Source organism: Pyrgilauda ruficollis, unplaced genomic scaffold (assembly GCF_017590135.1).
Source record: "Pyrgilauda ruficollis isolate IOZ18807 unplaced genomic scaffold, ASM1759013v1 scaffold3, whole genome shotgun sequence".
Lineage (NCBI taxonomy): Eukaryota > Metazoa > Chordata > Aves > Passeriformes > Passeridae > Pyrgilauda > Pyrgilauda ruficollis.
This window is the reverse complement of record NW_024524377.1, coordinates 19,006,639-19,150,817: the sequence shown is the minus strand read 5'-3', so window position 1 is coordinate 19,150,817 and position 144,179 is coordinate 19,006,639. Positions and strand designations below refer to the sequence as shown.

The 144,179-nt window shown below is 39.1% G+C and overlaps 3 protein-coding genes across 6 annotated transcripts in view; 2 read left to right on the top strand and 1 right to left on the bottom strand.

Moving 5' to 3' along the window:
- Window positions 1-4,029, top strand: part of CIR1 (corepressor interacting with RBPJ, CIR1) — a 21,330-nt gene extending 17,301 nt beyond the window's left edge. For all 3 annotated transcript variants that reach the window (XM_041472709.1, XM_041472710.1, XM_041472711.1), the window contains 2 exons: window positions 713-798; window positions 2,480-4,029. In XM_041472709.1, the coding sequence (XP_041328643.1) occupies window positions 713-798; window positions 2,480-3,206 (813 nt within the window). In that variant the 3' untranslated portion in view covers window positions 3,207-4,029. The remainder of the gene's footprint in view (window positions 1-712; window positions 799-2,479) is intronic.
- Window positions 4,030-13,202: 9,173 nt separating this feature from the next.
- On the bottom strand, window positions 13,203-15,457 carry SP9 (Sp9 transcription factor). The gene is made up of 3 exons (XM_041473470.1): window positions 15,371-15,457; window positions 14,857-15,264; window positions 13,203-13,798 (listed from the first exon to the last, which is right to left on the bottom strand). Exons 1-3 carry the CDS (start codon window positions 15,455-15,457, stop codon window positions 13,523-13,525), a joined length of 771 nt encoding a protein of 256 aa, XP_041329404.1. The 3' UTR covers window positions 13,203-13,522.
- A 21,772-nt stretch (window positions 15,458-37,229) lies between these two features.
- On the top strand, window positions 37,230-129,512 carry OLA1 (Obg like ATPase 1). 2 transcript variants are annotated; one of them, XM_041473260.1, is made up of 11 exons: window positions 37,230-37,345; window positions 37,567-37,667; window positions 39,355-39,498; window positions 48,480-48,607; window positions 79,147-79,322; window positions 91,362-91,442; window positions 91,727-91,824; window positions 121,962-122,102; window positions 122,793-122,889; window positions 124,971-125,093; window positions 128,989-129,512. In XM_041473260.1, exons 2-11 carry the CDS (start codon window positions 37,567-37,569, stop codon window positions 129,088-129,090), a joined length of 1,191 nt encoding a protein of 396 aa, XP_041329194.1. In that variant the 5' UTR covers window positions 37,230-37,345; the 3' UTR covers window positions 129,091-129,512. The 2 variants fall into 2 exon arrangements, with proteins under 2 accessions (XP_041329194.1, XP_041329195.1); XM_041473261.1 differs by lacking the exons at window positions 37,230-37,345; window positions 37,567-37,667 and adding an exon at window positions 42,004-42,065 and having other exon boundaries at window positions 39,367-39,498.
- Window positions 129,513-144,179: the final 14,667 nt, after the last annotated feature.

The window sequence follows — 144,179 nt, the reverse complement described above, 5'->3', positions numbered from 1 at the left end:
CGCTGGGGTTTGTTTGTAAGAGCTTTTTAATCTTTATTTCTTCTTTCGTCTTCTGAGTATGGCTAAAATTAAAAACATCACTGTGGAGAACTGTGGTGTACCAGATGCACATAATTTGAAGAATTCAGGGCCTTGAAAGTAGTTTTGCTTTGCTGATTGTGTTACTGTATGTAGATTATATGATTACAGTATTTTGCATTGCTAGAAGTCTTTGTGCACATTTAAAAACTAATAACACAACAGTGAAGTGGATGTGTTACCCATTTTCCTAATGACTAAACCGAGACAGAAAAGTAATTTGCTTAAATTACTCTGAGTTTGAGCAGGACTAGTGTCTTACCTATTCATCCAAGCATGATAACAATGGAGTGACTTATCCTGGGAATCGTGGGCTTCAAAATCGGCTCATTTTTATTAACTATTTGAGAAATGTTTCTTTCCCTAGCAGTGATTTTTTCATGTGTTAGTAATAACTTCTGCTGTATAGCCCCCACATTATAACACCTACTCAGCTCGGAGAGAAAATGTTCGGGTTTTTCACTTGGTAGTGGGTATTCTGTTCTAACCAGTGTCTTAGGCTGACTTAGTAATACAAATATATTTGTGTCTGTGCAAAAGTAAGGTATATAGAGGCACCACTTTTAAAACATAAATCTGAATGAATATGTTATTTTTATCTATAAGAACCTAATGTCTTACTGCATTTTTCTAGGAGTTTGTTACAAGTGAAGGAGATGATGATCCAGAAGTTGAATTTTTAAAATCACTATCAACCAAACAAAAACAGAAACTTCTAAGGTAGGTCTGGTATTTAGTGGAGGGGATATGTATCACCAGTAATTCTGACTACATCCATGATTGCCGCTGTAACTCTTTGGTGCCATTTAGCACCGTCAGTACAGAAGAAAATCAGCTTAATTTAACATACACTTGACCACAAATGGCATTATGTAGCATGATTTTAGTCTACTTGTTTTATTATAATCTAATTTTGACGCCTTTGGCTGGGGCTCATTCCCAGTTTAACTGGGATACTGAAATACTAATTGGCTCACAATAGGTGCTGTGCTGCTATTTTAAAATACTATTCTGTACTCTGTTGTTTACAGTATCTTCTTTGTGATAAAAAAAAATTCTGTGCTCTTGTTCACTGGTTTACAACTTGACAAAGTTTATCTTCTCCCTGTGGCTGAACTGAACCCGACCCTGTACCCCAAGGCCAAGCTTTGCCCAGCTGCACCCTGTGCTCGTGTCAGGGTTTGCAGCTTACTGCTCCCTGTGGATCTGAGTTACTGAGGTTCCTGTGCTTTGCTTTTATCCAACTGATGTTGTGTGCCAGCTGACCAATGGGTTTTTTCTCTCTTAATTTGCAATGTTTTCCTGAAATAATCTCAAAATATTTCAAATCAAAAATACTAACTACTGGCAGGTAGATCCCATAGAGGCATGCAGATAAAACAAGCTTTTAGGATAAAAGATGTCACATATGTGGGGAGTGGAAGGGGAGGGGGGAAAAGGTGAATGGCTAAGCAGGTAGTAGGTAAGTACATATGGTATTCACATATGTAGTAATTCTCTGAAAATAGTCGACATGTTTTATGTTCCTTTTAAGTAAGGAATGTGTATGTAGATGGAGTAATTTTAAATGTTATTTTTGTTTGAACTTCTGCTGGCCCAAGACACTGAAATTTTTTTAATCCTTTATATTTTAGAAGTTGAAGTTTAGTAAATACTTGGGTCCTTTAGGCTTTATTAGTCTGAAGGGATTTTTTTAATACATTGGAAGCAGTTTCACTATTCACTCACTGATTTTCTGAGCATAAATACAGAAAGAAAATAAAAACTACATGAAAGTAGTTCAATAGTAGTGAATGCATGTGCATGATGGAGTATTGTATATTTACAGATAGAAAATGTAAGTTTCTAGTTGTGAAAAAAGAGGTTACTGGAAATACCTGTATTATTGCCTAAATATTTGCTGTATTATTTGCCTAAAGAACTCAAAGATGTATGTTTTAGTCTTAGTTTTCATCATTAATAGAAAGTGAATACTAATTGCATTTTTTTTTATTTTCAAAATACCTTTTTAAAATGCACAAACAAAAGCAGCAATGATTTTCTAAAGTCACAAGAGCAGCCTAACATGGGGAAAAAAAGCATACTGAATGTATTTATTCCTAGTTACAAGGCCCAAATTGACATCTCTTACTTATCTTACTTGTTGAAAATTAAAGAATTAAAAAATCATATTCCTGTTTTGAGGGAGCAGCTGTGGATTATATACTACTGGTAAAGCAGGTTAGAAGTTTTAAAATGAAACTTTGTTGAAAAAGGAAAAGAATTCAATGTGTTTTTATGAAAATGAATGTATTTACTGTGTAGGTCATCAGAAGTAGTGAACTTTGAAAGACAATGACTTTGCAATCTAGTATATCTTAACACATCTCAATGTGCCACTCTTTTATTTTGAAAACAAAAGGAAGTTGGATCGTCTGGAGAAGAAAAAGAAGAAGAAAGACAGAAAGAAGAAAAAGCAGCAAAAGAAAAAAAGCAAAAGTAAACACAAGAAACATAAGATGAGATCCTCTTCCTCATCCTCCAGTGAGACTTCAGTAAGCAGCAGTGACAGCGAGACTGACAGCAGAGATAAAGCAGCACAAAAGAAGATGGATTCTAAGAAAAGAAAAAAAGACAAGTTTTCAGAGGCTAGCAGCAGCAGCGATTCAGAAGGAGAGGCAAAAACGAGGAAGGAAAAACTTTATGAAGATCTCTCCAGTAGTCACGGTAACAAGGACAAAGACAGGGAGAAGTACAAGCTTTTAAAGCGAGATAGTTCTGCAGAGAACAACAAATGGAGCTCCTGTGAGGGGGAAAGAAAGTCCACAAGCAGATACCATAGCACGAGCACAAGAGAGGCTGAAAGAAAGGAGAAGGATAGTAGAAGCCAAAACATGAATGAAGGGAGCAGGAAAAGCCCATGCTCAAATCACAGCAGTTCCAGGCAAAGGCACATAAGAAGAAGTCCAAGTCAAAGCCCTGGTGAAGAGCGGCACAGAAAAAAGGACACCAGAAGCCCCAGCACAGATGTACACAGAGAGAGGGGAAAATGTAGAGAAGGCTATGGGGACAAGTGCAGTAAAGTGGAACACAGGGAAAGGAGCAGACGCAGTAGAAGCAGAAGCAGAGAGAGGAAAAAAAATAGATAGTATAGGGGACAGGTGCAAACAAGAACTTCTCTGGGTTTTGCTGAATACCTTTTAACAAGGGCTCACTTACATACTGCTGTTCATTTCCAGCCTCCGGAGCTAGCATTTCCTACGTAAAGCAAGCAGCTTTATGTATGGTTCAGTTATATCGTGTTGGAGTATTTGTAAATTAGGTATAAACGTTAAGGTATTTTTTTACTGTCTAAATATGCTTATTAGCAAATACCTCTTGTATACATGCAGTAATTCACAAACTGATTTTAGGATTTTAAAATATTTAAAAGCAGTATGTGATACTCTTGGTTTCATCCATGATTTTTGTTTAGATGCAACTGCGAGGGGGAGCAGAGAAAGCATTTGAGATAGTTCTGGATGAGATTCTGCTTTTGATATCAAAGCATTGTCTTGTAGAGGGTTTTGTTATTTCATACCAAAACATTTTTCCTAAAGTTCCCTGTAAGAGATCAATTTCATGAGTTAAAACAACAGAGACATAGTTCACATAAGTGTATAGCCAACATTTTTTTGGCCTCCTGCAGTGTACAGCTTGGTCAGGGCTATCTAAACATCTTGAACCCCTGTTGGTATGTGTCAGTACAATGTCAAGTTATTGTTCAATAATCTCCTCAAGACATGAAAGGAATATTTACTGCCTCAACTGTTTCAGGTATTTCATTGTTTGTGGTAGTAAGTTAGTGTAAATAGTCATCCTTTTGTTTTCGTGAACCTTTTTGTGTTTTTAGTGATTGTCAGTCATTTTCTGCATACGTTGTTATGAAGATGAACTTCCATAATAAAATACCTTATTCTTTAAAACCAGTAATAATTGCCATCTTCTTCAGAGTTCTGAGTCAGTACAAATGCACAAGGCAACACTTCACAAGGTTTTTATTGCAAAGGAAAGGCTTCTCTGCTCTTTCAGCATGGCACATGGAAGCACATTCATTAGTGGACACGTGAAACAGTCACTGTGCCCAGTATTCCAGCAACTTTCTTACCCTCCTCACTCACAGGACAAATGGGACTATCTTTTATTACCAGTCCACTTCCACTTCACTCAGAAAATTTTCAGCACTGCACAGAGTATAATAATACATGGTGAAAGTGACCTGGCTTATCGTTTAAGTGCATGTGAAGAGTTTGAAAGGGTGAACCATTAAGAGATGTCACCTTTTCAATGTGTCTGCATTAGGTTGCTCTGGGCATTCTTGCTGAAGTAGCTGGGAGTTAAAGAGCCCCTGCAGTAGAGTCAGCCCCCCTGTATTGATGTGTGGAAGCTCTGATTTAGAAAGAACAGGAGGAGACTGCAAAAATGCTTGTTTTAGCAATCTAAACAAAATCTCTTTGAAAGAGAGGACAGAGTAATGTGATAGGGGAAAAGGCATATTCTGGTATCAACATTTTGTGTTAAGTGCAGCAGGAAAGAGGAATAACTGGAAGGTGCCTCTGTTTCAAAGAAGGGTCTCTCCAGTTTTGTGTTTGGCTCAGGAATCCTGCCAGCTACAATGCAATTGACTCCCACCTGAAAAAGAGTGGACAGCTCGACATCCACAGCTGTATGCTCTTTTGTGGACTCTGCACTTTACTCCTTTCCACGTAGTTAAACAGTGTATCCTGCCTTTTCGCATAGGAAGAGACTGGCAGAAAAGTCACATTTTGGATGTATCCGTCTTAGACTACCAGGGGAAGGTTGATGTGGCTGTGCAGGCAGTGTCTCACTCCCGGTACCTTCCCTAGGCCACTTTGCGTCCCCTCACCGGTACGGAAGGGGCCCTCGGGGGCCCAGAGGCCGGCTGCGGGAGGGTGGGGCCGCCCTCGCCGCAGGGGTCCCGTCCGGAGCGCTCCGGGAGCGGGGTTGCGCGGGGGCCGCGCCGGGCCGGCCCGGGGCGGTGTTTGCCCGCTGCCCTCACGGGCCCCGCCGGCACCGCCCGCGGGGCGGGGCGGCTGCGCGCGCCCGGCCCCGCCCCGGCCCGCCGGGCCATGGGGCGCCACCGCCCCGGGCCGAGCGAGGTGCTCGGCAGAGCCGGCGAGGCCCGGCAGGAGGTGCTGTCGCTCCGCGGATGGAGGTAAGAGCAGCTCCAGCGATGTCGTTATTCCCTTATTTATTTATTTATTTTCGTAAGAACCGCGGAATAGGGTTAACGTTCTGCGGGGCAGGGCGGCGGGGGCCGCGGCGCCGTGAGGTGATTCCCTCAGCCTGGCCGGGAGGGCAGGACCCGTGGCAGGGACTCCCCGGCGTCGGAGCGGGGCCCGGCGGCTCTCATGGGGCGGGTGGGCGGCTCTGCTGGGAGCTCTTCTGCGGCTTGGCCCGAGGGCTTGGGGCTGCGTCGGGACGGGGCGAGCTGGCTCCAGGCCCGCCGGGGCCGTTGGGCGGCTCTGGGCTCCGGCCTGACCGCGGGGAGCTTCGGGCGAGGGGTCCCGGGCCGCTTTTCCTGTGTGCCGCCTCGCCGGACCCTTGGCTTAGAATTAACGCCGAGCAATAAATTATTGCTACTCTGAAAGTAAATAGACGGGTTACTCCCAGATGGGGCTCCTGCTCGGATCGGTACAATAAATATCCCTGAAGGAAGCTCTCTATTTATGTTGTCATTGATTAATTCTCGCTACCTCATTTGATTTCGATTTAGAACGATTTGATTCTAATTTAATTAGCATGTAATTTGGATGTACATAATTACTGTAATTATGACATTCAGGTGAGGCAGCTTTAGGCTGAAAGGCAATTTCAAATTTTCTAGCAGCCTACTTTGTGCCGGGGAGCGGACAGGGACCCCGCGCCCTGCCAGCCAGGTACCAATTAGCCCATCTCGGGAGCAGCGCTGCCGCTCGTTTGTGGAACAACAGCGGCGCCGAGGCGGCGGCGGCGGCAGAGCCGCGCCCGGGGCCCGCCGGCGGGTGCCCGCCGGGAGCCGCGCCCGGCCGCAGGTGCGGGGCCGCGCGGAGATTGCGGAGCGGTGACCGTCGAGGGCCCGGCCGCCACTTCGGCTGGCGGCCCGGGGAGCGGCGAGGCCGGGCCGGTTGCCCCGGGCTGGGTGTGCGCGCGGTCGCTGCGGGCCAGTCCCGCCCCGCCGTCTCCCACAGAAGTTCACGCTAAGCCGCCCGCTCCCAGGGGCCCTCCCCAGCCGCCGCTGCCCCCGCGCTCCTGCCGCCGGCTCCTCGCCGCTGCCCGGCCCGCGCAGCGCCGCCGCCCCCGCGGCCGCTCCGGCCGCGCCCCCAGCCCACGGGAGCGCCTCTAGGTGGCGCCCGGCCGCCGCCGTGCGGCCCCGCGCGGGGCAGCGCCGCGGGCGTCCCGGAGTGCGCGCTCGGTCTTGTTCCTGCTCTCCTTTTTGTAATGTGCGAAGGATGTTATTCCTTGAGGAAATTTGTAGCTAAATTATTCTCACTTAAAATAAACACTTAGCACAGCAATTACTCAAAGGGGCGGGCTGTCTGTTAGCTTCCCTTCATCTGCGTTTTGGAAGGGTGGGAGAGGATCCTGGCGAACAGATAATGGCTGCAAATAAATTACAGCTCCCGCAGATAAAGTTTCCATTTGAATTAAAAGACGCAATTAAGAGGCTGTCCAGGCACGAGATCGGGTGTTTATATATTATCTCATTAGAACAAAAACATTAATGTTACCTTTTAAGTGTAAAACGAGCCGTTGGGTCTGTAACTCGCCGCGGGGGGCAAGGGACACGCTTCCTGCGAACGGGGGACCTAGCGATCGAATGTCATTTAGTGGATAATTTTTCCTGACATTTTACCTTTTCCCGTCTGTGGTGGTTGTCGTCGCTGGCTGGTCGTTTGTCGTGTTTTAACGGGCTCTCGGAGCAGGGTTGGAGTTGCTGTCCGCGAGGTGTGGAAATGGGCAGCAGTAGCTGGACTGGGATTGTAAATGGGAGCTAGGCTCAGCTCACGGGCAAGCCCGGGGCGAGCGGGGCCAAGGCGGGGAGCCCGGCTTCTCCTGTGCCACCCCTCTCGGGTTGGCGTCCTCTTACTAAAGAGGTGAACTACGAATTCAGAGACCAAAATCGGTTTTGTTTTTCGGGTTCTCACACCGTTTGTTCTTTAGGGGTTTTTTTGGTTTTTTTTTTTTTTTAGGCGAGCAGTGTGCGGAGCCTTCCGACTGTCGCCTCGTGCAACGCCGGGCCGGCGAAAATCTTTGGAAATCGAGCGTAGTTCGAGTTAAAAAACAAACAAACAAACAAAAAATCTCAAACCAAATCAAGAACTAGACAAAAGAAAGCAGAAGCAGCACAGCTTCTCTCCGGCCCAGCGAGTTTTCAGGCTAAACTCTTTGGGAACGACCCGATGGGCAGCCCGCAATGAAATCCCCCGAGGCGGGCCGGGATCACCTCCCATCCGCGGGTCCACGCGATTTCGGCAAGGGCCAGCCACAACGCGGCGGCAACGACAGTTTTTCCAGGGAGAAGCCGCGAGGAAGCGCGCGGTGCGACTTACCCCGAGGATAGACGTAGCCATAGCACGTCCGTGGGCTGGGCGGTGGGGCGGAGGGGACGGCGCTCGGTGAGCGCCCCGCGCTGCCCGGCGGCACTAAGGACACTCCGGCGCGGCGGGGCCAAACTCTGCCTAAGTGCGGGCAGCGCCCGCTTTGAAGTACCGCTGGCGGCGGCGCTCGCCCAATGAGGGCGCGGGCGGAGCGGCCCGGAGCGGCCCGGCAGCCAATCAGGCTGCGCGGAGGTGCCGGCGCCGGGGCGCGGGGCGCGTGCCAGTCAGCGCGCGGGGAGAAAACTCCCCGCTCCGGCCCGCGGCGGCGGCGGCCGCGTGTAGAAGTTCCCCAGACCATATAATTATCTCCAACATTTACGAATGAATGGTGTCATTTATTTTTAAAAAAGGTGACACGCTTTCTATTTTCTTGGTTAAACGAACCGGCTCTGCGGCCCAGAGCTGCTCCCTTCCTCGTTTCTGGGGAGTCTGTAAGTGATGGACGTTTTCTGACCCGAAGGGGCAAAGGCAATGCATAAAGGTCCTTGATCACTGAGCTGAGAATTGTAACCCCGGCCTGGCAGAAACTGGACCTGCATGGTGTCCTTTGATGTGTTTTATTATAAATCGAAAACAAAGCTGACTTCTGCCCAGCAGCCCGCGCGGGTGCATTCCTGCGCAGCCCCCAGGCCGCCCGGCAGGGAGGAGAGCCGGCTCCCGCCGCCCGGCCCGCTCTGTGTGTTACCGCCGCCCGAGCGCGTCCCCCGCGCCCGCTCCCCTCCCCTGCCCTCCGGGAAACCTGCCGGCACCCGGCCGGGGGCGGCAGGAAAGACACCTTGCCGGGATGCTTTTGGCCAGGAAAATTCCGGAGCGGCTCTCGGGGAAGGTGCTGTCGGCAGCTGTGATGCGAGGTGCCTCTCCCGGGAGGCTCCTGTCCCCCGGCCCGCGGATCGGCCCGCCGGGCTCCCGCCGCCGCCGCAGGGCACAGGCGGTGTCGGCGCTGCCCGGCCGCTTTTGTGCAACAGTGGCGCGGAGGAGGTGGGACGCGGTTATTAGTATTCACGGCAGATGTATTTTCTTTAACGCAACGTCTTTATTCCAGTTGGTGGCCGACAGCAGAATCCGTTTCTCGATGTTATTTGCATTCCCTGTTTTATGGAGGATTAAAATATTTGTATTCATCCAATCTGTACCGGCCAGAGTAAATTAACTTTTTTTTTCCTCNCGGCCCCGGCGCCCCGGGCCGCGCCTCCCGCCGGGCCGCGCCTCCCGCCGGCCCCGCACCGCCTGCACGCCGGGGGAGCGGGGCGAGCCGCAGAGGGCAGGAGTCGAGAGCGAGGTCAGCGCCGGCGAAGGGCTGGTGTCACGCCTGACGCCGCTCCGCCGTCTCCTGTAAACTGTGCAGGAGGTGTCCGATGCGCTGCTGCTGGTGTAGTCACCTGCCATCCTCGCGGCCCGTAAACCGTACCTGCGTCGCTTTATTCAACAGGCCCTTTGCCTCCTTTTCAAGCCATTTGGGAGCCATCCGTGTTGGATACAAATAACCTAACAGCGCCTAATGATATCCTGTGAAAACACGTTAATTTTTTTTGTTTTCTTTACTAAATGGCAGAAGTGATTTCGTGCATAACGTATTTCTTACTTTTATTGCAAAAAGAACTGAGGAGGCTCTGTGGTTATATAAAGTGCCAAAAAATTCCAAAGGCAGGGAACCACCAGGCATCTCTTTGCTCTTGTACCGGGGCGGGAGAGGGGACGAGGGGCATTTGACATCTTGTCGCTTAAGATAGAGGACGTTATTTTGCAGAGTAATCGCCAGCAAAACACTTTGAAAGTCAAATTCGCAGTCTGCAGCACGTTTTTCAAGCCTCATATACTCCCGTGGAAGCAGTGCTGCTAATGGCAGAAAGCTTGCTCCCTCCTAGCAGTGCTAGGGCGCTGCTGGAATAAGCCGCCCTAGCACTTGCCTGTGGCCTCTGCACTGTGCACACTCCACGCACCCAGTGAGCGACAGAGACTATACCTGCTCTCTGCATGTGCAAAATGTAAGTCCAAACCTCGGCTCCTCAATGTCTTGCAAGCTAGTCCCTTTGATTTGTAATTATTGGAGGCTTCTTAAGTAATTGGCTAGAACTTGCCCGTACTGTGCCCGCGGAAGATCAATAGGCGTGCAACTTTTCATCATCGCGGTCGGCTCTGTGAGAATGGGAATAGGAGCTTTTCCCCTTCCTTTTTGCCGCTCCAGTGCAGCTGAGTACATATCTCATTTAACAATTTGCCTTTAAAAAAATACTGTGGCTGTTAGGTTGGTGGTCAGGAGACAAAGGGAGTGAAAATAATTTTCATTTCAATAATTGCCTTCTGGTCAATTTAACTGTGCCTTATTTTGAAAGAGCCTGTCTAAATGAGATTCCTGTCCCAAATGTGTTCCCAGGCCTTAGCCCAGCCTTTAATTATTCCTGAGTTTTTTTTCTTCAGAATAAGACGCTGCACTGAGTAATCACAAAGAAGTCAGAGAGCATCCTTGAACCTTTTCAATAGCAAAGCCACTGATATTCAAATAACATGCAAGGACCATTTGACTGCATGGGGACATAAGCATTTCCAATTCACTATTTGCATAGATCAACTGTCTTTGAAAAGGAAAGGAGCAGTTGTCTTCCATAACATTAAAAAGCCTAGTTATCAAATCAAGTGCTTAGTTTGGGGCTTTTAAAACGTTTACATTTTATCTTAGGTTGCCCTTTACCGTTTGACATGCAAATTTGGTGCAGTTAATTTGGACAATTAAAAGGATCTTCAAGGGAGCTTTGTCACCGAGAATATTCGGAGTTTTCCCCGCGGACCAGCTGAGATAAAGTTGGCCAGAACAAATGATGTCTAGGAGATTAATTAGATATTTGATAAGACATGAATCCCTAATAAGGGAATACAAGGCACAGGGGGCTGCTGTGTGCTCTAAGTCAAAATTAATAACATTTAACAAGATTTTCATTTAGGCATGAAATGTCTTTTCCGGCGTATTGACTCTAGCGATTTATTCCCCCGAGATCACCTCCCAGCCTAGGCAGCCTTGTGGCGCTGAAGGCTTTTAAAATTAAATAAATAGTTCCTCAGCGCAGTTTGCCTTCACTCGATTTTGGGGACGGTTTCACCAAAGCCACTTAGGTCTCAGCATGGTTTCCGGCTATAGCAGGGCTCGGACTCAGTTAAAATTTGTTGGTTTTTTGTTTTGTTTTGGTTTTTTAAAGTAAACAATTCTGAACCAGAAGTATGATGAGTGCATTTAGCAATGCCGGACCCTTGCTCTGCATTTCAGTCAATATTTCCTTCTCGGTGCCGCCTCAGCCATCCAGTGTAAAACCTTGTAGCAGATGCAAAATAGGCATCGCTTAGGAGCAAGATGGAGAAACCGGGAATTTGAGATTATGATTTCGCTTTTCTTCACATATTTACATTTTGTTTTGTTTTGGTTTTTTAAAGTAAATCAAAGCAAAGGCGGCTTGAAAAGAGCGAGCAAAGTGGTTCACTGCGCCTGGCTCAGGGGCCGGTCCCATCCCCTCCCAGCTATATCATTGCTGACTGTATTTTTAATCACAGTGACTGTAAGGACGATGGGAAGGGGTGCGAGAGCTCCTACTCAAAAAGTGACCCCTGCGAGGACTGGGCGGGGGGAAGGAGGGGACACGAAGAAGAACAAACCCGTGAGTATATTGTTCAGAGTCCTTTAATAATACCCAAATGAAAATATGTCAAGATTTTTTTCCATACAGATAAACGCATTTAATTTCTTTAAGAGACCTTAACTTACGTGTATTTGAGTGAAGTGTTAACTCAACATTTTAAATATCTTTTACATATATACTGACTTCCACAAAGTGCATCAGAAATTTATAATTAAAAAAAAAAAATCAAAACCCCAAAACCTCCCTGAATTTCAGGAATTCACCAATTAAAAAAAAAAATCCCCAACCCCCCTATCAGATCAACATTTACAAGAAAAATAAGGGAACACGATCTGGTTTTCTTTTTTTTTTTTTTTTTTTTATATATGTATATATGCGTGTGTGTGTGTGGGCATTGCGGTTTTTTCTACATTGTGTTATACAATCTATAGGACGACTACCATGGATGTCCCTGGAGATTATCTTTTATTTCAACGTCTAAGGCGATTTTCAAAGGGCGCTCGCCTTTTTGTCGCCGGGTATTAAACAGAGTCGGGGCAGTAGGTGAAAAAAATACTGTTCTGCGCTTAATTCTTTCCACATTGACTCGCAGCCGGCGCAGGGGTCCGGGTAGTGCATGGCAAACCTTTCCCTCGAAAGGTCTGCCCGGAGCAGATCCTGAGCGGCGGCTGTACCCAGGGGGGCTGTAGCGCTCGGCGGGTGGAGGCGGCAGAAAGGCGGTGGCGGGGGGAGCGACATAACCCCCACGGGTGAGGCGAGGAGTCCGACAGGGGCACCCGGGAGCCATCGCCCAACAGGTGACTCCTTCTTTCCCTCCTTCCTTCTTTCCCTCTTCCTTTTCTCCGGGGGAAACCCGCTCCTTCCCTTCCCAGGAGCCTGCCATGGTGGTCGTCAAGTGGCAGCGCAGCGCTTCTGGCCAGCCCCAGGGCGGCGGGGGGAGAGGGTCTTTCCTCTCATCCTGGGGAAAGTCATCAATAAAATACGGCTGGAAGGCAGATCGAGAGCGTGACGTTTAAAAATGTTGCCTCTACATCAGCGAGTAAAGGCATCCGCTGCCCGCTTGCGCTCCCACAGCAAAGTAGGGATTCTGCTGTGCCTAAAGACTGGCGGGCGGCTCTGCCTGCCGCACATCCATCTCCTCGCCCCTTTGTAGTCGGAAAAGTAACTAAAACCCGCAGGAACGAGGCAGGCGGTGGAAAGGCTGAGCGAACGGCGGCGGAAGGGGGAACGCTGCTAAAATCTTTAGGGGGTCAAGTATTTTCTGACAGATTTTTTTCATACTCCAAAAATCGAGTTTTTAAACAAAGATCAATGTGTTATGCTAAAGTGTTGAGCTGACTGTTAAAACATTTGGGGGGATAATGACAATGTAACAAAGGCCTGGTTTGGAGTGAATCATCACCCTTTTAAAAGTTAAAGCAATTTTCAGGAGAATAGCTTTCAGCAAATGCTTTACATTATTCAAAACGGCCAAATAATGCTCTATTATAGAGCCTGAATGCTGCCAGTCAGCCCATAAGTGCAATTTGTGCAAAGGCTCGGTGCCTTATCTCCACTTCTTTATAAAGAGGTGAATATAAAACAATTTCTTCCAAACCCAGACAGAGAGCACGAAAATTGCTTCCCTTTCTGCAATCAGGGCAATTTAACTGGAGTGCAATTAGCACTATTAAATGTCGATTCTGCATAAACAAATCTGACTAAGAAGCGAAAGTGGGGTGAGAACCTCATATAAACTGAAACTGATTTTTAAAAATTATGTATCCGGGTCCTTTACAATTGATCCGTGACGTTTTCATCTCAGAATATATTTACATCATAAATACATTACAGTTAAATCAACGTAAATCTAAAAAAAAAAAAAAAATCTTTTTTTTTTTTTTTTTTTTCCTATTTTTCTTCTTTTTTGAACCCTATTTATACAGATGTTTATGGGATACAGAGGGACCGTCTCAGAGTTGCAGCTGTATTTCTCACCTTAAGCCTCTCTTAGGATGCTTGCCTTCCAAGAGAAAAAGGGAAACGGAAGAAAGTGTCACTCGGTACTTACTGGCCGGGCGGGACGGGGGCCGCGCCCCTCCGGCCCCGCCGTCCACCGGCCCGCCCCCACTGCGGCCCGGGACGCCGTCGGCGGCGGGGCGGCTCGCGTCCCTCCGGCCGGCGCGGGGCACAGTCCGAGCGGCTCCGGCGGCGCTGCCCCTAGGAGTCGCCGGGCCCCGCGGTAGGTTCCTTGCCCGGTCCGCGGGCGGCGGCGCCCACCCCCTCGTGCAGGATGAGGTCGGGAGACTCGGAGCGCGGCGTTTCCAGGTTGCTGGCGTCCGTGTCGCTGTCGCTGCCCTTTTTGCCCCCGCCGCCCCCGTTGTGCGTTTTGATGTGTTTGCTCAGGTGGTCGCTGCGCATGAAGCGCTTGTTGCAGACGGGACAGGCGAAGCGCTTCTCGCCCGTGTGAGTCCGCAGGTGCCGCTGCAGCTCGTACTAATAAGGAATAGCCTAATTAAATGCAACAGTTCACTTTCTTTGAACAATATTGTTTCCCATCTTCTCTCTACGAGTGTCTTTTGATCTGTGCAACTACTAAAGTTGCTGTCTTTAGGAGGTAGAGCTGGGAAACAATTCTTTCATTACAGATGGCTGGGAAGCTCCTGGGTTTATATTCAAGAGCATCAGATGAAATGGCTCGTCTGTTCAAAAAGAGCTCTGGGAAAGAGCTGCCAAATATTTTCCAAATAAATCGATTTAGCAGCAGTTAAATGTAAGGTTGCTGTACAATTTCCCCTGCATTCTAGGAAGGGCACGGAGTTTTACCCGTGGCAGTTATGGGTAGGAAGGGGGCAAACCCTTCCAAGTTTAAGAGAAGCAGGCTAATTTTCTGCCAAACAGAAGGGACATGGGCAGGAAACAGGCAAACTGCTCACTGCCGAGATAAATAATTGCGTCCTGCCAGATTTTTTTTTTTTTTTAGCAACAGTTCTTCCGTGCAAAACCCCCTCCCCCCCTCAATTACACTCTTCATTTACGTGATCTAGAAGCCAGCATTGATTATCAGAGCAACTCAGAGGGGTACCTGGTGATAAATTAATAACTTCAGTTAGGAAAAGGCTTCCCTGCTATTCTGCCCAAGACTAGGTACTACAAGGGGGAAGTATAAATAGAGATAGTGTTAAAATACAGACCTTGGTGCCTGTTGAGTCCACTGAATTCTTTCTGCTATAGAGTTTTTCATTTGTGGGTAAAGATGAAGTGCAGCTTTTGATTAGAAGGAAATCTTTTATAGTTAATAAAAAGGGAATGAGCACCGGGATCAAATAGATAATGGAAATTAAATGAAAATTACGGCACTCTCCCACAATTTCTGCTTGATCTTTCATATGATGTTTGTTACATGGTGCACTCCCCTCTCCTCCTGCCCCCTGCACACTGAGCCCCGAGGTGGAGCGTCAGGCTGGGCTTTCATATTTTCTCGATCTTTAAGGTGACGCTGTTTAGGAGTAGCAGGGAGACCCATATTACCCTGTGTTTAAAAAATTGCCCACCCGCGGGTAGAGGCTCTCGGCCGCCGAGCTGTGCACTTTGGAGATGAAGGCCGACTGCCCGCCGGGCTCCTGCGGGGACACGCCCGCCGCCGCCGCCGAGTTGGAGAAGAGGCCGCCGTAGTCACTGCTGAAGGCCGAGGAAGTGGGCGAGGTGGAAGCCAGGCAAAAGGCGCTATTGGCGGTGCCCGTGCCGCTGGCCAGTCCGTTGGAACCCCTGCTCGTGGCCACCGTGAAGCCCGAGAGGCTGGAGCCCAGGTTGCAGCTGGAGGTGGAGCGTTTCCACGGGTGGAAGCCCCCTTTGGCGAAGGCGCTAGACTCGGGCAGGGTGGTCAGGGGACTAGTGTTGCCGATCTTGTTGCAGGTGGCGGCCAGCATGGCCAGGGGAGTCGTTCCAAATCTCGGCTCTTCCTGCGGGAAGAGACAAAGCCGGCCCGTCAGCCTAACCCTTGTCACCTCGTCAGGCTCCCGCGGGGACACGGCAGAGCGGGTAGAACCACGGCGCAACGAGCGGTACCGCGGAAAAGTTTTCTCTTATTTTAGAGGAAGGCTCCAGCCCTGCCACGCTGGGCGCAACTCGTTTTCCGCCGGGGACCGGTCTCATCGCCCGAAAGATTTACATCGCAAGCGGGTCCCGACGGGGACGAGCGACACGCGTGTTCCGAGAGGGCTGCTCGAGCGTACCGCCGTTAAACCAAAAATCCCGTGGGAACGAAATGCGGCGTCTCCTCGAGCAACCGTACAGGAGCGAAGGAAAAAAAAAAAAAAAGAGATGGCAGCAAGGCGAGCAGTGTGCGCCTGTCGTTTACGGAACGCACTCAAAAGCGTGTCTTTGGAATTAATTCTCTTCCGCTAAATTTATTTGGACTGTGAATTTTAAAGCTCCCTTGTTCTGTTTATCTCAGCCGGAGACACGTTAACAATTCCAGGGAAGACTAGTGTCAAAGGAAGGAAGGTGACTGCAGACTGGATGATGATTTTAATTACTACAATTATTGGGAGATTATTCAACAGCATCATAGATTTGTTTTCTGCCTTGGTATGAAAGTCTGAGGAACATTGTGCGAGGAGCATTGTACGAGGATTTTACCTCTTGGTTCACATGCTTTCCAGTGCTGTTACGATGTATAGGTTAGGCATGAAAAGCTCAGACTGCAGCAGGTTGGAAATTCAGCCAGTGTTAGCGTTCAGAAAGCTTTCTTAAAACGCAGGTGTTTCTAAATAGAAGGAGTTTAATTAGTAAATGCTTGGACCCAACGTTTATAGAGCGTAAAACCGCCTTTCCACACAAGTCCATTAAGGCAGCTCTGCTGACTCGGTAATGAGGTGAGTGCGGTGAGCAGGGCAGCGGCGGCCGGGACGGCGAGCTCGGCGGTCCCGGGCAGCGCCCGGCCCGCCCCGGCCCGCCCGGCTCCTCCGCCCCGCGGCTCCCCCGGCGGCGCCGGTCGGGGCGCGGGGAAGCGGCAGCACCGGGCGGGCGGGCAGGGGAACGGGCGGGTGCCTCACCGGAGCAGCCTCCCCGCGGAGGAGTCCTGTCCCCACATTGCTCCTAACATCCCGCTTCCGGTGCCCTCCTCGCTTTTTATACCACGTTTTTAGCCAGGCGTGACTCAGAATGTTGACTGTGATTAAGCAAGCTGTCTATCTAGAGATAGAGATATGTGGCAGCGTAATTGGCAGGATGATTGACGTTACAAAGTTCTCTTCGGTCCACAATGACCAATAAATCCTCCTGCAGCTTTTGCTATTTAATGAATTGCTATTTTGGTAGAGGAAAATATGCCAGACCCCCATTCCTATGTTCTCTTCTTCCCCCTCACCCTGTCCTGGGATTAGGGCAAGGAAAGAAGGGGAGCCATTCATTATGCTCTTTCTGTGTTCTGTAATTACTGGAACTCAGGCTTAAGGTGAATTTCAGCTCAGATCATGAACCATTTCACGTTCAGATGCAAGCTTGCAATACTTTCCTAGTGGCAATTAGGAGCCTATTACAAGCCATTAGATTGATCAATGTACCTTAAACAATGTGAATGATTTATATGGCAAAGGAAAAAACCTTCTTACATCCATTGTACTGTTCCAGCGACCAACCTGGCCCTCTGTCTCCATTCATCACAGCTTTAAATAACAAAAGCAATTTATTTAGTAAAACTTAAATGCAAAGAAACAGGCTCAGTTCTTCCTCATGTAGGGCATCTGAGCTTTATCTCTTTATTGTCAAGAGATGTAGGCTGGAAGAATTTGAGTTGGTGGGGGGGAAAGGGAGGGGTGGATTTGCTGGTTTCCAAATGGATTAATTCACCTTGTACCTGAAAGAAGGAAACAAAGGGGTCCCTGACTGCTTCCTAAAGAATACACTAATCTGCTGTGCAGATGCAACAACAGGAGGAAAGCAGTGGCTTACACAGGTGTTCAGCGAAGTGTTTGGTTAGATTATTGTAGCCTTTTAATGACAGTCTGGACATAGAACCACAATCCCTGGAAGCCCAAGACAGCCAAGGAGTGGAAAGCAGGCTGGGATGTGCCAGCTGATGGAGGTTCAAGGCTAGGCACAGTCTTGGCCACCATGGGTGGTTATTCTAACCGTTCTACAGCTAAGAAACTACAAAGTATCAGCTGCTATGAAAGCCAGAGCTGCTACCCTGTAGGACTTGGGTCTGTCTTTATTTGCCTCCTTTCACAAGACCCAGGGAACCTCTCACACCTGGAAAATTCCTCCTAGGTCCTGCCGACCCCAAAATGAAGGGTTAGGAGAGACTGGTGACTTTGCACTTGCTACCAATTTATTAGGTAGATAGAGATTCAGTTCAGAAGGAACGGGACCATGATTTACCATTCATTGAACTGATGCCCTCTGTTTCTTGCATTTTTCTTACCTTTTTGCTAACCTTATTTACCTTGATACTTAGCACTCCAAAATTAGTCTTCTCTATACATACAAAGTGACGGAATGAATCTTTGGCTTGGTGTTAAACAGTTCTGACATGCTTCAAATGAAAACTACTGAGAAACAAAACCCCACACGTGAACTAACTAAGCCATTCTTTAAAACATGACTTTAATGGGACCAGTGTAACTGGCGACAGTGTTTGTTAGAAAAAAAGCCAAAACATCTGTAAGTCTTGGTTCAGCTGGAAATTTATTTTGTAATATCATACGAGAGAGAATGTTATTAATGTAAGATTCCAATTACTATTTGTGTTTCAGCAACAATCCGCTCTCTGGAAATTGCTGCAATGCTTGTCAAAAGTCACTGTTTTATCCCATAATTTTCTGCAAGGAGGTAAGCACAGAGCTCCTCAGTATGAGTACAAAGAAAAGAAACAAGGAATGAGCGTCAAGTTCTATCAAGAGATACCACCCTTTTGCTACAAAACCTGGATACAGCCATTCCTGATTTTCCAAGTTGTCCATATGGGATTGATACTACTCATTTATTTGGTTATCAGCTGCTTTCTTTCTTGCTAGCAAGCGATTACTAAAACACAATGTCCACTATGTAAAACCAAATGAGAGTTGCAGTAGGAATAAGGACAGTCCCCCCTTCCCCAAAGGAGATCCCACATAGAGAAGAGCGTTTATGTTGTGAGAAGAGCATTTCTGTTGAGTCTGTCTTACACTAAACCCACTTCTTCCCTTTCTTGCAGACCCTACGCTGTCGATAGCTTTACCCATAGAATCAGCAGTGTGTCCTGCTTACCTTAAACTTTATCATGGAGAAGTCATCAAAGAAGAATAAAAGATCTGGAGGCCTCTTTCAAAGATTTTGTAGAGATTGTCCATTTAATCACATTGTGCTTTAAAGTCTTTTTCCTTTTCCAGAGCTTTGTATTTGTCACTTTGCCTGGGAGAGTTGCTGGGCCAGTCTCCTCAGGACATGTTCTGGCCTTCCTCTACTTTAAGTATTGCTACAAAAGCAGTCTACTTGAAGGGATTTCTGCAATCCTTAACTATACATATACAAAAGCAGCCTATGCTTCCTAATATGCTGTTTCAGGCCCTTACATTCCAATCTGGCTTGCATTGCCCTTTAATTATCTGTCTTCTTATTGTGATCAAGTGAATTTTTACTAATCTCCACATTTATTGTTAAGGTAAATAGATGCTGCTTTTAATCAGTATGGAGGGCCAGACCAATGCAGTTTGAAGTAACTTAAGTCAACTATAAAGGGTTCAATGTGTGTATAATTACAGAGGACGTCAGCTATTCACTCCAGCCTAATTCAGTGTCTGTTTAGAGACAGAGCTCTTCCTTTCCCCTGCTCCCTCTCTCACCTGATTTGCTCCCCACTGCTCCGCAAAGCCAGCGAGAAGAGCACAGTGGAGGCCAAGCCAGCAGCAGCCCTCCTGAACCTCAGGCTGGATTAATTTAGTGGATTAGAACTCCTAGGTGAGTATAAGCATACGAGTACAATATAACACCTTCTTCCAACAAAAAAGATTGATTGCATCTTAGCCTCGGTATTAAATGTGCTATTATCAGAAGAAGCTGGAATAATGCATGCAGTCACTTTAAAAGAAAGCAGGTTTCCTTTGCGAGCATACTTATTATTTCAATAGTATTTGAGAACTAATTTAATAGTGGCCACGATGTTGCTTACTAAAATATATTTGAATTGAACATGTATATATCAAGGTATTTTTTCTTAATTTTAGTTTGAATTATTCCTGAAGTTCTCATTAAATTTACCATTTGTAAAGGACAGATTAAATGAAAATGGCTTTTAGAAAATAGAGCTGGAAATTATTTTGACCTTTGTGACCTGGTGGAGGTGATAATTTGCTGCAGCACTAGATGTTGGACGTATCTGACATTTTAGGTATTCCCTCATAGTTTCAGACCTTTGTACAGATGAACTCCACCTGGGACAACTCAGTAGTCAACTTTTTGTTACCTTCATGTAAATGAGAAGACTACAGCTGTCTTTAGCAATCTAGGTGGACACCACCAATGGAAAATTAAACTTGGGCGAGGGCAATGCTAAGAAAAGAATGTCTATTATCCACAATAATGCTCCTAACATTTTCTAAACAGCTATTACCTGTGTCTGTCCATAATTGTCCTTGTTACAATAACGTTGCAATCTTTCTTTCTGAACAGTTACAGAAATCTCTTCCCACTGACTTTTCCATATGTAAACAACCTATACAGCATTTTCTAATGTAAAACAAATGTGGTAAGTAGGTCCCACATTAAAAAATCATTTTGAGTGGAATGTCTGAAATGCTCAGGGGATTTTGAGGGGGAGGTTAGAAAATACCACCACTTGCACTCAGTTTCCAAATGCATTCCCATATATGCAGATGAGTGTCAGTAGGACCTGTGGAGCACGTTGTTGCTGAATTTGGATTGTTGCTGAGAACAAATAACTCACTTTCTCTTTTGCAAAGTGATGTAAAATAAGCTGTAGTGGATTTTTGTTATCTAATATTTCTCATGGCTTTTACTGCACATGAACGTAACTAAATTTATTATTGACAATAAAAATATTTGTCTATTTAGAAAACAACATGACTGCAAAATTCCCAGTTACAACAGAACAAATAGAAGCCAAAATCTCTATCATCACACCCCTCTATTTGTAATTTTTTTAGATAAAATGTGCTAGTTACTCTCATTGAAATGTGATTCTCTGTAGGAGACCATTATACACCTCAGAGGGATTGAAAGCTGGGAAACAAAATGCAAGTTTCACATTTCTAAAATCTCATCTCCATAATTAAGGAATAGGATGGTCACAATTCCCATGCAGTACTTAACACAGTGTAACTTGATCCTCCATGATGTATTTTAGAGGAAATTTAGCAAAGCTCCAAGGTTTGTTCACCTGAGACGTGGAAAAATGTGTCAATGTGTCCTGTTAGTCTGGTTTTTGGTAAATATCGTGGCTGAAAGCTCAGCTCTAGGAGGAAGAGCAGGCAGTGTCCTCCAGCTCTTTCCTATTATCACTGTACATACACCAGGATGTGAAATCAAGTATCCAGACCTTTCAGCCAGTACCCAAATTATGCACTAACTTCAAAAGAGACTTTATCTGAGTAAGAATTTCATGCTCCTATTCAAAGTAAGATGTTGAAGTTAGTGCACATAGAAACTTGTGCTTGTTCAGAGGAAATGTCTCAATTTTCTAAAAAGGTGTGAAGTATAAAATACAATTGCAGGCTTTGGAAAGTTAAGTTGTGTAATGCTTTAACTCCACAGACTGTTCTGAAACCCTCCTTTCCCAGGAGTGAGGGGAGTGCTGATTTCCAGAACACAGAGATGCAATACTGCATTTTTCCAGGGAGTAGCTGTGGTACCCACAGATTGACTAGTCACATTCCATGAAGCAACAGGAGCACAGGAACACCTCTTTGTGCCAAAGTACAAACTGGAGATGGTGCAATATGTGGTTTATTGTCATGTGAGGGATGGACTGAGCCCATATAACACCAGATGTTCTAATGGTGTGCAAAAACCCGCAGTATCTGGAATTTTGCAGCTTCAAGACCGAAATTTTACAAACACTAATTATTTGCAGATGGTGCCTTACCTTACTTGCAAGTGTGAGTGTCTGCACACTCACACTGCAACTGCATAAGGGAGAGGGAGGGGATCTCTGTAAATAAACTGCTTAAAAAGAAAACCAAATAGTCAAACTAACAGCTTGGTAGTTTGATATTGAATTGCCTATTGTTACAGTATTTTTCAAATAGCTGTTACCATAACAACATATTTTTTCTTTAAATTTTTTTAGCTGTTTGGAAAAAAAAAATCTTGCCAGAATTCTTCCATAATAGCTTCCATTAATAACACTGTCTTCTGTTGGGGAGGCCAGTGCTGATGTCTCCTGCTGTCACAAGTCACTCACACATCTAGCAGATGTTTTGTTTGATAAGGCCAATTTGAGCTTTATAGAACATGTTGTGGTTTTTCATCCATCCCCAAAGAGCAAATATCAGTTAGGATGAGACTCCAGACTGATCATTTGCTAGGAGACAAGAAGCATGATACCTGTCAGCAGAATGTGACCCACCCTGAGAAACTGTCTCAGACAGGACTGTAAAAGATTCTCCTTTAACGCACCAATAGTGTACCAAGCACCAAGAGACAGACCTTGGAGCCATACCTATAACAAAAACAAAAAACATGACAAGGGAAAGAAGGGAGAAAGGAGGTGAAAATCCTTTAGGAGGCCAGTATTTCTCTCCGATTCTGTAGCATGTATTTTACTAAATTTTTAATGTAAATGCTGCAGATGAAAGTGATTTATCTCTATCAGACAGTTTATTTCAATCAGAATTGGTAAAAGTGAAAGAAAAGGAATCCGCTGCCCCAGCAACACTGGCAATTTTATTTTGAATTCAAGTAATTTGCATGACTAAGAAATAATTGCTTTTCCAGCCCCGACACACACTTGAATGTGGATAACATGTCCAGATTATTATATTTAATAATTTATCTGTTAATACCATCTTGTTTCTGGAAACAGAGACACAACTATTTATTTTTGCAAGGCTTATTTTATAATCAGGTTTTTCATTTTATAATCACCTAGGACCATATTTTAGTGTAAGTTGTTAGAATTTTTTTTAAGCATTTACTGCAGAATTAGAGAAGGTTCCATGAAATATTTGAATGCTATATAAAACTTCTCAGAGGAGAAGAAAATATTGCTATGTGTTATTTCTGTGTTAATTACCTGGATCAGAACGAGTAGCAGCTAGCCAGCCCACAGGGCATGCTACTTTTCTAGAGAAGGTGTGTAACTGTGCACATCCAGATGTGTGTGTATGTGTGTGCCCGTATTTTCTTTGTACTAGCTAAAAATAATATTGAAAAAATCTTAAAACAGTGTTGCTAAACAGTGTACTTTAATTTCCATACTCTTTTATGTAAATCTACATTCGCAAGAGTAGTTTAAATTAATTTCAGAGAGGACATTCCACATTTGTACAAGTGTAAATAACACTGCAAAATAAAGTGGTTATCTGGTCATAAGGCTTCAGTGAGACTACTGCCATAACATCAAATCTTCTGTTTGTTTGTGAAGGTATAAAACATTGGGGTGAACCTGAAGACAGCAGTGTTGAAAACAGCATCACAAATCCTGTTGCTCTGTTTAAAATTCGGAATAGATAGGATGAGATTCAGACTTTTTTTTAATATGTAGCTGAAAATATTTCTGTAAGTAAATTATTTCCCCCCATATTTCAGTGTATTTAAAAACATACACACTTGTATGTATTTCGACTTTTAAGAATGCTAGTTCCAGTTTTAAGAATGCAATAAGTCCAGCATTAATCTATCTGCTGGAGTTTCTGCTGTAGGAACACAGCTGAGTCAGGTTTAACTGACACATTTTGATCACACGTGATTTGACATAAAAAGGTGAAAGTCGTACTACAGATGCCTGCAGTTTGACTGATAATGTTAAGAATGTTCATCCACACACTGTCCATTAGATTTGCTTTGCTGAAATGAGGTTCCTCAACCTGAGATCATTACATACAGGCAACAAATCTGGAGTTTTGAAATCAAGAGTACTGCATGCTCCTCTTTTATGCTCCACATTGGTTGTAAGTGCATGTAACAAGTGTTAATGAGGTACAGTAAATTTATTAACAACAAAAATCTCTTGCATTCATACCACTCTGCTGTAACTAGGGTCGAGAAGACAAGCTTTAAACAGAAAGAGCTTTCATACCCCTCTCTAGGTGTGTGACCAGCCATGGTAGGTTGCTCTTGGACTCATAACTACTGAGAGGACTTTTGAAATGGGCACTATTTGAACTTCTGAGCGTGGTCTATAATCTTGCTTAATAATTACATCAACTGTGACAGTTTAATTCAGTGTAGGTACCTAAAACTATTCCTGAAATTAATAATAGGCATGCTTTATAGCTTATGCATGTCAAAATTGTAAGACAAGTCTCATCATGGAATGTAACTGTTTTAACATGACTTTTTAAATAGTCCAACCATTTAAAACAATTACATAACATTTTTTTTCTCCAATTTTTTAAAACAAAAAAATCTTTCTTTGTATTTATAGGGTTGAATATAGTTAAGTGACCTCTACAAAAACTTCCTCTTTGAAGTGTTCTCTGAAGAGATCTTCAAGGCAGCTGAGTACTCAGATTGTGATTTTATAAGGTTTTGATGGTAGAAAATTGTTTAACAAACAGCTCCAAAATATTGAGATTTTGATTAATAACATACAGTGTCACGGTATTTAAATAATATGAAGTTTGAAATCTAACATGTGGCAGAAGAGTATGTGTTCCACATGGTTAGGGGAATGGGAATGGGGGCATACCAATATCTGAGCAGGAGGAAAATAGTTGTATAAAGCCAATTAAACTATTGTTTAGGAATATATTATATGCTGTCTCTACTTGTGCCAGAACTATTCCTCTAAATTCGTGGTTGAAGAGGATGATCCTTCAGCAGAATAGGGAGTTTGGGTTGTTGTTGCTTTGTTTTTTAAATGTACATACTGTATGACTCTGCAGAGTCCTGGATTTGGTTAACATTGACTTCTCAGCAGAGAACAGTTTGGGGATATTAGCCTAATTTCTTAATGTAGTAATATGTGAATAATAAAACTCAGGAAATCTAGTTGAGTATGACAGTCTTGAAGAGCAATGCTCACACTGAAATCAGTCTTAGGGCCTCAGAACCTTTCACTGTAGTTAATTTCCTATAGGGTTTCATACTCTTCTCAACGTTGAAACGTTCCTCATAAAAGAGTACTCTGCCAAAAGAAGTTTTTCTCTGTCTAAGGAAGCAAAATACTGCCGTATTTGGAGTCTTTCCCATGACAGGACTTGAACTAATGTTAAGAGATGCTGTACTGGCCTGCACTGAGGGGTTAATTTGAAAATCCCACCTCATTTATAACCTCATTACCACTAGATTAGGATTGCATCAAATCCCATAGTAATTACATATTAGTTGTATATATTAGTGCTAGGGTGGGATCTGATGTTTGCATGCAAGTATTTATTTTACTAAGTGAAAAGGAGAAAAGACCTACCCAACTCTGGCATCATACATCTATACCCCATTTGCATATATGCCTTTTAAATTCTAAACCAGAAAAAATTTGTAACTTTAATTTCTGTTATGGGGTAAGTTGAAAGGGATTTTAAAAAAGCCAAAAGCATTGATTAAAAAAAAAAAAATTACGGGAGCAAAATGCAAAGTAGTTAACTATTCAATGTGAATACATTAACATTAGAATATGCAAGCTGCCATGTACCATGCCATTGCAATACTGCAACTGTCCAGACATAACACTGGTGGAAGATGAAGTGTACCTGTAATTCTGCCAACATTTCTTTGTTGTTTTTAATGGTTGGAAGTAATGGGTAGCCATAGAGATGTTCAGTGGGAAAGGTTCATAACCTATATCTCTGAGCAGTTTTGCATTTGATCCATCAGTCTGAGGAAAATACTTCCAAATGCAGTTCTCTATTAGTGATGGAAAGTGGTTGCAATATGAATATGCTTTCAGCAGTGCACTATGGAAAATGTACAATAAAACTAAAGTTATTCCGTCTTCAGATCAATGTAGGCATGAATCTTAACAATGTGAATAAAAGACCTCATTCAGCAAGCCCTACTATGTCTAGCCCGCATTTGCAAATTATTTAATTGTGGATTGGTATTACTAAATCTCAAGAATTATTTTGCAGTTTTTGGAATCAACATTAAAAATAGTCTCCATTTAATCTCTTTCAGAAGAGTTGAAGCTAATCTAAGTGTAATAAGGCTAGATAAGAGACCAATCCTGTTTTTAATTGCTTTACTCCTCTCCTGGCTTTGGGAAGTAGATGGTGTGTCATACTTTCAGGTACAGACTAGGGAGGTGGCTGGGATTAGTACAACAAGTACTTTTTAATAAATTTGGCTATTACAGGTAGTTTTGTGGCTAGTACAGCTGCCACTCTGATAGCAGACATAGCTTCAGTTCTGTGGAGGTCATTTACCCCCCGTGTTATCACAGCAGTGAGGTGAATACTCACACTGCTGACCATCATCTCTTTCTAGACTGAGTGCTGTTCTCAGGCATTTTGTGCTTCACAGTACACCTCTCCAGAGAAGTGGGAATCTTAAGCTTGAAAGACTCCTGAGGCAAATGCTATTTCAGTCTCATTGAAATCCAGCGAGGCACCAAGCACTGAACAAAAACCCCACAGAAATTACAGAAGAAATAACAGGAGAGACTTGAAATCACCTGAATCAATAGGAGTTCTTAGCCTGCCCTGCAGATAGGTGAGTTCTCAAGTGTTGCCGCTGCTATTGCTAATTCCCTTGAATACCTGACCTGTGAGACTGCGAGTGAGCTGATAGGATGTTTCCTGTGTTGCCTCACATAAATAATTCAAAAATATGCAGAAGATATAGGCAAAGTATGATTACTGTTTTCCTATGGGGAAATGTGAGTTGGTAAGTGTATTGAGGTTTGTGTTGGGTGGACTCAGTCACTCAGAATCTTCCTTGATTGTTGAATGCCTTTAAAAGTAGCCCATGTTTCTGCTGGGATCATGCAGAAAACATTAGCCAACGTGAGACCTGTCACAGATAACTGCAGTGAAAGTGGTTAACTTTATCTCAGATTCATCTGTGAAATCATCTGGAGTTTTATTCAGTGAAAGATGCGGTGAATGTGTGAGCCTCTATTTTTGTTCTGAAGTATATTTTCTTCATTTTTAGCTTATTTTTTACAATGTGAATCTTTATATTTTTTGTGTATTTTAATTATTCTTTTGCTTTGAAAACAAGACATGGTTTGTCTCTTTGCATAGTAAAATTAAGAATGTCATCTTGAGTCTGCTGAATTATTTGGATATATATATATTGGATACACTGAAACATTTTGTAACGTCTGTGTTCTGTAATAGGAGTTAAAGCTGATTGGGACAGTAGTCACTATTTGTGCTAGTACTACTCTGAAACAAAGAATGATGAGGACTGGAATTTGCAGATTCAGAAAGGGCAAGTATGTTTCCAGTGTAAGAGTTACGAAAAGAGAAGTAATCATTCAAGTTATTATTTAATGATGGACTGAAACTTGCATTTGAGAAATTACTTCAAAACTTATCCCAGATAAAATGAAAAGAGAAGTACCTTTTACCTAGAAGATAAAAAATAGTGATATTTTTCTCAACCATCTACTTAAGAAAATTTGGTATAAATTGACAGAAATTGGTTATTGAAGCAGAGGTACCACTGAAACTGTGCCTGATTCCATTAAGTCTTCTCCCACTTTGTGCTGCAAAACAATCTCATCTTCTCATTAGAATGGCTGGAGACAGCTCTGTGAGTGACTGTAGATTCCTTTTCCAGAGTCTGTGAATGTTTCAGGTGCATCTGTCAGGCCATACACCAGTTACTAACATTCTCCAAAAAAAATGATACTTCATTGTTACTGAACTAACATAACACAGCTATTCAAACTTGGCCACCTACCTACGCATTCCAATCTGCAAAACACTGTGAGGGAAGAAAATTGAAGTGGGATCATCATTTGGCAGATACATATCATAAATTAGTGATCTTCCCAAGGCTTTTCACTGAACCAGCAGTGCAGCTAAATAGCTGTCACTGAGGCACTGTGCTCATATTGTAAGGGAATGGAGTGAGAAGAAATCATTAATACAAACATTATTAAACAGTCATTGATTCTTTGGAAGATCAACTGAGAGGGACATAAAAGCATTTTCAGCTGTATCAAAGCACCAAGGTAAGGAGTGTCAGTTATTGAAAGCTGCTTGAGTCAGGACCCCGAGTGAATCATAAGGGGTCAGTTATGTCATGACAACCTTTTTCCACCTGTTGAGGAGCTTGGCTGCCTGTGTTGGGGCAGGACTGTCACCTGGCATCAGGTGCTGCGAGTAGACATGTGGGAGAGAGTCAGTGGGGACTTGTTGTCTGTTGAGAGGTACGTTTACACTCAGGTGTGAGATTGTAGGTGTGCTAGCTCCTAGTTCTATAAAGATCATGTGATCTAATCTCTAGTCTTTTGTCACTTGGCTACCTAGCTTGACCACACACTGTTTTGTCACTACTGATTTTTCTGGCAGTGAATGATTTTTGGCTAACCTAGGCTGCCATTGCCAAACCTGCATTGCTCTTTTTGTTCAGGTATTATGGGGAAGCTGTTCCCACGTCTGTGGGTCTTGCTGTCACCCTTTGTGCCTGGTTGGAGTTCTGTGGGTGGCTCGCCTGCTCCAGGCCACCAGCTGCCCTGGTGAGAAGGGGACAGTGTTTGTGGCCCCTGAGCAGTTAGCTGGAGCCACCAACAGGGGCCTTTCAAACTTGGCTTCCTTAGAGAACTTCAAGGAATTTCAATACTTGTATTTCAAATGGAAGGAAACAGGACACGTAGGAACCAGGTTTTCTCTAATTATTACCACAAGACCCATTTATTTTCGTGTGAGAGACTCTAGCCAATTGTAAATACCATTATAAATGTTTTTGGAAATGATGATGTGCTTTGGCAAGCCTCTCCAGATCTTTAAGACCTTCAAGCTTTCCATCTGTTATCCAGAATGAAATACTAATGGATATAATTTTACAGGCTATGCTAAAAAAAAAGTAATGCTGAAATCACTGACATACTTGGTAAGTGTTTTGTAATTAACATTTTCCCCCCTTTTAAACCATTAAAGCACTTTGTGGACTAAATTACTTTGCCACCACTATCAAATAAGGTAGGAAATATTTTATAATATTTTGATTCCTATTTTTACCTCAGTTTACATTATGGCATATTAAAGATTTCTGTTGTTTAAATTGGTGAACTGATGTTTAACTTTAAATGTCTTTACACTTTTGGTTTTCATCATGGATTTGACATAACGCTACTGTAACTAATTAGTACTGAAGTACAACTTCTATCACATTTTTGCAGATATATTTATAAAACACTTATTCTGATTATTTGTTTATTATGATATGCTGATTCAAATTAAAATGTTTACTTGTTTTAATAAGAATTCTGACATCTGTTCATACATCCTTAATGTAAAATGCCTAACAAGAATTCTGTTAGTCCCATAACATAGTGGTATTGCTATAAATGTTACCAAGGGTTTATGTTATTACCATTTTAAACAAAGATGTTCAATGCTAATACTTATTCCTCAACTATCTTTTTGAAACCATTATCCTGAGCAGTAAATAATGTTTGAAAGAAGGCAAATTTTTAATGCAGAGCAGTGTAGTCATCAATAGCCTACGAAATACTCTTTAAAAATCATGCTTTTACAAACATGACACAGACTTTGCTGTAGCACTGTATGCTCTAAAAGCTGCAGATATATTTTAGAAAACACTGATGAAGCCATTACTGCTTCATGCATTTGTTCATAGTATATATCATTATTCAAGAAATTTAAGAACCATAATGATGGAAAATCACACAGAAAGAAAAGGAACATGGACTTTGTCAGAAACAAGGGCTACATTTTTATTCAAGAGGCCCATAATGATGGAAAATCACAGTGAAAGGCAGAGACGAAACAGGGATCCCATAAAGGACTGACACACCACAGTGGCACAAGTAGTAGAACCGTCATAGCAAGTGGATAAAAATAAAGAAAACACAATTAAGTAGAGAAGAGCTGGATTCAGGGATGAAACAGAAAACAGAAACAAATCACAGTAAATGCTGAAGATTAATTTCAAAGAATCTGCTGAGAGTGAGTGCAGAGACAAGTTCCATCAATATTAATGAAACTGAAATAGAACTCCAAATGACCATGAGTACAAAATGGCACACAAAGCATTTTCTTTTAAATAGGTTGGAGATTAGATCATAAGACCTTCCCAAAAATGAACAGAATACACACAAGATGTTATTACGGGAAAAACTATAAACAATCACAACATAATTAATATTTCTGTAGTTCTTTTTTAAGATTTATCAGCACGTACATTTATTATAAAAGGATGCTTCATAGAAGAGATATTTAGGAAAATAAGCAGAGAAGAATATTTTCTCATGTCCAGTGTTCTACAAATATCTTAAAGGGATCTTGTATAACTTCAAGTAGCAGTCTTTGACTTTTTTTTTTAAAGTAGTCTGAAAGAGCTAGATACCTCAAATCCTTAATAATATGTTCCACTTTAGGTTTATATTATGTGCAAGAAAATATTATTGCCCATCTTGAAATTAAAAAAGACTAACTTATACGTAACTTGACAGTAAAAGTTCTGTGCAGTTAGAAATAAACTTCCCTTCGTAAGTTACTTAAGCTGGCCACTCCTATTAGACAGCTATGAGTACAGGCCATGGATCTTTCAGAGATTCTCATATTCTTGATGCTAAAAATTTTACCCTACCAGCTGACAACTGTATTCACTTCTCATCAGAGAGCCTATGGTTAGAAACAAAGGGGCACACTTTAAAACTTGATTTTTAACAAAGACCAACACAAATGTGTAATTTCTTGGGTGATGTTGTCAGGAGCCCTGTAAATTGTGACTGGCATGTCAAATATTGCAGAATCCTTAGCGCAAGAGCAGAGCAAGTGAGTACCTTTCTCATAATGATTGCTCTTCCTATGAACATTCGTTGTGACAGGCAAAATTTCAGTGTTATAAAGAGAGATACTATCAATCTGTTTCACTCACGTAAAAAATTAAACTATTAAAGGTTTTTTTCATCTGTCACAAGAATGGCCAAGTCTTTCTTCTCATAGCAGGTCACTGATGTTATTTCAGTGCCTTCTCACAGTCGATCAGCAGTAGTTCTTCTCCACATTAGGGTTCTCAATGCGCTTCCTGCCAATGCACAGACCTTTCTTTGCATTGTAGTAAAGATGTGATGATCTAAATAAAGCTATTGAGAAGAATAAAAATACTTTGTAAAGCAAAGTTTTGGTTTAAAAGGGAGACTGAGATATAAATATATACATATATGCCTTACAAAGTACATAATTCCAGTATAAAAAATACTGGAAGAAGTTTAAAAATAATGTAGATTAGATTTGGCAGAAAACCAGTTATTTGTGGTAGGCCATACTCCTGTGTTTCTTCATTGGGGCAGAAATTACATAGTGACAGCCAGTAGTTAAACTGTGGCTGAAAATCCCTTTCCAGAATTTAATTGGGTTCTGAATCCTTAGTGAAATCTGTGTCCAAGCAGTCATGCTGTTAAGTTAAACTTTGGTTGCACCCACAAAATATTACAATTGTGAGGCAATGGAATTTCTATGATCATGTATTATTTCTTAACATGGTGATAGTAATCTTTATCATTTGATAAGTAATTTCTTAGTGTTTGGTAATAGGATTTTATTGTCTTTCCAGAACTCCTCTGCAGAGGTGTTCTCAAGCTTTGGCTGCTCAGCAGGCACTTCTGGCATGTCCAGTCCTGTCCTGCTGTGTGCATCCTCCAGAGCAGCAACTAGCAGGGCAGGACAGTGATCTCTTCCTGACAGGGACATGAATGTAGCTCTCCTTTAGGACAACAGGGCATGGGATGCACTGGGAAGCTGACTGCTGAACAGGTTTGTGTCAGGTGCACTGGCACCTGAACAATTGTTGCCAGATGATGGTGGGTGCAAAGCAACTGTGACAAGGCACCTTTAGAGAGGAGGACTGCCAGGGTCTCTGCAGTTGCTGTGGACTCTTGCTTTATGCTGGCACCACCAATAGTGTGCATATACAGGTTGTTTCCTAAATTAAAATGTGGCAAATCCCACATGTACAGATGAGAGTACTGCACAGCTGAGAATAGAAAGTTAGGAACAACTTTTTAAAGTAAATTATGGGGAAAATATTGGTGTTGAGTGAAGCTTTGCTGAGCTTCTACGCTTTTCTGAATAGAGAATTATGAAATTACAAAGTAGCTAAGAGGTCCTCTCCTGAACACACAAGTGAGGCATAATTGCATTGTGACTTTTTCTTATAAACAAGAACACTACCCTGAAATGAAACAAAATGATATATATGTGATCCAAGTTTTAAATAGATTTTATTGGATTTTTGTAATATAGTAGCTGAGTTATGAGGAAGAAATTATTGGATTCTTATTATAACCACAAGAATGCAGTATCAGCAGTATGCTATTAGTATTTACATGTAAACTGAAGCATTGTGTAGAATAAACCTCCACTGTATTTACGGAGGTCACTGTAATGCTAATGTAGAACAGAAACTGTCACCCCACCTTCTCTAAGGGTGCAGTGCTACTTGTGACAGTGTTCCTGGATTGGACTGAGGTATACACTCATTTGTTCATGGTAAACAGTATAGATTCATGAGGCAAAACTAGCTCACTGCAGTTGTAAACTCATGCAATTTTCCTCTGCAATCCCATCTTGAAGGAGTAGTCTGTATCCCTGTTACCATCTCTCTAGGGCTGATGTGCTTTGGGGCTTTAATGAATAAGCCCAGAGGAACATGTCCCACCCCCTTTTTGTGCACCAGGCTCCACATCCAGCCATACATGCAGTTTTTGTGAGCACTCTGGATGACCTGGTAAAGGCTGCAGATTTTCCAGAGCATAAAGAATTCTTTGCTATTTTGCAAATACTGTCCTAACTATTTCCCACAAGTAACTCTTTTTCTAGGCCTCTAGAAATGTAGATGACTATGATTAATCCCTTTTATCTGAATTTACCAGGTTATAAAATACTTTACAATCTGAAGTTAAGAGGTAGAATAAATATAATATGGAAAAAATTTTAAAGATTTCCAGAATTGCTGCATGATGTGTTTCAATATTTTGTTTGGTTTTCATTTTACAGTAATTTTGCAAATATGTAGTGTATAAAATGTATCATTATCACCTAACTAACATACTTTATTAGGTATCTCATTTTGTTCTTCCATCAAAATACAATGCATCTTATGAGGCTAGAATATAACTGCTCAATCTGCATTAGATCCAGAATGAGGTTTGTGGCTTTTTTCCTGAGATCATGTTTTGAAGTTCAGCTATCCAGATCTCCGTCCTTTTTTTTTTCTGTGTTCAATAAATTAAGTCATTTTATCTGTCCTAAGTAGTTACATAACAAACATTTTTGTGCCCTAGAAGAGAAAGATGAAATGTCTTTGAAAGCTAGCAAGAATCTACTATTCTTGCATAGGCATTTAATTGCACATAGTTAAAAATCTACATTAAATGCCAAAACTTACATTATTTTAGCTTTTGATGTTGTAATTTCAAACTTGTACCCCACACAAAATGTAGAGTTTAGAGACATTTATAGAAAAGTAATTTTATTTTCCCTAAGGTTTCTCTCTTGCCAGTGTGTCCCAGGCTGCTGAATGTTGCTCAAAAACTGCAAAAAACTGATTCAAGAATAAGTCCTCCTGTGGGCTTATTCCTAGTCAGCATTCGTGCAGGGTGGGCTGATTTTGAATTTTTGTTTGCTTTCTTTTTTTGAAGTATACATGTATAGTCCAAATTCAGAGACAAAAGTCTCCCTACTTGTAAATTAGAGGATTTTCTTTCATATTCAATAATACCCTTCAAGGCATGAGAAGTATTTATACTTACGTTCATTTTTCATAGTTTGTTGTTCAACTATCAAGCAGCTTGATTAATACACAATTCAGTGCTACCATCTACACTAAATAAAGTGAAATCTACATCTTTTTATTAGACCATTATCATTCATTTTGTTTTAACAGTTCTTTCGTGTCATGTGGTTTATTTGTTGAAAAGGTCAGGCTAGAATGGTCCTGGCCTCTTGGAGGCCTAGAAAAATCCTAGTATTGCTCACCTTGTGATCAGTCCCAATTTAATTTTTTTCCTCTGTTTTTATTAGTATTAATCATAAAAAATATTTTTATTTTATAGTAGTACTTTTATTTTGCTAAGGTACTGAAATGTTTAAAGTAGACCTGTCGTTCTTGAACTGAAATTTTATTAATTCACTGGTATTTGTCCTACTATGGAACCTCTCTCTTCTTGTGAGTAAATCTCTTTCACTATTCTCACTGTGAACATCTCAGTATGCATTATGCCTGTTAGTGACATTGTCCATGTTAAAGTTATGAAATTCAGCTGATATTTCCAGTCTTATGATCTAGAAATATTAATAATATGTGGCAAATCAGACTGTTCTGCACTAGCACTAGATGCTTCCAGACTGAAAATGTCTGGGATGCCACAGAAAGGGGTGAGAGAGATGTTTTATGCCACCACAGCAGCCCTGCCCATCGTTAGAGCTGCACTAACACCATTAACAATGTTACCGTTAAAACAAGGACAGTTATGACAATACAAAAGAATAAAAATGCATAAATATAAAACGCAAAGGGTAGTATGAATATAAGTGTATAAAGAACGGAGTAACTTCAGATTGTCTGTGAGATCAGCCAAATCCACAGCTAGAAAAACAAACACTGTTGAACCTTACCGAATATAACGTTTAAAAATACTGTATTCAAGAACAGTTCAGCTGTGTGATGACTGCCTTTAAACTTCACAGAACTCAATGAACACCATTTAGTTTAGACCATGCCCTTGAGTAGTGTTTCTTTTTAGTACTGAGTGTATTTATTACTGGGAGTCATCTGGCTCCCTTCAAGTGGCAGGGACCTGGGTAATTCCAAGCTGGGGTGTACAAAAGCAGCTGTGTTCTTCTCACCCCCTGGGCTGCACTGAATATTACCTGGTCACAGCAAGGATCAGGGGCTCTGTCTTTATTCTTTCAGTTCTACAAAACCGCTTATTTTTGCAGTTAACGGTGACTTTGCTGTAAATATATGTTCTGGGCAGCAGAAAGCAAAGACTGTTGGTGGCAGAAACAATAAACTGTTTGTTTTATTACTGTCTCTTAAACATTGCTTTTAATCAGGTAGAGTTGCTCCAGGGCTGTTTGGCTTCTGCACATGATCCAGCTGTACAATAAGCTGTATTTGTGCAGTACTTCAGTGTTGGAGAGTTGACATTGAGATGATTGCCTTCTAGATGTGAGTGTTTTTTTCCATTAAACTTATAAAACACATTTTTTATGTAATATGGTCAAGATTATTATGGTTTAAACTATGTATGCCAGTTTAAAATGAGGTTTTCAGCATTATGACAGATTTGGATAGAAAATTCAGCCAAATAAGGCAAACCTTGACTTTAAAAGCAACTTGAAATCAAAAGCATGTAAGATGAAGTGTTACATGGTCATGAGTCAATTTCTAGCTGAAAGAATCATATGCTTTGAAGTCCTGTATCTGCATTTAGTGAAGTGGCCGTGCTAACAGTAAGTTAGATATAGCAGCTATGGAGGGGGAGAGGGGGGAGGGAAGAGGAGAAGCAGGCCATTTTTACAGTATGTTAAATGAAGAGCATAAATTAAAAACTTATATTCAAACTTACACATTTTTGTACACACATCACTGACTTTGGTACCATATGTGGTCACACTGAAGTACAGCAACAAAAGTAGGCAGGATTTTAATTTCTTTTTCTCTTCCAGTTCAGCTGTTTCCCCCAACAGCTAAAATCAAAATTATACCTATAGTAGGCTTTATTTTTTGTGTATACACAAACACACACACATACACTCCTTCATGTATCAACCTGCTTATGCCTTACGCCTGTGTTGTGCTTACAAACTGGTAAGTTAAGTATTTTTATTTTAAGAAGACGTTTGTCTACTGAGAGCAATTGTGCCTAGATTGGACAACAAAATTGTCTGACAAGATGGTTGGATTGTGGGAAAATTTAATAAGCAGAAAAGCTCTCCAAAAGTAGTCTTTCAGAAAGTTTGTGGCCTTATTAATAGAGCTAGGTAAATTCATCCTGTACTGTTGCTGTGAAATAGTCCTGCAAAACGCTGCTTTCAGGACAAGTCAAGGGCCTTGAACTTTAGAAGGATGGAAAACAATGATGTTTTCATTTTGTTCCTGAAAACTAAATTTGTTTACTGAAGATTGTAATTTATGGATGTCAAGGGTGCTGGGGCTGTGCTGAGTTTATAATAACTTCTGTTAATTTCAATTTTACTGAATGTTTGGTGTAGTAATGCATTAGCTTTATTCAATAACTAAGTAACTGTATCTGAATCTGAAATAGATATACTTTTTCCCCCTCTTATGTTTATAGTGATATATTTTAAGACAGTAGAAAGACCACATAAATATATTACCAGCAAGAACTGTTATTATCAGTATACTAATGGGAAAACTCAGCATTCTCTTCCTCAATATTATTGTTGCAGAAATCTCATGTCACTGAAATCTAAAAGTTGTAACAGACTTTTTTATGTACAGTTTCAGATTAAGCTTAGTAACAGTGTCTTTTGTTTAAAAAAATTTCTAAAATATGTTCAACATTATATTCCTTTTACTGTGACTGAGGTGATATATATCTGATGATACTCTCACCTTGACTCCTTCACTCTTGTGTTTTTCAAGTTTTGAGAATTTTGTCTTATGGACTTTAAATAGGGCATGCTATAAGAATAGTTTTTACTGCCTTCTCTCCTTCAATTTTCTTAGCAGGCAACACTTGATGGTGCCTGTCTTTAGGGGTTCAGAGAAGCAGAGCCTGAGTTCAAGAAAATGTCTAATTTTTTTGAAGAGTCCTGATCTGACTTCTGTAACATATTCTACAATTAATTTTTCATAGAGTCTAAATGTTTCATCTGTTGTTCATAACGTCTCTATTTTATTCCTAGATTATTTTATTAATTTGCCATGTAAATGCTATAAATCAATCACCATTTGTTTACAAGGGTCTCCTCCTGACCATATGCCTTTTATCTAGATAAGCATGCACAAAAATCTAATGGTGTGCCTAAGCACCAGCGCGCCTTTGAATTCAAAAATCCTATGGCACTTTTCTGGGCATGGACTATTTTACCTTTCCAGTGCTTCCTGCTCTGTTGCAGGATTGATGGGTTGGCAAACAGAAGACCAGGACCTTAGCCTGGAGAAGAGGAGGCTCAGGGGTGACCTCATCACTCTACAGCTCCCTGGAAGGAGGTTGTAGCCAGGTAGGGCTCAGCCCTTTCTCCCAGGCACCCAGTGACAGGATTAAAGGACATGGTCTTCTTCAGCCGTTCAGGCTGGACATGCGGAGAAATTTCTTCACAGAAAGGCTGATTAAACATTGGAATGGGCTGCCCAGGGAGGTGCTGGAGGTGTTTAAGGAAAGACTGAACGTGGCACTCAGTGCCATGGTCTAGTTGACAAGGTGGTGTTTGGGTGCAGGTTGGACTCCATTATCTCAGAGGTCTTTTCCAACCTCATCGATTTGCGCACGCACTTGCGAGCAGCGTTACTGCGGGTGCTCCGCCGTTCGGAGCTGTTAGCTGGGGCCGGGCCGGGGCCGCGCCGGGCAGTCACTGCGGGCGGGGCGGGCTCGGGCCGTGCTGTCACAGCCACGCCGGGCTCGGGCCGCGCTGTCGCGGGCGGGGCGGGCCCGGGGGTTCGCTCCTCCCGCCCGGCGCGACCTTTCCCCCGCGGCTGCGCCGCCCCTTCCGCCGGCGCGTCCGCGTGCGAGGGGCCGCTGACGCTGTTGCTCCGAGGCGGCTCCGCGCCGAGGTGAGCCGGAACCTCGGCTATGGCCGGGACCGCCGCCTGCCCGGCCGCCAGGAGCTCCGCACGGCCCCCGGCCGCCGCCGCCGCCGCGCGGGTGCCTCTCCTCGGCTTCCCGGAGGCGGAGGCCCCGGCTGGGCCGCTGCGCCGTGTGGGGAGGGGACGGGGCGTGGAGGGTGCGCGGGGGTGTCGCGGGGAGCTCAGTGTGCCCTCCTCTGTGCTTGCAGATGCCCCCGAAAAAGGGAGGCGACGGGGTTAAGTCGCACCCGATCATTGGAAGGTTCGGGACGTCCCTGAAGATCGGGATCGTCGGGCTGCCGAACGTGGGGTAGGTGTTCGGGGACGGGCGGGGAGGCTCCTCGCTCTCCCCGCGTGTGCCCCTGCCCTCGGCAGGACCTGAGGCGCCGTGTGGGTGCAGACATGCGGGCAGGAGCTGAGGGACACAAGTCTGACTGCTCGGTGATGCTCGTCCATCTTTAGCTGGAATACTTGCAGGTGGAGGGACGCAAAACTGGCAGCGATAGGCAGGTGTGTACGAGTCTGGACAAGATAATAGGGAAGGGTTCAAAGAAAGGAAAAGTCTTAGTAATTGCTGAGTTTCATCAAACACTATGTCTTTTGTCTCTCCTATTTTCTTACTTCCACTGTTGTGTATGTGTGATGCATGTTTTCATGCAAATACTTAGGCAAACGTGCACAACAAATTCCTTTTATATTTTGGGATGTTGTGCACAGGAAAGGGTTAATCATTCCATGTCAGTAGCAGTGAAGAGGACTTTCTTGAAACTTCTTCAGAGAAGGAGACGACTTCTCAGTGAGACAAGCCTGAGTGACAGTTTGGAAGAGATGATGGAATGTTAATAATTGATTTCTGTCATGTTTCTCATCTGTAGTTGTTATGGCTCCTCGCAGGAGCTGTGCTTGAAAAGGAGGATGAACTGATTACCTGGAGGATATACATACAAAATTTTTTGGTATTAATTTCTGTATCCTGTTTACTAAGAGGAGGTCTCAGCATTCTCAGTCTTTAAGTTTTTAACAAATTAAATTGCGTGCGTGTCTTAAAGCTGGAAATGCTGCTTTCTTATGTTTTTGTTATAATTTATTTTATTTTTCAGGGTGTAGGTAAGATGTACTCCATAAAGGAAATAATTAGCTGTAGCATTGTACTGCATGTCAGTGGAGATAAATAGCATTTTCAGTTATGTTATGATGTAACTTTCAAAGAAAATTGGTAGTGACTTTTGAGCATGTTGGCTGTATGCAGAGCAGCTCTGATAATCACAACAACCTGAATGTTTATTGTAGAAAATTTGGGAGATAATAAATCAAGAATTGCTCTTTTGGCTTAATAAATGCCAGCTAACAAAGTAATCTGTTGCTTGGTTGAAGGGAAAGTGTTCTCTTTTTTTCCCGGGTAGAGTACTTGTAGGCTTGTTGCCACTGATACTTAACAAGGATGAAAATAGTTTGGTGAAGTATAATTGTATTTTTGTATGCACAAAACATTATTGGTAACTGATTAACTGATGTGGTTTGCCTTTTGTGCCAGTTTTTTTCCTCTTTTCATTGTTGACTTTTATTGCTTAGATACTGAAATTGTGTTACAATGTAAATAAATATTAAGGAACAACATACGTGTGGAAAGTGTGAGTCATGGTAAAACTAGTTTAAAAAAAAGTTTCTAGCATCTTTACGGGTGTCTCACTGTGCTTGAGGAAAATAAGAAATAGCCAGTGTGCATGGCTTTTGACTTAACTTTTTTTTGGCTACCGTGTGTGTACAATATCCATACCTAGGGGAATTTTAAAGGGTAGGGAAGAGAGGTAAGCATCACTGGGTTTCCTTGGGTCATTCCAGATGCATGTGTCTTCTGCTAGAATCAGGGGAGTGGTCAGTGCTGTTGAAGTAAATGGGAAACTCCGTATTGCTTTGGGTTAAAATGTGGTTTAATCCAGTACTTTTAAATGCTTCTAAACTGAACTGCTTTAAGAGTGTTTGTATGTCATTTATAGGAAATCAACATTTTTCAATGTGTTAACAAAGAGTCAAGCGGCAGCGGAAAATTTTCCTTTCTGTACTATTGATCCAAATGAGAGTCGAGTACCTGTGCCAGATGACAGATTTGACTTCCTGTGCCAGTATCACAAACCTCCAAGGTAATTCTTAATACTTTTCTGCGGTTAGGCAGCTGAAATAGTATTACTGAACCAAAACTTTTCATAAAAGTTTAATGCAACTATAATATCTGGAAGTTTGTTACTGACATCCGTTTTAGAATGTGAAATTATGTGTCTACCTGGATTTTACCTTTCCCATGCCCCTGATGTGACCTTTGTTTTATAAGACTGGTAAATGTAGGAGCTCTCAGTCATTGCTCAGCACCATTTGGTGCTAGGTGTTCCTGCCTTTGAAGGTGGTTGCTTCCAGGTGCCATGGAGGATCTTCTGAAGAGATTCGGAAAACAAACAGTAGTGGACATATCTAACTTGTCATAAGGTTGCTCATTTGAAAGATTTCCACCCTATACTTTGAAACATTCAGAATATTGTATGTGCTATATGAAGATAAACAAATAACTGTCATTATCCCTTCATTCTCAGTTATTTGGCAGTATGTTTGTGGGCAGTCTTTTGTGCCTGATTTTCTCTCCTTTCAATAGACTCTGCTACTTGTAAGTCTCTCCTGATTCTTTTATTATTCCAGGAGTGTGTTAATTTTGTCACTTTTTTTTTTTTTTTTTTGCTATTGACTGTAATCTGCTGTGTATGTTCAATGTGGAAGCAGCAAAATATAAGGTGGTTTCAGAAAACCACCTTATGTTCAACGTGGGAACAGCAAAATTTAAGGTGGTTTCAGAAAACAGAAACTTAAATAGGGACTTGTGACTCATTAATTTTAGTTTGCAGTTACTTGCAGAGGTATCTTGAATCAAGTGAGTGTACATAAATCATAGGGCAAACTAGCGTGTATGTGTGTGCTTTTTTCCAACTCTCAGGCCTCAGTTTTAGAGCCAGATCTCACCCAGTTAAAAAAGATTAATTAGTTGCTAACCAAAAATACATTTTCTGAATTAATTTTCAGGTCTGAGCAATTTAATTTTCAGGTCTGAGTTTCCATCTGTAACTATTGTGCAGTTTTTAAATACTGCACTAATATGAAGCTGTTTGTTTAGGTGGATCGTTATAACATGTTATCTTGTTTTTCCTGCTCAAGTCAGTGTTAAGCATGATGGTTACTGCATGGATCTTAAAACTGCTGAATTTGAGACAGAGCTTTCAGACTGTTGACTGTGCAGAGGTAATGACATAGCTTTTAAATTTTGTTGACAGTTTTCTTCTAACTTGTACTGTTGGTGCTGCTTTGGTCATGTCAGTAATCCCTTTTTATTCTCACTTAGCTGTGAATGGCTACTCCCATATTAATAGTTGAAGAGACAAAGAGATTTTTACCTCTTCCCTCACCCTACCTTTGGCCATCTATCTTCACAGGGAGTGCTAAGATTGTAAATACTTGTATGTGTGTTCTCTGACTAGCAAATTCTCCTTCCCTTCCTCCCAACTCATCACTCTAAAGTATTAACGAAAATAATATATTTTCTGTCTTTATTCAGTAAATATACTGAGTTTGATAACAAGCTGGATAATCAGCTTTTATTTGAATGGTCTTTTGACTTTCTCCAGACATGTATGACTTAAAGCATGTGGGCGTTAGTGGATAGTTACAGCTTCTGAGTTCACTTATGCTGCTTATATGATTTTTGTATTTCACTGTAAGAGTAATACAGCAGAGATAATTAGTGATAGTCCAGTAGGATACTAGACTGAGGTAACTTAACTGGGCTGTTTGTGCTTGTCTGCCTCAGACTAACTCAGGAAAAGAAGGCTGTAGTCACAAAGATAGGCTACTGAATTGTAATTTAAATGTCTTAATTTCTCTGTATAGTCTTGATTTTGTTCTTCATCTTTATGTAATACATTCTTTGGTAATTTTCTACTTGTTTGGATTAGTAGATGTAATCCATCTGTGAACACAGAATGTTTATAAACAGTGAATTCTCTTTAAATTGGACTCTTGTCTAGCCTCAAGATTTTGTCTTTCAAAATCTAAAGCATTCGGGTTTTTATTTCCCATATGTTACACTTAGTTTCACAGACTTGCAGTCATCGCTGGGAGATGGGGAAAAGAAAAAAGGGGTGACTTTGACTTACCTGAAATAATGTGTGAGAGAACAAAGCGATCTTGCTTTGGTGCCTGCTGGGAGCCAGGAGAGGGACAGGGCTGGGCTGGCAGTTGCTGTCTGTGCCACGGAGCTGGGGCTGCTCTGCTGCAGCGACACTGACTCTGTTGCAGGGGCATTGCTGGTGTGAGTTAGTTCCGCTGTTCTGCCATTGGAGGAAGAGTTGGGATCTTCAGGTACTGTCTGTTGCTTGAAGATCCATTCCTCTCTCCAAAAGAGGAGAGCCTCAGCTTCGTTGGGACTGCTGTGCTGTTCCTTGTTAGCCCATGCTGGAAGCTGACTGGTATTAATTGGAAGTGTAAATGTTTGTAAATGAAATCACATAGGCAAAAATTTAGAGACAATTATCTGCAGGTAAATCTGTACTTAATAGATTAAGGTACACTGGCAGAAGTTGTAACCTATGCTTTTTTTCTTTCTCCAGCAGTGGCATGTATGTGACTGTTGACAATAAATAAGTTGAATGATATAGACTGTACACAGAAGGTGGGCTCTAAGAACTTACAGTAAAAGCTGCTATGTTGTTGCCAAATGATAGAGATGATTTCTTTGAGCTTTAGTGTTACTACTGCATGCTTTTTGGTGTGAATGAAACTGTGGATACTAAAAAAACCAGAAACCTTAATATATTAAACACAATTTTGAATGCTTGTGATTTTAAGGTGTTTGTTTATATTATGTTACTAATTCAATGTATGTATTTAAACTACTTATTTGTTTGTTATAAATTTCTCAATATTCAGTGAAAACTCATTTGTTACATTATGCCCATGTGTAGCTTTCTCAGAAAGGAGATGGTTGATTTTTAATTTTGTTGTCCCACAGTACAGATACTTTCAAGCAAGGTTTTACAGACTAATGATTGGATTAGTTCCAGTTTAGTAACTGGAAAGAGTATTTTCTGTAGACTGATTCACTTCAGCAGGAACTAAAGCAGAAAGGTGTATTTCCCCCTACCTATCTATGAATACTAAGTAGGTAGTAGAGGATGAGGTCTGCTAATTCTAATTTCTAATGGAAAAGAGATGTTTTTCATCTCAACAAGTAGCTCCTGACATGAAAATTGTGACATGGAAGCCAGAAAGAGTTGCTCTGTGAACTGCAGTTAATATTTTGTGGGACACTGTGTGTTTAGGAGTGATGGGTATATTGCACAAAAAACCCCTGTGTGTATAGTGCATCTGAAGAAATTTTAGTAACTTAATAAAAGCTATGGGACACTGTGTGTTTAGGAGTGGTGAGTATATTGCACAAAAAAAACCCTGTGTGTATAGTGCATCTGAAGAAATTTTAGTAACTTAATAAAAGCTTTAATGAAGCTTTTTTCTTGTGTATGTTCTGTTCTAAATTTAATTCAAGTGCTGCTTAATCACCTTAGATTTAGAACTACTTTTTTTTAGTGTAAGTATGTCAAACTCATGTAATTTGAACAGTGATTTTTGTCCTAACTCACAAGTAGCTTGAAAGCCTCTGGGTGTACGTACCCAGCACTCTTAAGCCGTAGGTTCCCCAGCCTGGTGCCATGGTTGTGGTGTGCTGTGCCTGACCAGGAGATGTGCCTCAGGTGACACTGGAGTCCAGCCTCAAAATAATTTCCACCGAGGTGGTAGAGGAAATTGCAATTTTCTCTTTATTTCGTTTATTTTGTGCCCCAGTAATCTCCTCACTGCCATTATTTGTGTTTTGCTACTTCAAGTTACATGACTAACTAAAAGAAGTACTCAGGAAGAAGCACTGTAAACCTCAGGTAATTAACCTACAGCCTAACTGTAAGTAATTACACCCAATGACTGCATTGGCTGATAGGAATCAGCCTGTCTGAAAATCTTAATGAAAAGGTGATTTTAAAGTCATACATTTCTGCTTCCTCCCTTGCTTAAAAGCAAGTGATATTATAAGCAGGAGTGAGTCGAGAGAAGGGATTAATCAAACTACTTAAAAAGTTGTCAGCATTTGTTTCATTCCTTGTTTGCACCTGTGAGCTGCCTTGCACATGTGTTCACAAACACAAAGCTTATTGCAACCACAAATGTTTCTCTTATTTCGGATCTATCTTGGATGTCCTTTTCAAACTTAACCAAAAGTGCCTTAAAATTTATCTCAAAGTAGGATAATATCTAAATTGCAGCTACCCCTCTTCAACTCCAGCACCACATTATACTTCAGGATCTGTGTCTTTTTTGTCAGCAGATTGCTTTAATTTGTTCTGTGCTTTGCAGATTGATAAAATTCATTCATTTAGATCTTTACTGCTCAAGTGATGGTTACTGAACTAAATCTGAGTAAATCCCATTGCTGTCTAGATCAGGAAAGTCTTGTGCAATATTAACTGAAAGTTCCCTTGAACTCATTGTAGGATAGCATATTCAGGTACACGATAAAGTTTTAAAGTCAAAATTATTTAATCGGTTGCTGGAAAGCATTTTGTAGAAACCAGATCAGCAGTGGGATTTTCTGAGGGACATCATGGGGGACTTAGGCTATGTTTAAGAAGAGCATTTATCTAAATGGAAACCACCTGTAGTTTCTAAGTGAGAGATCAATAACTTAGCAGGCTGGAACTCTTAACTTATCAGCATCTGTAAAAGAAGCCTTTTTTTTTTTTTACAGAAAATTGCTGGAAATTGGTAACTATATCCTGTTGTTAATGTTCTTTTTCCTTAGGTGTTACTGAGTTTGCCTGCTCTTCAGTTAGTTCTGAGCCTGTGTAAATCAGCTGGGCTGTGATGTGTGTTCTAGCATTACTTATTTGTCAGCAGTGAATGAAAAATCTTAGGTAATGGTGACTTGAGCCATCTTTTCTGCCTGATGAGAGAAGGCAAAATGTAATTAGTTATATTTTGTTGGTGTAATAACTTACTGAATAGTTTGAGAATGCAGGTGTTTGGTATGTACAGGACACAGAGCATGTGTTGTAATCCACATTGAGTCTCTTACCTTCTTATAATTCATATAAGCACAATTTAATTAGCAGATTTTTCACTTCTGGTTCATGTGCCATTAGGTTCAAGTCATGTTTGTCAGTACCATGGATAAAATGCTATTAATGAAATCATTCTTGCATAGAAATGACCAGGGTTCATCAGCAGTACCTAGTTCTATGGAAACAGATTCCTTTAACTGCCCATGAGGAGTTTTGCTTACATTGGTCAAAACTGCTTGCAAGATTGATTGGGGGAACTGTAACAGTCTCTTGGAAGAGGGGGTTCCAAAGTGTTTTGTTTGGAAATGAGCCAAAAATAGCAGTGAGGACAGACTGAGAGTTGGATGGCTCTCAAAGAGAGTGCCACAATATGCATGTTCTCTTTCTGTGTTGCTGCTTGTACTTCAGGTCATTTGTGAATGGTAACAGATGACTCTTACTTAAGTTGTATGAATTTTCAGGAAGGAAGGAAGGATTTCTCTTTTCTACAAAATATGTAACCTTATGGATGCATAAGTGTTTCATTCCTGAAAATGCCCTAACCACCAGACTGCAAAACTGTTTTATCTGGCCCAGTGAGTCTTGTGCTCTTTACTGCATGGTTGCTCTTACAATGAACGTGGTACACTAACACAAACTCAATGCTAATGCTTTTTGAAGTGAGGTAAAAAAAATCCCTGCTCAAGGATTAAACCTGTGGTTAAAATATAGAGATACTTCTGGATTTGGTGTTTTGTTTCATATTATAAATCTTTGTGACATGCTTTATGGTAGGTTGGTGTGGCACTGATTTGTACAAATGATCAGTTGGTGCCACCTGTTCCTGATGATCATTTGAGGCTCAGTGACATTATGCTAATGCTGACTAACGAATCTTAAGAAATGGAAATTAATTTGTTTAGAGGAGGAGAAAAAAAGCAAAATGCAGTTAAATCTTCAATAAACCATATTTAAGACATACGGTACTTTCCCCTCATTCTGTGCAGTGTTCTCTCGTTATTTAGTTTCATAATGTTGACTCCTTGTCCTTCAGAGTACAGGCAAGTGTGACTAGCTTGTGCCTTTTTCTGTTTTTTGTGTGTTCATCTTTCTACCATGAAACCATGAAACAGAGATTTAAGCCAGGCAAGGTGTCTGCCAGTGGGAATAGTTTTAATTTGCTTGGAATGTGAGCTTTGTGGTACCCGAAGTGAAGGTGAGAAAGCGCCCTGGAAACCCACACACTTCAAAGGTCTCTTGCTTGTGTTACTCTACTGTGAAAGAAATGTGCTGGGGTTTTCTTTCCATTGTGCAGCAAATGAGGTTGATTCTGGTGATAAGAGTGCTCATCTGCATGTGAAGGTATCTGTCTTGCCCTAATGTGGTGTCTTTGTAGTGAAAGTGTGAATTGTTCTGATGGCTGGCCAGGAGGTTAATCCTACCAGAAAGGTGAGGGGGGAGCACAGAGCATATCTTACACCACCTTTGTTTTCCTTAAAACACGGTTTAAAATGACAATGGAGAAGTGCTTTAAAGAGTGGTGTTTTTCTGTCTTGCTGCTGAGTAGTTAAATGTCAAAAAGCAAGGACTGGAAAGTTGCCTGCAGTTTCTTCTGAAGTATGTTAGTCCTTGTATCAGGCAAAGGGAGTTACTGGATTAATGCATTCATATTTACTGGCTTCTGTCTTCAGAATGTGAGTTACTCTTCCTAGTGTCTTAGATAAGGATTTGTTCTGAGTTTGTGTACTGGTAGTTTAAAAAAAAAGAAATTTGCAAAATTGGTTTACTTCAGAGTGTACTTACATTCATGTACTTTTGACTGCATTCCACAGCATTAACTTGCAGCACACAATATCTGTCTTCCCAAGGATGTGCCCTTCTTTTCATGGGCCTAGTGAAGTTTAAAGTCACTGTTGTGTTACCTGAATGTAAGTAACATACTGTATTGTGTTACATAATTGTTTCTTTCCAAGTACATCACAAAGATGTTAATTACTTGGAGCATGCCACTAAGTTCCTAATGTATTATACCTGGCAGGTTTAGTGACACTTTGAACTTCACCTTGCTGAACAAAAAGATAATGTTCGGATCTTGTATTGTGAAATTATTTTACTTGAAATAAATAATTTTTCCTTGCAAGTGTTAGAGCAAAGTTGAAAACAAAACCTTTAGGCCACCACTCTTCCAGAAATAATTGATGTTCCGTACTCAAACAGATTCTAGTGAATCATATCTCCCCAAATTAGAGAGTTAATTTGAAGTGAGGAAGCACATCTGCTGATTTTTTTTTTTTTTTTGCAGTCAAATGAAAGTGGGGTAGCACCAAAGGAAAAAAAGTTGGAATTGTGTTTTGTTCTACCTAAGTCAGTTGCTCAGAACAGAGACAATGATCCATAGATTTCTGTAACTGCATTTTTTTATGAGTTGTAGCTGCCATACCAGGCACTGTGATGAGACAGGTGGTTTTCCTGCTGGTGGAGTTTCCCACTGTTACAGATCTGACAGCATTCATGTTGTCAAATACTCAGTATTTGAAAACACGCATTTATCAGCAAGTTGTCACACTAATAAAAATAAGCTCAGTTTGGGCTGTGGACAATAAAGATTTCAGAAGTGTAATACTGCTTAGAAGATTACTGGCTAGGTTATCCCTTAGCCCTCATTCCCACCTTTGTGATGGTTTCTGTCTGTGGACAGCACTGCAAAGGTAGGTCTTTGGAAAAGGCATCTTAAGGTGGACCACAGAATTGATATCTTTGGATTTGAATCTCATGTTGAAGAACACTCACCACAGAACACGGAGAGTGCTTTCCAGATCAGTTCTTTTCCCCCATGCTGCCTTGGGGTGGTCACACCCCTCTCCGTGGGGCTGTGTGGCAGCTGTGGGTTTGGGAGTTTGCTGCTGTACCTACTGCCAGTAAAATGGTGAGCTGCTGTATTAGTCCTAGCATAGTGCTTGTGAAATATGAGGGTGATGGAGTGTTTGATGGGAATGAACTACTCTTCCACCATTTATTTTGGAGCCATCAAGCTGGAGATCTTGAGCCTGTGGTGTGCAGTTTCTGATCTTTTCCAAGTGGGGGATTTGCAGCATTTCACTGTGGTTCTGTCTCTGCCACTGTTCATGATGATGGTGTTAGTTGCATAGAGCATATTAAGGTTCTTTTAGGCAACACCTTATCACAAAGTTTTAGTGATTTCTTGGGGTTTTTTCCTGATTCAGCTGGATTTTGAGAAGTAATTCGGTTTAGAGTGTACATGAAAAGTTTAATGCCCATTAAGTTATTTGTTAATTTTTTAGCAAGTTGAGAATTTGTGGAGGATAGAAGGTTTGCACTTTTTAAATAATTTCCCATAATTTAAAAGCTTTTTTCTGGTTTTTGTCAGCTAATTTGAACTTAATGACTGTTCTGTTCTTGTGTATAAAATGTCATATGAACATGTCTCCTTAACCCTTTGCTGTTCACTATGGTGGAAAACATCACAGCTATTTATAATACCATCTTATCTGCTCTTTTTTTCCAAATTGTTTGCATTACTCTGGTCACTGCTAATTTTAATCAGCACTGTATTTAAAAAAAATTGCTCTTTTGAGAAAGTTGCATAACCCGCTGAACTAAATGGTAACCTTGGAGGTTTGCAATAGCAGAGTGCAATGGCCTTTTGTGTCTTATCCCTTTGGTCCTGTGAAAACTGTGCATTACATATGACATATTTATGCCTCAGCCTTCCAGGCCTGCTTGATTATTGTGTAGTTGTCTGTATGATTCCACACTTCAAAACTAGTTGACTTCATTTTATATAAATATTTACAGAGAACTTAGAGAATGGGTGTTTTACATGGGATGGGGGGAATTTTGTCTTATGCATTCCACACTGTGATATTTAACTTGTTCCAGAATAGAAGTGTTGGATTTTCATATTCAGAATTTATTTCTGTGCCAAAAATGTTGGCTAATATGCTTAAGTAATGAAACTTCTAATTTTTACATTTCAGCAAAATTCCAGCATTTCTGAATGTGGTGGATATTGCTGGCCTTGTGAAAGGAGCCCACACTGGACAAGGATTAGGAAATTCCTTCTTGTCTCACATTAACGCCTGTGATGGGATCTTTCATCTGATGCGTATGTAAACTTATCTGTTTTCTCTAGCTTAAGATCAACATTGTTGTACTGTAATTAATAACTGTGGAGCAAATATCAATTACAATTCAACTTCTACCATTCAGTTCAAAGCCATAAGGTTTTTCCAGCCAAGACAATCCTCATCCCCTCTGCTATGTAACAGGTATGCCTTTATTCATTAGCTTTGTACTGAAGACTTAAAAAGAAACTGGGTTTTTGGAAATCTGCAGTAATGATGTTTCATTTTCTTTTGCTGGCAGTGCATGGCAGTTTGTCTAATTTCATGAAGAAGGAAAAATTGAATGTGTTAATAAATGACAGAAATGGAAGTAGAAATCTGCTGCTTTTGTAAATCCTTATACTTTTCAGATCCAGAGAGGATGAAGTTTCTTTCTTGCCTTTTACCAGGGTTTGGTTCAAGTTCCTGATGAACTGTGTATCTTTGGGAACCAGTGCCCTGAAACCAACTGCCAGTTTTCGGCCTGATGGGTGGACACTGAACACTGAATCTCTGCAGTCCCAGTAGAAAGTGACTTAAGAAGAACCCAGGCAGGCTGCTCCTGTTCAAGGGTAATAGGCAGGAGACTGGAGGGTGAGACTTGTATGCCAGCAAGCTGGAAAGGAGGTGTTGTTGAAGGTGAAGACAAGATAAGAATTATAAAATGTTGGTAGGAAGAGCTGTAACAGGAAGTGATCTGGGGATTGTGCATTTTCAAAGCATGAAAAATTTAGTGTTTGGTTTCACTTTGATTTGATCTGGAACACGTTTTCACCTTTGAGCACTGAAAGTGTTGCTCCCTGTCTTTGTGCTGTTGTGATACACTCTACTACTGCCTGTGGTAGTGGCCAGCATGGGAAGCAGAGTCCTTCAGAGAATTGGTCTTTTTCTTTTTGATGGATGCCAGGCAGGTACTCAGAAGCAGGTCATTGGGGGTTTGTGGTGTAGACTTCAAGCTCTGCATGCCTGAGTATATTGAAGAAAGGCTTGTTAGGCTTTGACTTAGCTTGGTTCAGTTGGTAATTTTGCAGAAAGCAGTTCGAGAATTAACCAAGTTGTATTAATTAAGTTAACAATAGGTAAGAAAGTGGCTTGATAGGAATGGAGTTGGGTATGGTGACACCAACTTTGGGTAGCTCAGCAAAGGTATTTTATAGTTCTAGGCTGAAGGGTTTGATCCTGTTTTCTTTATTTATTGATGTGTTAAACTGCGTTCAGGATGTGTTAAACTGTGTTTTCTTTAGGACAGAAGGTATATTTGTCATTTTTTTAGCTGACATGACAGAATACACTGTTTTTACCTCTTCGTGTTCTGAGGTGTTTTTTGGAGAAGGCTGTTGCCTGTCAGTTCATCCACCACAAGGTACACACGTGAGCTCTTACATGCTGTAAAGCTGAGGAGAAATTCTGTTTCCACCTGGCTAATTCTCTACTTTCTTCATTTAAAAAGAGACAATACCCACATCTTGAAATGGCTGTGAATTTTCAGTCTTCGAATTTCCATATCCTTGTTAGACTGTTACTTTTCCTGATATATATGGTTTTGATTAAATCAATAAAAACATTGCTTATGTATCTAAGGTATATTGTATATATGCAAAGAAACAGGCAACACAGGGCAGCCACACATGGTTGGGTAACAGGACAAGTAAAAGGAGAGGTAAGTTTGTGTTGAGCACCACTGTATTTTTATACATGATTAGTGACAGTATGAAGTAGATTCTTTTAGCTCAGCAAAAAAGGGAATTAAGTTTTCTCCTGCAGAACAGAGCAAGCCATTCTTGGGTTTTGATATTTTCTGTAGATATTTTTTTTTCTGTAAAAATTTGCAAACTGAAAATGCTCATACTTACACTAAACCAGTTGGTCTCCATACACTTAAAAAGAAAAATTTCAGATGTTATCCCAGTTTCTTAGGGGTAGGGGTATAATTTACTTTTGGTCACACCCAGTTCTGAAAACCTCAGATATACTTGCTTACTTACTGTCTGAGTGAATGGGGGATTTAATTTTGAAATGGTTGTCTGTCCTGGATAGTGGTGTTTGCAGTCCCACAGTCCCACCCGGCACGTGCTTTAAGGTACAGCTTTGTACATCTTCCAAGTTTCATTTGGAGCATTTCTGACAGTTCTGTTCTTCCTGTTTCAGGTGTACTGCAGTTTTGACTGAAGCAGCAGTGTTTTGTGTGGTGACAGAAGGCAGGCTGTTTGAAGGTTATCATAGGGTTTCTTCCCCAGTTTAATGGCTTTAACCACCTTTCAACTTTTAAGGCAGATCAGTCACAAGTACTTGTAGAAAATTACTTTCTTTGTATGGTGAACTATACATGGCAATTTTGTTACAAGTGTAAATTTACAAATTACGCTTAAACAATGCTTCAGTGAGGAAAGTGGTAGATACCAGTATTTAGTCCCTGCTACATCTCTGTCAAGTTTTTGAACGTACTGGGTGTTAAATAGCCAGAGCTCTTCATGTTTTTGAATTTCTCTTCCCACTGATATTTTGCAGTCCTAGTTTTCTAGAAAATATGTTCCACATTTTTCTCTTATTTTTAGTTTATTTAATGAAATCCAGTCTTTCTCTTCAAAGGTACAGAATGGGAGGAAGCTCGTCTGTAGAAGTACTTTGCTATCAAACGCTCCTTTTCAATTAATAAGAAAACATTAGAATTGGGTGCCTAATGTTTAAAGTAGGGCAGGCAGCTTTGGGTTTTGTGGAAGAGCCTGAGAGCTCAGCTGTGCCATCCCCTGGTGTGCCAGTCCTGCAGAGGATCCTGTGAGCTGCCTGCGGTGACTCGGTGCTGGGGCACTGCAGGAACGTAGGGCTGGGAAGCTCCTGCTTTGCTCTTCTGGAAGGGCTCTGACTGCGCAGCAGAGGAGCTCCAGCTGCCGTTTAGCAGGATGGGGAGTTTGGTAACTGATAATCCGTGAAATCTTGTTCTTTGTCATAGGAGTGAAAGAGCTGTGAAGCTAGGTAAACATCCCCTGCGGTCTTGCGGAAGTGGCTGGTGTGACCAGTGCCAGCGGGTTCCTAGAAAGCTTTAATTGCTTTTACTCCAGTTTGATGTTTGTTAAAACTGGAAATGTTTTAGTCCACCCCCTGGTTCTGCCTCCTTCAGGGTTTTAGGTAACTCCTAAAGCTATTTGTCATTACTTAAAGCTTTGATAGCTATGAATCATGTCAGTTGAGCGTAGTTTATTCTTTCTTCAAAAAAGCCCTAATCAAAACTGAGTTTGACAATATTTTTGCTGATTTTTGCTCAGCATTTAAAATCAAGTTGACTTAACTATTTTTTTACCATCATGAAGGTTAGTGGTAACTTTTAGTAATACTGCCAGTGTTTTGATTTGCCCACAAAAATCAAAGTGATGATAAAGTTATTTAACTGAATAAGATACGTCCTTTTTTTTCACTGATTTTTTTGACTTCCAGTAAAAATGTGTGTGTTTTCTATATGAAGATGCTAATCATCCATAGCTTTTATATGCTTGAGGCATGATGCATTTTCCCCCCATGTTCTCTAACAAGAAACCATACCTGCTTATTACTGCTCCTGAAATCTGACTGCTACTGAGAGGAGGCAGTGAGGATATCACTTGGCCACACTCCACTGCGCTAACATTTCAGTGAACAAAGTATGACTTGCGTCTCATCCTTTCAGCATGTGTGTTCTGTGCTTTGGGAATCACAGTGGCTCAGTTTATGCAGCTGTAGCTTGACTCTGTCACTTCTAATATCTGAACAATGTGTCAAAATTCACCTTGAAATGATGTTAATATATCCGTCTTTAAAAACGTGGTATTGTCTTTGGCATGTTTTGGTTCAGTTTTTTGAAGATGCTTTGGTTTTGTTTTATATTACTAAGTGCAATTGACACCTGTTAAAAAAGCGTTGCCTGTTTACAAATACAAATCGTTCACTGCTAAGCTACCAGTGTTTAAAAATAGTCTGTACATATCAAACTTGTTAGTGTTACACTATCAAGATGTATTGATGTATGCTATTGAGTAGATGATAGTTCCTATTGAAGTTTCCTCTTCTTATTTATTGTTAGAGCAACTGAATTAAAGTTTAATAAAATATTTGCAATGGCTCATCGTTCAACGAAACTTTCACTTGGCTTTCAGTAACTTCTCCATATTAAATCCAGAAATGGTGAAAGCTTTCAAATTAAACTGGCAGTTATGTCTGTGTATTAATCTAGTGCTTGTGGGTTTTTTCTTTGTAGATTTTTTTGTTTGGGTTTTTTTCAGTTAAATATTGTACAGTTTCGATTTTGAGAAAAGACTTCACGTAGGAGATTTTTCTAATCACAGAGTTATGAAGATGGCATTCCTCTACTCCTTTTAGCAAAATCATCCCTAAAATTGAAGTAATTTGTATTTGCAGTTTCAAAATTTCAATACAAGAACAGGGAAAGAGACTTGGGATGAAGGCTGATGATGCTTAAAAGTGGTTGTTTGTAGAAGGATCTGAAGAGCAGAAAAGAGCCTTGTGTGTGCTTTGGATACTAGTACGTTATTGTCCAGAATGTTGATAGTGGAATTAAAGGACCAGGGTGGGATTCTTGTCAATCTTCTCTCATGCAGTTTCAGTTACTACTACTTTGAAATCTACACCAGCAGGAGAGAGGGAGACGTTTTGTACACCAGCATCCTGTTTGATAGATCAGTGCCAGTGCAGGATCAGCGAGCTTAATTTGGCTGGCTGTGGAAAACTTTTAACTAATCAGATTTTTCACTTAGGCAAGAAGATAATTAGGAAGGGCAGTAACCTCTTACACTGAAAAATTGCAGAAGAACATTGCAAGATCTGTTGCCATCCTTGAACATAATGTTAGTGTGTTTGAGATGCAGGAAATCACATTATAAAATCACCCTAATCTCCTGTTACATTGCTGGTGTTTCTTTTCTTTTGGTGTGTGTACATGAGCAAAATTTTTGGTTTTGTACCTCAGAGCTGTTCACAGTATTCTGTTTATGGCTTCATCTCCAGCAGAGGAGTGAGTTTGTTTTCCTGGGCATGTGGGTGCAGATTGTGGAACAGGTGCTGGAAAATTGTTATCACTGTAGTGAGTTAGCCTTTGTCTTTATTGAACAGTAAATTACGTTGCCAGACTAAATGAAAGTGATACCTGAGCTTGAATCTGTGTTCCTCTAAGGCTAGGTGGTTACACTTTAAAGCACAAATAAACTCAGGTAAGTGTTAAAATAGGTTTCATTTAGAAATTTCTCACAAGTAGTTGTTCTGAGAGCTGAACAAGCCTCCCCAGGTATATGGATATTTGGAGCAAAAATTTATATGTATCATATTAATCCATGATAATTAAATCAATATCTCTCAAGGATATACTTTACTTCTTCAGATAGAGAGAGCTATAAATGTTCAAACATTATGTTATTAATCAAACAGTCCAAAATTTGTTTTATGTTGAGGTTGCCTCTTGATGTAACAAATTGAATTTTGATTGTATTGTACCTAGGAGGTTGCAGTCTCAAATATGGTAAAGTATGTAATTTTATTTAATTACTTATTCTCATTGAGAAGGAAAATTACTGTTCTTGTGTTCTTGTCTAGCCTTTACCATAGCTTGATAATGCTAGATTTGTTAGTATCACGCTGATTGAAGTGACAGTGGATTTTGGAACCCACTTTGTCATTCATCTTTATCATAATATCCTATGCCTCTTTATGTCCAGTTTCTTTTTTTTTATCAGAACAGATGAAAACATAAAATTTCCTATCTAAAGGCCACCACCCTTACTAGAGTAGCAGCATCTAATGCCATTCTATTTATAGATGGAACTTGTTAAGTTTCCTCAGCAGGGACTTAAAGCTATGACCTCGCAGGCCAGAAACAGGAGAGCTACCTACTGAGCTACAAGGGCAATCTCTCAATTCTAAAGAATACATAGAAAATTTCTAATATACTGTACTGTGAGTCATAAAGTACTTGACCAGTAAACCCTCCCTCCCCTGAGAATAAAGACCAGGCAGGCTATCTTTACTGACTCATTGCTATTATTTGACCTACGACTACTTTTATTACAGTTCTGTGTGTGTGATTTGGCAGTGTGTAATTGCTATTTAGGCAATGCAGATGAGTTTTTCTTCTGTAATACTTCAAAGAAATTGTCAATGTGTGATAGAGCTGAGGTGTTCAGGTGACTGTTTGTGAAACAGTTTACCTGTTTGAGTGGGTGTCTTTGCTGATGGTGTAGAGTATCCGGACTTCTTAAAAACAGTGATAGTTTAATAATTTATTAATTTTTTTTTTTTTTTTTTTGCTGTTTATGGACTTTCTTGAAAGCTTGAAGGGAAAAGTACTGCAGATGGATTTGTTGGGTTTTTTTTTTTTTTTTCCTAATGTTTCTAGTGTTTTTGTTTTGTAATATTAAATCTTTGCCTGTTTTCCTTTGGTCAGAGGAAGGCTACTTCAGAAAATGTGAAGTAACAGTTCTTTGCAAAAAGATAAGTGGTTGTTTTTACTTCAATTAGCTGCATGATTGTATCAGAAAGGTGAGTAATCTGTAAACTGAGATTGTAGCATTCCTTTCAGAAAGTTGCTTTTGTGAAAGTGTTGTTGTTTTGATTTTTATTTTAATGCAGAGTTTTAAGGAAAACTTTAAATTAATTAGGGAGGTTCCTTGAAGCACTTCTGTTTCTCAATTGAATTGTAGGTGACTATGCTTCCTAGCACAGCTGAGGACATGGGCTGCCCTGCGTTTGTCAACGGCAGTAGGAGTTTGCTCAGGGGCTCTTGATCGCTGTCCCTTGTTGCTTTGGAGTTGAATATGCAAGTGAGTCAATACCAAATGAGCTGAGGCGATAATTTCCTTCAGTATTAAAATAGACAAGGAGCAGTTTACATATCTGATTGCTGTGTACTGAACAGTGGACTAACTACTGTAAATGAAGACCAGGAGGAACCTGGCTTTGGGTTTCTTATTCTGGCTCTAAGTTAATTATCCTAGACAAACTAAACAAAGCTTCTGGGTTAGTTAAGATACGCTGTTGTAAGATATAATTAATATATATACCTCCTTTTTGTTCTGTGTCAAGCAAATTTGTCCGAGATCCTTGGATTGTCAGTTTAGATTTCCTTTGTCTTTGCTTATGAGAGTTTATGAGACTGTTTAATAAATGGACAGAAAAAGCTCTGGTTCAGTTCCTTTCAGAATTGCTGTTAGTGGGAGCTGCCTGGTTTCTACAATAGCCAAAATGCCACTTTCAGAAAAATAGGTGTTTGTACCTTTCCAAGTCATACATTGTCCCAGACTTGTACACTGGATGGGAAGGTCTGTGAGCTGAAGCGGCTCCGTGCTCCGACACCTTTTCTCATAAATAAGTTGCCACTTGGTTCTGTGCTGTTGGAACTGCTTGTGAAACCATGTAGTAAAAGGGGGTTTGGGTCTTAAAAATAACCATATTCTTCTTGCTGGGCTATTTTAAAAATAGGTAATTTCTCTAATCAGAGATATGTAATACAGCAAATAGTCATGCTGTTCTAGCTGAGGGAGCTGAGATTGGTAGGATGAAAAATGTTTGTAAAAAGGCAGCCATAGGAAATATGCTGGTTACATCCTTTTTTTTTTTTTTTTTTTCTCTTTTTTTTCCCCCATTTTCTTTTCTTCTAAGTTTACAAGACTTAGGAATGTTTTCTTTCAAACCTTGCATGTTGTCCACTGGAATTTGAAGAAATCTGACTTTCTTATGACTGTTATTTATGCTGAGATGTTATTGAGATGCAGGGTTTGGTTGCAGATGTGCCTTTGTGCTGTTGTAATGCTGAAGTATTGATGTGGAAATCTGGTGGCTTCTTTTGGGGAGCCTTCAACAAAGATAGTTGGTATGTTTTCAATATGCTTTCCAGACTTTCTCTTCTGTTCTGATGAAGTCCAGCTTCACATTGGGTGAAGATGAAGGTTTGCTTTTCTACTTGGGTTTACAACGAGTTATGTATTAGTTATCAATGGCTTCTCAGCATAAATACTTATGGCCTGTTTTTTTCTCTGTTTGGAATTTGCCACTCTTGTATTTGCTTCATACAGTTTCTCCCAACTATTTTCTAGTGTATTTCAAGATGAATTTTTATTATAGTATCTTCTGTGGAAAACAGAATTAGCAATGGGCTGGATTTAAATGCTGTATGTTTATCAGCAGTAGTTGCAAGAACTGCTTTGGGAACTGTTGCTTTCAGGTTTGATGCCAGGAAGGTCTTTAGTCTCAAGCAACACCTTGGAGCCTCTGTGTCTGGAGACAATTAACAAAATACCAAGCCAAACATTTATTTGTTTTTGCAAAATACCTCAGAAATGCTACTTTTGGTACTTATTTTAGATTTTGCAGTTAAAGCGAAACTTCATCTGTTGTTGATAAAATAGCAAGAAGATTCTTCAGTGTTTCTCATTAGGTATTTAATTAAATTTCTGCATATTCAAGTAATACATGATTGTTTTCTTTAAAGTTAGTTTAAAAGACTTTCTTTACATATTCAAACAACATCCCTTCTTCCTTCTCTCTGCCTTCTTCATTCCCCCCTCCATCATATTGTTTTTTCTCGTTATATGGATGATGGCAGAAGCTTCTGTACCTCAAACTCGCTTTACTAGTTAAACTTTTAAAATGTGTTTGAGCATAGGTTTGCATTTCAGTACTAGCCTAGATAGCTGTTACTGAGGTAACAGTTCCTTGACACTTTACTTCATATTTTTATGCACCCATCTTTGGTAATTTGATGTGAAAATTAATATCTCAAAGCTAAATAGCAGCAGGAATGGGAAGTTGAGTGTGTGAAAGAGTTGCAGACATGGGGAAATGTAGAAGTACAGGAACGTATGCTGTCTGAGAGGGATTGCTTGCTTTCAGACAAAATACGTAAAAAAGCAGAGGGAATCCAAAAGTTGGGCAGTTGAAGACTCTGGGTTGGTTTCTCTGAAGTGTCAAAAAGCAGAAAAATTAATCCCGTGAACATCACCGTAGAAACTGGGTGTGTGTTTAGTGTACAAGATAAGAAAAATTGATGTCATATTTTTAAATTGTGAGGGATAGCATGATGAAACTGCCATGCAAAAGAAAGAGTTGAATATGTTGTATGTGAGTTTAATCTATCCAAACCAGCAAACTCTAAAATGTTTTAATCATAAGCAGATGATTATTTCATAGCTTAATTACAAGGCAGAATATAATTGTTTTGGTATTCTTACTGCGTTTTTGTCTTCTCAACTTACCTTCCGGTTTTTAAAAAATGTAACAAAATCAGCGAATACCGCTCTAGGTTATTTTATTTTCTCTTCTTTTAATCTGAATTATCTCTGTGTTTATGGTGTCTTTTATTTTGCTTTGAAGTTCTTTGCACTTAAATGCAAATGTAAATGAAGTATGTTCCAACATTCTGTGCAGCATAGCTGCTTTAATGATTTTTTTAAATAACTCTGTGCATAAGGAAGACAAAACTGTTCATTGGACTGTGCAGTATTTAGGAAAAAAACACATTTTTTCTGTAATGCCACTCTTGGCCCAAAACTACATTAAACAACAACTGAAATGCATCACTTTCAGTTGGTTTTAAGACTTGAAAATACACTTCTAGATGTTTCCTTCCAAGGGTGCCACAACATTCAGCTATTGTTTGAGATAGATATATAAAAGACAGTCAGCAAGAAAATATAATTTTTTGTCTTAAAGTATTTTTAATTTATATCTCTTAAGCTACTGTAAATATTGAGTGCTTTGTGCAATTACAAAACGTTGCAAGTGTAGGCAGAGCTCAAGTCAGTGGGATCCAGAACCTTATCTCAGTTTCTGCTTTTAGCAAAATAATGGATCATTTTCCCTGAGCCATGGTTCATCTTTGCAGTTAGTATGTTGAGCTTTAACTTGTAGAGATTGTTTAGTCATTATGATAAAACTTAGTATAAAAATTTTGATAATGAAGAGTTAAAAAGCTCTTAGTGTTTTCTTTTTATAAGCCACCTGTTGCCTTAGATGCGTAAGTATATGAATTTGAACAAAGTGCTCATCACTTGTCAGCCATCAGTGGCAGCATAAAAATTACTTGTGGTGCTTGCTTTGCAAGAAGTTCTTTTGTGTTTGTGACATCAGCTTTGTTTTATACAATTAAAGTATTACACGCTAGAATAATCTAAATTGCAACCACTAAATGGTGATGTAGTTCTTTTTTCATAGAGCTGAATTTGTTTACTGGTTGTATACAGCTATTGACTACTGTTTAACATGACATGTCCCTTTTGCCTAGAACAATCTTTGGAAAAGGTGTTTTTTTGTGTCCTGTTCTTGTCTCCCACCCCCTCCATTCCTCCTCCCTTCACCATTATGGAGAGCTTTTCTCGTACTTTTTTTAACAAGTAGATAAAAATACATGTTAGGCTTCAGGATTTCTTTTTTTTTTTTTCAACTAGCAAATTAATGGCACATGATGATATTGGAACAGAGAAACAAGCCTTGCAGTGTAATGATCTGGACTGCAGGAGATGTTTTGTTCCATATGAGCACGTTTTGATGTGAACAGAATAGTTTTTGTTTGCACGGTTTAAAATAAAACCCACAAGCAAACCACGTTTTTCTGATTCTGACCCTACTGTACTAATGACTGTGCAGATAGCTACTGAATGGCTTTCTGTGTTGGAAATACCTAATCTGTGATGTTCTATTCCTCTGTTATTGCTGTATTTTTCTTTTATTTACATATCTTCCAATTTCACACTGAATGGGAAGAATTTGCATGTGACTTGGCTGTGATTTCTTAGTTGTTCTCCTTGTATTAAAACAGATATTCAGTGCTATAGAAATTTGTGAAAAATCTGCTGTCCCCTTCTCAAATGACATTGTATTCAATAAAATGTGGTTTTTGTGGACAATTCAACCAAGAGGGTGAAGTTAGTAGTATTTTGTATGTTGTCTGAATATGCAGTAGGCCCCATAACCCTAGGAAAGGCATAACATCTCTTCAGAATTTCTATATACTGAAGTCAGGTGAGGCATAGTTCCCATTTGAAGAAACAAGGCTCTAACTAAGCTACTTTATTGCTGATTTTTGTATTCAATTGCTTTGTTTTTGGAAAGAATATGACTGCTGTGTAATTCCATATTTGTGTGCAGGACTTACTGGGTCTACTGAATCTGTGATAAAACCTCTGTGGCTGCATACTAGTCCTGGAGCATTAAAGGCTCCCTTCAGCAGTCACCCCTTCTCCTGGGGCCTGAAGCCCTGAGACAGGAGCATGTAAATTCAACTTTCCTATTCTTGCTCACTGGTCTAGTAACTTGCCCTTCTGAGGAATAATCCAAGTTAGAGATTTAGATAGAAACAAAGTTAAAAGTAGCTTTGAGTCAGGTAATGACTACAGCACCGTTCCAACAATAATCCTGTGGGGATGGGATATGAAAAGAATGTAAATGCAAGCTAAAGACCAAGCAAAACAGTATTAAAAAATACAGCTCTCATTTAGTGTCTTCCCATACAGTGGCTTTGATAAGAATGATTATTTTTAAACTGATAAACCATTAACAACATTCACTTTATTAAGGTACTTCCATTTTATTATTCCAGCATAATTCTAAGCTGCTAACTGGCTAATTATTAATTCATACTCTCATCCTTCCACATGTTTTCCTGTTGTCATTTTTCCTAAAATGTGTATGTAAGCAAGTAGGGAGAGAGAACAAAAGTGACCTTTTAAAGTATTTCTATATTTTTTCCAAGGGTGTAGTTCTTCTACTTAGTCATACTGTGTGATTCAAGTTCCATGAATTGCAGTCAAGTTCTGCGCAGTGTGAAGAAAGATGGCTTGGTCTGAACCTTAACTAATCAGTATATATTTATAGAAAACAAAAAGAAACATCTTCCTCTCTTCTGTACTGGTTACTTTTACAGACTCACATTAAGGTGACAGTGCATTTAGCATATGAGTTAATATACATTTAGCATATGAGTTAATTGATCATTTACAAATTCACATTCTTCTTGTGAGGATGTAGATTGTTTACTTCTAGTTGATTTGTCCCACACCAAAATAAAATAACAATACTTTTATACTTGTTTAAATTTTATTTTCCCCTTCTCTGTATGGATTCACTGTGAGTGGTTTTGAGTATTAATGGATGCAATTGCACTCTTCAGGAAATAATTGAGGCGGGGGTCGTTGCATATATATTTTTTCCTTATGGAGAAGTATTGCAGTTTCATTGTTGACTTGCTGTAGCTGTTGTTGGAGCTGGGAAGTGCAGTGTGAATAGGCCTAGCAGAGCAAAAGTATTGCCAGCTCAACTGGCTACTCAGCTCTTCAGTTGTCGTGCTCACTTAACCTCAGCAGGGTTTCAGTTACTAAAAGAAGATAAAACTATTCCGAATTATTTAATAATTTGCTTTTAATGAAGCCACCTATTTTTTAAAGTGTTAGGTGTTATTAAATTTTCATTTTCCTCCTATATGGTTAGTGTAATGTTGCCATGCTAAGGAATTTTGACTACCTCATTTGAGCATTGTTGTTGAATAATGTGATGAACTAAACACTTCTAAAGGTAATTTACATCATAATCCTGATTCTCCTAACCAGCCACCATTTTGGGCAAGAATTTTGCAGTTTTTCCTAGTCTTGCTGTAGGTGGCAAGGTGCAGCTTGCTGCTTAGTGAATTAAGGGAACCAGTGGAGTCCAGGAGAGTGGTGTATCCGAGTGGTGCATGGATGTGTCCAGTGTGCTTCCCACACTGGTGCCCCGTGGATGTGTGGATTCCCTGAGCAGGGGGATGAGCTGATGCCTACAGGCTCTTCCTTCCTGTGTGGGCAGGCTGGGCAGCTTCCTTGTTATCGGCTCTCCTCGTGCTATGAGCACCTGGGATTTGGGAGAGGGGACACGGCATTCTCAGGAAGTGATGCTGGGAAGCAGGGCTGGCAGGCACTGCCTCCTGGAAGGTGCCCTGAGCTGCCACTGTATGGACAGCTTGGAGCAGAACCAGCGTTTCCAGCTTGTGTGCTGTGGTCATAGGAGGAGTCCCTTCATCTGGTTCCCATAAGCAACATTCAAATTCCCTTCCTGCTGGAGAGAAATGCTGCTTTTGTCAGCTAAAACCAGCAAGTTAAGCTTTTCTCTCATCTCTTTCTGTTTGTGGATTTTTTTTTTCCAGAATGCCTCTGCATGTTTGCTGATTTGAGGTTTTTTTTTCCTTTCCACTTTTGTTTTCTTGCTGTGTAACAGCAGGGTGATGTTGGTTAACAGGATTTTGTACACCAGTGGTGCTATTTACTAGAATGTTGTTAATTTATTGTATTAGATCAGTGAAAATATGAGAAACAATAATTTATTCACAATCTCAGAGAACTGAAAGCTTTTTGACTGGAAAGATATCTCTGGGACCACTGCAGCTATAGGAGAGTTGTTTTAAGTTGAAACCTTAAATTTGCTGAAATTTGATAAGTTAGTACAAAGCAACTTCAAATCTCAGCCATAAAATCATTGTGAAGTTACTTTTTTTTTCTGTTTTAAACTTTGCCTTGGTGAACAAATAACGTTGTTTCAGAGCATCTGCAATTATATGGAAGTGCATTAATTCTGAATTATTCAAGCACTGCATAGAAATACTTCCACGAAACTAGGCTGAAATATTCAGCATTTTTGAGAAGAAAGAACCTTTTGGAAATATTTGATAAGGGAAAATGCTACTTGTATTTAAATGTAGTTTGAATTTTTGGTGCAGTTTGAATTCATAAATCAGTATCATATGCCATCAGTTTTCATGTCTTGATGGAGTGAGTAGATGGGTAAGCTGGGCTTCGGGCTGGCCGTGGGGGCGAGAAAGGCAGATGGAGCTGCACCGAGAGCAAGGCTGTGTTCCTATGGAATGCAGACAGGGTCTCACTGCCTCTCCTGCGAGGAAGGGATATTGTAATATTATCAGCAATGTTGTATTGAAAATTGAAAACAAGTAACTGAAAGCAGATTGTAAAGAAACAGATGATTTAAATGTTTCGGCGAACATTTCTAATGTTAGTAATCAGCAAACCACAGAGAAATTTGCTTGTGATCAGAGTTCTGATTTTTCACCAAAATGGAAAGTCTAGTCAAGGATAATCCATCTTTTGTTCACTTAACATGTTTTTTCTTAGCTATACTGCCTATCAATTTATTTAAAGAAAAATATTTTATATGCGTATGTACTTTATAGCTTTTTGGAAGTTTCCTTCTTCTGCAGTAGCATGTTATAAAATTTAGAAAACTTTTATAGACAAAAACTGTTTGCAAAATAAGCATTCAGTTAACCTTGGCTAACTGAAAAACAAAATGCATTCTGTTTTCATAGCATTGCAACAACTCTGCTTTCTTCAAACTTTTTTTTTGAGAAAAGTCTCTTGTTGATTTGTTGTGTGTTTCTTCTAAAATTTTTGAAGTTTAAGTGTATTTTTAAAATATCTGAAGTAAGGTTTTCCTGCTATATCAAAAGGAAATAGTAACGCTTTCATTCTGTGTCATGTGATGTAGTTGAGTTTTTATTTTAATCCCTGAACTAATTTAGGTTAGAACATTACATTACGTAAAAAGTACATACAGTTTTCTGTATTAAGGTTGTTACAAAAAGAAAAATTAAACAGTGAACTATCTTTTTATAACAAACTCATTTGGAGTCATAAAGTTACTTTAAAATAGGATGTAATCTTAAGGAATCTTCTCTTCTGTCAGATTCTCCTCCTCAAGCTAGCAGGGGCGTGAAGTCCACTAGAACAGTTCTGGCCTCTGGCTTGCTCCTGTCAGCTCTGTCCTGTGGGCCAAGGGCAGGCAGGCTGTAACTTGAGTGAAACTGCGTGAAGGGATGGTGGGGGCTTGGCTTGCTGGTCTGGGGGGCATCTACAGTAGTGTTAGAGGCATTGATGTAAATGTTTGAGTATTGCATGTGCCTTTTGCATATCCTTTGAAATTTGGGGAGTTTTGTCATCTTCCATGTATTCTGAAGAAGTATTGTGGCTCAACATCTTCTGAGAGTCTTACTAGTTTTAGGAACCCTAAAATAAGTCTGTCTTTTTTTTATAATAATGACAGCCTCTTCAGGATAGATGTGGTCCAAGACAAATGCTACATGATAGCTTTTGGGGAAAAATTGCAAGGAACCTTCCTACAATAATTGGATGAAAGTTTTTTTTATAGATGTAAGGGCATCTGATGGATGACAGCTTGCTTCAGAGACTTCAAAAATTGCCAAAGTATGATCCTTTTCTTTTGAAGAGTTTCTTTGAGTGTTTTGAGATGGAGAGAATCTTCATTCTGTCTTAAGAATGATTTTTAAGTTAGTTTTATCAGGAAAATAGGACTAGGGTCAAACCAAACCTGTAACAAATGATGTTTTGTTCTGGAATTAGCAGTCAGCATTGTCTGTTTCAGTGTTTTTTGAAAGTGTGTCACTGCCCGTGAGTTTGACAGTTTGTATCACAGCCTATTGAAGAAGTTATGGTAGCAGTGATGTTTAAAAAGGCAGGGGTCAAGTGAAGGATAGTAACATTAGTATTTATTTTTCTTTCTAGAATGTTTGAATTTAAAATACTTTTTTTTTTTATCAGAGAGGAAATGTTTTAAGATACATTTCCTCATGCTAAAAGGCAGTTTGAGGTGGCCTGCTTGATACAGGCTTTCTTTGCTGTGTGTTACAAATGTCCATGCTGATATTCACATGTAGAGAATTTGGGTGTACCTTTGTATAAGCACATCTGTTGGATTTCAAAATTTAAAGAAACCCTGCAAGGGTGTGCATAGAATTGCCAGCTTATAGTGCCTAGGAAACAAAAGCAATACTACTGAGAAAGGCAAGTCTGCCCTCTGTGTTGGCCATGTTTTCGCCTGTGCACTGCCCTGTGCCTGGATGTGAGCACAAAATTAGCTGTGGTTGTGTGCCAGACTTTATGGAAGGTCTGATTTTGTTTACTACTGACCAGCTACTGCTTTTTAGCTGTAATCCTTGTGTTTGCCCATCTAGTCATCATGAAACTCTGCAGAAAGGTAATGCACCTGCATATGCACTGTGTTTGGAAAGCTTAGAAAACATGGCAGGTGACACAAAATAGTTCCTGACGCTGAAAAATTCTGTTAAGTGATAAAAATATATCAAAACAGATAAGAATATATGGAAGCTGTTAAATAACGGGAAAAATATAAGAGTATATTTTCATACTAAAGTGTTGTTCTCCACAGAGGCTGCTTGCTAGAGCTGATTGTGCACTCAATTTTTACCTTGTAAGCATTTTTAGGTATTACTTTTAATACAGATGGATATAAAATATAAGATATGATGTAAGAAGTAGAAGGTGGGTTTAAAAATAGCATGTAGAGGTAAAATACTGTCATTGCTTTAAAGTGGTAATTTAATAACAAAGCAGAAAAGAACTATCTTCTAGCAAAGTCTGCTGCTGTACTGGCATTGCAAACCAGCATGTTCAGAAGAGCACAGAGGCTGTCTGGCAGCCATCCCCAAACTCCAGCCCAGGCTGCCTGTCACTGTCACAGTCTGAGGTAGCCTTTGCTGCTTGTCCCTAGCTGCAGTTCAGGTGCTGTGGTGATGCCAGAATACTTCCTATGGCTGTGAAAATAGTGAGACTGTATTATTTCTTCAACTCTGCATGAATTGATAATGAATTGATAAAGAGGATAATGTAGAGGTTGGCCATGTTTATGGATGGTGAGCTGTCCTTTGGGACACAGCAGTTTAAGTGAACGGTCCTTGCCCTACATGAACCAAGGGTGGTCCCTAAATGGCTTACCTAATCATGCAGAACCTGCACTGACATTTTTAATTCATGAATTAAAAGTAGTTTAACTTCACATTCCCAAGTTGAAGTTTTCAGCGTCTTAAACCAAAAGGTTCATAACAGACTCTTCCTCATGCTACAGTATTTTATATAATCTTTGTCTTTTTCTAGCATTAAGAAAAGTGTTTCTGTAATGTTAATTAGCTAGTAACTGCTGTTTTCAGTGTGCTTTAATTACTGTATGTTGCTTGATTATATGTTATGAAATAAACTTAAGGTTATTCTAGATTGTTAAACGGTGAGCTAATATATAACTACTGTGCTTAAGATGAGGTTTTTCAGATATAGTGGTGGGAATATTGGGAAGAGGAAAAGCTGGAAGCGCAGCTGTCATTCCTAGAGACAGATGAAGACAACTTTAAGAATTGCCTCCTAGATTTTGAAATTAATATTTATGAGAAATATCTGGTAAAATACCATGAAAATACTTCAAAATGTGCATAATCGTAGAATAACTCTAGGATGATTTGCATATGTGTTACTAATAGGTATCCTTTGCTGGCAGTCTAACTGTATGTTGCAAGATACTTCTAATTTACTATTACTAAAGAATTTTTAGAAAATGCTCCTGTTTAAATTTCATTTAGCAACAGCTACACTGCAAAATTACATGTATATAGTTTTGTCTACACACGTAGGTTTTGTTGCCATGACAGCTGTACTTTTTAATTAGCAATATATTTAATTAACCTGATGGTCATGTACAGTTTTATTTTCAATTTCAGCTGGTCCAAATGCTGAATGAAGGGTTGTACATGGTGGGTATATTATGTTTGGTAAACAGACAAAAAGAAGCAAGCTAAGTGTTATATATGACTTAAAACATCTGATAACAAAGATATTTGATTGCCTTCCACATTGAAATAAAAAAAGTTGGAAATTTTCTTGAGCAAAAATTATGGGTATTGTAAAATGTATCCTGTAACTGCTCTGTCTCTTTAAAAAGATATTTGCAGTAGTAACCAATCTAGCATTGAAAACCACTAAGAATTTTAATATTGTTCATATGCAATTGCTGTAATCTCTGCTCTTTGCAGGAGATGGTACTTAACATACTCAAGGTTTTTTCCCATGGTGTTTCTTTCTCAGATTGCTAGAAAAAGGTCTGTGTTTATTTCAGTCGTTTGTACATAGAAATAAACAGTTTACATTTTTAGTTGATGCATAACATTTTTATTTGCTTTACTCTATCTTAAATTCTAGCTTGATCCTTAGTTAAATTTTGTGGTTATGTTCAGATACTTCCCCTCAGATCTTCAAGTAGTACATGTAAGCAGCTGTGTAGCTCTGATCTTGGGCTACTTTGCAAACAGTGAAAAATACATGAACATAAATCCTCTATTGTGCCAGTTTATTCCCCCAAAGATTTTCATCATCATTTCTTTTACGGTAATTTTTCAAAATTACTTCACCAATATTTTAACTCTCAGTAACCTACCACTCAGTAAATCATATATTCAAGATCTTTTCATTTTATGGGTTATTTTTATAAGTTCCTAATTTTTAAAGAGTTTTTCTTTGAAGTGGTGTAAGAGTATGGCTCAGGAGTGCCGATACCTAGGAGAATAAGGTCAGTGAAGGGGGAGGGGGTTGTTCTTTTCTCTGTAGGCTAATAAAATGTGGCATTTTAAGTGCTGTGGAGAGGGTCTCAGTTGTGGCCACTCTCTCCGTTAAGTAACTACTTAGGGACTCTGAATATGCATTTTTTTCATTCAAAGAAGTAAAACAATTAAGTGTTCCTTCCTCTACAAATGTTACAAAATATAACATATATGTTAATTTCCCCTTATTTCACTATTCTTCATGGATACTGGGGCCTGAGTGCAGGTGGGGGCCTTCCTTGTTCCTTTTAAGTTTCATGCATTTTACTGCAGTTGTTAAATACCAGCATCTCACTGCCAAGTCACTAAATGGTGATTCTTTGAATTTCTTTTTAAAGTAAACTTACTGCTCATTCTGTAAAAATCTGCTAGTGGCATTTTGACATATGAAAAGTTTGAAGTCTTCTGGATTCTTTAGTTGCCAGATAACGATATTAATAACATAGTAGTGTATAGCAGTGCATAGGTGAGATTTTAAAACATTTGAATTCAGCTTGTGTTTAATGTTGATAAATATGAGTGAATCAGCCTGGGGTTTTAGGTGAAAATATTTTTAAGTTTAAAGCTCTTGTGCCCCGATGGGATTATTTCAGTTGACTGAAACATTCAGGAGAAGGGAGATGTTTCTTTAATGCCAAACAGAGGGAATTGAGCTAGGAATTGGGAACAGAAAAAGGAAAAAATCCCCAACTTGAAACATCCCTCTGATTAGGATTGTCATGAAACTGAGGTTTGCTTCAAGATTTTAGCCAATGCTGTGTTTTCATAATTTAATGGGTATTTATTTTCTGAGCAGCAAGTGATTTGTATTTCTTAGAGGATGCCTATAACGAACTGGGTCTATCAATAAGTAACTCATTTGCACCATTATTGTACTCAATCATGAGAAGTTTAATTGCAGTTTGCTTCTATCATTTTCCTTGACAGCTGTTGAAAAAAAATAATGTGGTAGATTTGGATTTATACTGACTTCCAAGGAGGAGATATTTGTTCAAAAGCAGTCAGGGAGTGCAAAGATCCATGCCAATATTCAGAATTCGTATTTCCCTTGAATGGAAGGTTGTGATAAAATGGTACATGGTGTGTTTTCATTGCCTGTTGAAAGACTTTCATGCAGTTAAAATAAGCATTTTGATGGTGGTTGAATTAAGAGTTTTTGTCAGTCTCTTCTCATCATGGATGATTAGACTAAAACGTCTGCTTGTCTTGACTTGAGATCACCACAGCTTCAGATAACATGCTTTGTGATTGAAGGTCGAAATATTTTGAATTCTAATAGGCTGCCAGATGAATTGCTTGAAATAGACTGTAAAATTTCAAGGCTTCCTTTTCCATCTGCTGTGAAAAGAACCATTGGGAATGGTTGAGCTTGATGATCATAGAATTACGGGATGGTGATTCTAAAACCCTCAAAGGGAAGTTGCTATGGAGATCTAGTTCCAAACTGTGAAATGATTCACCTCTGAAAGGCTTCAGGGTCTGAGAAGCTGAACACATCATTGTTCAGGTGGTCATTGGTTAGGAAATTGCTGGTGCCTGTGTAATCAGCACTCCTGTGGTAGTTAACGATCTAAAAAGGTTTGTTCTGAATGATGTGGGACAACAGCAATGTGCATAAGATGGCTTCTCTCAATCATAGTTTGCTCAGCCTGGTGCTTGTAAAAATATAGTGAGCTAAATGGCAGTGAGACGAACTGCTTCATTGAGGAGGTCTTTTAAAAACAAAATTCTTTTCTGTGATGGATTTGACATCTAAAGTAAAAGAAGAACAACTGTTTCTGCTTAAAAGGCTGTGGTTAGATGTTGCAAAAATATCATATATTTATTTTGCAGGGAGCAGAACAGCAGGGCTGCATATTTGTATTTGCTGGCAGGCTAAGGGAGTAATACCGTTGGAAATAAAGATTTCTACCCAGTCACGCCTTGGGAACATAACGAAGTAGCCTTGATATATTCGTATTACTCCTTTTCCATCCCTCCTCCCAAATATTAGGGCCTACAAGGCACTCTGCTCTGGCAGTCATGGAAAAAACACCCTGTATATCCAGGATTCAGGTTAATCAAAGCCTATGATTTCTTTCTCAGATTCGAATTAATTTTTGTGTTTTGAGGATAGGAAAAGGGAATAACAAGCCAGTTTTTTGCATACGTGCATAAAACAATGTATTTTGTCAACTGCTGCTAAAATTTGCCAGCAGATTCTTAGATTGCTTGAGAACTCCAACATACAAGTATTTAATGTACTTTTTCAAGGAAGCCGGAAGTCATTTGCACAGTACACAAGTAGTTAGTGATATAGCTGCCTACCTAATTCAACATAAAACATTTTCTTGACCATGTGATGTTCAAGAAGTCTGAGTTATTATTCCTTGCATACTCAGTATCACCCTTTCACAATTTCTTAACACAGTCTCTTAATAGTTTCTAGTAAAGAAGATGCCAGTGGCTACTAGGTGGTGCCAGATAGTTACAGAACACGACTGATATGTTCCACAGTGTAGTTGCCATTTAAGTAAAATGTTGCTAGGAAAAAAAGTAAATGTCTGAGGGCTAGGGATTACATTACTGAAATAATGTACCAAATGAGTTCTTTACGTCCCATGTGATGGGCCAGCCAATCTATAGCAAGCAATTTATTAATGTTTTGTTGGGATTTTTTTTATAATTGTAAATTAAGAGACTTAACATCCAAAATAAAATACTAGTATCAAGTTTTGTATGGTCAGCTGTTACATGAAGATTTGAACATTGAACAGGAAATGTTGCAAACCCTCTTTATCAAGTTTAGCATCTCAGATAAGATGCAAATTATATATTACCTTGTGTTTTTAGTATTTCAGATTCTGATCTAAAAAGATCACTTGATATTTCTTGTAATTGCAAGCCTGTACTGTGATGTGAGGTCCTAAGAACTGTGACATCTCTTAATTTATAGAGAAATAAACATGTGAAAAATAAGCTCTTAACCTAATGATGCAGCTAAAGCTAATGATATATTTAGAAATTATTATTATTAATTTTTATTACTAGAAACCCATAGGCAGCCCTCTTCTAAAATTGGTATTGATTTGCAAAGGATAAATCTGGATTAATAGTATTGCTTCTTTTGCATTAAATTTGTTTTATGCTATGAACGTGGGTCGGAATCTCCAGAGGGAAGGCTTTATGATGAGGCACATTTTTGTGAGGTAAATTTACTGAGAGACATGTTGCTTTTGTTTTTAAAGCTATTTTATTCACTTAGCAACACTGCACTTCATTATAAACTTATATGGAGCATATGCTTACCTAGTGGCACTGATAAAACAATATTTGCTGTTCTAAATCTTTACCAACTCTCATTTTTGTTATACATCAGCTGGTCTTCCCTTAAGTATGTTTACTGCTCCACACCTCCCTTGTGCAACAAAACAGATCCTCAAAGGAGCAGCATTGAGATCATGAAAAATAAGGTTCTTTGTTAACATGCAATGGACTGAGTTTATGACTCCTTGTGAGTACTCTTCTTTCAAATACTGTCTTGTTGTTCTAGTAAACAATGACTGCTCTGTAAACATAGCTTTCTTTTCCCTCACCAGTCAAATTCTATGATCCATTTTTACAGCATTTTTGTAAGGCACTGCAAGGAGTTTTGACAGTTTTGTAGGGCTGTTGTTCTGTCATAGCAAAAACATAATTTTAACTTTTGGAATATTTGGAATCTTCTTGGATAACTAATTTCTTCTGCTGAAAACTTCTTATTGCGTTTTTTTTCCCTTGTTATTTATATATCTTAAGTTATTGCTTTAAATGCTTTTGATGAGCAAGTTGCTGTATTGAAACAATTTTATACTCTTTGCTGTGTGTTTCAGGAGGGTTGTCGTTTTGCATTCTGTGCTGAACCGAACTGCTCATTCTCTGTTCATTATTTTGCAAAGACCAATAACCTTTCAGGTTGTGAAGAATGTGGAACAGGGAGCTGAGCTATGTCTGCACAGGAGTCTGAGTGGGCTCAGCAGTGTTTAGTGGCTTGGACTTTGTTTTAGCATTAGGAATTCAGAGTGTTTCAGTAGGAGTACAGTCCTGATAACTGCTAGGTAGTGGTATTCCAGACTCAATAAAAACTTCAGAGCTCAAGTGAGTTTTTTATATTACTGCATCTTTGACATAATCAATCTGTGACTCAGATAAATAGTCCATGAATAATTGTTTCCTATGTGTCTGGTCATTTAAGGCTAGGTAAACTGCCTTGTGTGTTGCTGCCAATGGCTACTAGTTGCTGTTAATGATCTCTGTAGATCTATTGTCTTAAAAACATAGTTACTGGTAGCAGTTATATTTTGTTATGGGGACCCTCAGAGATTGCAGATATGACTGGCACCATATAGCTTGACATTTAATATTTCTAAAGAGAAGACCAGGATGACTGACCTTCAGAAAAAAGGGGCAAAACACAGCGCAGAGATAGGGTGTTTCTGGAAGTAGTATGAATGTACAGCTATACATACGGGCATATTTGTACTTTCCAAATGGTTTCTGCTTAGGAACCATGTTTTTGTACAGTCTAGATTCCATCAGACTGCAAATATATGAATTCCAGTCTGCTTTTGAATAGGAGAATCTGGATGTATGGTACACAGAGACCTGTTAGAAGTTATCCAGTGGTGTTTGTGGCCAGACTTTGCTATGTGCTGTATGCTTTATGCAGGCAGTGCTGCTGCAGAACACTCACCAGGGAGGGGAGTTCTGTGGAGAATCCCCCTTGTTCCTGTTTGCTTCTCTTTTAGTGACTTAAACTCACAAAGGAAGGTTTTCAGTCATTAGAACAGAAAATAAAATAAAATAGCATGAGGCTGAGCTCGGGGTGACAAGAACACTTGTCTCTGAAGCAAGCAGATGCATTCTTCAGGTATTTAGGTTTTTGACCAGGCTGTTGCTAATTTGCCCCTTCTTCCAGTTAACACAGTTGTGATTTGCAAAAATCTGAACAGAGAGACTAGTTTTTCCTGGGTAATTTTAAACAATTTATGTGACATGCTAGCCATCTCAAAAAGTTTTACATTGTGTGCTGCTCTTCCCAGGGTGTCTTCTGATAGTAAATCTGTGTGAATTACCAGGTAACGCTTTGCAAGAAAGGAAATTAAGGAGTATGGCCCAATTGTGTCCCAGCTGTTTGGTGGGAAGTGCAGTGATAGTATTTAAAATAAATAATCAAGGGCAGTCAGAGCAAGCCCTTGGCACACAGGGACAAAGGGCTTAAAGATTTATTACTTCAGCTGTCAAATAATGTCCTTTACTGAGTATGACCAACCTGATGCAAATCTCAGCAGGTAGAAGGTTTTGCCTGTGGCTGAGTGATGACTACAGCCCAGTGGTGCCAGGATGAAAGAGCAGTGGCAAGTAAACACGTTTTACATCTGAAATAAATCACTAATATTTGTCAGACACACTCAGGAGTAGGAGCTCTGGAGCAGGATTTTATAGCGAAGCTCATTGGAGTGACTGTCTTGGTAACAACTTTTCTCTGATAAAACCGCCTCCATCAGGAACTGGATTGTGGTTTTTTCTGCCAACTCTCATGTCCTGAAGTGAATTGCTTTGCCTCAGTGTTTCCCGGGGAGATTTTAATTTCTGTCTCTGACCTTGTGTGCTACTCGCTTTACGAGTACTTTTATGCAAATGTAAATTCTTTGTATGCTTAAGAAGTTGATACTACAGTCATTTAGAATCCTGTATTGCTGCTCCACTCTCTCATTGTGTGTCTGCTGGTGCAGAAATAGACGTGCCCTTTTTTGTCAAATACTCCCAATAGATTTGATATTGAAAGGGCTGCCATTCAGCTGCTGTTTCAGACTTTTGGGGAGCGGTTTGCTCTCTCCTGACTGGTGTGCTGTTAGGGCTCAGCAGGGTAAATGTAGCTGCTTGGCTTTTATATAGGTAAGTAATGAATTAAGTCCTAATACTGCACCGGTCGAGAAAGCCCAAAGCAGCTGCTTTTACCATCCTGTGTCTGTATAGCCATATGGTACACATAAACTGTAATGTTGTGTTCAAAGTCATTAATGCTGCACCTAATATTCCGAACTGGCTTTACTTGCTAAAAATCAGCTAAACTTGAGAATAAAAACAAGTGTTTTAAATGGAGATTAAAACCTTTTCTTATATATTTACGATGCAGGTAAGATAAAATAATTATTGCCAGAGTGACTGCTTGCATTTGAAATAAATTTATACATATTATTTTAAAAAAATCTAGTTAACTTTAAAATATGTAAGTTTTCTTGTCATTTAGGGTTCTGTGAAGCTGATCATCAAGAGGGTTGCAAATCATTGGCGGTTTCTATTTTCAGAGTTCCACATCCCAGAGTAATTTGCTTTAATTTCACCCAATTTAACCTATACTTCACACCATCACCATTCAGCTTTAATAGCTATGTTCTATGCATAAGAAAAGCAGATAAATGTCCACAATTAGACTGCAAGTGATTACAACTAGTTAGGGCTTTATGAAGACAAAACTTAAGGGGCTGTAGCACAAAACAAAGCCACAAAAGATGTCTAAAAATTCTTTCTTCAGAAGTCAAGGTTTACTACAACGTATTTTTTAATGTTTTTTGTACTTGATTTTGCTTATGTTGAAGATGTAGGCAGGTGCATCTTCTTCAGCTGAAAATTACTCTGCTTAAAGAATATTAGGTTTGTGTTACAGGTGATTAATTTCACTTGAAATTAGCTTGTAAGGGAAAACATGCTAAACCTACTTTGTTTTTGGTTCTTTGTTAACATGTGCTTTGTTTAAGAAGCTGTAAAATGTTGATTCTGGTGGTATTATTTTCTCCTTCTAATAATAAATATGCATAGTAAAATGTACTATCATCAAAGTTTAGTACATTCTGAAAAGTTAAATATACCTGTACTTCAGTCAGAAATAGCAGTATCTTTTACTGTTTAAATCTTTGGAATACTGATGATAGCATGTCAAGCCAGTCTAAGTATAGATATTATTTATAATTTTTTTTTGACACTTCTAATCTTGTTTTTTTTGTAGCTACTTCTACCTTCCCACTCAAGTTACTGTATTTTAGTTTGTTTTGTTCTCTCCCCCATTCCCACCAGTAAGTGGCCAGATAGATGTCATTGCTCATTTGTGTCAGGGCTGGTACCAGGGCTGTGTGTACCGTGATGTGACGTGCCCGTCTGTGCCGAGCAGCTCTCTTTGATAGCAGTCATTGAACGTACGTGGGAGAGCAAGTACCAATTATTCTCTGGGTCTGGTTTGTGGTGATGTTATCAAACATTCCCTTATGGTTTATTGACAAAAATGTTGGTCCTTACCCTAAATACCAATGGGAGTTTCAGCTTGCGATGCAGTTCAGATTCTGATCAAATTGTAAATATCCCCCTTAATTGCAGCATAACATGTACCAATACACTGCTTACCTTTAGTAAATGAATGCAAGATGCCAGAATGCCATTATGGGAAGCTTAGTGTTAGCCAAATGTTTGGTTACGTTTTACTTTAAGGGTAAGGATAATTAGAGAAATGAAGCGACTGGTATATACAAGAGAAATTAATCTTGAAGATAATAATGAATTTCCATAATTGCAATTAGGAGCAGAATAAGATAAGTTTAGAAGTAGTATTTTGATTTGGATTTTAGCATCTCAGTGGCAGCTTGGAGCAGCTAGAAACAATAAGGTTTAGGCTATAGGCAGCTTCTTCGTTTTTATGTCGAACTGGTTTTATATGCTATATCATAAAACTTTCAGTCCAATCAGCAACTACATTTAAATACTGCAAATTGTGGCAGCAAAACAATAATTCTGCTGATTAGCCCCTTTCCATTTCTTGTAAGTGAACTGTTTATGCTGTTGAGTACCTTTTGAAAAAAGAAAAAGCCAAAACAGCCTTGATTAGTCAAGGAGTAATTGGATGACTTGATTTTAGCAAGAGAATGAATTGGTTGATGATAGCCTGTAACTAAGTGTAGTGGTTCTGTTCAGATGAATACATAACATACAGTCATCAGATCTTGACAGGTATAACATAAGCAATGCAAAAATTTCTGGAGGCTGAGAGGTAAATTTTGTCAAAGGAATTTTGAAGCTGATTTTTGAAAGAAATGGGAAGAAATGTGCATACCATTAGATGATACCATTTAAAAGTGACATTCGCTATGGCTGTCCTGTATACATATTTATGTGCTCTTATTTTTGCTTGTCAGGAACAAATCTAGACTCTGTGTCCTGGCTGCCATCAACACCTTACAAAATGACGGTTCCTGCACTTGCACAGGAAAAAAACAGAGTCAAGTTGCACGTCTCCTACATTCGCTTGTTTTGTTTTCTGCATTTTTTTAAGCTAATAATTTGAAAGAAACATGCAGAACCAGCTATTGCTGCATCATATCTTTAATGCCACTTGAAAAATTATTTTTGGCCCACCACACTTGGACCCATACAGCCCAGATAAAAGTGCTCAGCTAAAGATTAAACCATTCCCCTAAACTGAAGACTATTTCAAGTTCTAACCTAAGGGTGACAGAAGAGGGAGCTGGGTGTGGCAGTGATAATTTCCAAGCTCCTTACTTCTTGTAATTTCAGTTTATATCATTACTTTGGGGCTGTAAGGTGGCAAAAATGAATCCTGCTCCAGTGTTATGCTTTACCATCTTCCTGTCTAAATAGTTGTCTTGTTTTAATAGCAGTATCTGGATACTGCTAAAACATTAAGAGAATTTACTACTTCAGATGTTTACTTGCAGAGCTAAAAACATCAGTGAGCCTGATGTTTTTAGCTCTGTAATCTCTGTTGTTGTACACTAAAGGAAGTGACAAGGTTTTTTAAGGGTAGAGTGCAAATCCATCAGGATGTTATGGCAGATTATTTGAGAAAAGGCTTATATATGTATAGGATGCTTAAAATAAAAAACATGGCTTCTGATCAACTTTGTTTTTCTGATAAAATTATAGTTTACCTCTGCTAGGATATGCGAAAGAGACACCAGAGAAGTTATAATGATTTTTCTAAATAATTAAATTACTAATTAGTGAGTTTCCTGGTTGACCTTCTTGTTACTGCTGTGTGATTAGCTTGGCTGTTGACAAACACATGGTTCCTTGGGGAGATTCCTGAGTAAGTCTATTTTGTGTATGTATTGCTATTTTTTTGCCCATGTGGCAGATGGATTCCTTTTTCCTCTTACAGTAGAATGCCGTAGTTCCTGCAGTAGAAGGAGGGCTGTTTGGGAGCACAGGCAGTATAACTCAAGGAAGCAGTCAAAAGGAATGTGGTGTGGTTTGGGGTAATGTTTGAGGAATGCCGAGGCTCCTTGTATTTTAAAAGTAAATGCTTTGGTGAAGACATGGCAGGTACAATGGATTTACATTCCATTCATTGGAGAAGGTCATTGTCCATAGGGCATACTGTCTTGAGAACATGGTGGTATGACTAGTTTTGGAGATGTTAATTGTAAATATGCTTTTAAATTAGTATTATTTTAAAATAAATAAAGTAGTTAGATCAGTTTGTTGTTTGTTGAAATTCCAAGATATCATAACTTTTTTAAAGATCAATTTTTTAGCACAACTTTGAAAAAATTAATTTCTTAATGAGAACCTAGAATGCTAGACCACAGAGCTCAGCTGCCTGTATCCTGCAGGTGTGCATGTACTGCAGAGGATATTGTGTGAAAAGTTGCTAACCTTGTAAACCTCCCTCCTGTTTACAGAAATTTAGGCCTCATTATGTCAGTAAGAAGACAGACATGGTTTGTTTGAGGTTCACCAAATTTAAACACACCTCATCGTCAGTGTGGGCTTTACCTCTGACATGGGGCCATGTTTGCAGTCTCTGCTGTTTTATAACTATCCCATTCTAGTCCTTTGCTTCCTCACCTGGATGCCCTCTTAGTATAATTTTGGGGAACCTTTGCTCCCTCATTTTTCTACCAAGCTCTCCCAAGCTATATTCAGCTTGAGATCAAAATAAGACTACCAAATGTCTGTTTTTCCTTTTCCCCATTATTTTTCTCATAGATTCTGTTGTAATGAGAGAGAGCAGTATCAGACAAGCCAGTCTGAGGATTTCTTTGTCGATGTTTGTTTTTCATTTTTCTTCTTCCATGTCCATAAACTAACTGATTTCCGGGTTTTTTGCCTGATACCCAAGACAGTCTTACCCCTTCCTTCAGAAAAACACGCCAGATGCAGAAGGATGTGATAATATATTATTTATATGATCATGGAGGCTTTTTTTCTTGATACAAGGAAGAAAGTTAAACATTTAGTGAATGAATGCTGCGTATCTGTTGAGAAGGCTGAGGCAGGTAGACTTTCTGTAGGTCTCTGTGGTGACATTTTCCTCCTTCTACCCTTTTTATTCAATATTTTCCTTGTAAATTAGAGCAGTTAAACTGTTCTCTAGTATTTGCTCATCTGAACAGCCTATATCTCATTCTGTCAGGTGTGCAAGTAAGGATTTATGTAAGACAAGGACTATGGTATCTCTTCCTTGATTGCCTGGTATAGATTAGTGTGGAGTGTTTCCATTTGACAGAGCAGCCTGTTCTCCCATCGTGGCCAGCATCAGGATCTGTTGCTGAGGTAATTCTGCTTGTACCCAGGGAGTTCACTGATCACCTTGGAGAGAAACAGTTACTGAGAGAGGAGAGAACTTCTGATAACCACTATTTGGAAGACTGTTCATAAGTTCATGTAAAAATGATTTTGATATTTGACTATGAACATCCTTTTAAACCTCTGTTCCATGTGCATTGATGTTAAGAGCTTTGTTGTTAAAAATCTTGGTTTTCAGTGAGTTAAAACAAAAAATGAAGTTTAAGATGTTCATGATGACAAAGAACCCCCACAACTTTCTATATATCAGTTAACAAATTGTTTGTTGTTTACCCTGTTTCCTATATTTTTCAGTACAAGAAATGTCTTGTATTTTTTTCCTGTGTAAGAAATCAGTTGATTTTAATTTTGGTAATGTTCAAGTAACATTCTTTTCATGGTTAATTTCTCATGCATGTCTTTAATGTTACAGGTTAGGCATGCAGATACTCTGAATATTGATCCAGGGAGAAGTAATAAACTCTTTTTATCTGTTAATATTTTTATTTTTAAAACATATATTGGTTTTTTGGAGGGAGCAGAATTTTTTTTAAATGATGCTGCTTATCTGATAATTTCAATCCTAGTTGAATTATGTTGCCAGATTGTCATCAGAAGGGCATGAAGTCAGCACACATGCGTCAGTAATATCTGGTTGTTTTAACCTTATGTTTCCAGTTGGCAATTTGAAATTATGGCTTCAACTGCACTTTAAATATGTGATAATAGCATGTGTTTCTAATAAGGGCCAGCACCATTTTGTTCAGATACTGTGAATGGTTGTCACTCATATATGACAAATGCACCTTCATCTGCTTCTTTGATGGCCCCCTAAAAACCATACCCTCAAATCAGGCCGATGAAATTAGCTGCTGTGTAAATTGTGTGTCTGAGTGGTTCATTATCTAATCACCGTCAGAACCACAGTGATAAAGTAGATTGAAACAGGGACGAGGTCTGCCAGATGATTTCAGGCCTTTTTTTCTAAGCCCTGTTTCCCTTGGAAACACTAAGAGTCATTCAGAACTTCAGAATTCTTTGTCTAGAACTTCTTCATTTCTTAATGCATAAAATTGGGCAGCCAGTGAGGTTTGCCAAGTTGATTTGAAAGGTTTTCTCTCCATCATTCTTGTAATCATTACTGTGCGTATTGAAGTGTTCCACGATGTTCGGTTTAGCTACCATGTTTGCTACTTCTGAGTTAGATATTGTTAAACACACCAGCTATTTTCAGGAAATTGCTCCAGCCTATTCCTTTGTAGGAGAAACTCTTAAATGCTCCAAGTTCTGTCCTGAAATGGCAAAGTGCTATACTTTGAATATTCAGAGAGGGAGCTTTGGATCCTGGAGTTGATATGTAAATTAACATACTAAACCGGTATGATATAAACCATTGCACAGGACATTTGCACATGGTGGGACAACTGTGTGGCTTTTCAGTTTCAAACTTTCTTGACTCATTAAAGCATGTTTTAAATATATATTTCTTGTCTTTTTAGCTTAATAGGTAATTTAAATGTTCTTTTGTTTCAGGAGCATTTGAAGATGATGATATCACTCATGTTGAAGGAAGTGTAGATCCTGTCCGTGACATTGAAATTATACACGAAGAACTTAGACTTAAGGATGAGGAGCTGATCATGCAGAGCATAGATAAGCTTGAAAAAGTAGCTGTAAGAGGAGGAGACAAGAAATTAAAACCTGAATATGTAAGTACATGACCTATAAAAGCAAATCATTAAGTCTTCTCAGCATTGAATTGAAATATTTGTATTGTTGGATTTTCTTATTGATTCTTATTGAGTAATACAAAACACTACTACTTTTATATGTATTTAAAAGTAATTATTATGAGTTGAAAAAAATACCAGACTGACTGGCTGCGCTGTCACTAAGATTTCATAGATGTAGCTAATTGTAACTTTTGAAATTCAGCTGTTATTTTCTTGCTGACACAGCTTTGTATGAGAATTGCCAATCCTATGTCAAACTTGCATCAATGTCTAAGTTGTAATTCAGAGTTACTTCTGACTTCTTCCTGCTGTTAAGTTCTACTATGATGCTGATATTAGTATTCCTGTAGCCTGCCAGTGAATGTATTTTTTTGGTGTGATTGCAGTTTGTGTCTTTTAGAGCATGTTAAATGAAGACTGCTAGTTGAAATTAATTTTAGAATGTTGTTGTGGAAAGCTGCTTAAATGAGCTCAATTATCACAGGGTAGTAGTGGTATTTCTTTGTAAGTTAGTAATGTATAATAATTATCAACTTCCAAGTATATTTTCTGCAAATTGTTGTTTTACTGCCACTTGTCTTTTGAGTCCCCTATACTTTGACAGTAGTCATTCATTTTTCTTTGTCATTAATATTCTATAAATATTTCAGGTGGTATATAAAATGCATTCTCTAATTATTACAGCAGTTTATCAGTGTGGAAATAGATCATTTATGTCTAGCAAGTAAGTACTAAATAGATACTGTTTTCTCAGATGGATTTTTTGATAGCAAGTAGTAAGAAAAACATTGTTGTATTGGTGCTGGCAGGTTAATTTGTCAATATTGAAGTGCAGTGAAATTTGTTGATCCTGCCTGGTGTCTGGAAACAGATAGGAGTTGAAAGTGAACATCCCCCTCCAAAATATTCAGCTCCATGATGCAGTGTTTAAAAGCACTTCTGTGGTAGCTTCTGTTGGTGAAGAAGTAGTCTTCATCTGGCATGAAAACTGTTTTATTTCTTGATTCGTCTAGGCCAGAAAAAAATAGCTATTGTTGGAAGATTTAAAGGCTTTATGTAAGCCCAGAGAGAGAGAACCTTCATTTAAGAACCTTCATTTCAGGTCTTATCTGTCATGTGAACCCGGCCCTGAGTACATGTGGGCAGCGATTTTTATCTTTCACAAAAGGTTTCACACGCTTAGACGAACAGTGCAGTTTATCCTGCAGTTTCAAATAGCATCCACACAGTATTTCACCTTTTAATTCATGTTGAAGAAAGGGGCAAGCAAAAATCCTGTCCATAGCAAATTCAAAGTTCATCCGAAAGCTAAATTTCACATTCTATGACAGAATGAAAATGAGGAGTGCTGTGGTGCTGTTCTGCCCCAGCCTGGAGCTCTTCTCACTCACTTTGTTGTGTGGCTGTCTCTGGAAACAGCTTTGCTCAGCTCCTTGTGATGGAACATTCCTGTCTAGTTTTTGAGTGTACCTTTGTGGATGCTTTGAGGATTTTATATCACAGTGTATGTTCTTCGTGTGCAAAGGAAGAAGTTGTTACTTTTGTGATTATAAAGAATCATAACTGAAGTGTGTTTTAAATAGAATTTGTAATAGTAATCGTGTAACTTAATGGGTGGTAGGTACAGTTATGATTATATGGTAAGAGTTGCTCTTAGTCATTTTTTTAACCACAGGAAGTTGGTATGTCTTTGAAAACAGAAAATGTCACATTATTCTCAAATTAAGGGAGACACTAAATAAAAACCTCAAATTTAGGAATTTCGAATCTTGATTATTAATCTTTCTTTACCCAGCTTCAGTTTCTCATCCATTTCTTTGCCTCTTTCTTCAGTGTCCTTACTATTACTTCATCTGTAGTTCACCTGTCAAAATGACTTTGTCACCTTGTATTTGTAACATTCACTTCCTGTCATTTGTTGTGTTTTCTTAATCCTGTTTTTATGAACACATGCACAGAAGAGATCAGGTTCTTGACGTCATGTTGCTCTGCCAGTTCTGTTCCCAATAATAGCTGTTACACATGACCAGTCTCAGCTGAGTTTGTCAACAACAATAGAGGTTTCAAAGGCGTGAAATTTCTTTGTTTCCTGGGAAGGGTTGGCTGAACAGAGTGGGGAGGCACAAATTAATGCTTCCCTTGAGACAAAGGCTGCACGTAGGAACTATAGTCACTAGGGAATCTCTTCAAGGAAGTGTGGGACATAATGCCTGTGAATCTTGCTGATCTTGGACCTTCTTGCCTCTCTTCCCTGTGACTTGTATGATTGAATTGTAATGTATATAGACTAGACTTAGCAAAATGGACTTTTTTAATGGAGAAGGCCTGTGAAAGCTCCTTTCTTCTCCTGGTAAATCAATCTTTAGGTCCAGTTATGCAGCTTCTAGAAGCAGGTTTGTGTAGCTGCAGGAGTGTAACAGCAGCTCTTGGGCATTTTCGGCCACTACTGGGCTTTAGATCCTCATCCACGGGGTTGGGAGGCACTCCTGTACAGTTTGCCTTGCCTCTTTTGCTTTCATGTTTTGTGTTGCACAGAAGGCCTGTGGTTGCATTATATATAATATACTATAGTACAGTATAGCAGGATTGACTATGCAGTAAGTCATTTACAGGTCTAGGAGGGAAACCATGTGTGATTAGTGAAAAAAACAGTTAAAGATTATTCCTCCATTCTAAAGTGGTAGCCAAATGTTAGGAGTGTATTTTGTCTGTTTGATCAGTCTGCACTTCTCCAATCCATTGCATTCTGCGTTTAGCTTGTCTATCACAGAGAGAGTTCCCTGTCCAGCACACTTAGTAATGTTTCCATACAGCTTGCAGCTACTGTTCAAGGCTTGCTTTTTCCAGTGAAAAAAACAAAAAAAAACCCCAAACTATGAAGAGACAGTATGGCCTTAAATCAATACTTTTTCCCAAACAGGTTGTCCTCAAAAAAATAGAGGATGGGACAGGACTGGGAGAGAACTTCTCAGGATTTGCCTTTTCTAATTATTTGCCAATATAATGCACAGCCATTGCTAATATTCTGTTCTTAGCAATATTCTTCTGTAGCAGAGATGTGGAACAAACAGCTCTTGTCTGTGCACCAAGTGTTCTCAGTTATTTTTCCTTTCAGGAAAACCAGGAGGTTATGAAAGAAAAAACTTGATATTCATAGATTGTTTTGGTTTTGTTTTTAAGCACTATGTTAAAATTTTAGTGTCTCTCTTTTATTGCTTTCTTTCCCCCATTCCTTTTGGAACAATTCAAGCTGAAGATGCTTGAGAATGTCTCAAGAATTTCAACTGGCTGGGAGTTATAGAAGTCATCTGTCTCATTTTATAAATATGAATTGTCTGCTTTAGAAAATTTGGTTTATCAATAAGCCACCACAATTGTAACTTGGTAGTCTGAAATCTCCAAAAGGTTTAGGAGGAGAAGAATAATAAAAAATCGACAGTGTATATCAGTCAGCAGTACTTAAATCTGAGATTTGAAATTGATTGCCTGCATTTTGCATGGTGTTATAACTTGTTAATTATAATTTTTCTTCTGCCTAAGCCCACATTGCCTACAGGTGGTGAATCCACCTTTGTGCATTGACTTGGCTTGGCAGTTGAATAGTGTTAACTGTTTGTCCTGTCTCTCAGAGCATTGATTTCTCAATCCCCTGTCAGCAGAATTAAAATAGCTGGCTGTTGTTAAGGAGCTATCAATGAAATAATTTTCAAGTTCTACTTAAAAATCAGTGGCCCAATGTGGTCCAAGATCACCAACATGTGATGTTGACATAAGCTTGGAATAGCTTCCTTTACACATGTATTGTCTGGTTTGCAAGTACTCCCACTGCCTTCTCAGAAATGACTGTCTGCTATTACTAAGGGTACTAGTCTTTCAGACTTGATATACCTTTAGAATAAAAATACTCCTGTTATATGCATGTATTTAAACAGTGCAAATATAATTTCAGAAAGCAATCAGAGTACTTTTGATTTTCTATTTTAAATCTGTCTGGTGCTGGTATATACAGAGACATGAGATAGATGTTGAGTTAAACTTTATTATTAGCTTATTATTGATCTGTCATTTTGGATAGCAGGGGATTTCAAGGTAAAATTCAAATATGCATGACTTTATAAATCAGGATGCACAAATTATAAAATTAATTCTAAATATATATTTTTAATTGGTAGGATTTTTCAGTCCTGGAGACAAGTCTCTAAGTTAATACTATCTAATACAGTGAAGTGAACATTATTTCAGGATTCTCTTCCAATGTCCTTCCAGCCTGATTCAGTTCTAGTCCTTAGAAATTGATGGCTCTGCAACAGATAATTCCTTGAGCCCTTTGTTGGTGCCCAAAATCTTGAATTCCAGCACAGAATTCTTAAGTTAACAGTATTGAGATCTACGTATCTGACCCACAAGGGTGTTGTTTATAGTTGAGTTGATGCAGATTTTTGGTGTTAGTGATATGAAGACACAATCTTTAGGTCAGAATCAATGTGCACAGCATTTGAACTTCCATTTTTCTGTTGAAAGGTGGCTTCTACAGTAGGTCAGGATCAGCGTTCACTGGATTTAAATGTCCAGTGTTGCGTTGAATGGGATGCTTTTACAAGTCTCCATTATAAAGTCTGTCATTTAAAAAATGAGTTTATCAAATCAAGCACATTTTTTAACAGGAAAAGCAATTGCAGTTATGAAAAGACCAGTTAGAGACTCCTTTTTAATGTAATGCTACCAGAACCATCTAGTGCATATTCAACTTAAAAGAAAGGCATCAAGCTTTTTTTTGTTACTGTGATGGGCAATGACCTAATAATTGTTTGATGGGCAATGACCTAATTGTTACTGTGATGGGCAATGACTCTGCGTATGGTCATTGTATTTGTCAGCATATATGTACTATGAAGAGTAAAGCAAAATATTCCTAATGGTGGTTTAAGTAGCTTTAATCCCTTCCATTCTCCTCCCTTACATTTAATGTCTTGATTCTGTCCTGAGAATATAGTAACTGTTTGAAAGCTGTTCTTTTGTTCATCATTTGTTGTTAAAATCACCAATATGGTATGGGCGATACTTCACATACAGCAAAGAGCTGGTAGATTCAGTTTGTTCTTATTACCTGTATGTACTGGATGAAAATCTTTCCTTCCTGCAATATTCTGATGAATGGGATGTGCCAAGCAGAATTTGCTGACCTCTTGCTGCAAGCACTTGCCAGAGTTCTCACGGATGGATGAACTCTTATTTCCTCTAACTGATGATGTCAGTTGGGAATGTTCACCTTTCTTTCATTCCAAGTTGAAGATAAATACAGCGATGAATTGTATAAATTTTTTTTGCCAGTTTCTTTGGTCTCCTTGTGTGAGGAGAGTTTGAGAGGCCAGTTTGTTCCACAGGAGAGGGAAAGAAAGGAGCAGTGTACACATGCACTGTTGACATACTCTCTGCTGATGGCTTTTACAATTGCTAACTTAAATCATAGGGAATCGAGAAAATATTTATATTCTTAATGCATATAATTATGCCTAAAATCTTGAGTGGACCATTTACTGTGCTTAATGTGGTATTTAGAGGAAATTAAAGTTCATTCTGGAGAACATTTTGAATGTAGCATGGCAGATGTTTGTGAATTGATTGGTAGTAAAGCCTGACTTAAAAATACATAATGTATAAACACACGTTTGTTTTTTTTTTGGTATTATCAGTAGACAAAGAGAAGTCAGTGCTTAAATACTTTCTGTCAAGGCTGATCTTTACTGTGTAGATTTGACAAGTAGCTTAAAGTAATTAATTTTTTTAAATCATGCCTCTCTTGGTATGTGTAGATCCAAGTAATTTTAAACTGTACGTGCATATGCTAAAATAACACTATATACAAATAACTGTATTCTGAAAAATACACCTTTTTCATTTGGCTTAATTCACACAAATCTACAACAAATGCATTCACACATGGATTTATTTGAAAATTTTTGTGGATTGGCTAATGCAATAAGAAAAGTTTAATGAAATTCTGTGAAAGATACTTCATTGTACTTTTCAGTGCAATTTCCCTGTTCTGAATTTCTGAAATGCTGGAAATAGTCACTTGTAGATAGACTGCTTTCTTTATTCTTGCTTGCTTTTTTCTTTAAGAAGCGACATGTAACTGAGTTGTTTCATGTATAATGCTGTGGAGCCCACAACGATGACCCACACAGGAGAATTTAGGGATTATTAACATGAATTACATTGCTTGGAATGCCTGTAGGATGTTTTGAGTGAAAATGTTTGTTGCGGTTCATAAACATTATTGGCATCTAGTTCTAAGTAAATCTTATATCATGTACAGCTTGTACTGGTTCTGTGAGAAGGTATTAAATAGAAGGAAGGATAATACACTTGTCCTAAATCCATTACTTGTCCCATTGTATTTTTATTAAAGTCAGTGAGCAAGGGAATTGTAAGAGATTAGACATTGTTTTGTACCACACAAGAACTCATTGTCACTCCGGTTGGTGCACTACCTGGCTTGTTCTCTTTCCTGCACCCAGCTGCTACAGCTTATTTAAGCACTTACCACAACGAAAAAACATGATCTAGCCTTTTCTTTAAACTGCAAATTTTGTCTTAATTATCCATTAAAATACCATTGTTTTTAAACAGTGTTTTTAGAATAAATTCTTACCATGTCACTTCATCCTCAATCTTCTAAATTGCCACAAAACCTCCAGGAAGAGCAGACAGCTGAGGCTGTACTCAAAGAAGTGAAAAGATTTGCAAGGAAAACCAAGGAAGGACTCTGGGCTCGGTGCACTCCATCCACCTTGTGTGTACTCGGTAAATTGTTCTTGGTGCAGCACAGTTAAACTAGCTATGAGTACCTCAAATAGCATTGTTCTCTATCTGTATCTGCAAAACCATTTTGAAGTTTGAAGGCCAGATGGAATAATAATTACCCAGTTTGATCCCTTGCATATCCCAACTTAATTCTTACAGCTGTGGTTAAAATGGAATGTATGTCTTACAGGAAAAATTAACCTTTATTGAAATATTTTCTGACTAGAGTTAAATTACTTTACCTTGTATTAGCTATGCCAGTAATTAATTATCTTTATTATTTAGAAATAAGACACAGTTTTATTCTGTATTTGTCAAGCTTTAGCAGTCATTTGATTTCTCTATGCTAGTGTGAAAAACGCTGTAGATGTGAGATTTTTGGTATATGTATATAAATAATGCAATAAGAATAAAAACATAGAAGTTAAGAGCACCAAATCTTCATGCATAATCACTTTCTCAAAGCCTCTGGGTTTTTTTCCCAGTTTTTCAGCAGAGATAAGTTTAAAATTATTCCTGTTGGACACTAGGCTATTTATATACTCCAGGATTGCATTAGTCTTCTGGTTACAGTACACTTCATTTGCTTGTGACCCTCCAGACTTCTCAGTCACTCTTGCAAGAGGGAAGTGCTGTGTTGGTAAATACTGTATCCACCCTCCCTTTGCCCCTGCCCAGCAGTGCATGAACTTCAGGGTTTCATATTAAAAAGCATGGTTTGCTTTCACTAGAGCTGTGGGGCAGTTCTGGTCCCTACACAGGTTCCCATTGTTTGTAAGTTACTGTTCTCAGGATGTGTGTGTCATTAACATGGCCTTTTTGGGCTGTTGAAAGGTGGTAACCAGTGAAAGGTAAAGAGTTTGTTTGGGGTGCCATCAGAAACGCACACGTTGGGGTTTTTATTTACAGTTGTATTCTGAGACCTATTGGGTAGGCGGTGTTGACTCTATTTAGTATATGCAGTGATTTGTTAGAGAAATACCTTCTGCCAGATCCTTTAGGGAAGTCAGAATATGTCATTTATACACTACCACATTCATTACTGATACACAATGGTGTTGGACTGTGGAGTGAAGTGAGAGGAGCTAACTAAGAGCTACAGATAATGTTTAGGTACTCCTTGTAGCTTTTCCTAGCAGCAGAGAAGTGTAAATGATAGAATTTTAGACAATTGAAACATTTTAATAAAAAGTATTTAAGTGCTTTTGAAGCTTTTACAGGAAGATGGTAAATTTTTGCATCTTGGAAGTTTTGAAGGGAATGAATAAGATGCTGAAAAACACTCCGTATGTCCCTTGGTGGGGGCAGAAACCTTACTGTACTCACAGTTACTCTGTAGCAGTGGAGACTTTTGCACTGCCTGCAGGATCATAGGGAATTCACTTGCACTTTGAAGTGTGAAGTGATAATCCTCACAACTGCTTATTTCTTTATTAAATTTGCGGAAGTTAATTACATGCCCTGGTAATTTACAACAAAAAAATCACAATTCTCTGATGCCAAGTAGGCAAGTGAGTTTTCCAAGCTTCAGTTTAGTCCCTCATGCTGTAAGAAGAATTTGGCATTGGCACACATTATTACTATCATTCATCCAGAAAGTCTATTAATGTATGCACATTTTTCTGCACAGTAGTGTTTCATGAGTAGGTCTTGGTAAATCTGCTATATGCAATTTACATGTATTTCATTACTTTATACTGCTGGACTTACTGTTAATATCCTGCTTAGCATTTGTGGGTTGAGTACTCGTGGTCTTTGGAAAATGAGTGCAGGACATAATTAAAATCACTGTATTTCATATGGCTAAATATACTGAGTATTCATAAGTGCTAAACATATTGCCATGCATATAGTCAGAAATTAACTGACTTTACAAACAGTGATATTTGGTATTCATTAAGTTTGCTGTATTTCATATGCCTTGACAACTGTAAGGGAATTGGAATTTGGAGGGATTTTTGGTGGCTTTCTGAATGGCTCTAGTTATAATGTTGCTAGCTGGAGAACAAGAGTACCGCTCTCATCAAAGAAGGCAAAGTGGATCGTTCTGCTGGTGACAGATTGACCTCAAAGTGTGCAATTGGGGATGCCAGATCTGATAAAACAAAGTGGATCATTGCTCTGTATTCTGTTAGTAAGCATTTCAAAGTTCACTTGAAAATGTTAAAGTGTTTAAATTACTAGTACAGTGATAGAGAAGATAAAAAGATCAGGTTTTACTCTTTTACCAGTCCTAAATAGAAGCAAATAATTTAAAATGGTGCTGCATGAGAAATAACCCAAAAATGTGCTATTTGTATGTTTGTTGAGAGTATTGGGGCAGCTGAGTTAAAAAAGAAATACCTGGAAATATGTGCCTTTCTTCATATTGTCATTTGTATTTGACAATTTCTTGTTAAGGAGTTAAGTCCCATTTCATTGGAACTCCACCACTTAATGCAGGGGAATCTAAGTTCAGCTGACCTGTTTTTAAGTTTCTGGGCTGTCTACTTACATTCTGCATGGTGTGACTGCTGCCCATGTAGTCCCCTCAGAGAACTTCTTTGTGTCTCTCTGCTTCATCAGCTTCATCCAAAAATGCTGCATTTGCTTACAGGTTTCCATCCTTTTACCTACAGAAAGTTTTCCAATACTTTGCCAGCCTCCCTTTAAAACCAAAATAAAATTACAAGTAGATGGTTGTTAGTTGTCCCCAGCATACTCAGCTGTAGATCTGCCTTACCTGTGGAAATTGTCCATGTAATCACTCCTTTAGAACAACAGTTGCAAACAGCTTTAAGTCAGATGCATAAATGGGAAATTAATAAAATTAGATCAGTGCCAAAATGGATTTAGACTGTGTGTCACTGTAAGTAGCAAATGAATGTGGAAGAGAGGTTTTGATTGGCAGCTCTGTGCTTAGACAGGCTTTAGAAAGACCAAACTTTATTTGCTGTGTTGATGCTTGAAATTTTGTGGAGGTTCTGTGTAATGTAGCTCCCCTTACAGTGTGATCACAAAACATTTCATTTCTGCTTAAGCAGAAACTTAAAAGTTTGGCTCCAGTGACTTTTGCTGTAGTGGTTTTTTTTCTGTCAGTTTTTTATTGACTCCAATTTATATGTAGCAATGCGTTGCTATTGTGGGAAGAACTGTAATGCTGAAAGTCATGTGATAGGTGCCTACAGAACTAGTTTAAAACCCAAAATAGTGTGTAACCAGAATTCCTTCACTGCTGAACAGGAATCTTGGTGGTTGTGTCGATTTTTATATATATCTATTTAAAGAGAAGCTGAGTCTAAATATCTTAAGTGAAAAGTACTTACTGGTAGAATTGCTTCCCTTATCTTATTTATACAGATTAATTAAAAAATGAAAAGCACATAGGGTTAAAGATAAGATGGTGCCAGTGTTTTCTTCTTTATGTGTAATCTTGTTGCATGTCTCTACATAAGCTGTTCTGGCCACTCATCATAGTAACCAGCTGGGCCATTTCACCTGCTGGAGCCATTAAAGAGGACTCTCTCCCCCTAGATTAATCCCCTCCGACATTAGTTTTTTGCTCTGACAACTGGAGCAGGCATTCAGAATTTGCAGGTGGCCAGTGTGACGCACATAATTGCCTACAATTTTAGGCAATGAATAAAAATGGTCTACATTACTTGTCAAAGGTTGTATATGCAGTGCCAAGTGAGATCTATGGGAAGCCTTTTAGGGTTTAAAGAACAGTTAATAGCAAAGCTGCACAGTGCTTTTTTAATCATAATGCATTTGTAATATAGCACTTTGATCTTCTCCTTGTAGGAAATGGTGTTATATTAGCCACTTTTAAACATTTATGAGTGAAATTCAGTTATAGGAGAGTAAAAGTGATTATTCTTAGGCAGAACATGTTAGATTTCATTAAAAGTTTTAGCTTGCCCCTTCCTTGTTAAAATCTGTGGGGAGTCCTGTTCCTGGAGGGTTTCAAATCAGGATCTGAAGATTTTAGAAGAGCTTTTTTTTTTTTTTTTCCCTCCACTAAAGCTACTGCAAGACTAGAAAAGACGGTAGTAAATACTGATGTTATTTGTGGCTGTTTATAAATGTACTTCAACTGCATAGCATTAAGTGCAAAAAATGTTGTGTGCTCAACAGTTCAGGGAATGTTTCCTTGTATTTTAAAGATCCTAATGCTCAGTTGCATCAATTTCAACTTAAAAAAATGCATTATTTAAAGCATGATCATAAATTATCTACAACAAAAAATAGGCGACTCTAAAATGTACTACTCCTAGAAGAGCAGAGTTTGACCTTTCAGACCCAAGAGCCTTTTATTAACACCTGCCTGTAAGGAAAACCGTGCCACACGCAGCTTTCAGATTCACGACCACAAAACTGATGAGGAAAGGCTTGAAGGGTTCAGTTTGTGTCACTTGCTGTTTGCCGTTTCCATTTCACAGATGATTAATCTTTCTGTGAAGAAAGGCCAGAGAAACAAAGCACATTGGGCTCTTCCTGCAGTTACTCCTTCTGAATGCACACTAGCTTGCTAACTAAAAGGCCTTTAGATTTCCTGCCGAGAGAGATGTTCTGAAAGTGAATGCAGCTGGTTGGAGGTCACCAGTGCAAGGCTCTTGCCATTGTGTAATGGAGGCTTTGGCAGGTTTCATTTTGGGGGGGGAGGGAGAAGGTGTTGGCGAAAAATTAATGCGGAATAAAAAGGGCTTTGGCCGTTTGAATTAATTTCTCGAGGGTGGATCATCAATAATAGGCTCCATTTCTTTTGCTCACAATTTAAAAAAAAAAAATTTGCTGTGTTTTGTCCCACCCATTCCCTTTTCTTAATGGCATGTTTATATTGTACGTGGTCTCTCCTGCTGGATGCTGAAATGTTGCGTCTTACGGAGTTCGAAAAGCAATCTAAAATGTACTGATTTTTACATACATTTTATGAGCTCTGCTGATGTTCTTGGTGACAAGAGATGATACTTGAGTCTTGTGTATTTAACTTTCTAATTGTGGGATTTGGATCACCTTAATAATCCATATTGCTCTTTAGCGACTTTTTTAGCAGCAATTTCTGTTTTTCTGGGAGAGTGAAAATTGGTTTATAAAAGGTATTATCTGAGTTTTCATTTATGTGTATGTTTTGAATCTTAATGGATACACGCCTTGTTTATGGAAGAGAATAGTCTTGATATCCAGCTGAGTTTTTGACTTTGTTTTTTTTTTTTTGATCTTGCGTAGGACGTAATGTGCAAAATCAAGACATGGGTAATAGATGAAAAGAAAGCTGTCCGCTTCTATCATGATTGGAATGACAAAGAGGTAGGCTATAAATATTACTCCATGAATTGACTTCTAATTTTGCTACCTGTTACTGGTTCTTTTTAAAGTTGTTGGTTTTGGGGTTTTTTTTTTTTTTTTGTATTTCATATTCATAGTGTATGGAATGTTGAATTTATTAGCTGAATCTATACTTATCTATGATTTATGTATTACACTTGAATTCTGTAGCCTTCTGAGACATGCCATGAGGAAAATGATCATAAAATTATTTCAAGTTGATATAAACTGTTTTTAAAATTATCCCCCTCTATTCTCACTTCCAGATTGATGTTTTGAACAAACATTTGTTTTTTACTTCAAAACCGATGATCTACTTGGTTAATCTGTCTGAAAAAGACTACATTAGGAAGAAAAACAAGTGGTGAGTGTGTACAGGTTAAATGTCTAAATTTATATTTCTGTTTCACATTTTTCAATGGTCAGTAATTCCTTGCACATTTAGATCACCAAGGATATTAGTTAAAATAGCTATATGAACTAATCTTGCGCTTCTGTTACTTGTTATGTTCCCACTGACATGCTGCTGGAGTACAATGCATATGGTGAAACCTTGACTGAAACTGCAGAAAAGAATACGCTTTCCATCCTTATGATTTAACATGAAGCCATTAACTTTGAAGAAAATAGATTGGATTTAGAAGTACTAATTTAAATAAGCATGTGGCTTTATCATGTTCTATAATGCTGGTTGTCTGAACAGGGTCTTTTTCATTCCAAAGGAATGAATTGAGTGCCAGAAGACTAAAGCTATGTGAGTTGCACAGAAGTCTTTCAAACAAAATTGCACATTTTAACATTACTCTTCTGTTTGTAGTTGGTTGCCTGGCTTTCTTGCCACTTCTTGTGCCTTGCTTGTGGTTTACAGGCCTCTTTTGGTGGGCTTTAATGCCATTAATAGCTCGGGTTTTAGTCAGGTATTTCTGGCATCAGTGTTGTGACTCAGGTTCATAATGTTTACAAAATCAATCCATCAGACGTTCAGTGAACTGGATGAAGATCCAATCCTAACATGGCAGACATAAGGTGGGAATCCACTGTTGAGAAGTACAGCATTTAGCATGTCATTGGAAGCTCTAGATGGCATAAATATTGCTCTGTGGAGGAGGGGACAGATTGGGTAGTTAGCATATGATGAAGGAAAATCTATGAGAGTGTGTTTAGTTTAAAAAAACCCAATGAAATAGCAAATACTTTCTTACAATTCAGAATTTTAAACACTGTACTTGTGAGATACTTTGAAGATGTATAAATGTATGTTTGTGAACAGATATATGCATGTAACTCATCCAAACAAATCAAAAGTATCTAAAGCGGAATATCTGAATTCTCCTAAAGTACACCCTCTGTTTCTCCCTGTACTTCATTAAGTACTTAGATGCACATGGTTTCAATTTTCCATTAAAAATTCTCATTTCCATATGATATCAAAGAGTGAGAAGGCTTTAAACTGAAAAATAAACATTCATAGACTGGAAGCCAAAACAATAATTAATGTCAGATGGTTAACTCCAATAAATCATTAGAATAAATTCTGTGAAATTACTGCAACTGAAACTGTCCTTTTGATACTCCAAGACATTTTGTGTTGGTACTAAAGAACAAAATTTAACGTATTTTAGTAGCAAACCCTCTCAGTCCCAAACATAGGCTTCAGAATAGACTTCACAAGCAATATAATAATGTAAGCTCTTCATATTTGGCCAAATTTTATAATTTTAAATTAATTTTTTCCTCTAAATATTTTTTGGGTATGACAATTTAAATATAAGGAGTGGTTCTATCCAAGGAAGTATTTAAGATCCGGTAGTTGTATTTTCTCTGTTGTGGTAAGGTGATACTTTTTTCAAAGTAAAAATGCTATGATTTCTTAAGGCTTGCTGTAACAGTACAGATGTGGAAGCTTAAGTGAAAATGGATGAGTCAGTTTCCATGTCCCAAAAAGGATCCTCACACCTGTATTTGGATGATTACAGGTAGAGCTCCCTGGCTCTAATTGTACAGTAAATACCATTTCCCAGACCCTAATGGTAGCCAGACTACTTAGGCGACGCCAGTCTGTGATTTAGCTGTCGCCAGCCACCCCATGTTTTTTGTGAGACTACTTGTGATGATGACATAGTTAAACCCAACTGAAAGCAAATCTTTGGATAAATTGCAATTTTTAATTTGTAAAAAATCAGATGTTCATCATATAATGAAACAGTTTAACTGTTTCTGTTACAATTAGTGATTTAGTTTTTAAAAAGTATACCCAGATCTCATGGATGTGAGTGTAATTGTAGCTGAAAGATCAAAGCCTGGGTATCTGAGTGATGTTCCAGAAGAGAATTTACCACATAGCCATTTTCAGTACAGTTTCTGCCTCCTGCTGTTCCTATTTTCCCTCAAGCTAGCCATTGACTACCCCCTGTGCATCCCTGCTCGTAAAAAATGATTGAGGAAGTATTTGTCATGTATTTATGAGTGGGAAACATTGTGTGATAGGGAAAGGCATCTACTAGAACCAGAAAGATTGCCATTTCCTTTCCTTCAGCTACTCCGCCACAGCCTTAAATCCTGTGTTTATGCAACATAGCTTTTATATTTAAGAGCAGAATAAATGTTTTCTATGAAGGATGCTAACGGTAGGCTTCTGTCATTTATGTGGTGCAAGCAGATGTAAATGATTAGAATATATTTTACTGTTAGATGCCACTTTGTGATTTTTGTTATTATTTAGAGGGGTAGGTATTCATATATGAAATACAAACCACATTTAGTTGTAGTCATTCTTCTCAAAAAAGTTTATTTCTGAGCTTAATTCATAATATAACAAAAGTAAGGTTAATGCAGGAAATGCTCAGCCATAAAATGTTTTCATCAGACTTTTGCAACTATAGAAGTGTTTAAAACAGCAAAGGAGAGAAGAGGCTTTTAAATTTTGTGTGGACAGGAAAACTGAAATTGTCTTAGTTTTACTCGGACACTCTTTCAGAATTAATGAACATTCTAATTGCTAGTTAAAACACACTTACGTTTAGGTGCCAGTGTGTCATTTTTCAGTCCAAGGAAAGAATAAAACACTGTGAAAGATAAGACTATTGTGTGTTTGAGTAGGTGTATTGACCTTTTGAAAGATGTAAAAACTGGAATGGCTCCAAGCAGTTACTTGCTGGTTTTAACAATGTTGAATTAGTCATTCAGTTGATTTATGATTAAGACCTAGCCCCTGAAGAGAAGCTGACATGGCAGCTGTGTTAGTCGCACTCGTGTTATGATCAGATGACAGTAATCTTGATGTTTATGGGGGAATCCACTGAAACCATTCCTAATATGTATTGCTGTGCTCTAAATGAGTATTTTAACTCTTCTTTTAATAATTCCTAATTTTTTTTTTAATCTGGATCTAGTACCTTTACCATGGTGTACTGTATTTGAGTTTAACCATGAAAATATTCAAAATAGTAATAATAATAATTATCAGTTAAAACTGCATTCTGAGTCCCAGGATGCCACATAAATCCAGGATATCTGATTTATCAGCCCTTCATCTAATTTAAGCTTTACATTTTAGTCTTGCTATAGAACATGCATCTAGTGGCTCATAGAATAGATTCCAACTATGAAATATATTGAGCTAAATAATGAGTGAATGTAGTGGACCATGCTTAGCATCATGTTTGGTTTGGTATTTTGGACTTACTTGCAGCAAGCACCAGAAATATTTATATGTTTATATGTTAAAGCTGCATAACTGATCTATTAACTCAATTTCTGTGGTCCAATTAAGTGAATTTCATCCTGTGCCTAGACTGGAATTCAAAAAGTCACTTATGCTGCTAAAGATTTTCTAGTATCTCTAGCATTGTAACTAAATTGTCTGAGACTTAATAATGGATTTCTGAGCATTGTTTTCTCTAGTATAACTCAGAATTGTTGAATATCCAAATGTATGTTGACATTATTTTAAGGGGTTGTTTCTCAAAATATTGTGGTAGGCGTTCTGTTAAAAATGTTGATCAGTGTTAATAGGATAGGGGACTTAGTATTTTGCTCCTGTGTATTTTAAAAAGTGACATATATGTAATAATAAAATTTTGCCCATTAATTTTCATAGCATTTTAAGTATTCTTAAGCTAGAAGAGATATAATTAGGTCAGATGAAAGGTCCATCTTTTCTGGTATCATGTTTCTGACGGGCCACTAACAGATGTCCAGGGAAGATTATAGAAACAGATTAAGCAAACAGACTATATGCATCCAGCTTCTTGCAATCTGTTATTGTAGAGCTGACTAAGCCAGATATTATAAACTTGTTGTTAATACTTTTTGACTGATTTTTATTCTAGAAATTTACCCATTCACCTTTTGAACTCAAGTATACTTTTTGGTATCCCAATATCCTGGAGCAGGGACTTCCACAACTTAACTATGTGCTATATGTAGAAGTATTTCCTTATGCTTGTTTTGGATCTGCCACATCATAATTTCATTTGATGCTCCTTAGATCTTGTATTATGAGAGTGAATAATCCTTTTCTATTCATCTTTTTCATATTGCTTCAGATGTTCCAAATATTTTGAAAAAATTGAGGGGGTAGGGAAATCTGAAATGAAGAAAGAAATATCCAGGGTCAAGTAAAAGGAACACCCCATAGGTTTGAGTATGAATTAATCTGTTTCACTCAGTCTTTCACTCTTAAACTAGTTAGGAAACAAAGTTACAAATGGAATTATTTATTACCATTTATGGTAATAAATGGAGCCTTGGAGTTCTTGGTTGTATTTCTGCAGGTATGGGTATTGAGGCAGTGACATTTTATTTCGATAAATATATTTGAGAAACCATTTGAAGGAATTTTAAAATCATAACTTGTAATGCCAGGGTGGTGTTGAGATGTTTTGTTGACATTACTGCATAATGATTTTAAGGTTGTCTTCTATGCTGACAAATTTGGAAAATAATATTTTTTAAAATATATTACAGCTCTTTTTCCTGCCTTACAACTGAAATGCTTTAAAAGAATATTAGGAGATGATTTATGTTACCTGAGTATAAGTAAAATTTTGCACACACAAGTTGAGAAGTCAGATATTCAAAACTAATCAGATCCAGAAGTTAGGCATCCTGTGCTACATCTTTACTGCCTGAGAGTACCTTACAGCTCAGGCAGTTGAAACTAGGGAATTGTGTATGTTTTTCATGGAGCACCTACCTGGTATAGCAAGGGATAGTGCACATTATTTGCTTAATAAACAGTTATTCTTTATTATTTCTTATACAAATGAATTAATGAATACAAATTAATTAGTCATCCATCAACCAAATGGCAGTCTGTTTTCTTTCCAGCACCATGTCCTGACATTGCCAATTGACTTCTTCTAGTCTTCTCTTTTACTGATTCCAGTGACTTCATTCAGTTATTCTGTTTATCCCATACTTTTTTCCTCACTGTTTTCCTAGCTGATATGTTCTCCGTAGGTCTTTGCCAGATTCTCTCTGCTTTGATTTCATCCCATTCTTGCTGGCTTAATTCCAGTCCAGTCTTTTGGCCTGGATGATTTCTTTCACCAGACTTCCTGCTTTGCTTTGCTTTCTTTTGCCTGCCCCTCTGGAGTCCCCTGCCTGTTTGAATGGGAATGCATATTGTTTGGGTAATAGCAGGTGTTGGGAACATGTCTTTAAGCATGGAAAGATGGGTCCCATTCTCAGCTTCCCTGTGTAACCTCGCTCCAGATGCAAAAGCACCTTCCTGGAGTCTAACTTCACTCCAGTGTTCACCTTCTGCCCAGATGTGCTGATTTGTCTCTGATAGCAAGTTTGCTCTGTGCCAAATGTCTTGGTTCCTACATATTAGGACAGTAACATTTTTTAAATAAGTTGTTTCTGTATGATTTAAAAATGGGCAGTTTTATGGTGATGCTTTTTTCAAAAATTCTGGTCCACCTGACTACAGCATGGCGCTGCTAAATAGCTGAAGTGTAGATTGCAAAGTCAGGAAATAAAAGAGTGGTTTACTTAGAATATGTTGACTCTTGAACTAGTAAAGAGAGGAGTGGTCATAGTAGAGGGAAACCTGGATTTTGGGAAGGTCTATCCTGGGCAGATAAAGGTATCATCACACTATGCTTAGACTCATCAAAGGCTACAGACTGTAGAGAGAATGGTGAGCAGGGAAATGAAGAACAGTCTCTCCAGTGTTCTGAGTGACATGTGACAGCCCAGCATCCCAGAGCACCAAAACCAGCCCAGCCCAGCAGCCATGACCTGTAGGCACACAGTTTGTGGTGATGGGGAGTGGGGCTGTGGCCAAGCCTCATCCCCAGTGGGCTACAGCTGTGTAGGTCAGGTGAACAGTATTGAAGGCAATGGGACATGGAGTGCCCAGGGGTGCTGACCAAAAGGACACACAGGTGCAATGCATGTAGGTAAGGATATAAAAGGTTGTGCTGAAGGCTAGGAAGGCTAGATGCTTGCAGCCTTCTGAAGTGATAGGGTGTTACTCTGTAAGGGCAGACACCTGATGCCTTCTGATGAGGTATGGCGTGACTCTGTGGGGCGAATGCTTAAAGCCTTCTGAAGTGGTGTGGTGATACCTGTGTATTGTGGCCATCTCAGCTGCAGCTTATGCTGTGACATTTGCTGTGACAGTGACCCACCAGACTTCTCATAACTTGTAGAGCATTGGTGTCAGCTACAAGCAGCTTCTCAACTTCATTGCTGTGTGTATGATCTCTGTCCTATCAGCTGCATGTCATCCGAACCTCCCTTTGAACAGTTCAGCATTGCTTCCCATCTGCCCTTCCTTTTCTTCCCTGTGCAGATGGTCTTCTCAGTGTTTTTAATATTTTGGTTTGGCCATCATCACTGTAGTTTCTGCTCTGTTGATATCCAGTTCTGTGGGTTCAGTTGTACTATTGAATGACTGCAGCTATGGGTGTTTGAATGCCCTACCAGTTTTATAGTTGGCTTGTGTAGTTTTGTTAATTGCTGTCTGCTAACGATGCTTATTCTAATCTGCCATGGCAGTTGAGGAATCAGGTAATTTGTATGATATTTTATTTAAACTCTTGGACTTTCATAGGCAAAATCTAGTACTAACTTGCAACAAGCAAACACTTAACTGCTTGAAAAGTTTCCAAACCTGTGCAGGGTAAGAAAGGGATGCTTTATTAGTATATACTGTCTGAACACTTTAGAAGTTTTGTTTCTCCCTGGTCTTCATTGGAATTTTTGTCTCTTTAATAAACACATACTATTTAAGATACAAAATACTAAGGGAGAGAATAATGTTGCACTAGATTCCAAATCAAATAATTACACAGCTTGGATTCATTCAGTTTATAAATAACATGAGCAGCAGAGATAGGGACCTCCACAAAAAATGTTACGAGGTGACATTCTCAAAGACAGTGATGTAAATGTTGTTTATTGCAATGCGGTGTTTCTGACTCTGGATGCATAACAAGGTATAAAATGCTTTTTGAACTTAGGTCTTGTTTAAACCCAGAGAATGTTTAAATTGCTCAGAAGCAAACCTGAGATGCAGAGATGTCTTTTGAGTGTAAATTTTGTTACTGTGTAGTGGATAACTGTTCCTTCTTTCCAGCATGCTGCGTAAAAAGCTTCAGTTTTCTGCTGCTTACTTTCCACTGTAGAGAAACTCGTGCTTCATGCCTCAGTTTTCTTCACTATTTCTGTAAAAGTCCTTGGTGCTGGTAAAATAATAGACATAATATTTTGGGAAATGTTGTTTACTTTAAAATCAAGTTACCCAATGAAAATACTGTTATTCTCTAATAATTGCAATGTTTTTTCTGGAATGTTATCAGTGATTTATCTCCTGAATGATGTCTGCAAAGACACTGTGTTCTGTCAGTCCTCTTTTTCAAAGGCCATCCAAATGTGCTCAGTCATTTAAGTGTCTGCTGTAGGTAGCTGTGGTCCCTCACTGAGCAATGCTGTCACTGTCTTAGCTGGCTAAGCAATGCTTCCCTCATATTTATGATAGTTAAAGCATAGTTTTAACAATGTATAGTTTAATATAGGTTTACTATGTTAGTTTTACTAACAAGGAGTTTGGGGATTTTCAGTAGCTTGATACTTTTTTAATACTGTTGAAGTGAGATTTTTAGCTTCAGAGTGTCTCAGCTTGCTTTTTAATGTCCTAAGTTTTTAGATTCAGACTAGCTTATATTTAGGAGAATAGACCTTTCTCTTTCATAATACTCCAAGACAGTGATGTCCTGAACACTGAAATGGAAAAAAGTGAAGGAGAAACTGTGCTTTACTCACTTGTCTTTGTAATAGAATGGAAGAAAGCGGGAAGGTAAGCAGCTCAAGAAACCAGCTTTCATACTGAGGACCAGATTCTGTAATTTACAGTATGTTTCCATCCAGGGTTGTTAGTCCCGAGCATCATCAACACAACCTCATCACCTTGGAAATGTTTGGAGGCTACTAGCCACAATATCAGGGCTGTCATCTCACTATTGTATCATTATCTCAGATGCAGATTTCAAATCCGACTTTTAGTGCTAAATAGTTCAGTAGTGAATTTCACTCTTTCTTCTTTTAGAATAAAGCAGTTTGACTGTGCATGTAAGCCTTAGATAGTCATGTCAAAATCTCTTTCACATTTGAAGATCCTGATGAGAAACACCATTAGTAATGGAAAAGTAGAGCAGACTTTGTTTCTTTTGGGTTGTTAAGTGTTAGAAGCACAGTCACCTTCACTGCACTGTGCACAGGTCTTAGCCTAGAAAGCAGGATTTGGGGTTTTTTATTAGAGGGCGGTTTGGTCCTGTTCTGCTTTACAAATAAACTAATGAGATTATTGCAAGAGATTGTTATTCTTGTTAACAGTCGTTTATCCTTAAGTTACTGAATATTAAGTTACTTATTTCTTCTTCATATTAATTTATTAAGCCCCGTGCCTTTCATAATGAATGAACATTGTTAGTCTGTCTTTGTCAACTAGACAACATAGAAGTTGTGCATAGCCCTTAAAACAAATAAATTTCTCTTTCAAATCAAGGGGAAAATAGATACTATGAGGTTATGTCCCAATCTGTTGTGTCACTGTTCCTGTATCTGACATGGCATTTAAAAACCAGCAGTTGTTTTTGTGAGGGTCTGTTGAGAATCAGAAGATGGAGAGGAAGCTGTTGAATTACTTTGGAGGTGGGTGGCTGTGGTCTCACCTGGTGTGATGGGAGTAGCTCCTCCTAGAGTAGATCCTCCTCTGTGTAAGGATCTGATACCTCCTTGCTGCCTTTAACTGGTGGGTTTTGAGAGGAAACGCTCATGTTAGGCACATCAACAGCTGTAATAACTGGCAAATGAGCTTTGATTTTTAGAAATTTTTTAAAACAAGAAGTGCTTTGATAATATTGTCCTTTGTTAAGAAAAAGTGAGACAATACACTAATATCGCTTTGTATTTTGGATTAGGAGCTGCAGTCAGTATTGCTGTAATACCACCTCTTGAACAATGTCCCAGTTGATAAGTATCTTTCTTTTCATTACTCAGTATTGCAGTGTTTGATTTGCAGACAAGTACCTGTATATCTGTCTAAAATTCTGCTTATTGAATCCATTTCTTGAAACATTTCATGCTATCACTTCCTACAGAATTGTGTTAATATCTTTAAGTTCTCATAGTTCCAGCTAATTTTATTCCACCTACCACTGTTTCTCTCATGCATGGTGTTTGAGATACCTGTAGGGTCTGGGAAAAAGACTCATCTTGAAAATGTTCTTTGTGGGTGGTCTGCAACATCTCCTTCTCTGGGGGGAATACGTTCTGTAACATTGTTCTGTTTTCTATAAATAGGGACTGCATGGAAACATCAGGCAGTCAAGCATTTATTATAAATGGAAATATAATATTTGAGGATGATTCTTTTATACAATTGCAAATGTAGGTTCTGTGGCTTTGGCATCCTTTTTTTAAGTTTCCTTTTTCTAAGTGACTTCTTTGTTTCACAATTGACAGACATGTTTTTCATTGATGATTATTTTGAAAATCTTAACACATTATTTAAAAAAGAGTTTTCCTTTTAATTTTATGGTTATTTACAGCTCATTCTTTTGTATTAAGTATATGGAAATATGCTTTCATTTAACTGCTTGTTTTTCCCAAGAAACATACCTTACCTTCTAAAGTTTTGGCACAGTATTTTATTTTCACAGCTAGAGTTTCTTCTAATCACTAATATGGATGACTGACATTCAGATGTTGGTAGTCACTAGTCTTATAGTGGATGGAACCACGTATCCTTGTCTGGAAACAAGGAATAGATGCATGTTCGTGTTTAAATTGGAGAGGAAAGTTTGTACATTATATATGTTTAATTGAAGAACTGTCAGATGAGGCATTGAGTATGAGTATCTTCTTATCCTTTATTACCAATGCTTGAGCTTAATTATTGTTAATTTTAAGAGAAGTTGATTAGAATATAAATCTAAATAATGTTTGGAGCTTACTGTGCTCTGGTATTAATTTCTAATGCCTGAAGAAATGTTTGGAAGATAAATATTTGGAAGAGACTTAAGTGTGTGTGCTGGTATTGTACTTCATTGGGTTTAATCAGATTCATTGTATATTGAGTCTTCCTCTTGTTCTCATGCATTGGCACAGTAGTACATTCCTGAAGCAAAAATGTATTTCAATCCAAATGGCTTTTATTAAAGAAAAAAAAATAAAATAAAATCTTACACCTAATACATTGAAAACCTGCACAATATTGCCGATCTAAAACATGTGATGGTACTTCCAGCTCATGTTTTATTTCAGAGGCTCATTAAATGCATACCTGTTTTTTATTTAATAAAATCTTAATGTCCCAGGATATTCAGAATAATGAAGTGTGCATGCATGTGCATGTGTGTTCAGTTTCCCATAGGATTTTTGAAAATTATTTTTAGTAGTATTATTTAAAAATAACTTTATGGAGGGTAAATGTTTGTCTTTGGCTCCCTCTATCTGCCTGTCTCTACTTGTCTTTGTGAACTAACATTTTTGCATAACTTGATGCATCATATAGATTAGAATCAGTAGATAAGAGGTCTACAAGTATTTCATATAAGCATTTGGTTAAATAAATAAATAAATAGAATTATGGTAAAGAGACCTGGAGGACTAGTAAGAAATTTAGTTTTCAAGCCTAAAGGCAAGGTTAATGTCTTTGTGCTCAGACAGTGTCTTGTTGAAGTACATTTCCATTCCATTCAGAGCCTAATTTTTGTACTAGGCTTTTCATAAAGACACAGCTATATGATCAAAGTAAATAGAAACGTGGGTTTAGCTGCCTGTCTTGCAGTAGTGTGTAGTGTTTGGTAGCCTTTTGTTTCTGGGCTCTAGTTATGTGAGTACCCTGTTGACATGGAAGGTAACTAGATTGTTCTATTACTGATTTCTGACAAACAGAAATTGTTTGATATGCTAAAGCTCTTTCTGACAGAAGATAGAAAGTTTTGACAAACATGCATGGCACAGCAAGTGTCCAATTCTAAAGAGCAAAATAAATGCAAACCACCATTATGGGGAACACAAACAGCCTGAAAGCAAGTTATCAGTAAGCAAATAATTGTTGAACTGTTATGAATGGAATAGGATGTTGAAATAGGGCATGATTGGCTGATGTTACATATGTCCTTGATTACCTTCCTTGTGCTTTTATCCTAATAAGTGACATTCTTTGTATTCCCTTGGATGGCTAGACAGTCTGACACTGAAGAAGAATAAATATTGCATGTGGTACACATTAAGCTGTCATCTAGGACAGCATTTATAAAAAGTAACTAGAAAAATTCATAAGAAATTCTGCAGTGCTACAGTTTCCTGGCTCCAGTCATAATTGTCAAAGTTCTTGACACATTCAGGTCTTCTGAAATGATTTGGGTTTACAGCTACTTGGGGTATGAATAATTATTAAGGATTCTTTTTTTCTGATAATGCAGACTGTTAATGTTCTCAAAATGATGCATTTTCATTGAAGACCATGGACTAATAAAAAAAACCCCAAACCAGTGTTGTGTATGTAGCTAGCTCTCTTGCAGCAGTCAGAACTAAAAGATGTATTTGTATAAAATAAAACTAAATGATAAAATTAAGGAGCTAATTTTCAAATGCTGTCTTTGAATCTTGGTAGAAAATCCATTATGAGCTCATGTATTGTTACAATTATTGTAATTTGGAAATGGACCTTTTTATGTAAAATATCAACCTTCTGTTTTTCTTCACTGACTTGAAATTAAGACTCAAAAGCAACATAGCAGGATATCATCATCTCTGCAAGGGCAATGGAGAAAACCCCTTTTGAACTATCTAAGCTGATGAGTTAGTGTTTGAATGGTAATTATTTTACTCTTCAATTTCAAGAAGAGGGAAGTGTAGGAATTCCATTCTTTGTACTCTTAAATCCCTGAATTCCTTGTGATGGTTTGAACCAATTGACCAAGAAATATTTTATGGCCCGTTTGTACTTCCATGTATTTACGTGTCGCCTAACACAATGCCATGATACTCACTGTAGTTTGACACAAAAATTCATGATAAATATTTTAAAGGCTTGTCACAGTTCTGTCACTGTCCAGGTCATGGGAACCGTACACTGTATTCGTGGTATAACCTGGTTTCACTTCATATGAAAACGCAGCCTTCTTTCATTTTTGTTTAGTTCATGTGAATAAGGTTTTTTTTTATTGTTGCTATTTTTTTACTGCATTAAGCATATCCCATAAGGAAGCAGGAAAAAAGCCTGTTACCACCTCATCAAGTTACTTGAGGATTAACATAATTTTATAGGTGACATTGTGCTTATTCTCATTCCTCTTCCAAGCAACTTACAAGAGCTCATTGTGAGTAGCTTGGAATGGGAAAATAGACCCATTGGCTCTTTCATAAAATTTGCATTTAATGTTAAATGAAAGTCTTAAAAGAGTTCTTAGAAAAGGGTTGGAAAAAAAATCTGTATTCATGTGAAGGGATAAAGCTGAAACACCTGTTTAGGTTGAAAAAAGTTTTCTCCAAGTATAACACTACTCAAATGTTACAGGTAACTGTTAACTCTGTGGACCACTACAGAGCACAAAATATTTGCCCACCTGGTAAATTGAACTGTAAGCCCCACTGTGGGAAATTGCTTTGCTGTGCTCCAAACAGCAGTTATCTTAGTAATTGTACCTGAATTCTTTTGTGGCTAATAGACAGTTGATGTCCTTCTTACCATGACAGAATTAGTTTATTGCAGTATTTTAATTGTAAAAAATTCAGGTAAGATGTGTTCATGTAGTTTGAGAGGGCTAAGTATGATTTTTAATTGGTGCTTTGAGAGCACAGGCATTTGAGTTGAGAATGTGCATAACCCTGCATTTCACATTCTAAACCGGCACTCGCAACAAGGAGCTTATCAGAGCAAATTGTCTAGTCCATCCCCTTCCTCACTCAAAACCTAATGACCCTTTATCATCATGGTTTAGATTGCTGGACACAGATGTGAGAAAATACAAGTAATCTACAGGTAACTACAGTAGCTGCACTGATGTTCTCAGAGAACTGACTGCTGGGAAGATAAAAAGCTTCCCACAGAGCCTGTGACTTTCCAGCAGCAAAGCACATCATGAGCTCATACATGAAGTTTTATTTGCTGAAGATTCACAATAAGATGCATTAGGACATTCAGCAGGGTCCCTTCTTAGATGAGCACAAGAATTCAGTGCGGTTGTTAGTTGATGAACTAGTGCATGGCTTCACACTAAAAAACTAAAACTAGAAAGTGCAACGATACCAATAACGTTTCGTTTTGAGAAAACCACAAACTACTGCTGTAATGTATTGATGTAAACGTAGTTTGTTCCTTGTAGTAAGTCATCTCATGTCCTTGGACTTTTCTTGCTATGGAAAGTATTCAGGTGTGAAGCAAATGTTGGGAAACAAAGCTGCTGGCTGTTGTAATACAGTTAGCAGTACATGCGAGATACGAAGAAATAAAGTAGAAGTAAAGTCTTACAGGAAAGATTTATGTGTAATTGCCATCTTTTTTACTCAGCATTTTTTTTGTTGTAATCATAAAGTAGATCTAACAGTCTCTGTGTTCAGATATTTTGCCAAGGAATGGGAAGGAAATAAAATATTGTTCAGATAAATTTCACATACCCTAAAGTTAATAAGGTAATGATCTTGTTTACTGTTTTTAATTTTTAAATTTTTTTTTTTTGTAATTCAAGAAGCAGATTTTAGTGATTCAGTAAGGTTGAAATGTATCTATTGAACCATATGGGAATGATCAATGTGAATCAGTGTGTCCGCACTTTTTCTCTTCTAAAGTAACTTAAGTATAAGCAAATTACTTATGTAGGAAAAAATGAATATAAATACTGAAATGCTTTTTTCCCCCCCCTCTTTTTTAATCATCTGTAAGTTTAGAGGTTGTGAGGAAAGAGATAACATGGCATGAGAGGTACAGGTCATCCAGAAATAATGATTCACAGAGGGTGGTATTAATTATTAAGCAGGCAGTAAGCATTACAGTGGTCTTTGCAGAGAATGGTAATCCCTCAAAAAGCCTAAAATGCAAGCTCAAGAAAACCTGTGAGCAGCCTCCTCCTACCCAGAAAGAAACAAAATACGAATCTCACAAACACTCATCCTTCCTCTGGTAGGATGAACAAGACAAACTTGTCTGTTTTTGAGGTGAAGTCCTTCTGCCCTGTTCAATCATCCTCAAAGCTTGTGTGTTCTTAGGGAGCTGCTTTGTTGACAGTTGCAGCTGTTGGTGCCAAACCTTTGAGCAAGAGGGCTGGCTGCAAGGCTGTGCCTCTCGAGCTGAGCCTGTGGCAGAACAGCAGTCTCCTTAATTTTGTGTCCTGTTGTTTGATCCTCCATGCAAGTGAACTACAAGACCCTCTGAAAACTATGTAATCTTTACTCCTCATTCTCTTCTACTTCTTTATGCCACATTTCCAGCTTATCCCCACCTAAATGGTAATAAGCAGAACTCCTTATTGCAGAGCCTAACAGACATGCTCTGAGAAATTATTTTCTGTGATTACACATATCTTTTGGTTCACAGTAAAGACATGCAGAAATGTTTTTTCTTGTTCAATAGCAAATACAACATATGGGGAAAGAAGTACATATTCCCTTGTTCTATTTTATCTTGGGTTGAGGAAGACAAAAGAAGTAAAGGGCTATGCATTCTGGAAGAATTATTCCCCCCCTTTTTCAAGTTTTAAATTATTATGAAATCCATGTACAGATTGCAGCAAATATTTGATATAACCTTTTATGAGATATGCTGTGTTTCATATTCAGTAGTGACTTTAATTCTCAACTACAGTAGACATACAGAAAACCAGAAAAAATGTTGGCTGTTACAAAGTTTTGTTTGAGCTTTTTAAACTGAGTGATTAGCAGAAATAATGACCCTGTCAGCCTTAATCACATTAAAATGTGGTTAACATCATTTAATTTTTTCCACTTAATATGCGAAAATTTCCAGTAGATTTGCAGTGAAGGCCATTGAAATTCCATTAGAACAAGAATAAAAATTTCAGGCATCATTTATTCAGAGAGGGAATAAAGGTCTCATCTGAAAACTGCTGAATCTTCCTATTAGGGAAACTATGAATCATTGCATTGAGCAGTACCTTTAGCTTCTATAGTACTGAATCTAGGTTGCTTCTGAATGAGTGGAATGCATTTTTAGCATGGTGCTTTTCTGAAAATTGCAGCATGTAAGTGTTTTTTCGAATTCAGTAAGAGCTTTCTCTGTAAAGGATTGTTATGTAATCTGTTTTAACTGCTGTAGGGCTGGGGAAATGCTTCTGGTTTGGGCATCTTATCACTGAAGTTCCATACTTTGTGTTATTTTTATTGCAACATAAAAAAAGATGTCCTCTTTCTGATTGATTCATAATGTATAGTTGGGCTGGCTTTGTGGTAAAAAGCAAAACTGAGGACGTGCACAGCTTTGACTTGAATATTGTCATATGAAGTCTTTTGCACTCTTGGCATTTCTTATTGCAGGCTCCACAGGTTTGTGCCAGAAGAACATGTACAGTAAAGATGAATGTGTTAGAGAAACTATCAGCTGCATATTTTCTGAGAGAAATTTTTGTTTCAAGGAAAGATACAGTGTTTGTTAGTGTTACCATGTTTCAGATTGCTATATTTATATCCCCATTTTTTGTCCTTTTTCTGTGTAAAGACATTTCATCTCATAAGTGGAAACACTAACAGTATGACTATATGCTCTGTGCTTTTCTGGCATTTACTGGAGGACTTGTATCTAATATTTCTTTATAATAGATATTACTGTGTATATCTGGTATATATCTTTATTGTCTCTGGTACTTAAACTGTACAGTGGATTGTTTGTTTATTTTTGTTTATTAAACTGGTATCTTATACCTGAGCCTTGTTTATTGCAGCCTATTACATAATTAATTTGTCCACTTTTTAGTGGGAAAAATCATCAATATGCATTGGATTTGTGCAGAACGAATTTCAAAATGTCAGTATTTGTACAATTTGAAGAAAATGAAGAGTGTTTTAATTTTGAAGTGTGCAAAAATTTTAAATTAAATTTTCCTACTTGGTATCACAAACAGAGATTTAAAAGAGACAATCCAGTCCCTCATCACCAGATCTTCAGGTATATGCCTTTAACATAAGGCCTTCCTTCTACAGTCCCACATTAGTATTGAGTTTTGCTCCAGAGCCAGATCTTCAGGTATATGCCTTTATAAGGCCTTCCTTCTACAGTCCCACATTAGTATTGAGTTTTGCTCCAGAAAAAGGGAATCCCATCATCAGGAGTCTCCTACCTACCCAATCCTACTGCATCCTCATGAACTCATGAAGTCTGGTTGTCCAGGAGTTTTGAGTCTTGTTTCCTTACAACAGTGATCCCAAATTTATACTCCTCCTTTAGAAAGCAGTGACATCAGGCACTGCACACAGGTAGCTTCAGTCTGACAGTCCTACTGCTGCTGGCCAGCACTAGCAAGTCGAGTATGTGGGGGTTGAGTTGTTTCTGCTGGGAGGTATCCCAGTGAAGGCATTGGTTCTTACAAAAGGTGTAGGAACTTGATTTGTATGAAATTGAGACCTCTTTGTACTCCTGTGCATTTCTGCATAGCGTTTAAGTACTTCTGAATTCACAAAGTGTAGCACTGCCTTGTAACTATATGGTAATCCCTAAATTACTGTAATCCCTCCTCTGCATTCAGTACAGAACCAGTTATTGTTGGTAGCTACACAGTATAATGACTTCCATAAATTAATTAAGGTGGTGATTTGTTGTGGATTTTTTTTTTTAACAGTGGCTGATTGTTCTGCACTTAGTATTGGGAGGCAGTTCACAGAACCTTGCTGCTGCCTTGGGTTGAAAATGTTCTGCTAATTTCCAGCCCATGTTTTTCCATGGCTTACTTATGTCATTGGTGGTTCAGGCAGCTTTGTCCTGTAGATTAAATAGTATCTTATCTAATTTGTGTTTACCTCCTTATTTGAAGCAGGCATTATCATTTTGCTCTTTGTGTCATTTACATGAGGTTCTCCTCTCTCTGATAATCTTAGACCTGTTCTGAATTTAGCTGACCACAGCTGCACGTAGTGCTCCATACGCTTTCAGGAATACCTTGTGTGCAGATATAATACATCCTGTTAAGCAAAGGGAAGCATTTCCAGTAGGATCTGTAGATTATATTTGCGTTTCCCCTGTTGCATTGTCCTGGTGGCTTAGAATTGCTTTGAAGAACGCTAACCTAGTGTGATCTCCCTTCTCTGTCACTTTCAATTGATGATGATGATGATGACTTTCCTTGAAGAAAATGTCTCCTGCTCCTGTATTGAGCATAAAATTTGTGTGCAACTAATGTTTGTGTCAAGGTCATTAATGTATTTAACATGATCAGTCCTAAGTTTGCTCCTGGTGAAGTTTGATTTAGTACCCTAAAAGATTAATTTGTTCTGTTATATTCAGTGCATTGCTCAGTCCTCAGTCTCTACAAATCCACTTTCTCTTCTTCTCCAGCTGAATGAGTAGTTTCACACACAGCACACTATCAAAGACTTTATAGATGCATTTCTCCTGCACAGAAAATCATATGTCATATCAATGAGAGAATAAATTTATCAGGACATGCTTTATTTTTTCGTTTAAACCAAATTACTTGTGTTTACCCAAGGTTATTTTCTGTCATCATTTCTTCTTTGATGGTGTCATTACTCAACCAAACTAAGACTAAAATTGCATTGTGTATGTTGATTAAGTGACTCTTTGGCGGAGAAATGCATAGAATATCATGTCCCAGAATAACTGCCCAATATGATATTTTAGTATTTTTCCTTTGGCTAGGTCTACTTTTAACCATCTGTTACTTACTAGGGCTCTTCCCTCCTGAGCAGGTCTTTTCCAAACTTAAATTCTGTGCTGCTTCTAAGACAGAAGAAAACGTGAGCATTAAAATAGGAGCAGTGCTTTTAATTGAAAACGTCATTGAAATGTTCATTGTTACTGAAACATTTCTCAAACTGTATGTGCTAGAAGAGTGTAGGTGACTGCTTGAAGCAAATAGCATTTCTAATGATAAGAAAGCATCTGGATGGAAGTTGAATAGTTCACAGTGTCAGTATTGCTTTGGTTGTATGTATTATTTTTGTCATCACTCGCATAATTGCATGAAGTGTTTTCAACTGCTGTTTTGGATAGCCAGAATGAATATACAGAAAGTAGAAATCATTTTATAGAGGCTGTTCTATATACGTTTTTTTACTTGGTAGATGATGAATGTTTAAGGTTTTTAATGACTGCACATTTATTGTCATGGTTTTTCGTTTCAGCGTAACTGTAGATCAGATCACATTCCTTACAGCATATCCCATGCATGTTTGAACTACTTTGAAAAAGTGAAATGATGTGATGTTTAGCTACAGAGAAACGTCAAAAACAATGCATTTATATGATATGAAAGATTTGCAAGTGCAAGCTAGCAATTGATAGTAATATTATAATTAGCTCTTTATAACAGCCTGTTTTTTATTCATGAACATTTTCATTTATGTTGACAACTATCATGTTTGCCACCACACATGGAGCCTTTTCTTTACTCAGAAGAGACTGAACATGGATTAGTATGTTTTTGAGCTTATGTTCTGAATTTATTGAAAAATGGTTTCTGGGCCAAGCCACAAAAATAAAAGTAGCTTGCTTTTTAGGTTTGGCTTTTTGATCCTATTGTTAGTGCTAGTGTTTGTAAGGGTAAAGCATACCACAGAGCACTGTAACTTCAAGGTGGAGTTCTTCTCAGTGAAATTGGTTTTTTTATTGTTGAAATTGCTGAGGGTGTTTGAATGCTTCCTAATCCCATAACTGATACAAAAATTAAGATAGGTAAGCTAGCAGGTTTATAATAAATCAAATTTATGTTTGTACTTGCAAATAAAAGTGTTTTGTGCGTACCCACCCACAGAATAAGATTATTTACTTCTGACAGAAATATACTTTATCATTCCATTTTCAACCTTAAAAATCTGTGTCTAACAGATCCTTTAGTCTGTCAGATAAATGAAGCGTGACACTGATCCAGATACTTATTCAGGCTTCTGAAAAAAATCAAAGTTACTGCTCCCCTAGGACAAGTACGTTTTAGTAGATGATTCAGACATGGTTAATTTTTTTTCCATTTCACCATAGTTTGGACAGGTAAACAGAGTGTGTCTGTGGAATTGAACATTTCTGTGACAGCTTTTCAAATTAGTGAAGTACATTTCCTACAAGGCATCTCTGCACGCTGTGAAAATCCTGAACTCGTTCAGTGCTTTACTCGGACATGGACAGGTTCATATGACAGTACAGTGTATGCTGTTGGATTTATTAGACAATGTTTTGGGGAAGTTGATCAGCAGGAGGCAAGACCGATTCACAATTGTATGTGTGCCTTAGGCATATAAGGAGAGGGTTAGTTTCTAAAGCAGCCTATGAAAAGAGGAGAGGGGAGATGCTTTAAGAAGAAAATGAGAATTGGAGCCCTAATTTAAGTACTCTGAATTGCCCTCAGAAGAGCCTCCTACTTCATTAACTATATAGGGAGCAGAGCTAGATTAGGTACCTAAATCAGGGGTCTGAAATAAAGCCTTGTATTCTTTGAGTTCCTCTAGGTTGGGTATTAACCATTCAACTAAACACTTCTGTTATTATACTGAGAGTTTAGGGGATGCTCTTTCTCTGGATAAATGCCAAAGTTAATTTCTCTTCTATTGAGTAGCATATTCCAGCCTAACAGCAAGTTTGATCTTTTTTTCATCAAAAACCCCACAGTTTAGCCCAGTGTCACCAGCTTCTGTGATTCTTTTTACTCATCTTATTGAAACTGTTTCTTGAAACACAGAATTGTAGTGCTGAGTGATCACAAAATGTGAGTAAGTAGTTGTTAATGGCCCAAGGGTGCAGGGGGAATAAGCATGGTTTATTATTTTAAATCAAATATTCTTACTGTAGTAATGTTTGACTCTCGCAATTTTAATACTTATGGTAATTTTTAGCAACTGATGGAGGAAGAGAACATTCATGTGAATTCTTTGGTCTGGAGAGGCTCTGCAATAAAGATCACACAGGCTAATTCTGGAGGAGTGAGGAAGGCATTTCCTTCTATCTTTTGTGAGTGGGAGAGGGTATTTCAGTAAGAGAACTAGGGAGGAATATGCTAACCCAGTATATTTTGCTTTCATTAAATTAAAACCATTAAAGTGAAAGCCAAAACTAACAATATCATAGTCTGCATTTGTGTTACCCATTGCAGAATCTTAAATTAACAATAGAGAAATACGTTGCCAATTAGTCTTTATAGTGCCTTATTTCAAGTATCATTAGTGTATATTTATTTCCTTACATGGGATTTTTATGTAGATTTTATTTTTTCTTGGAGTATGGCTTGGTGTTTGCTTGCATGCACATAGTATATAAAATAATTAAAGAACAAAATAAATTTAAAAATAATTAATAATAAAACAATGAATAAATTTAAAATTATGTTGTCCATTGTGTGTTTCATGTAAACTTTCTCTTGTTAAGGCATCACATCTTTGGGGGGTTTTTTTGTCAATACTCTTATTTATGAATGGCTCATAACTTATATTTGCAACTTTAATAGCAGTGATATGAATTGTCTTGCTGTGTACAGGACTCTCAAGAATAGTTTTCCATATATGAAGTGATATGAAGAAGTCCTGTCAAGAGACAAAACTTAAAATTATCATGCCATAGCATAAGCCTGACTATGGAATAGGAACTCTTTCTACTTATCTGTAATAGTAGCTCAGTCATCATCAATTTGCATGGAAGTCTTGTGACTGAGATTTGCTCCTTCTGCTATAATTTGTGAATGAGTAATTTAGTTTTTGAACAATTGAAATTGAAAAATTATTTTGTAATTGAAAATTATTTCACTGTAGTTTTCAAGATAACCATTCTAAACTATGCGTTTTATAAATGATATCAGAAAAACTGACAAGATGTGACTTAAAAGCATCTTTCTGATCCAAAGTATATGTGCTTAAGTAGGGGTTGTTGTGCCCATAACTGGGAAATGTAATGTTATGCACATTTTGTTGCAGTCTCTGTTGTTGTGTAGGTTCATCAGTAGTTCAGTCTTTATCTTTGGCTGTTCTTTATGCTTGCAACAGCCATCTCTTTTTTGTCATTTTAGTTCAGACGGAATTAGTGTTCACAATTGGCAGACCAAGGACAAATGGAGACTGTGAGCCTTTCCCGTGCCAGCAGGTGCTACAGTGGCAGTGTATTACCACTTGTTGTTTAAGTCATAATTTGATTTGAATTGGTTGTGATACCAATTTATAATTGGCTTCAATCGCCCTAGTGGGGACCAAAATTTGGGGAGAGATATTACTACAATCTTGAAAATTAGATCAGAAATGAGTGTTTTGAAAATGGATTTTAAGATCTTTATTCTTCATAATAAATTCTTCATAAATGATGCTTCTTACAAATGTTTGAAATAGGGTTACCTTGACTGAGCTTTTGTTAGATTATATAGGCTGTATAATGTACTGAAAAATCTTTTCTTACTGGGAGCTCTACATATATATATATGTATATATATCAGCAGAAAAAGTCATCCAGGATTATTTTACTTCTTTGTCTTTCTGCCATCTTGATGTTTTTTAATTCAAAGTGGTTATAGTTCATGAACTTTATTTTTCTTATTATGCGTGCTTCTCCTGGATACAGAAATTTTTTATCCATTAACTACTGTCTGTTCTTGATTTACAGGTTCATGTACTCTGGTATTATTTCTTTCACAGCTCCCACATCTTGCAAACCAAAAAAGTTTCATGTCAGTTAAGCCAAATCTTTATATGAAATATGTGGAGAAAGTGATTGATCATACATACAAATTTGTAAGTGAAGCGTTGTGTCCTTAGGTGTTTTTAGCATACCATTAAACTGCCAATGTCTCTGGGTAGCTCTCTAGACCAGGTAAGCTAAGAAACCTTTGCTGCTACTGTGTTATGTTAGTTTGTTAACAGAGCTTTATCTTGAGGGCATAAAGTTCTTTGATAGGGATTTTCAGAATATTGCCTTGATTTTTTAAATTCTCTTCTCAACCAGTGTTTTCTGCCTGGAAGAATCCATTTATAAATGATCTCATATGGGATAATTTTTCCTCAGGAATCCTGCTATTTATAAGCATTCTTCAATAATAAATAACGAAATTCCTGGCTGAACTTGGCTCCATGGCATTGGTGTTTTTTGGGTGGTTGGCTAACTTAAGACATGCTGTGCTTAGTAGTCTTCACCTGTTCCTGCACCACTCTTCAGTTACATTGGCACAGCCAGTTCTAAGGATATGTGGGAAAGTGAACTGATCCATCTTAAAAGGCAATAGCTGGAGAGGAGAGCTATGAAAGAACTAAATTCTCCCTCCAAAAGCTGCTTTTTTACTGGATTATTTTTGTTGGTGAAGAGCTTGAGATTGCCTACAGGGTGTGCTGTAGGGGCCCTGCTCCATGTGCTGCAGCTGGTTGCAGAAAGGCAATTGTAACATCTGGATGGGTAAGGAATGAGATGAGAAGCTCATGTCCAGGTTCTAAAAATGTTTCTTTAAAATCTGGGACGCAACTTGAATAAAATATTAGGTGCAATACTAGTCACCCCATCTAACAAATGATGTTGCAGAATTTCTGGAGATTTAAGGTAATGGCCATGATAGAGATCAAGGCTTTGGAAGAACCTGCTTTGACACACAAGGCAGAGAACCTGGGATTACTTACATTTCAAAGGAGAATGTTAAGGAGTTATAAACCCATCTATAATAAATGTCAAATGACAGTGTTGGTCAGGAACATCTATGATTCTTTTTTGATACAATGTAAGTTGAAATTACAATGGAGTTTAAAAATATGAAATCTGGATCTGGTAGAATGAGATACTTTATGTACCCATTCTGTCATAAGATTCCTGTGATCATGGGATGTGTGGCAAGTCCCTAAAAGATAAAGAATTTTAAGGGCTGTTCTGCTTCTTGTTTCAAGGCTCAAGTCAACCTGTGTTAGGAGATGGCAGTGATATCTAACGTGTGAGATGGGTTCTCCACGCTGGCCTCTTGTAAGGTTCAGGTGGATGCAGTGACTAAATACTGGAGGTGGTATGGACATTGGCCTGTGGGCAGGTATGGAGGAGCTGAAAGCATTCGGGATATGCAGGATAAATGCAGAGCTGAGTTCCTCAAGCTCTTGTCCTGAGGGGCTGAGAGGAGGTGCTTGGCCAGCGAGCAGCCCAGTGCATGGAGGCGGTGCTTTTGTTCTGAACTGTTACAAGAAAGCATTTGCAGGTGAGGGCTGGGAAAGGGCTTTTTGAAATTGAAGGCTTGCTGTGTTTCATCTGGCCAGCTGGGAGCAGGGAATAAAGAAATAAACTTATAAGCATTACTGATGATTTAAGATGTGGTTGCTGAGGTCTGTAACCAGTACTCCGAAACATTCTGTAGATTTGTCATCTTCATAAAAACTTATCATGATGATGAAGAAAGTACCTTTTTTCTCCTTAATGTGCTCCTGTTTAGTCATTCTTTATGTAATGCAAGAAGAGCGGGATACTCAGAGAAAGGCAGCCAGAGGACTGTGCTCCCGTACAGCAGAGTGACAGCCACCCGTGTTTTCCCCTTCACTTCTGCCACAGACCATTTCTGTGATACAGAATCATTATATGCATTAGTTATACATTGTATTTGTATATACATTTGTTCTGTTGTTTTTGCCATCCCATCCTTCGTTAATTGTAGAAATTTGGAATGAAAGCTTACTGAAGCTGTGACTGTTTCTGATCTCCATAAGGATACATACATATATTGTCCTCATCTGTGCACAGCACTGAGAACAGTGGGACCTGGTCTCCGTGGAGCCTGTGCACGCTACCAGAACAGAAGGGAAGGACATCACCTAGGCACTGTGTCATGCAGTACTGGTGCTGAGGTAGATAAAGTCTTCCTCCCCCATCCTACCAAATCAACTAAACCTAGTGGTCCTCATGGTTTTGGGAAGTGGGAAAAGAAACGATTCTTGCCTAACTCATCATCATTTTAGATCATTTGTGGTTTCATTTGGAACCTCATAATGGATGAGATTTCAAAAGACAAAAGAAATTCACAAAGAGGAGAGAAAAAACAAGGTATTTTTAAGTCAATTATTTTTAATTTCAAGAAAAATGTTGGAACAATTCAATCTTTTAATCCCCTAAAAGCAACCCAGTTGTCTTCACAAATTCATGTTGACAGTTCATTACTTGTCTGGATTGTCACATGAGTCTAATATTTTGTTTGTGGTAAATGTAACGGTTTTGCATATAGCGAAAAAATATACTGCATATTGGGATTTTTATTAAGCCTTTAAAGGTTTCGGTGCTTTACAACATTCTCGTGAACAAGATAGGAAATATTGGCTAGATGGAAACTGCTGGAAGTTGAATGTGCAAGACTGGTTGGGAGATAATGCACAGAGCATGGTTATCAGTGGTACACTTTCCAAACAAAGAGTCTTGCATTGTGAGATCCACAGAAGCAGCTACTGGTTAAATACTGTTATGTATTTCCATTAATGAGCTGGATGATGAGCAATCTTGTTAAATCTCTGGATGACCCCCATTCTAAGAGATGTCCACATACGTGTAGAACAAAATTAGGACTTAGGAGCATCTCAAGAAACAAGAAATCATTAGGAAAAAATTGCCACAGTGCAACTCCTGAGAAGGATTTTATACAGAAATAATTAACTATGCAAACATAGTATTAAGAATAGCTAGTCAAATGGGGTCATGCAAGAAGTTACAACCTGAGCATGAGATAATGTTGCAGTGCTGTCAGAAAAAAGCAAATGCTAGACTGGGTTTAATAAACAGGAAAATCACCTGAAAAATGAGTTAATACTCTAGCTATTTTTAATGTTTATAATATATTATTATTGAAAGCTCTGAGAAGTGCATTGGGTACTGTGTGCAATTGAAGAGAGTCCAAACAAAAAGGTTCAAAGTTAGAAGTAATATGTGGCTTACAAGGAAAGCTCAAAATAAAAACTACCTAAAATTTTTAAGATATAAATAGGGAGTGTGTATTCTTGGTCCACAGCCCATAGGCTCAGTTTAACTAAAATAAAGGTGGCTGAGGCTCCACTTGTGGAAAACTTCAACAATAGGGAGCAGGCACTAAACAGATTGAGTTTAGAAGCCTTTATAAATTGGTATTGTGCAGAACTGCCAACAGGAAGAGCCTGTTGGCATTTTTAAGTCTCCTATTCTCATTCCTATCTGTGGATCTTTTCTTCAGTCTTTTGTAAATTTTGATCATTTAGTTTGATCTTACCTACATTTGTTTCTTTCCTTCTTGTGCTGCCTGATATTTTCTTTTTCCTTGCCATGCTCTTTTGTTTCTTCCATTTTCCACTCATAGTTCACATATAGAACAGAAAAACAATTGTTTCTCTTCCATTAATTACGTGGGTTTTTTTGGTCCTGCTTGTACAAAAGCATACTCTTACAAATCACCTTTCTTCTCAGGGGTCAGTTTTTCAGATCATCTTGTCTTGCAGGTGTCCACTGAGCTTAAGCTTTCTCTGCAGCTTCTCTCTTCCATCACTACTTCAGATTTCCATCTGAACTCTGTCTCTGTTCCCAGCTGGATCTCTCATGTGAAACTCTCTCAAATATTGATTTGTAGGTAATATACTTTCTGCACCTTTTATACCTTTTTATTTTGGTTGGCTGCAGGTTTTGGTTTTTTCTGCCTCAGTCAGCATCACCATTTTAAAGGAAAGGCATCCTCTTCTGTACAACTCCTATTTCTGGTGCTCTTTGCTTATTGGCCTTCTCAGTAAGTGCCATCATTTTTAAACCTTTCTCCAAGGTCTTTTGCATCCTGATTTAGTATCAGGAGTTAACTCTGGTAGTTGCCCTGATCCATCTGCACTTGAAGTCACCCAGTGGTTTACTAGATATGCTGATAATGCTGCTGATATTTCTTATGTCCTTATCAAACAACAGTCACAGTGTTAGGTGGAAATGAGCATCTGAATTCCTCTTTAGTGTTTTCCCTGATGAGAAATTTGAGTGCTGCCTTCACTTGCAAGTTGATGAGGTCTGGTTTTGCACTTGCCTTGGTTTTGTTCTTGTGTCAGACTTTTATACAGTCATAATATGCTTTTTTGCTTGCTATCACAGAATGAATGGATGTCTTGCTGTCTCTTGAGTCTGTATTTTTTTTTTCCAGTAAAGATATTTTGTCTGTTTTCTGGCATCAATCAGACTTCAATTGAGGAACCCTCTGTAGTTGCTGTTGGCACGCTCCTCTCCACAAGGAAGGGAGGAACCAAGTTAACCCAGTTGGGAAAGTCTGTGGATGTCGCAGAAATCCCACTCTTACACTGTTTTCACTTAGTTTTTAGTTTACTTTGTTAAGAAGGGTTTTCATCTCGAGCAGTTCCTCATTTCTTAAAGTAGTTTCAGCTGTTAATCATGGTCATTGGTGCTGTCAGTTCTGCTTTTTGGTTTTTTACTTTTCATTTTGTTACATTTTAGTGTGCAGTGGGGGTTTTTAAGTATTAAAAGTCTTTAAGCGTAAAATCCAATACTTTTCATTATTCATTTTCAAGTATGGCGTGAAATAATGGAGAGATACTCCTGGATTTGCTTATCTTAACAAAGGCCCAGAATGAGTGCACTATTGCTGTCCTTTTACAGACATACGTAATTTTCTTTGGAAAAATTATGTGCTCAAATAAAACAGACTTTGACATTAATTGTTACCATTTGTTAAGACCATTTTGTTCTGTTTGGCACACTTGGTTATCTGTAACAGGAAGGCAAACATGCACTATTATTTTACTGATTATTAGTTAAGCATTCCACTTTGGGGAAAACGTAAATTAGAAATACATCAATATTTATATTTGAGTGTTTACCTTTTTGTGTATTTTCTTTATTTTGATCACATTTAGGGGAATTCCGTGGTACTTTTCAGTAATTCCTGTGACACTGAAAGTCACAAAAGTAAAAGACTCGGGCAGAGAACCTAACTGTACAGAGTGGGATGCACTACCTTATTCTTTCAGTGAGGCTGTAGCAGGTCTGATGTCAGTCACTTCAGAGACCTTTAGACCTCAGTGCTCATTTATTGGTAAAATGTACCAGCTTTGCTCCTGCATTATGAAGATCGTCTGTCAACACTTTGAGATATTCTCCTTTGTTATTAAGCTTGTGATGCTCTACACTGTCAGGTTTTTTGCCAATTATAGTTAAGGTACAATGGTGTATTCACTGGATCAAAGTCTCACACTGGCGGTAGAGGAATGATTTGTAAGTCTTTATTCATCTGAATCGTACAATAGAATACCTGAGGAATGCAAATAATCCCTCTAAGGACTCAATAGAAAAGCTGTTAAAATGACAGTCTAAGACTATTATTATTCTGAATTGGTGTTTTAGCCAAAGTAATTATTTCTTATCTTGTTGTTCCACAATAGTTCTTAGTTTATTAGTTATGATGACCATATTTACCAAACAGAGTTTGAATCAAATTTTTGACATTACTTTCATGCTCATTTCATTTTTTCAGGTTTGCATGTTTCATTCCCTCTTTCTTTGCTTGGCACATGATTTAATTGTCTGGAGACCAGTGTTAGATAATTCCTGAAAAAACAATCTATAAAAGATATACGCACATGTGTTGAAGTACACTTATGGATTGTAGATTCATTTTGAGATATACTTTTCTGTGAAATGTTGGCATTTATAAGCTCTGAACTTTGATACCCAATTTGTTAGCCAAAATAAATTAGTTAACTGCAAATGTTAGTTTAAGAAATGCTGTTAAATGTCAGATGTCCCATTGAGAAACACACCTTAATTGTGATTTTGAGTTCAGATGTTTCTGAAGGCAGTAGTGTTTCAGTATCAGTCCTGGATACCAAACTGTGTTTTCACTGGGTAACTGGAGGCAAGAAAAGATTAGTATAATGAGGATTGAAAAACATTGATGGGGTATTTACATAAGTAAATGATAGAAGACCAGCCTTATATAACAAATGTGTGAAAACTGTTGAGTGAACTTCTATATTCTTCTTTGTACCATCTAAAACCATACTCAGTCGGCCATGCACTTAATCTCATAATAGCTCTGATCCCCTGCTATTTTCTCTGACAAATGTGTGTTGATGAACTTGTGGTTGAGTTCATTTTTTTCTGAAGTGACATTTGCATTGATTATTTAAAGGTTTGCAGGCCACAGTTTCAAAGCACTTTAGTATAATAGCAGCTAAAACCTTAGTCTAAATCTTGCAGATTAGCAGGACTAAGAAAAAGAACTCAGCAAGCATAAAGCCCTGTGCTGTATGGTGGGTGCTTCAGGTCTGAAACATCGCTGGCACCAAAGTGCTGTGTTTTATGATTTGATTATTTGTGTACAGGAAGTATTCCCATGGCTCCTGTGTTTGCTTGCTGAGCATAGAGCTGTCATTCTTACCGTTCACACATGTCTAGAAATAGTGTCCTATTAACAGTAGTGAACTCCTCCCAGGTAATTTATAAATGTCTCCCTTAAACTTTCTATAAATACTTGCAGTCATGAATATGATGCTTGTGTTTAAAGATTTTTTAAATACCATCTACTGCTCTGAAGTTTTCACAGAATCACAGAATATTCTGAGTTGGAAGGGACACAAGAGGATCATTGAATTCAGTTCCTGACCCTGCACAAAGCATCCCCAAGAGTCACACTATGTGCCTGAGAGTATTGTCCATCTGGGTGAAGAAACTTTTTTGAACACCCAACCTAAACCTCCCCTGACACCACTTCAGGCCATTCCCTCAGGTCCTGTCACTGTCACCAAGAGAAGAGATCAGTGCTGTCCCTCCTCTTCCTCTCACAGGAAACTCTAACTGCAGTGAGGTCTCCCCTCAGTCTCCTCCAGGCTGAACAGACCAAGTGACCTCAGCTGCTCCTCACACAGCTCCTCCTCAAGGCTCTTCACCATCTCTGTTGTGCCCCTTTGGACACTCTCTAAGAGCTTTATAGCCTTCTCATATTGTGGCACCCAAAACTTCCCCCAGCACTCGAGGTGAGGCCACCCCAGTGCAGAGCAGAGCGGGACAGTCACATCCCTTGCCTGGCTGATGATGCTGTGCCTGATGTACCCCAGGACAGGTTGGCCCTCCTGGCTGCCAGGAGGCTGCCAGTAGTAACTTTAGGGTAATTAACATTCAAAAACTAACACCCTAAGTTTTTAGCTCTAAATTTGTTGTTTCATTCAACTCAAAGAAATGATGCTCAGCAAACTACTGTAAATGCTGGCAGTCACTGAAGATGAATAGGAAATTTTTTTTTTTAATTGAAAAATAATCATAGTATAGTAGCCAGAAGCTTTGTCCTGGGACCACAGTAAAATGGTGGGAAAAACCAGTAGAAACATGGAACTGTGTTGATCAGCCATGGCATACTCCAAGATCAATATGCAGAAAAAGCACATGCAGCTTGCTATATAGGAGTGTAGTGTTCTTTCCTATCTTCTAGTATCAGCAGTCTTAGCTACTGAGATGCCTTTTTTTTTTAATTAAAAAAAAAAAAGTCAGGAAAAACTGAAGGCCCCCAGTTTTACCACTTTTAATAAATATAATTCTTGGAAGTACATTTTTCTGTCAGAAAGTTTTATTCACTTTTTAGACTGCAAGTATTTAACCTCTACCAAACACCTAGCTATTGTCCCAAATTATGCCTATTTCTGTAGATTAAATGCCAAACAGAAACCAGGAAACAGTGAAATGTTAATGGAGTACACCTGAAGCAATTGCTGCCGGTTAATGCCTTGACCTTGGAAAGCAATACACAAAAAGATGGCATCATAAATCCGTGCAATTCTTATGAATATGTATGTGCTACTTGATAATAATGAATGTGGTACAGCCATGCATGCACTACAAGATAATGTTGTGCCCTTTGTTGTCTACAGGTTGATAAAAATTAAAGAGTGGGTGGACAAGCACGACCCGGGTGCTTTGGTCATTCCTTTTAGTGGGGCCTTGGAACTCAAGTTGCAAGATATGAGTGCTGAGGAGAAACAGAAGTATCTGGAAGAGAACATGACACAAAGGTTAATTAGCATTCATTTTCCCTACACTTTATTATCAACTATTTCCTTGCAGTAATTTAATTGCTTGCGCTGATAGAATAATAAATGACAGAGTAATTACCATTATAAAGAGCGAATCTTCTCCTTTCTTTACCATGAGACAGAGTGAAAAGATTTATTTTAAATTAAGTTTTTAACTGTCATCTGTCATCTCTGTACAGTGTTTTAATTATAACATAGGTATTAGTTATGTATATTTTTGAGAAGGAATTATCACCAAAACTGTTTCGTCATCTATGGAGAATAAGGACAGTGGAGAAAATTTTGCCATAATTTTCTGAGGAACTGTAATAAATTGTTTCAATATTGAATTTCAGTCAAATAGATACGCTTTCATGACCTGGAGTCCTGAAAATTGCATGAGACAAGAGTGCTGCCTGATAGGGTGATTTATATTTATCCCATGTTTCTGTAGGTTGCCAAATAAATAAATCAAGATACTATCTTTATGATATTGCAGTAAAAAAGTAGTTCTTCTGAAGAGAGTTCAAAGTAAAAGGCTACTGCAATTATTGCTCTGTTCAAAAGTAGATCTGCTATCTTCAAAATATGTGATGTCTTTCCTCATAAATTGATTACTTGGCACATTTAGCTGTTTTGTGTGTATATGCTGAATGAATTGGATTCCTTCCCCTTTTTTTTTTTTTTCAGTGCTTTAGCAAAGATCATTAAGGCTGGATATGCAGCACTCCAACTAGAATACTTTTTCACTGCAGGCCCAGATGAAGTGCGTGCATGGACCATCAGGGTAAGATTCATACTTATTCATCAGCTATATCCAGTTCCACACTATTGAATTCAGATTGATATCACTGACTTTGAAGTTTGTCATGGTGGCGGTTAGCTAGTCATTACAGATGAGGTTTTTGTCCAGGATAACTTTAATTATTTGTGAGCTGCTGAACAGTGAAAGTGGAGCTGCATTGATTGAGGCAGGTAACAATTGATTCTGCCTATTACATAGTCTGAATTTCTTCATCCTGTAGAATCTGTCTACCCTCCTCCTGTGGTCAGAGATAAGACGTACCAGTATTGTGCTTGCTTAATCTGTGTGACTGGGTTTGTCTGCAGTGAAATTGATGTTGCTTTTCATTTTGTATTCACTAAGTTTGTTTGGGTTGCGGATGGTTCATTCCTCCTGTGCTTTGCTGGGATTACATTTTAGCAATAAAAGCAATATAACGTCATTATATTCCTCGAGGATGCACAGTTGGGCTCCAAATCCTAAAATCAGTGTGCAGTAATTCAGGTCTTTTACTGGCTTTAGTATTTAGACCTAGTTTATTTTGGTAGTTTTATATGTTTATCTGGGAGCTTATGTAATGTCTAAAACAATATTATGTATTTTAAGTATTGATGCAGAATGGTTATAGCCACAGACATCAACTGATTTATTCGATTTATTCCCAGAGGACAGTAAGAGCTGAGCTGTAGTGGTTTGCATTTGAATGTAAATATGTTGCAATATAAAGATCAACATAGAAAAAATATTTTGGAATGTGTACAGTTGCAAACTGTTACCTTAAAAATTACAACAATGTCAACTTTTTGAGGCACAGTTCAGTCTTTGAGCTTGTATTTTTTGCATCAGTATATTTGGGGCTGTGCAATGAGTTTCAGTGCTGTATTTAATTTCATTCACTGGAATTAATTTGTTTTCATTAATCAACATAATTTCCTGTAAATTTATACTTTTAATAGTACTGTTACAGATGTTTGTGTATGTGTTTTAGCACATTAAACTTATTTTCTTAAAAGCGCATGTGGGGTTTTTTCAGCTTTATTTCCTCATCTCTGTTTACATGATAACTGCTTGCTAAAATCCCTGAAACAGCAACCAAAATAATATAAAAGCAGGATTTTGTTGTTTTGATTCTTGCCGTAGTTTTTAAAAGCATATTATGAATTTCCTCTTTTTTCAGTAGAAGTGCTTGCTCTTTATTAGAGAATTTGAAAGCTGGTTTATCTTAAGACTGATTGTGAGTATCTTTGATTTAATGTGCAAAGATACTTAGTCAGGTAAGCATCAGTGAGTAGCCATATTAACCCAATACATCTTTTATTGTAAAAACTGTGCTTTACAGTGTCAGACTCCTTAGCACTTTAACATGCTTTATTAAGCAGCCTTTAGGTCACCATTATTGCTCAAATTTCTCTCCATGGTTGTGTGTGCACAGAATGTATGTCCTTGTAATTTGAAGCATGCAGCTATAATGCATTCTCCTCTATTGCATAAACTTAAATTATCGTATAGTTGTCTGTGATTTTTTTATTTTTTAGTGATTCAGTTGTTGATGTTTTGGTAAGAATACTCAGTTTGTTCTATATCAAACTTAGTAAAATTTTATTCTGAAATAAAAATAAGCTAATGTGTACGTCTTGACATTCATACGTCATTTCTCATTGCAAACATTGTTCGCCATGAATGTTATCTTTAATTGAAATTCTTTGGATGTAAGTGAAAGTCTTGAGTAATTCAGATTTTAAAGTTATTTAAAAATCTTTATCTTCCTCACTTTCTGTGTAGAAAGCTAGGGGTCGAAGCGAATCTCACCACAAAACACAGTCATAGGTTCTAAAATCAATACTGCTGTTGATGCGTATTAGGAGAAACAAAGCTGCTGTTCTTTAATGTCGGTTGGTTTATCTGTGGCGAAGGCACTGTCTGCGTCCCAGTATTGAGGATCGCCCAGCTGCATGTGTGGCATTTTAGCTGATATGAAACAAAGTTTCAGCAGAACCTTAAAGCTTGTAAAAAAGGAGAGACCTCTTTCCTGCAATCAATCTTCTTACATGCAATTAATTTTCTTCTTGTCTTTCGTTTGACAGAAAGGGACGAAGGCTCCTCAGGCAGCAGGGAAGATTCACACAGATTTTGAAAAGGGATTCATTATGGCTGAAGTAATGAAATATGAAGATTTTAAAGAAGGAGGTTCAGAGGCTGCTGTCAAGGTGAGCTCCCCACTTTTTCTTTTCCCTCCAAATGTGCCATTCTTCCATTTCAATTCTGAATTTTCACTGGAAGAAAGTTCTTAATGCTAAGTGAATCTTCAGTCACCTCTAGCAGTAGACCAAAATTCGTTTTCATCTTTTACTTAAGAAGGAGTTCAAATGTGCCAACTTACTGGACAGGAATGCAACTATTTCAGTAACCAAGATACAATAGTGCATGGATTACAGGCCAGCACTAAGACTAAATGTTATGCTAATATATTGGGGTGGTTTTCTCTCTATTTATGTATTTGTGTTCAGAATTTAATAAGTTTTAAAACTGACTTGTTTTTGAAAAATCAGATTTTTAAGATGCAAGAGATTTTTTGAATCACTTCTAAAAGGAAACATGAAACAGAAAAATCTGTTTCTTCTAAAAGTATGTCATCTTGTTTTGAAGGAAGATATTAAAAATGTCAGATGCAAATGGTTAAGAAAATATTATAATATAAAATTGTACTCTTTTTTCAGGATTAGTGGGTTCCACTTTTAGGCTCTGATAAGCATAATTAGGATCTTAAAATTTACCATTTCAGTATTTTATTCAATTGCCCTTTGATGTCTTAATCAAAAATGCCATGCCTTACTTTGGTCGTTCAGGGTAGCTACTGTGTGCTGAATAGACAGTGAAGATACTTAATGGAAAACTTTTCTCCTTGAGCCTTCACTTCTTTGTGGTGACACTTGTGTTGAGAAGAGTTTCATCTGCTTTCTCAACACTAGAGGGCAGAGACTGCTCAGGTGCCCAAAGTTGTGCCCTTTTAGAGCTGACAAATTATGTCTGATTTGACATTATTAAGTATGAAATGAACTTGTACAAAAAATGTTGTAACCAAAGCTGTTCTTCTCTGTGTTGCTAATGTGTTATTTCCTTCTTCTTTAAGCATAAAAACTTACTTTATTTCGTATACATTTGATTTCTTGTTTGGCACTTTTGACATTTTCTTAAGATTTGTATTTTATGAAATTGCAATTACAAAGCACATTAGTTTGATTTACTCAGTCTCAGTATTTGAAGGTTTCTACATGCAATAATGTGTTAAAGAATTTAAAAGGTTCAGCTTTATTGTTTGCTATTTGATAGCTTAAAAGGTATGCAAAACTATGATTTCAAATTCAGCCTATTCTCAGTGGTATCACTAAGGAAGATCATACTGAGCAGCGGGACTTTAATAGGTTTGTTTGAACCCCAGGAAGTGAGGGAAAAAAATCCCGTATAATTGGTTCGTTGCGGCATGTGAACTGCTTTGTGAAAAGGGAAGTAGAGTTGTAGTTGTAAAGGGAAGCCACAGCTATAAATAAATCTAATATTCTGCAGTCAGAAACCACTTTATGTAACAGATTCAAATTTTGCCACCATCAGTTTTTGATGCTCAAATATGAATGTTTTCCCTGAGAGGCTGCATCAGTTAACACCTAGCAAATTAATCAGTATTTTGCTTTTATATTTTTATTTGCTTTTCACAATGTGAGATTCTAAAAATGAAACTTCCGTGCTCAAAATCATATTTAATGATTAAATTTTTATTGTTATGACATAGCTGTAAAACAAGCAGATTTGCATTTGTTACTCAGTTTTAAAGTCAAGGTTGGGAAAAAAACCTTGTTCTTAGAATAAAGTGTCATATTCCTCTGGTCTTTTCTAATTTGCATTTAATACAATGTTTCATGCCATAGACAATGCTAATTGCTTTTATATTGCTGGTAAATTTCAAAATTAAATTTAGGCGCTTGTAGCAGTCATCTTAAATAACAGTGGTAATGGGAGTTGCTTGCTTTGTATGTTATCAAGTTGATCGATTTTTAAGTTTGATTTTGTGTGTGTTTAACACCAGTACAGCATAACTAATTTAATGCCAGTGCTGTGAACTATACACTGAATAGCTCTGTGTGGGCTTTGTAGTCTACGGGGATATCACATTATTAGCAATCATATCTGCTTAGGCAAAGCTGGCTTCTACAGATGGCTGCTTTCAAGTGCAAATGAACTGGTTAGACGTGTCTTGTTTAATACATACTCAAGATTCACAAATGGGTATTGATTTTTCCAACCAGTGTTTCTGATAGCAATGGAAATGGATTAAATGGTCTCTAGAGAATTTAAAGGAACACTGTCACTTTTAATTAACTGTAAACTGGTAACAAAAATACATAAACTTACATTAGTGTATCAAAATGTATTTAATTAAAGAAGTCTATGCCACACTGATAGTGTGCACTACTGTGCTAAAAAAAATGTTGTGTTACTTTGTGGAGGACAGTTTTTTCTACATATATTTGTGAGTAATAAATGTATTCAACTATAAAATGTTTCTGTACCTGTGCCTGCAGCTTATGTTTTCTGATGATTTTTACTGCACTGTTTTATTAGTATTTATGCCATCAATCTGTCTAATTACTCTTAACTTTAAGCATTATTAGGATCTTCAAAGAAAAGAACTTGAAGCCTTTTACAGTCTAAACAGATTTCCAGGGGAAAGAAATAGGAAAACATTTGCAAAGTACTATTTTGTATGTATCAATAATGTTATGTGGGGTAAGGTCAATTACTATTTCAGTGTGTATTTATTGTCAGGGCTATCTTGGCTGCAGTTTTCCATAGGCTAGCATCACTGGGAACCACATTTAAATAAGGTATGGCAGCAACAAGGTTATCGAGCCTCTAAATTTCCCGGCAGCAATATGGGGAAATGGGCTGCTTTGCAGAGCAGGTTTTGTGAAAGAAAGGTGTCTGAGTTAACTGTGTACCATTAATCTGATCTGTTCTACAGCAACTAAGGTCATTAGTTAACAGCTTTCCTGTAATGGGATCTTAGCATGCCACCACTGTGATAGTGTCATTGAGAATAATGGCACAGTGAGGTCTTGCATGGAAGCACTTTCTCCTGCAAGAGAAAGCTTCAAAACAGGAATAGTTATTGAACTAAAGCAGAAGCTCTCAACTTTTCCATATTGTAGACACTTTTCAAGATAAATGCTTCCGCAGACCACCTCCCGCCCAGCCTGTCAGGCCTAATGCCACAGCCTCTGTAATACCGGGTTTAATTACGATGAGATAACAGTAGAAAAATAGAATAATAAATTGTAATGCAGAAAGTACTGATATTTAATAGATTCCTTGCCTATTTTCTGCTCTCCTCAAGTACAGCATTTTAATCATGAATTTTCTTTTCATGTCTTTGGTCCATATGCCTTTTCCTGTATCCTGGTTTCACAGCCTATCTGCTCTGCTGTCTGTCCTTCTGAAGCAAATGCCTTCTAAAGGAAATTCCTTACAGAAGAGCTGAGCCTGCATTTCGTGCTCCTGAGCCCTTCATTATGTGGGCACAAGCCAGCAAGAGAGCCCCACTCGCAGGCAGGCGCAGCTGTGACTTTTGCAGGGTGTCCCCGTGGTCAGTGGGGACAGCGCCCTCGTGTCCCGGCTCGGGAAGCCGGGAGCTGTGGCACGGACAATGCTGGCTGCCCTTTCCAGCAGCGCTGCTTTCCATTCCTGCCGCTGCTGTTTGCCATCTGCAGGGCTTTCAGATGAAGGAAAAGAATGCCAAATTGAAAAAAGAAAAAAAAAAAAAAGATTGAACTGTTTTAGTGTCCTTTATCTTGCCAGGTTCTACCCCTATGTAATGCAGGTGCATTTTAAGCACTACAGATCCAGTGGAGGCTAAATTACTTTTATATATATTTTAGATATATATGTCAAACCAAGTGATGTCAAGCTGAGGAGTATTGTGACTGTCAAACTCTGAAGCTGAAGTATTACCATCTCTTAACCAAACTGTATTTCTATAATTGCCATTTGAAAATACTGTAAAATGTCTAATGAAGTAACCGATTTTTCTTTTGTCTGTTCCATTTACAGGCTGCTGGAAAATACAGACAACAAGGCAGAAATTACGTAGTGGAGGATGGAGATATTATCTTCTTTAAATTTAATACACCTCAACAACCCAAGAAGAAATGAGTACCAGATTTGTTCACTCAGAAATGAACTGTGCTGCTTCAAAAAGCATATGAATTTTTATTCAGAATTGGAATATCTGGAAACAAAAAGCATACAGTTTCTACCTAGGGAACCTCCCTTCCCCCCCCAGTGAAATTATTCTTGTTTGTTTTGAATTAAAATATGGCACCTCCAGCAAACATGCAAGTTCACTAAATGTGAACAGCTTTGCATTTCAAACGATTAAGACCCTACTCCAAATTGTAGAAGCTTTTCGGGAACCATATTACTCTCATGATACTTCATTAATCTCCATCATGTATGCCAAGCCTGACACGTTTGACAGTGAGGACAATGTGGCTTGCTCCTTTTTGAATCTACAGATAATGCATGTTTTACAGTACTCCAGATGTCTACACTCAATAAAACATTTGACAAAACCAGCCTTGGTGTGTTTGGGGATGTCTGTATTGACTGACTGTGGTGTGCTGAATGCGATACGGCACCTGGTGGATGCTGATTACAGAATTTTAAGACGTGTATGATACAGTAACTGGCAGTGTGGGGCAGCTGCAATTGTGTCTTGAAAGTGAGTCTTTCATGGGAATCACAAGATTAGGATGCCAATGATTTGTCTCAAAAAAGTTAATGAATTTGTAGATGGACATTCACTGAAAGATGATACTAAGGATAATAATGATGGCAGCATAAATTATTTTTACTAGAGAGAGGAAATATATGTAGAAAAATCATGTTATCTATGAGACTCAAGCTTTTACATTCAAATAATTTTGAAAAAGTATTTCACTCTTGCCTTCAAATTAATAAATCAGGCTGTAGTACAATGCACAGATGTTGTGCATTGTCTCTAAGGTCTGGTTTTGAGGCCAGTCGAGAGTGACACAGATAGTGCTGTGTAGGAAGGGGTCACACTGTGCTGGACAGGTAAGTTGTTCTGAAATGAGGTTGCAGCTGGGAGTACTTTTTTACCTCTTTACTTTTTAACCATGAAGGAGAGCTGGTCACTCTGGGTAACAGAAAAATAAGGTGTTGGCAACATAAAACCAAGTTTGTGTTTTCAATGTGAGGTGTAGAGCTGCCCTTTCTCCCAGTATGTTTAGTGTTTTTAAAACAGCCTGGCTTTGTCTGAGTGCCCGTGTGCGGGGAGTTTTTGCCACAGCTTCAGTGAGGTCGAGGCTGGGAGAGATGCTGTTGTTACCTGTGTCTTGTTGCTGGGCCAGGCCTCTTGTGTCCTGGTGATAAATTCCCTAGCAGGGAACTTTGAAAAGGCAGCTTGCCACCAGCTCACCCCCTGCTGTGCGTAGGGCACTGGGAGTGCTGGCTGAGACATTCCCTGGAGATGCCACCTTTGAGCCTCACTGCTCCTTTCTGGGAGAGTGAGACGTGCTTCAGCCAGAGCCACGAGCCTCCTTGTTGGCATCATGCCTTTAATTGCACCAAAGAGAAGGAGGGGGGACAGATGACTTCAACACATAGTTGTTGATTTTGTTTTAAAGAGCATCTCCTGTTCTCATGGCAAGAGCAGGGACAGTATTGTAAAGCAGAGAAATTATGGCTTCAGATGTTTTGGAATCCTTGAAATTCTCTTTTGTATCATCTCCCTGGTACGGCTAGTATTTGTTCCTGGTGTTATTTTGATGTTACATAATTGAGAAAAGATTAGGACCATCAAATCTTGTGTTAAAAGTCAAATCCAAAAGAAAACATAGTCTACCTGTTTCTCTTGGAAGTCAGCAAGGTGCTAGTACCAGAGAAGGGCTCATGCTGGGTTTTAGACACAATGAAAGGTGAGTGAGAAGTGGAGTATGTGTGCTGCTGAAAGAGAAGTAACCTCTTTACTGCAGTAATACCCACTGAAGCGTGTTCTCTTGTCCTGGCTGAAATTTGTTCTGGTTTCCAAAATACTCCCATGGTCCTGAATTGTTTCTATTGCATTGTGTCTACTTCATGATACCTCCCTGTTCTAAAAATAAAAGTAATTTAAAATCAAACTAAGTTGTTTGTGGTAGACAGGGTTCTTTCAAGTTACTACAATATCCTGAATATAGAAAATGAATTTAAAATGTTTACCACAATTTAAAAAATGTATATTCTATAATGTTTTATGTTTCAGTTTATTAATTTGCCTGAACAGTTATCTCTTCAGCTGTTTAACTGGGTTCTTTTAACTACTGAAGCTAATAAATTATTCCAGAATAATCACAAACTTTATTAAAATAATAATCTGATAAGCTGTTATTTCTATCACCAGTGACTTGTGACAGCTGCCATGTTAAATATGTGCAGCCCATGTTTCTCCTTAGTGGGTTTGTGCATTCAAGATGTACAACTCCTTAAAACTTGTAGATATATGTAGCAAATGTAAAGCACTCTGTTTTAAATAGAGTTGTGATTTAACTTAAGCTAAGCACTAATTATTTTGCATTTCAACCTGCACAGGCTACTCCAGGTGCAATGTATCCATCCTACTCACATTTGCTATTTAAAAAAAAAAACCGTGAAATCTGTCTGCACGCTTTTCACTGCCACTGGCTTGGTGACAGTGGATAGGAGACATGTTGTTTCTCTAGCTGGAGGATGGAAAAACATTGTAGGCACTGGTCTTCCAAAATACAGAAAGTAGGGAGTTTTGTAAGGGAGGAGGAGTACTAACCGCTTCTCTTGACTTGGCGTTCCTCAGTGACATTAATGGCATGTTTCTGGGATTAAACAAACACTAGTGGAACAGGGAAAAGGCTGCTACCAGCCTCCAAGCTTCCAAAAGAGAGTGCCCCAAAATGGAGTGGAGATGGCAGTGAAAGGGGCTGGGGCTGCACTGCCCCTCAGTTTACTCTGTAGGAGCAGATCTGGAGAGTGAAGCAGTTGGCTGGGGGGCCTGATGCTCCCTGGTATTTGAGGGGCTGCTTGGCAGGCTGCTCTCGTGAGGAGTTACAAGGGCAGTTTCCACTTCATGTTCAAGGGAAACAGTTTGCTCTAAGATACCCAAGGGGTGGCCAGTTTGCCTGTTGTGAGAGGCCTGTGCTGTGCAGAGCAGGCAGGGAGTGTGTGTGTGTGTGTGTGTGAAGAGGTGTCATAAGGAGGTTCACTTTTAAAGGTATGTTCCTGGTCACATAAAAGCAATGCTGTAGACAAGGGCTTACGGCTGTTGGCTTTTGCAGAATCAATAGCAATATCAAGGTGATGTGCTTGGGGACTCCAAGATGTGACATTTCAAACCATTAAGCAGCATAAAAAGCACAGAAATTTAACTTTTGAAGACTATTTGTACCCACAGATACTTCAAGTATAAGATACAGTTTTCTGTCCTAATAGCCATTTCCTAATAACACATGGCAAGTGGGTTTGGCCTTTCTGTGTGGCTTAATGTATCAGATAAAATATAGAAGTACTGTCTTAACTTCATGTCTATTTGTTCTTTAATTGCCTATGTCCAGCCCTGTAGAGATTGGTAGAATTGCCACAGTTGTTTTAAAGTATTTCATTTTCCTGAAGGATCCGTTCTTACCTGCTGCAGTTTTCCATCTGCCTTTTTCTCAGCCAAGTTCACCCTCTTCACCATCTCTTCCCAGCCCACAGGGTCTGTCAAGGACTCTGCATGGCAGAGTGCTGTAAGTTGTATTTTCCTTCCCTCCTTTCCCACGGAGCAAGCTTGCAGCTGGAGTGCAGCACTGCAGCTGGGCTCGCTTTGCTGAACACCTGGCACTTTGTAGGTGCTGTTGCCCCGTGGTGCTGGCTGTGGGCAGGGACAGCCCTGCTCAGGCCGTGCCCAGTGACTGTGCCCCCCTCCCTGCTCTGCTCCAGCAAGCTGAGAAATCACCCTTGGAGCTTCGCAAACGTCAGGGAGGTGCATTCCTGGGGCAGTGTTTCATGTTCTTGTGGATGCCAGGCTTGTTCAAACTGCCCTTGCACAGCTGTGTTGGTCCTTACTGGGGTAGGGATGCTGCATGCCCCATTCCAGTGGGTGGTTTAAACACCATTTATTCTACCAGCTGTGGGATAGGGCCATAACGTTGCTTTTTGAAAAATCAGTGTGTCTGGTGAAGTTTTCAGTTTGAATAATATTAGCTAAATTTTACCATTTCTGTCCACTCACAGACTCAACTCATGGAGGATGTAGCAGAGAAAGTCATTAAAAATTTGTAATTGTTTAAAACTAATAATCACTTCTTTTAGCTTTTACTCCCTCCATACTAATTCCAAGTGTTTGATTACACTATTCCACAATTTCACTTCAATTAAAACAGAAAAACCACTGGAGGCTTTAAAAAGAAATCCAAGTAATGGTGTTCATCACAGTACCTCTGTGGATTGAAATAGTGGTGTGCAGGTTGGGCTTAGAAAGGTGTAAAGTAAATTTTGCATTTCAGGGCTGTCTTTGGAGCAGTTATCTCTTGGCTTCTCTGCATGGGTAGTGCCCATTGCAGGTCCATGGGAACAGACACGTGTGGCAGCGTGTTGCGTGTTGAGGAAAGTTCCATGTGTGTGCTTGCTCTCAGGAGCGGGGCCGGGTCCGTGCTGCCATCAGAGCTCATCGTGGCTCTGTGCAGGTAATGCCTGCAGCGTTTTGTTTTCTACATGCAAAATGTGTGTGCTCAGCAGAGAAACTGGTAAACCACACAGCAAATCAAATCTGCAGCTGTTGCAAGAGGGTGTGGGACGTGTAAGTTAACAAAATGCACGCGCTGAGTCTCGGAAAGGCAGTGCCTGGCAGCCGGGGGCTGCTGAGCAGCAGCACGGGATTTCCTGCCCTTGGCAGCTCTGCTGCTGCTGCTCTGGGAGAGGAAGGCTTTGGCTTTGGCACTGCTGGGCCCTGAGGGGCAGGAGCTCTGCACAACAGGGGAATTGAAGAGGCTTAAATTGGGTATGGGGATTTCTCCAAACACAGCTAAATAACATACCAAGGGCTCTTTGGTAAGAGAGGGGATGGAAGAAGACTGCTCTGTGTTGACCATGTTTTCATCCCCAGTGACCCAGGCCCGGCACAGGGCCCCACCACAGCCACAGCAGAGACCGTCCAGCCCTCCCAGGCAGCGTCACCACACCTCAAGGTACTTGAACCTGGAATCAAAGAGCTGAGGCAAACTATTTTTTAGAAGGGCATGTAGGGACAGAACAAGGGATGATGGCTTTAAACTGGAGAGTTTGCGGTTAGATATTGGGAAAAATTGTTCGCTCTGAGGGTGGTGAGGCACCGGAAGCTGTGGATGCCTGATCCCCGGAAGTGCTGAAGGCTGGGCTGGTGGGGCCGTGAGCAGCCTGGTGCAATGGAAGGTGTCCCTGCCCAAGGCTGGGGGTCGGATCCCATCTCTGAGGTCTCTGCCACCCCAACCCATTCTGTGATTCCATGAAATTCCCGCACTGCTTGTGCCTCTGATACCAAGTTCACTTGCTGCATTTTGGTGTAATGATCACAGCAGCACGCAAGGGAGGGGAGGAGGGTTTATGAGGGTGATTTGGGAAACCCCCTTGAGAGGCCCTCAGCCCCCACGGCCGTGCCTCAGAGGAGCTGCCTGCCCCCGAAGCACAGCACGAGGTGAACGCGTCCAGCCCCAGTTTGGTACCTGGCAGCAGAGGGAGTTACCCTTGGCAAAGGGGCTCACAGGGCTTGATTTATTGTAAACATCTAACAGTTTAAAGGCTAATAAAGCTCTTGCTCAGTAATGAGGAAGGCTGTTGCCCACACCAAAGGTTTCCCAGGAGCAAGCCAGGCTCTGAGGGAAGACCGGGCAGACCAGCCTGTGAAGACTGGGGGCTTTGACCTGACCAGGGCACTGCAGCTGGCCCCAGGCAGGGGCAGGGGCCATGGGCTGGGGCTGCTGCTCCGGCCCAGGCCTCGCTCCCTTCTCTTGTCCTGTGCTAGCAGCATTCGCCCATGAAGGGACACCTTGCCAAATATGTCAGCAAAAGATTCTTTCAAAAGTGCATGCAAAACCCTCTGGTTGCTGAAGAGTTAAACTTCCCTGTAATATGAATCATGTGCAAAGTATCCAAATTTGGTTATAAATCCTGTTTAAGTTTCAAAGCACAAGTGTTATTGGAGGTAGCAATACTAACATCAAACAGCCTTGATAAGATCAACAAATTACTAAGTATAATTGTTTGTGCTGGGGTGTGTGCAAGGAGATAAATAACTCATAAATTAAACACCAGTGCCTGAGGGTGAGTCATTCATGGATTCAGAGCTGTCCTGACACTCACAAGCAAAAAGTAATTTTCTCTTAGTTCAGTAATTATGCATTTCAAGATATAAGATCAGCAATCAATGCTAGGTGTGCTTGCAAAGGTGGAAGGATACTTCAGCTATTGAAGTTTCCCATACAGAGATGAACAAGAAAAGTCTGTTTCTTTTCTCTGTAGTGGGGAGTATTCAGACTGAGGTACACTTTTTCAAAAAGATAATGACTAATAAAGGGATTAAGAATAGATTACAGCTCAGATTTTGCTGTTATGAATTGACAGCATTCTCCTGGCTACTAGTTTATATTAGCAGAAAATATGTCCCAAATTGTTAAAGAAAATCAACAACCCCCCTGTGATAAGTGCTGTTAGTCATCCAGGCTAGTGCCTGCTTCTGAGAGGCACCTGGCACCTCGCTGGCTGCGCTGCAGCTCACGCGCTCTCACGCGGGGTCATTAGAGCCCCTTCCTGACTTATTCATAAGACCCCATGAGGATCTTGGTCTAATCAGGGTTTTCCTAAGGACAGGGAATAGTAATGTAATCTGTTATTGTAACAACATCATCTTGATCTGCTTTTATTTACTAATGTTTTGCCAGCCATTAAATATTTTTCTGTTGAATTCAGACAGAGATCACACTGAGAAATCGTATTTTTGGAAATGTGGTGTAAATCTCACAGCTGCTCAACAATAGTTGCTGCTGGGATAAACTCCCAGCCTGCAGGAGACAATTGATGTGTAACCTACACCCTCCTGACCAATCGGATCTCAAATAGCCTTGTCCTCGTCAGTCTGGGGAGTTTTCTGATGGGAGAAGTATGGTGGGAATCCTTCTGGAGAAGGGCAAGAAGTCTGTGACAGTCTTTGATGGGTTCTCTCAGTCCTCAACAATACTAATAGTGCATCAGTTTTCATCCACAGATATACAGGAGGGATGGAAACACAGCTGGTTTACAGTTTAGTGTGTGACGCACATCATCTCCATGAAGTGATGCCATCTTCTTGTGACACCTCCATCCTGTGCGCACAGCCTGGCCTCTGAAGGCTGCCTGAGTTTTCTGTGGTTCCTCCCAGCCCAGCAGTGCAGTCACATGGTGCTCAGGAGCCTGTCACAGGTAATAAAGGACAATTCTGCTATTACAAGCCACCTTTTACGTGCTGTGTTGTGGGAAACCCCTCACCTGGAGGAGGTTTGTGTCCCACACCAGGTGTTGGTTTGGGATGTGCTTCTGGAAAATGTTAGAGGTCATCGCTGGCTTCACTGGCAGATCCATTCTGGGAAAGAAAGAGAACTGTTTAATTTATATTTACTATTTGGGAAAAAAGCTGCAAGCACACCCTTTTCTCCCAAAATAAAAATGAGCTAATGACTGGAGTGTTTAGCCCATTGGGGATGTCATTGTTTTCAATTACGTGCCATTCTGATGGGAGAGCACAGATTCTTAGGCTGAATGGAGATTTGTGCTCCAGCTATTTGTGCCTTTTAAAACATTTTCTTTACTACTTTAAGAGAAAACTGTAAAATGACAATAATGACATATTATTACAAGTAAATTACACTGTAAAATAGCATTAATATTGCAGTTGAAACCTAGAATTTGAAATAAGATGGAAATATTCATTTGCACACAGCTTTTGTTCTTATCAAAGGCAATTTGGATTAGGAATGAGATTTACTTAGCGCCTGCACTCTCAGGCGAGCTAATGCTCAGTCACCTGGACTGAGCAGGCTGTCAAGCTCATCTGTCACCAGCCGCCACAGGAGCCTCAGGCAAAGCCCGGTGCTCCCGGAGAGGCACTACGGGAGCAGAGGTGCTGAAACAGCTCGGGAAGGCCCGGGCTGGGCTGCCGGGGGAGAGGGTCGGCCTCTGGTTTGTCTCCACAGCAGCGGAGGTTCTGTACCACAGAACGTGAAACCCACTCTTCTCCCGCCTAATGGAGAAAGACTAATAGGAATTAGAAATTGATAAACACAAAGAGGGTGCAGGGTAGTAACCGGGGACCTTGTGCTTAGGGACAATGCTGAGGAATTTAACACTCCATTCCATGAAAATTGTCCCCTGAATTTGACAGCCCTGTTCTTTAGAGGTCAAGGGAGCTTGGCTGTATTTTTCCTCTCCTCCATTCACAAAGAGGAAACCATCAAACCCTAGAAGGGCCACTTCGTACAGAGCAATTTTGCAGTGGTGAGGACTGCAGGAGAGCCCCTTTATAGGGGAACGTAGAAGGGATGGGGTGTCAAACTGCATTTAATTGCTCTTTTTTTGGGCTGTGTTGGCATTAAAGTTGGTTGGCCTTTCAAGTAGGACGATGTATTGTACATTTAGTTAGGACCACCAGCAAGGCCCCATGAGCACCCCATGACAGTGGATCTTAAATCTTCCCCTCTCTCTATGCTTCATCATTCATTCCAAACATTCCAAACATAATTCATTCATTCATTCCAAACAGAATGGACCTCCCCTTCCTCACACCTTGGGCAAGGGCAGCTGGCTCTCCAGGAGATCAGCCCACTGTTTGATGGCCACAGGATGAACAGAGGAACCCCAGGAATCCAATCACTTTTTTTTTTTTGGTCATAGCTTTCATTAATTTGTATTTGCATTTTCAGCACAAAAAAGAGAGTAATAAATCTAGAACGTACCTTTCAGGCAGCTTCTGCCTGATGTTACCCTTTCAGCCCTTGTTCTCTCTGCCCATCTAAATAACACAAGGCAGGCACAAAATTCCCACAGGGTGAAATAGGTGCAGAGTTATACTTCTATAATCCTTTGCAGCAGTGATAAATCTCTATTACGTGTCTTTGCAGTAATTTTGCTGTGGAGCAGAGGAAATGAACTGGCAGGCACTGAATCCTGTCACGCGCTCCTCATGACCCCACACAGGTGATGTCTCTGGGAAACAGAAGATGGCAACGAAGGCCAGAGAGTGCTGCTGGGATGCTGCTGCCATCCTGGCTATGTAAGGTAAGCCCCAGGCAACCTTCCCTCTGCACTGTATAAATGGGGCTGCAGGGAGGTGCAGGCTGTAAACAGCTAATTTACTCCTGCACTGCTGACACAGACAGGGTAAACTGGGAATAAACCAGTGTATCCTTGTTGGAAACATTCTTATTCAGTAATTCCAAGACTGAAAGTGTATGAAAGTGCATTTGGAAAGGATGGAGAAGTAACTTGACCAGTAACCTCTTGTGGATCTGTGCAAGTCCCCAACCTGGTGCCTGGGAGTGGAGCAATGAGCATGGTGCAGTTGTGCTCCATCCCACCACCCCCTTCCATTTCTCCAGTGAGAGGGGCGCTCCTGTGACAAATCAGGCATTGTTACATAAGTTACATAAGTTTTAGGATACACTTTGGGATGCACTTTGAAACTGTGTCTGAGCCATTAAAAACAAATTAAAAATACAAGGAGTTAGGACAGCAATGAGAGTCAGAGGGTACGATCCCAAGGCTGCCTACAGCTCCCAAAGCAGCCCTGCCAGAGCTCAGGCACCTTTGCAGGGTGCTTCTGCTGTGGGGGCTCTGCTTCCCTCCCCTGCTTCTGGCATCAACTTTTATAAGTGTCCTGTGTGCTCCTGATGGCATGGTCCCAATGACAGCAAATTGGAAAAGCTAAGTGGCGCTCAGCATTGCAGGGACTATGCAATGCTGTGCCTATTCCTGCAGGACTGGGAGCATTTCTGATGGGCAAAAAACCTATCCTGGCAAACTGCAGTTTTGAAGCATTTTTTTGGTTCTTCCATGAGGAATAACATGAGGAAAAACAGGCTTGAAAAATGTTTTTATCTCCTAAGTAAGCTCCTGGAAGGGTTTGGAAGGGCATTGGCTTTGCAGCAGGTCTGAGATGAGTATATTCACTCTGAAATCAGTGGTTCTATTTTCAAAGGCAGTGAATGTCTATTTGCCGGACTTGTGTTTTAATACCATGTCAGATTGTATCTTAGAAGTACTCATGGATTATTTCTAGCAATCAGTAAGAATACATATGTTATTTGTTTTCCACTAGATGTCTTTACTTGGGACAAAATATCTTTAAATGCGTTAGAAATCAAGTCAGACGCTATCCCTGACAGTCACAGTGGGCACCTTCAAAATAAGAGAGCTGTTTTCTTTTGGGGGCTCAGAGACCAGCACAGGAGACCAAAGGCATTTTGGTGCTTGTGCCTTGCTGGGAGTCTGGCTCAGGGCCCCAGTACCTGGGAAGCATGTTTGCTCCCTTAGGAGTCCCTGCCCAAGTGGGGTGTAGGAATGAGCGTCCCTCATCTGATGGTATTAAAAAACCCAAACCTCAACTAGTTAATGCATTTTTTGGAAAGTATCTCTAGTAAGACAGATATTCAAAAGCACTTTGCCAAAGCTGCTTCATTATAACAATGAGCAAAAATAAGCAGGAAATAAGAAAAAACAAGCAGGAGAGGTCCTGAGATAGGAGAGAGGAAACGCTTTCTCGGTGTCCCATGTTAACAGAGGAGTTTTTATGCTTCATGTCTGAAATAACCTAAATGGAAGGCCATATCTAGGGCCAGTTCTGTTTTGGTTTTTAGGCAAATGCAATTTTAATCATAATGATCCCACTGTATCCAGTGAAACTGCTCTGAGCTTGGAGTTACTGATGTGCCTATCTTTGCCTAAAGACAAATACATTTTTATAAGCGAATTAAGGGTAGTCATGCTTTAAATCTTTGTTATCCCAGTTAGTTAAATTGGGATCCAAGGAAACCTTTCTGGCCAGAATCAGAATACACTTCTGCATCTTAATTATCTAAACATTTTTATCAAATTTGTTATTTACCAGAGCTCCTGTGATGAGTGGGTATATGGGAAATGCAATGAAATATTAAAATGTTTGTGACATATTCTTGCATATTTAATGATTTGAGGATTTTTTTCAGCAGCTGAATTTATGAGCCTGCAATACCAACATTTATGCTTTCACTTCTCCATAAACCTATGGAAACTTTTCAGAAAAGTTTTAACTACAACATGTCAATGAACTATAAAGGAAAGGTTTATTTTGTGTATACCCTCTTTTACCTGAGGTCCATAGTTAGACTCTGCATTACAGCTTCTGGATCGCATGTGCTCAGTTCATGCTTTTGATCATGCCACTCTTTGCACAAAGCTGAGAGAATTTCTGCTTCATAAAGAGGAAAATACAGACACATTTTGATGTCTATAGAAATCATGTTTGCTCTTGTTTTTGAGGCAGGGGAACTTAGGGTTTAACATCTCGACAGTTTTTCTTAGGTTTCTGTGCCATCAAAGTTTCCAAGAAGGACTTAATGGGGAATAGAAATCATTTGGTTGTGGTGGTGATGATATCCCTGATACGTTTTTCTTTAAAGGTTGTACATGGATAAAAATAGTAAGTAACCCAGTCTACTCATAACCACTTCATCCTTAAGTTCATGCAAGTTTAGGGAGGTGTAAGTGACTAAAAGGACGAGTGGCTTAAGATTCACTGAGTGATACTGCAAATACAAGGACTGAAATACCAAAGGAGTAAAGGATATATAGACCTTTGCCCATTACATCAAGAAAATGAAAAAGTTAGGAAGGGGGAGGGGGGGAATCCTGTGCTATATTTTTCAAGTCCTACTCCAAAAGGGGTAACCAGCCCATTAGTATAGGTGCCAGGAAGCTGCTTTTGTGACATCTCACCAAACACACCTACTTTCACTGGACCATAGAAAGATCAATCCTGTCTGAAAACCACCCATTACCTAAGACACCTAATTTATATTAGAAGCTCTCTAAAAGGCACTGTCTGGCCCCCAACCTTCACTGCCAGTGATAAAGAGGATGTTTTACACCATATGTGACACTTAATCAAAACCGATATTCTTTAACAAACCCTTAACCTCTAGCACACAGGAGTCATATGAGGCCAAGGGACAAGACACAGATCCAGCTCAGGGTGGCATATCCTTTGATTAAGATGATACAGATTTCCCATTTTTATCAGGGTTACAAATTCTGGATATATCCCTTTTTGATTTGTCAGCATTAAATTTCAGTAGAGGTTCAAGCCAAAGAGAGACCAAGACTAGTTCTGTCTTCAACTGTGTATTAGGAGATAATTTCTCTGAATCCTCTGCAGTAATGATCCTCTGATCTTCTCATCTTTCTGTAAGCAAGTTTTCTTGGGAACCTGGATTTAAACTATGGCACAAACCTTGCTTGCATCTGGGTCCTTTCTTAAGGAGGAGTATCTAAATACTCTTATTCTGTGAGCCCTGAAATGGACCTTTTTTTCTTTCCTTAGGTCTTTTTCAAAGAGGCAAACCTTCAAGTGAGTTCTTTCACCCTCTCTTGGATTTCTGGGGCAGGAGGTTTTACTTAGGGAGTATACAGTACTTTAGATGAGGATTGCAAACTTCAGGGGGTTAGACAGTTTTCACTACCTGCAGTGCATTGGAATCTCAGTTATAGTTGACTTTACTCCTGGGTGACTTCCCTTTCCCCCCAGTTTTTTAGGTGAACCCTTATTCTAGCATTTGCATGTGGCTGGTTTGGGCATGGAGAAGTCTCTCAAACTCGTCATCACAGCAGTCAGTTTGGCTGGTTTCCCCCTTTGTAGTCAAATTTTTCAGCTGGAGGTTTAGATTTTGTTAGGAACGTGGTTCTGCAGAGATTATTTCTAGTCACTGTTCCTTGAAAATAACATGCTGCTTTATTATTAATGTGTGAAGGAGATCTTGGAAAGGGTTTTACTTTTCAGCTGTAAGTTTTTAAACACTGAACCAGCACATCTGTTCTGTGAGGCTCTGTGGCTGGCTGGAGGATATGGGCTCACTTCTGCCAAGTGCACAGTATCCTTGCTCAGCACACAGAAATGTGTCTTATTTGGACTGTTTTCATTGTTATGGTTGTTACTTGTACATTTATAAGCAAAGCTCTCTCTGTGAGGAACTGTCTTTCTCCTAATTTTCCATAGGAGCAAGGAAGCCCCTCTACCCTCACAGAGAAGACAAAATAATCTACAAATTTTTCTAGCAAAAAAGGACAAGATTTTGCATGAGTTTAAGATTCCAGGCAAAAGAGGCAAGTAGGAAGCAATGGCTCTCAAACCCTTCAGACCTTCTTTTTTTCTTTACACTCCCTGGAGGAAAAGGGGCAATATATGTAGGCTACTCTCTTTAAGAGTGAACTTCAGTCATAGAAAGACCTGTAATCATGTTAAACTATATTCAAAGGCAGCTTCTGTTTCATAAATGCAAAGCTGACAAACAGCAATCTGGAGGACTGGTTCTAGTTTATGGCATATCACATACATCAAAGGTCAGCCTTTTATTCTCCCGTACCTTGGTTTTAAAGCTTCTTTAGTATACAGAAGCACAATCAAGGAAGAAAGACTTGCAACTCAGCTGCCACTCCCAATTCCTTACCCATCTTGATTTCTTGATCAGAAAATTAATTGGGCCTTGGAATCTTAATTTTTCTTAAATCTCTTCAGATTTAATCAGTGTGTTCTGCTGGAAGCAATCTTTCACTTAAGATTTCATAGCAATGTAGCTAGAGAAACCATGTCATTTCCTGCATCAAATACATCAAAGTTATGTGTGTTGGAGTTTTTTAACTTTGTCCCATGCTTCAGTTTTAGTCTCTTTGCTCTGAGGAAGGAGTGTATTTTATTTCTTTTTCTGCTGGGAGGTGAATGTGCTCTATTGCAATGCAGTCTAAAATTAATAAATTCCCAGGGAAAGAGGAGCAGATACCTCCTCCTGTGCAGTGTGCTGGTACAGGAGCTGACAGCAGTGGCAGGGATGGTTTTCACAGCCAATGCCTTCTCTGTTGCACATGGTATGAAGCACAGCCTCTTGGTATCATTTAATTAAAAGGCAGAAGGCAGACTATGCTGTGACCAAGTGCTGCTGCTATTATTTAATGACACTTCCCAAACATGAGTGCTCTCACAGCAGTGAGAGATGTAGCCTCCCTTATCCCTAACTTGGGCATTCAATTTACTGTTCGCAGTGTCCCAGTGAATACTTTGATTCTCTAATGAGACGGGAAGGTAGTTTGTGTTTCCACATTTAAAGCTTGCTGTTGCAGAGATTTGGCTCTGGCATTTGCAGGAGGAAGTTGCCTTGGGGGCCAGAAGGCTGCATTAGAGCATTTAACAGCCTGCTCAGGTTGCCATTACATATGGGGTCAGCTAAAAGCAGTGCAGACCCATGGCAAGGTGCCTAGTTTGTGGTTTGTCTTAAATTGAACCTTTCTAAAGAAGCTTATCAATGTTTAGAGAGTTTTCCTTTTTGTCTTTGTTTAAAACCCAAGATTTGGCCCCAGTGTTAAAGTCAGGGCCACGCACAGAGAGGAGTCTTGCTGGGTTTCCTGCACAGGTGCAAACCTCACTTTTCACTCCTGTGCATGCTGCAACTTTGACCTCTTTCTGCTTCCTCAGCCTGTGAGGCACCTCAAGGGTGGGAGTGCCTCTGAGGCTTTGTTAAACATGAATTCAACCCAGCTGAGGACACGAGGGTGTGCTAAGGGTGCTGGAGTGTGGCTCACCCCCACCCAGGTGGGAGCCTTCTGCAATTCTCCTTTCATCTATTCACCCCTGGCTGATCTTCCCAAAGGCTGGTGAACCTGAAATGTGGGACACTGCTGTGTTGGAGGCGCCTGTTTCATTCCAACCATGCCTGAAAGCACATGCTGGGTGTCGCATGGCTGGAAGTTACCTCATGCTCTGTGACTGGGAGCTGCTGTAAGATGGGCTGCAGGACTCCAGTCCCCTTTTCTTCTCTAGTCCCAACAGGAGCCAGCAGCAACTCCTTGTCTGTTCCGTGCTTTCCTCTCCTTGTCAGCTCTGTGACCTGCTCAGAGATGGGTATACACAAATGCCTGTACCTATCCTCTGCTTTGCAGGATTAGGAAATAAGTAAAACACCAGCCATCTGTGTGTTCCA

Coding starts and splice junctions, on each gene's coding strand:
- OLA1 (XM_041473260.1), top strand. CDS start 37,567: ATGCCCCCGAAAAAGGGAGGCGACGGGGTTAAGTCGCACCCGATCATT. Junction 48,608..79,146: donor TGGGATCTTTCATCTGATGC/GTATGTAAACTT, acceptor CTTTTGTTTCAG/GAGCATTTGAAGATGATGAT. Junction 122,103..122,792: donor GAAGAGAACATGACACAAAG/GTTAATTAGCAT, acceptor TTTTTTTTTCAG/TGCTTTAGCAAAGATCATTA.
- SP9 (XM_041473470.1), bottom strand. CDS start 15,457: ATGAGACCGGTCCCCGGCGGAAAACGAGTTGCGCCCAGCGTGGCAGGG. Junction 15,265..15,370: donor TAAGAGAAAACTTTTCCGCG/GTACCGCTCGTT, acceptor CTCTTCCCGCAG/GAAGAGCCGAGATTTGGAAC. Junction 13,799..14,856: donor CCGAGAGCCTCTACCCGCGG/GTGGGCAATTTT, acceptor ATTCCTTATTAG/TACGAGCTGCAGCGGCACCT.